The 144,179-nt window shown below is 35.1% G+C and overlaps 5 protein-coding genes across 11 annotated transcripts in view; all 5 read right to left on the bottom strand.

Moving 5' to 3' along the window:
• LOC132550428 (gamma-butyrobetaine dioxygenase-like) overlaps positions 1-8,740 on the bottom strand; it is a 12,248-nt gene extending 3,508 nt beyond the window's left edge. The window contains exons 1-12 of one of the 3 annotated variants that reach the window (XM_060214497.1): positions 8,434-8,740; positions 6,312-6,417; positions 5,862-5,985; positions 5,676-5,764; positions 4,613-4,740; positions 4,171-4,307; positions 3,703-3,761; positions 3,063-3,138; positions 2,681-2,728; positions 2,075-2,199; positions 919-1,059; positions 535-595 (exon numbers count right to left, since the gene is read on the bottom strand). In XM_060214497.1, the coding sequence (XP_060070480.1) occupies positions 535-595; positions 919-1,059; positions 2,075-2,199; positions 2,681-2,728; positions 3,063-3,138; positions 3,703-3,761; positions 4,171-4,307; positions 4,613-4,740; positions 5,676-5,764; positions 5,862-5,985; positions 6,312-6,343 (1,020 nt within the window). In that variant the 5' untranslated portion in view covers positions 6,344-6,417; positions 8,434-8,740. The remainder of the gene's footprint in view (positions 1-534; positions 596-918; positions 1,060-2,074; positions 2,200-2,680; positions 2,729-3,062; positions 3,139-3,702; positions 3,762-4,170; positions 4,308-4,612; positions 4,741-5,675; positions 5,765-5,861; positions 5,986-6,311; positions 6,418-8,433) is intronic. The other 2 variants (XM_060214495.1, XM_060214496.1) reach the window with 2 other exon arrangements.
• Positions 8,741-16,069: 7,329 nt separating this feature from the next.
• On the bottom strand, positions 16,070-18,040 carry LOC132550449 (temptin-like). Its single transcript, XM_060214517.1, has 3 exons — positions 17,864-18,040; positions 17,465-17,615; positions 16,070-16,137 (listed from the first exon to the last, which is right to left on the bottom strand). The coding sequence occupies exons 1-3, from the start codon at positions 18,038-18,040 to the stop codon at positions 16,070-16,072; spliced, it is 396 nt and encodes a 131-aa protein (XP_060070500.1).
• Positions 18,041-18,394: 354 nt separating this feature from the next.
• LOC132550464 (temptin-like) lies at positions 18,395-21,235 on the bottom strand. The gene is made up of 3 exons (XM_060214532.1): positions 21,053-21,235; positions 19,952-20,102; positions 18,395-18,456 (listed from the first exon to the last, which is right to left on the bottom strand). The coding sequence occupies exons 1-3, from the start codon at positions 21,233-21,235 to the stop codon at positions 18,395-18,397; spliced, it is 396 nt and encodes a 131-aa protein (XP_060070515.1).
• Positions 21,236-29,025: 7,790 nt separating this feature from the next.
• LOC132550432 (dynein axonemal heavy chain 5-like) lies at positions 29,026-102,787 on the bottom strand. The gene is made up of 77 exons (XM_060214500.1): positions 102,685-102,787; positions 100,334-100,383; positions 99,920-100,012; positions 91,002-91,034; positions 90,235-90,297; positions 89,683-89,758; positions 89,301-89,347; positions 85,262-85,435; positions 84,746-84,977; positions 84,189-84,354; positions 83,568-83,661; positions 83,191-83,289; positions 82,615-82,796; positions 82,119-82,238; positions 81,793-81,994; positions 81,452-81,547; positions 79,343-79,606; positions 78,966-79,031; positions 78,505-78,734; positions 77,960-78,111; positions 77,523-77,730; positions 77,061-77,281; positions 76,580-76,836; positions 71,914-72,120; positions 70,505-70,585; positions 69,913-70,317; positions 69,233-69,351; positions 68,613-68,912; positions 67,947-68,187; positions 67,536-67,662; positions 66,974-67,200; positions 66,419-66,685; positions 65,728-65,856; positions 65,231-65,368; positions 64,867-65,091; positions 62,598-62,770; positions 62,191-62,369; positions 61,541-61,728; positions 61,098-61,292; positions 60,330-60,572; positions 59,393-59,692; positions 58,749-58,992; positions 58,320-58,432; positions 57,779-57,943; positions 57,312-57,428; positions 56,989-57,129; positions 56,623-56,733; positions 56,375-56,497; positions 55,795-56,037; positions 55,352-55,504; positions 54,818-54,958; positions 54,520-54,613; positions 49,786-49,922; positions 49,258-49,412; positions 47,173-47,326; positions 46,410-46,763; positions 46,057-46,213; positions 45,448-45,653; positions 45,010-45,112; positions 44,706-44,893; positions 44,088-44,255; positions 42,917-43,054; positions 42,186-42,443; positions 39,977-40,159; positions 39,485-39,728; positions 38,588-38,893; positions 38,328-38,467; positions 37,762-37,929; positions 37,171-37,446; positions 36,681-36,845; positions 36,064-36,258; positions 32,764-32,914; positions 31,785-31,896; positions 31,356-31,512; positions 30,552-30,893; positions 30,033-30,159; positions 29,026-29,616 (listed from the first exon to the last, which is right to left on the bottom strand). The coding sequence occupies exons 1-77, from the start codon at positions 102,785-102,787 to the stop codon at positions 29,330-29,332; spliced, it is 13,488 nt and encodes a 4,495-aa protein (XP_060070483.1). The 3' UTR covers positions 29,026-29,329.
• A 38,379-nt stretch (positions 102,788-141,166) lies between these two features.
• LOC132550424 (uncharacterized) overlaps positions 141,167-144,179 on the bottom strand; it is a 7,438-nt gene continuing 4,425 nt past the window's right edge. For 4 of the 5 annotated variants that reach the window (XM_060214488.1, XM_060214489.1, XM_060214485.1 and 1 more), the window contains exon 6: positions 141,167-144,179. This exon is cut by the window's right edge and continues 305 nt beyond it. The gene's annotated coding sequence lies outside the window, so the exon portion shown is untranslated. The other variant, XM_060214487.1, reaches the window with a different exon arrangement.

Raw genomic sequence — 144,179 nt, 5'->3', positions numbered from 1 at the left:
ATGAAGATGAATTGTTTCAGGAAGTTGAGTACACAAAAATATTTTTAAAGTTGCTTTTACCAATTCTCAAAATCAACACGTCAATTATGTTTTCACCATTAATAATGGCATCACAAATCTAGATCTCTCTGTATGCCTTGTGTACGTAAACTATGTTTTCACCATTAATAATGGCATCACAAATCTAGATCTCTCTGTATGCCTTGTGTACGTAAACTATGTTTTCACCATTAATAATGGCATCACAAATAGTGTCGGCACCGACGGCGATGGCAAAGAACAATCATAATCTGTCTTCCTTTCTTTCGCGGCATGGAGACAACAACAAACTTTATTATATTCTATCCGTCCATATATGATGATTGTTAAGGAATGAAATGAATGTCTGCTACATAGTGATATTTTATTAACTCAATAAAAATAGCAAAAGAATAATATTTACATTTTCTGAGAAATTAATATGTATTTGCATGATGGTGTGAATTCAGATTGATGCTTGGTAATACATGTATAAAAAGGATGACCTGTCCTTACCTCCTTCTCTCTGTTTAAATTTATTATTGGTCTTTGTATTCCCAAGTGAACTGGGTGATCTCTGAGAAACAGAAATATAAATGAAAATTGGTTATATCTATTCATCACAAAACAAAATATCAAAACATTATACATACGTGGTGTACTTCACGCACACACACACACATTTAAAATGTCTTGTCTTAATCACATATAAGTGGTAATCTATCACTGAATTTGACTTGGTATTTCATGTCACAAAAAATAAAACATATCTATCTAAAACTGGTTTTTGACACCTCATGTAACTATAACTATGAGCATCGCAGTATTAGCAAATGCAACATAAATCACTTACTTATTTTAACAAAACACAACAACTATTTGATAACATAACCATCTTACCTTGATGAATGATCCCTGGAAAAAGTACACGGTACAGAACACAGCGTCTTGAATTCAGCTGGATTTGTTTGTCTTAATTCCTCACAAACCGCAAACATGTCAACAAAGGTGGTTTCTCCACCAGTGAGAGATTCATCAAATCTGAATAAAACATATTATGAATAGAATATTCTCTCGGATTTTGTAAATTTGAAAACGCAGAAATGTACTACTATTCTGAGGTTATGGCAAACTTTGGTTACTCCAGTCTATCAGCAGTGTTTACCTCTTCTAGTCGCTGAAGACTTTAAAATAGCATGTCCAAACAATTAAATAAATCTCATCATACGAAATTATCTAGCAATACAAGATTGAACTCAATTGAAATTCAATCTATTTTCGAGTGGAAAATGGAATTGACTTCCTAGAGCATAAGGTTGTATAATTATGTTTATTATGTTTAATATATAGGTTAATATTATGATTATTAGGGTTCTTATTAGGAAACGGAAACGTAAAATTAACAGTTACGAACTAGAACAGTTGCCAAGAGGGCTAACTGATACCCTTAATCCCCAATCAATGCTGACCAACTTCCTTTCACCTATCAGATATCAATTTGTTTGTGATGTGTTGAACAGACAGTACAGGGAAACTCCCTACTAAACAAAAATTAATGAAAATACGTTATACATGTGTATATCAGTAACCGTGTCAAAATAATAAGCGTATGGAAAAACATTTGACAAATTTGACCATTAATATAACTAGGTAGATATTTAGTAATTCCTCTCAGCAATGGACAAAATGGTGTATGATGATGCTGCCGGTGTTTGATTGTTTGTTGATTTGCATTTTGTAGCATTGAAATAGTCCCTTTTATACTTCATTCAAAAGCACATGATAAATCAGGTGTATGTTTTATAGCAAACCCTAATAAAGAATTTCAGTAAACGGTCACACTTTCAGTGGGAAAAGTCGAAATAAGGAAAAATCGGGGCACAACTTCGATAATCAGTTAAAAAATCGCAGAGAAATAAAAGAATACAAATCCTAGCCATAGACGGAGGGGCAAACTAATTCCTGCATAACCCATTCTAACCCCAACCCCTAACAATGAAGGGATAGCATAGAAATGAACAGTATAATTACATAATATTGAAATAGAAGTAAATACTTAAGACAATGGAGAAACTGTATTCCGGGGGTTGACTCGTAAAACGTCAAATCCATGTGAAACTGCAACGCTTTCTGCGTGTAGGCTAAATTGGTCGCTTTTTCCATATACGTCACGTCATAAAGCTGGAAACAATATTTTGTGAAACGATATAATTTAACATTATGTCACAACTTTTAGTAAATATCTGTATTTGAATGATAAGAATATTATGAACGACACCGCTGGACAAAAAAATTAAGTTTAAAAAAATATAATATCACAAATAACCAGGAATAACCAAATATTTCGGAAAGGACTATGTGATGTGTCTCATTTCTAAGAAATATAACGTTTATATCATATATCCTCATGAAGTTTTCAGCACTGACATGATATATAATACATTGATAATAGATTGATGATATAACTAAAACAAAAAGGGTATTTAATACGATAAATTACACATGATGCTAAATACGGTATATTGCAATGGTAAAATTTCCGTTATATCTATAATTTATTTTTCACATTATCAACCCCTGAGGAAATCGACATAATTCTTATTCAAGTGCTGTGATCTTGCATCTCGAAAAATTCCTACCCGATTTGCTATAGTTTCCATACCTTTCCATATGTGTTATCCCACAGTGACGTCATATGCTTTGGCACGAACTAATTATGAAAAAGTAAAGTTCCATTACAACACAGTAATCTTTGAAATGTTACGTGTAACTTAAAGAAAAAATGCTCAGCTCATGATTACCTCCAATCAATAAGACAATATAATTTACGATCGTTTTAACGCACCACAGCTATTTTTTCATTTATTTATTTATTTATTAAGAAATTCGAACTGTACGATGAAACTTACGTATTTAAATTTGCCTTGTCTGTGTCCATCGTTTCTTAATTGTTTTCCGAAAGATCAGTTTAATTTGATTTCGTAAAAAGCCCCACAGTGTATTGGTCAAGCATATGAACATTTATATCAACTTGTTCGTTTTACCTCTGTTAACAGTTCTTTTGTAGTAGGAGCTGCTTTGACCATTGCCAAACCATGGTCGTTTATATCCTTCAATAATCTGAAATAAACCAAGGTTATGAATGAGAAACAGGTATATATCAAATATGAACTTTACTAAGGAATGTGTCATTTCAACTTTTTAAAACTTAATTCTCTTTCTCGATGATAGTGCACCTTCATATCCAGTTTTTGATTTCTAATGTGGAAAATAAGTAACTTGTGTAAACGTCTTAAAAATATCTCATTATATTATAAAAGTAAATGCTTCAAAATATTTAAGCCACGAACAAACATAAAATACATGAAAAACTACATCCTTAACACCTTCAGCTTCCAAATAACAGATAACCAATATTCGACCTTGATCATTTACAATAGTGTTGATCGATATTTTGATCAACGTTAATATAGATGCTGTCATTTGTGTATCAAATTTACATTAGCTTATAAAACCACATTCGACATGAAGCACGGAATAGCTATCATACCGTCGACCATGAAATAGTTCACAGTTGATAATCTTTCACCTATAAAGACAAATCTTTACAAACTAGCTATCCAATAGTTTATCTTCTATGCTGGTGTCATATCGATCGCAGAGTGAAGTATCTACAAAATGTACCTGTATATGTGTTTTTCATCTGTTTCACAGTCAGTCCACGTGACACTCGCCAAGGTAGGCTGGATACAAACAAAGCTGCTTTAGGACAAGTGTTATATATATATATATATATATATATATATATATATATATATATACAGCTTCTCGATATGTGCAATAACTACTCCATCTTGTGGGTGAGCATTGGATCATAAGTATTAACTTCTAAAGATCGTTAGAAGTTTGCTGTCTTCTTTAAAAGAATATTGCTCTTAAAGCAGGAAATATCACTTGTTATTATTTTTAATAGATATTTCTAAGTGTTGCAAAATGAAAGGAAAACGAATAAAATTCTATCATAGGTAAATGGTTGTGAATTCAAATTCAGAAAATGACAATGTCAGTTTAAGTATTGACGCCAATACGATCAGAGGTAGTCTTGAGGAATCAAGCAGCTTATTGTATTATAGAAAATATCCAAATCAATACCTTTGTGTATAACGACGTCTTAAGGGAAGCTTTCTTCTGCGTTAAACTGTCTCCAGAGTAACAATGCTTCCTCAAGAAAGCTGTACTAAACTCTCCAATGTGATTTCCATTCCATTCTACCCAAACTTTCCCATCTTCTGAAAAGATTAATTAAGATTTTATAACAGGGTCAAACAAATGTTGGTACCGAGTGACAAAGAATCACGGACGATATCAATCCTCCCGCATTAGGTGTCAAAATTGAAAACCTGACATATCGAGCAACAAACAAACGTTTTGGGGAATATTTGTATCGAAGAAAAACTGAATTAATTCATAGTTTCCGTTCTAACTATAGTTGTCGAGTTTCGACAATGCATCAGAATATGCTTACGCCTCTGAAACATGTGGTTTAGTCATCCTTTTACTTTGTAATTGGCATTTTTCTCCTTTTTTATTTTACCTGTTATTCTGACGTTCGTCGCTTTGATATCAAGTGGCAGCTTGTCTATTTCTATCAACACCTGGTTGATTTCTGCATCAAAACATTCTTCACACTGACAATGGTGTCTCAACCACACGGCATGAAATCTAGACATAGATGATAACCAAGTCATTTCGGAACATTTTTACAGTCTAACCTCGTTATCTCGAAGTCGTATAACTCGAAAGTCACGTTTTATTCGAAGCGTTTCTTTGGCCCCTGTCTGTCACAAAACAATCGATCTCACTAATATTGAATCCTCGGTTATCTCGAAGTTTTTCCGTGGTCCCGCCTAGTTCGAGATAAAGAGGTTCGATTGTATCAATAGGTACTTGTATAAGACAACCACTTAAAGATTGAGTTATGTCGTCCCGATGATCACACTCACAGCTTTATTAGACAAATGACCAGTGTTAAGTTTACTGTGAACGAGAAAATAAAACAATCACAGACCTTTTCGGCTTTGGTATAATCGTATGTACACTTAGATATTAGGTAGTGTGATGAGATGACGATAATATTATAGCGAAAACGTGTTGAATTAGTGATTTTCCAGTTGTTTTGTTAATATAGATGATAGTAGAAAGTACATTGTTACTACTGATTTTAACATAAGAACGCCTATTCATGATGATACAGATAAGAAAATGTTGGTGTTTGTTTGCTTACACAGGAGCAGATGTAAAGTTTTTAGAAACATAATATAATGCAAATATCACCTGGAAAAGTAATCGATCATGTTACGGTACGTGCCCTTAAAATCATTCACCAAAAGTTGGTAACTAATTTCCTCTGTTTTAATTTTTGAAGGAACACATTTCAAGTGGCGCCTTAGTAAGATTTCGTCGTTTGATGTTGTGGGTATATGGTACACATGAAATATATACTGTATACAACTTCCAGCAGGTTATGATAGTATTTTGCAATTTATCTAAACTTACATATAATGCCATGTTACCTCAAATTGCCAGAAGTATTGAATTTGTTTTTTTGTGAAATATTATCACTACAAAGTTTTATTTAGTTTCTGTTACTTCCATACCTCGACGTTTTGCAGTCGTTCCATACTATTTCCACTTTTCGTCCGTCGTCCACTATGTTGACGGTATTCGCTGATGGAGAAACAGGTGTCTGCGTGAAGATATAAAATTGATCAACAAGATAATACAGATAAACAACACAGTAGGACATAGTAATTTTATCATAAGAGTTTAAACACAATACGTACTCCTGATGAAAATGGCTGATGACGATCAAGATGTCGGTCGAAGAGACATGTTTGCGGTGTGATCAGGGGAACAGCCGGCCCTGGGGAATATACCAGAACCAAAACATGTTGAAAATGACCCAACCTGGGTAAAGAAAATAAAATGTGTTTATATCTTACAAGATAATTTATCATATATGACACGTACGACGTTTTACTGTACCCGCCATTATAATAAGCCTTTTGGTAAGTAACTTAGGGTAAGACAGTTTAAAGGGACGCACTGAAACCGTGCACATGTTTTTACTGCCGTTGTTCGACAACAACTTACTAATAGATGCTTTATTTCATCTAGGAACTGTGCTACTTCCACTAACAAGTAGGTTGTTAAGAGAATGTTCAGTCTAGGTACTCTGTAACAGGAAGAGTATTTCTAAAGTCATGGTGTGGACGAACATAATAAATCCTTACCTGTCTGGAATGTAAATCCAACCGATGAACATCTAGAAACCAATTTCAGGAGACGGCGACGACCTTGTACACACTTTAACATGTTGTCTCTAGTTCACGAATGTGACTGTAGATAAAAAATAAATCACGTGTTTCCTTTTATCTTGGTTAGGGTACATTGTAAGTACATAAATGATAAACATTATCGGGTAATCTGTGCTCTTTGTTAACTTGAATATTTTCTCTTCACTTAATGGTAGTCCCCATTGTTTTTCCTTCATTGTTATAACATAAACATTAACATACACATTGACCAACTAAGATTAGAAAATGGGTAGTTCATCTTTTGCTTTTGTTGATAAACACTTTAAAATATTCCAAAACTACATAAATGCAAATGCAATAACGAGTCAGCGCTGTATGGTGATTTCAGAAGTACGGTGTCGCCTATATAATATAACTTCGAGATTTCGATAGTAATGCCTCCTCAAAATCTACGGTAATGAATAGCAACTTAGCAGTTTGGTCACACATAAATTTTGCATACTAAATCTTTTTAGTCAGTTCGGTAACATTATACTAACGGATTTGTTAGTTCCTACAATGAAATTTCAGATTAAAATTTAGATGATTTTTATTCTTATCGGTAAGGAGAGATAACTTACTATATCCATTAATTCTTCACGCATATAAAACGATTATGAAGAAGAAAAACTATTCTGGTCTCGGAGTAAAGTACACAAAGATTTTTTCATTTTTTTTTAATTTAATCGTTTCTTTATGGGGTTTCCCCATACTGACTCCATACTGAAATACCAACTATAAATATAAACGCTCGACCTCCAGTATTGACAGTATACACGTGCACCAGTTATGTGTAGTAACGCAACGTAACCACAACAGCGAGTTAATGCATATTCGCTAGACATAACACACTAGGTCGACGCATTAAAACGAAGACAACAATGTCAGTACCAGCAGGATATAAATATATACATGAACATAGAGTTAAAAACGAGCACGAAGGCTTGCCAAAAACTGTCACCAAGCTTTAATAGTTCATGTTCGAGTTTAAATATCAATTTATAATTACCGTACCGTTGTGCACGTATATCATTAAATTCCTTAATGGAGCCAGGTAAGGCTCGGGCTCTGTAATGTTGGTCTCATCTATCCTGGTCAGCCTATGTATTAATGTATATTCACTAGCTGATGCATACATATATACTTACAAGCATGTATACCTACTGGTCTTTGTCACCAGCCTATGTATCTAAATGATTTGTAGATAAGTGTATTTAAAATGTAAAATCACCATATTGTCGATAATTTTCCAACTTCATTCATTAATTATTAATCATTGAAAATTATTAATGCAATAAAAAATTGTATCGGTAAACTTATCTGAGAATTTCGCAGCGTACTACTATCCCCTACCTAAACATCGCTTATACTACATGCGTTCCCAAATCTGTCACGCTAGATATAAAGTTCAACGTACTCGATAGGCTTGACTGATATCGCAATATCAATTTTTCCATTGATTTTTTTTATTTGTTAAGAAGGCATGAACGAATCAACCAATAAATAAACATATTCGTTTATTGATACAAAACGAGTTTTCTCCACAACAATATAATCAATAAATGCATGCTTCACTGGCTTTCTTTTAGTTCTTCACTTAAAACTTATGGACAACATGAGTCTGTGTCTACCTCCATTTAAGAGGACATTTGGACATTATGGTAAGAATTTTCACTCATTTAATGATAACTGATGGTAGTATGTCCTTCTCATTTATTCATTATTTAGAGCTGTATTATATATATTGTAATCTAGTGATTAGTTAATGTATGCGTCTGTATACTTGTTAATGTATGGAGAGAGATTTCAAAGGCTATGTATGCTGCTCAATTCCTTTTGTCATTTAAGATCTTAACAATAAAATATTCTGAAATGAAAACGAATTAAATGAGAAAGCAATGCACGTTTCTCCTTAACACATGATCTGTATATATAGAGAGAGAAGAAATAGGTCATGTAATCATGTATAATATTCTGTACTGTAGCCTGTTCGTATATAAGTACGGTGTGGTATGTATAGTCAATCCCATAATGTGACCATCTGTCAAAATATACTTACGTGACCAAATTTCACATAAAGTTTAATCCTTTGACTGAATAGTAAGTTATCATGCCGAGTCCAACATGTTATCGTACATTAGCGAGGAATGTTGTTGTCTTCCAACTGTTTTGTATGTCTATTTTGTCAGATTTCTGAGTCTGTAGTAATTGCCTCCATACCTACAACAAGTTATCAGGGCGAGGATGATTTACGACCTTAAAATTCTATCCTGGTTGATATTGATATAATTATACACATCCAAAATGTAAACATGGCGTATGAATATCATACAGCTGTACTGTAGCACACCCTCTGTGTACGATATCCGTAGCAGTGGATCGGTTGCATACTAAACAAGAGTACCGCCCACGCTACAAAGCTCGCCTGCCATCAATATTAATAAGTCCCAACTGCAGTATCAATGCAAAAAAACAACACTAGTACAGCTATAAAGGAGTGTATTGATGCCAGCAAACTTCCACAACCTTGACATTATATATCATCATACATGACTTTTTTTAACTCAATATTAGATTAGGCAAGTCTGTAAACACTTGGACCGGAACCATAACACATAAAACGTCTAAAACACTTTCAAGCATTATTATCACACACCGAAAACGACGTCTTTTCACCAAATAGTTCTATCTTTTCTTACCCTTTGAAGTTATATCTACTCACTACAGAACACCTGAAACCAAATACTTATACTCTAGTATATTTCTAAAGGATTTCACAGTCAAAATATTTTCGAGAGGCAGTTTTTTTGTTTGTTTTCTTCTGGGGGATGGGTGGGGGGAGGGGGATGTTCAAAACCTTATTTTCTGACACAAGGGGAAACCATTAATTTTTACATAAATCTTGAAACCAAATGTTACGTTGGAAACCAACGCTAACGCCGACACTATACAATACTAACGAGCATCAAGCACATCAAACTTCACATCGCATTTCACAATTACATCATTATGACAGTAAAACTTAAATTGTTTTCACCAACTACGTCTTTCTGTATTGTGAGTTTGTCAGTCAGTTGCCGACATTTTCCACTGTTACATCGAGAACAAGCCCTTGAATTTTGAATCAACTGCGACATGTAATCACCATAGGTGGTTGACAAACAGGTCAAAAGGATTATAGAAAATCTCATGGATAAACAATACTTTTCAATTTATATTTTGTTATATAGATATTTACCCTGTATGTGCTGAAAGGTAAATTAAACTTTTTCATAATGCTGTTTCATTATTCTAGGACTCATCAACGATGTCAGGTGCCTTATCAGCGGAAAATCTAGAATGCCAGTCACGCGACTTCCAACTTTCTAAAACAGCATGGTATGGTAGTCTTCAATATGACAGAGTGCAAACCCAATGACATATTCTTCTATCGTGAATATGGTGGTATCACAAGGAAAACAAATGAAAACAGAATGCTGTCGGAACTCTTTTTCTGTCTTTTGATCCATTGGTGTATTCAACATGGTGTAAAGGATAAATTAGAAGGAACACGGAGAGGTTTGCTTTGTTTGTATCCAGTATTGAGGTTGCCTTATCATAGGCATGTAATGACAAAACAATTTGAACTCGTTAAGTAGTCCATAGCAGGAATTTCATTTTAGACTGTGTTCCAAATGCCAATGTCTAGAGAATGGAGAAGGATTTTGCTTCTAAATCCAAATGTTTGAAGAAGTTTTTCGTTTTGACGAATACGGTGAACAAGTGATGGTCAGGTTTTGAGGTTTGGCCCCTTGATAATAAACTTGGTACTTCAGAAAAATCATTCAATCAAAGTCGGATAACGCTACTGTGGATCCCTAAACACACCTCGGAATCGTTTGTAAGGAGAAATACCCTATACCTGATACAGACTGATATTAAACTGTCGTTTTATGATTTTAAAACAACTATCTCTACTGCAATCAAACATGCTTGACAGCTGATATTGATTCAGGATATCAGTAACAAACTATTTAAAAATACAAGTCAATATATGATCATGTCTCGCTAAACGGCCAAACCACAGAGAAAAAGCTGTCTTTTCTCGGCTACGGACAAGGCATAATACCTTATCCATTTAATTCTTTTAAGGGGTGAAACCCACCAATTTCCTATTCACGTGATTCCGTGCTTTCTGTCCAATACGTTTTGTAAATGATTATAAATTTCCAGATCTTGGATCTGAAAAGCCTTTTTCATATATGAAATATTTACACAAAGACCCTGATAAAATATAAGGAGATTAACACCATATGCTTTGTTCATCGACGACAGCTATCGTATAAACGTAGGATTCTAACAGTGAAACCGTTAAGAACATATTTAGTTGCTAACTACCACTAATGTGTTAAATGACAGAGAAACTGATTTTGTAAAACATCAATTACAAGTATCTTATACGCTTCAGTTACTATCATATTTTAGCAGTTTCCAATTCTGAAAAGTCGGATAGCAACTTTTCCTTTAAAAGTGTAATTCTTTTAAAATTCAAACAAGTAAGCAAGATCTCTTATACGGAGAACATCATAATCGATTTTTAACGTGAATCTCTGACTTTATCAGAAAATTAAGCCTCGATCGAATTATTTCAGTGGCACGACAGGTGGCATCAAGGATACCGTATAGCATGAATTGTTGAATTAAAATGTGCAGATGTCTAAATAACTTTTATGATGTATTGTCAAGTTGTTTTCGAGTACATCTATTTCTTGCTATTTTCGATGATTGGAAAACTCAAAACAAAAGAAAATGGATGTATAAACAACAACGAACAAACACATTGAAAACCTAACTAAATGCAGTGTTTCTCTAACATTTTAAAATATATTCGTTTGACTTCAAATCTGATGTTAAAACCGCGAAAATCATAGCCATCGTGAATAAAATAGATTAATTAATACGGTATATACAAAGCCGATAAAACATTTATCACATATCCTTTTGATTTCTTTGTTATATGAAAACATTAAAATGAAGGAAACCTATTATATTTACAAAGAATGTTTGTCTACCTTTCTTTTCGATCAATATATTTTTAAGAGGACAACAAAATACAATCTACAATATTTATTACTTAAAATGCAAAATTATGCCTCAAACAATATGGGGGGGGATTTTAACTTACACAAAATAATTGTATTGATTGAAAAGGTACTTCTGATCGTTGACTGGTTTACAGACTTTTGGAATGAGAAAAATGCTTATATTTCAGTAGAATACATCACACTTAACAAAGGGTTAAGGATATTCGTGCAATAAGGTCACTAACCAACGTTTTTCATATTTCTTCCTGAAATAAATATTCATCTTTAGGTACTTGCTAGCACTAACAACATTAAAAAACATCTTCTTATCGCCTATATAGATTACTGTTCATGTCGTTTACAGAAAACAGCTGTAAATTATACATGGTTGCAAGAGAAGTTTGTATTATATTCTTAATGACACGCAAATATCGCAACGATGTCTCCTTTCTAAATAAACTAGCGGAAACTACGGATACGAAATGCCTTATGTGATTACGTAACAAAAATATGTATTCCAAAGCAGACATCAAATCTTTATTGCACAACATTGGCACTGTAATTGTCATGATTTGGTCATGATATCGTGGAGACTATTAGCCAGCCAATGTGTTTTATTGGGTTTTCTTTAATTTCTTTTAATTCTAAAGGTTTTTTTTTCGTTAAGGCTTCCCCCATAAAATATGTCTAATAGGACTCGTTGATTTTCAAGGATATGAATAAAATAATATTGATACATATTACATTTTGCCCTAGTTTTTTTATCCAGTTTTCATCACAGGGGCACATGTTCAGTATAAAATGGAAGGATAATTATTATCATTACTACAATTAACTAGCATTTGGGTGCACATTCAGACGACATACATTCGACAATACACCTCAAACCGTATGCTGGATATCAGAATACAAATATAACACATTAAGAACATTTTTCACCTGTTAGATTATATCATTACCTTGGACCACCCACACTGTGCTGGAAGAATATGGCATTGTTGTATCTTATTTTCAACAGACCAGGTATTCCTATGGCTAAATACAAAACCAAGTACCGTCATGGAATACCTTGGCACAGTACTTGATTCAGACAAGATTGAACCTTGCCTACCTGACGACAAACTTAGCAGAATCATCACTTTTAGCACAATTCCAACAGCATCATTCATGTACTTAAAGAAAAAACCCTACAACAACTAGGATATCTTGATTTTTGCTAATTGTGTAATCATACAGAATCAAAATATGTTTCAACGTAAATTTATTTTCGTAATCATATAGAAAATGGTACTTATTCATGTCACTAAAATGTTCAAAGAGAGTTTGGCCTGTGAGTAGTTACTACGCGACTGAAAATAGGGCGGCAACCAACAGTGTCCGCTGTTGATGACACGAATCCCCTTGTAATGTCTAACGTTAGCTCCACATTCAAACGTTCGGTTGAGGAGTGGATTTTATCTCTGAAAAGGTCATCTGCGTTGGATCTTTTGCTGACTTTCATGGAAATTAACGTTTGCCATTGAATTCAAAGTCGTGTCACAAGTAAACAACCCCTGCAGGTGTGTCGTGTTTTTGTAACCGGCTTTATGATTTATCAATTTCATCAGATTATGTGTGTTCTCTCTTTTTATTGGCGTAAATCTGCAAAAAAGGTTACTTTCACTAGTAAAAATAACACTTTTTCAATGCGATATGTATATATATATTACTGGGAAAAAGTAATAAATGTGTTTTATTGTGTTTTCTTTAAGTTCTATTAAGTTCATTTTTTCCGTATTGAGTTACTCCTTAAATATGTTTAGTATGATTACATTTCATTCTTAAGCATGTACATGAAATAATGCTGATACATATTGCATTTTGTCCTAGTTTATTGGATTTGATTTTTGATAATAGTTATGTTCATATGTTAGTATTTCTGGTTGGTTCAATAATTGGAACTGTTAAATTGTGATACTAATTCTATATAACCATTGTTTTAGTTGTTGAAACCTTGTTCGTTGTGATGCAATCACAAATTGCACGTTCGTGACTCTTTATCAATACATCGTCAATGTCGCTTATCAGTTGTTTATCAGATACATGTTTTAAAGATTCTAGCAAATACAGTAGCTTTGGTCACAAGATAGAACATTCCAGTACAGAAATAGCTTGATCGTCATTCTCGCTGAGAGCATGCTATTACAACACTGCGAGGTATGGTCATTTGAATTCCAAGGTAATAAACTAGGACTTCGAGCTACTATCTCAACACCATATTAGTAATATAGAATAAATCTCGCAAACTGTGTAAGGCGTAGGATAGGTCAATCAATAAAAAGATATTGATAGAACATAAGCAGCTATATTAATGACACTCTTCTGTCCGTAGACGGAGACAAGGATGGACATCTTGATTTCTCTATAACGGGAAAAACGAAAGAAGGAAAATTCTGACATCTTGAGAGACTTGAATTCGCTAAAATTTGGGCAAAATTAGAAACAAGAAATGCCTAACTGAAGACTGCTGGAGAATAATATCAAGTGATCCGGAAGTGTAAGCGTCTTCTGCTTCATTGACGAAACTTTCAAGTAAATGTTAATCAATCCATGTAATGCATTTCCTTATGTGTAACTGAAGTATTGAACAACAGTTTTAGATGTAATCGTTCATCGATTGCTTTAACAGTCCTGTTTCAGTATGATAGTATACAAATGACAACTTAATGACTTTGTATTATGCTCGCTAGGATACATTTGGATTGATAGTCAACATCAGTAGAAATCGTTTTGACTAACAAATTTCTAATAACAGTTGCTTGGAATCCGGACTAACGAGGAATATTTGTCTTAAAATTGATTGCTGACAATACAAGATAATTATGCTGTTTACTTGGGTGACCAGTAGTCTTGCCTTCGAGTGTACGCGGGATCCTAGATTCCCTTCAATTGTAAACGCCGTCAGATTGAGAGGCGAACTAAAACTCACAACACAGGTTATTTCAGAGATGCAGTTTTGCGGTCGTCATAATGATCTCATTAGGAATTCTATTTCCTTGTGCGATATAAAGTTGAATGTGTTTGATGCACTTTAGTACACGTGTTGGATCCTTTGTTGTTAATGATATTCTCACTTGGGAACGTGACATTAACTAGTTGGATTGGGCAAGATTTAGGTGGCGAGTATCGTTGATGAAGCTTAGCCTTATTTTCGATGTATTTATCCAGTTGTCTCCGTTTAATTTTTTCTTTTACTTATGTTTTCATTGAATTTTGTGTTTGATTCATGATTCCGTTAACATGTCGGTATTTTCTGTGCAGTTGCCCGAAGTTGCACTAAAACCTTAACATTAGAAATTTCGACTCTTCGAGGTAAAATGCGTTTGTATACTAGTCACATTATTATCGACCAGTATTAAAATTAAAAGAAAAAAGCATTGCAATATCTGACTGAGTTTCCAATCGGATTGTTTTCAATGTTTCAGAAATCCGGCACCTCCTCTTCCCTTCATTTAAATACAACATTAATTCGTCGCCTATTCTGGCAAAATCCTAGATACTAAAAGCACCAAAAGCGAGAGTATGATACGCCTGCCATACCCACATAAATGAAGCGATATTGAGGACAAGTTGTTGAAAATGCATTAAACTTTTGATTCAGTGTTTGAATGACTTTAAAATACTTTGAAAATCGGTCTGGAAATGCAACAAGCAGAGGGTGTTTGACTTATGTTTTTTACATTCCGTAATTCATGTCAAATCCCTTCCTTTTCTTGTATCACCTTATCAAATTTGCAAGGGATTAAACAGATAATTAAAAAAAACCTATGCCTTTTCTACACAATGCCCATAATTTCCTACAAAAGCATCATAAGTCTGCTAAAACTATTCGCAAAATTCAATAACACAAACTTGAAAATTCTTTTGTATGAAATATTTGTTACATATTTCATTAAAAAGTTTGTTTTTTTTTAAAGTAAGAGAGCGCTAACAAGGTCAAGTTTACGAACGGATGGACGGACGGACAGCGCATGGTATACCAAAATACGTCCCCTCGCTTACGGACGTGAAAAAGTAATTTCAGAGTCGCTGATATCCTTATCATCATTGCTAATAAAAGGTTTCACTTCGCTGAACAGTCCTATAATTCTAATTTCCTTACATGAATGTGAATGTAAGAAAGATTCACAAAAGAAGAAAGGAGAAGAAGGAAAAAATCAACAGAAGAAAGAACAATAACACAGAGAGAATAGGGCTCAAATGTTGGGGAAGCATTAACGTCCTTAACGTGTTACACCTAGACATCTGATCCTGACTGCAACTTTTAGAGGTCGGATTTAAAATTGTGAAATTCTTTCGATGAGGTGACGAGTGAGGTCACAAGTTGACCACAAGGTGATTGAAAGGTACCATATGGCCTAAGGCTAGTTTACATGTTCAGATGTACCAATAATTGACATGAGATACTGTAAAGTTTTTAGGCTCGCGAGATCCTATTATTCGCTACTTTTTGGTGGAATAAAATCGCGAAAAACACATGCTTTGAATCTAAATTTTCTTTAAAAGTTAAATACAGTAAGATGGTACCACTTAAATAGGATTCTGGTAAAAATGATAATATGAACAAGAACAAAACTTGCGGGGAAAGTTTTATTAACACGTGATATTATTTTTAGTATTTAATGAGAGACACTTTGAATTGTCCATTGGTTCGCAGATCCCTGAAACGAGAAAAAGTTTTAGAGTATATACACATAAAATGCAATACATGTTCATTAAGCACGATACAGCACTATTTTATGCATCTTGATGTTTTTCCTAGGAAACAAATACTTGTATATAAGTATCAACATTAATAATATCAAAATATTCTTGACAATATATTTCAAAGGGTTACTATGACATCAGCCTTTCTCTTCATAATAAAACCACAAAAACTACGGCTACGAAATACATAAAGAACGAAGTTTGTTGTTTTATTCGTGAAATCTCGATATATAACAAAAATGTGCACACCGAAAACATCAAATCCCATTTTATCATAAAGCAAAAGAGGTTCTGTAAGGAACATGTTGTTGAATGAGATCTGGGAGGTCATTACCCAATTGTTTTAGAGATTAGCCATTAAAATATGTTTATCAAGATTTTATATTTGATTTTCAACAATATATATAAGTTAATGTTTAAGTGATGCTATACTTACTCTAAACTCACAGTAATTAGAACTGTTAAAGTGTGAAACTGTATCTATTTCCATATTACTATAATACACTACCGTGACTCTTTATCAACACTTAATCGATTTCACTTATCTGTCACTCCTCAGAGATATGTTACAAGAGTTCTAGCAAGTCTGTTTATTTTGGTCACAAGGTAGAACCTTCCAGTACAGAATTAGCACGTTTGAAATGCTCGCTGAGAGTATACTACTACAACACTACGTGTCATGATAATATGATTGCCGAGATAATAAACCAGAACTGCAGGACACCATTATATTACTGATTCACATAGATCACGAGTAAAATAGATTAAACGTCGCAAAATGTAAAGAGAGGAATAAATCTTCATCTCGAAACTACTTTAGGCATTGACTTATATCACATTATATATATCATATATTATAACTATGTCTTCAAAACAAAATGGAGTAGAAGTAAACAGTTCCGCTAAGGACACACTTTTGTCCATAAACAGGGACACGGATGGACATCTTGAAAACTATAACCCTCGAGAAGACTTTCTTCAGTGTAATATATCAATCATTAGTTATTAATTAGATGTATTTATACCTAACAGCTATATTTATAGTTTTCCTAGCGGTACTACTTCGAGTTGTATACAAATAACGACTGAATGACATTGTATCATACTCGATAGGATAAAAAAATCAGATTTGTTCGACTGGCAATAATCTACTACATTAACAGGAAACTTGTGAACTAAAAACTTTGAAAGTTTCATTACATTTAAGAATTTCCAGTTTATTAGGATCCGAACTGGTGAGGAACATTTCATGGACAAGAAATAAATCATTGTTATGCCCACCTGGATGACCTGTAGCATTGTGCTCGGGTTTGTGGCCGGTTGTCCATACACAGTTCGGATCCCCTAATTCCGCTCCATTGGAAACACCGTCGGAGTCCGAATCAGCTATACATAAGTCATGTGTCCAGGCATGCGCAGAAGAGGCGAAATCCTTAGAAAAGCAAAGAAATTTTAAATCAAATAATAAATATTTTATATATTACAAAGTTTCGCGGTACACTTGTACACACCATATCATTTAAGTTAAAAACTAAAAATTAACTTTCCAAATGTCTTCGTATTGACTCTAAGCAAAACGCTAGTTTCGTGTAAATCTTAATATAGTAACAGTGAAACTGGTGCATTTCATTATCGCATGGCGTTATCATACGTGTTCATGATTTTCAATCCAAAACTTACCAATCCAAACAAATTCCTAACCCCACCACCATTCCGGTTGATGTGGCCTACACCAGCCCAAATTCGATTGCCGGGACAAGGGCTGGGGACACTTCCGCCATTCGGTATGGCTTGCTGGTATGTAGGGTATGTAAGAGACACGCCGAGTAACGCACAGATCAAAAACAACCGAATCATGATGTGGTCAGTTTACTAAAGATTTAAATAAATGATCTATCGCTATACAGGGATCGGAAATAAATGTAAAGATAAGAACGTAACTCCCTGATACTGTTAAAATAATGTGTGGTCCTAACAGAACGACCTGTTTTTATACCTATCGTCACTGTGGTGCCTATTGGCGAGTCGATAGCAACATGGGGAACACAGGTAGTTCAACTATTCAAAGAATATGAGACGTCACGTACTCTGTACGGATTACGACTGATATAGACAGTTCTAATACCATCCTTGATAGATTACATAGTAATGGTAATTTTTTTGGAAAAATAAAAAAACAAAACTAAAAACAAGAAATGTATTGGAGTTTTATTAACAAACAATGTGAAGATTAACAGACTGACATTTTGGGTCATTTATCGGTTCGCAGATTCCTGAAAAAAAATACAAAGATAAGTTTACAGATAAAAAAAACATCAACAGAAGAAACACGCGAAACAGGACATAAATCAATATCAAAAGGCGGAATTCTGTCGACAACTTGGAGTGATTTGTTATATAATTAAAATGTTGTTTTCTGTACATATGTATTTGTATGAGTTTAGCACTCATCTCCCTTGAATGTTTTTTATTATTATAATTTTTTTTTTTTTTTTTTGTAAATTGTGTTTTCATTTTAATCTATGTATTGCTGTGGCCATCATATGAAGAGAAGTATATAGGCTTTGTCTGTTAGTCAATCCTAATGGACTTTTAAGATATTGACAATAAAATTTGTTGAAATGAACAGCATAGGAACAACTTCTTCTAATTATGCTTTATCTGTCAAGATCATCAATGATTTTACTTCAAAAAGGCAATCAGATGCAATTGTTATTAAAGTGACACAGAAAAACGCCGTCTCTTTCTATCGCTAAGTTGTCTATGTTGTCTGACGCAGAGACACTTTTAAGAATTTCTGATTTCGTAATATACTTCCGCTTTATTTATAATCATATCTACAAGTGCACATGCTAATCATACTTACATTATAACATACGTGTTTTAAAAAAAAAACCAGTTAATTCAAGGGAGATAATTGGGGAGTTGAGTCACTGTTTACTTTGGAAACACTTGACCTTAAAATCCTTATTAAGTTAAACCTGTAGTGTTTTCTCAACATTTTAAACAATGACGTGGGAGTTATCGTTGTATGTAAGGTTGTAGTGACTTCTTATCGGCATAGTAAATAAACACTAGGCGAATAGGAAGTCTAAGGTTTCACCTCGCCACTATAATTTCTAGCTTGAAAGCAATAACAGAACTCACGTTCCACAATGAAAATTTGTTCTCACTGGCTAATCTTTGTCGAGAATTCTGGATTTACCATACAAAATTCAACCTCAATTATAGGAAGCAAGAACAGGACTCACATGTTCCATAATGATAGTAGCCTCATTGTAAAACAATTTGCGTGTATTCTGTCTAATCATATAGATATCGGAACCGAACGTGACATAGAAATAGCATTTTACGACAAAGATGTCAATGATTTCAACAAGGACATATATCTATAAACTTGTTTCTGGTTTTAATTATTCCTCAAAACAATTTAGTTTTAAATTCATGTATCAGTTTTATGATTGGCAATAAAAGTATCGTCTCGATTAGGCTGTATAAGACATGGCCAAAACCGGTGACTTCTGGAATCCAAAATTTTTGATTCAATTAGCATACTATAAATAATTGTATCCTTTGGACTTTCTCAGTTCTATTTTATTAATACAACAGCATTTCTTGACTAATCAAAATTAATAAATGTTTCTACTAAAATTTCTCGCTATTTAGGTTTCGGTATAAGCAAACTGAATTATCCGGATTGATGATGTCCGTTCTAGAGGGGAAGAGATGGGTTACCTAGCCAAGAAAACAAATATTTAGATTGTTTACCTGGATGACCCGTGGCAGCACTATCGGGTGTTTGGCCAGGTGACCACTTACAGTGCGGGTCCCCTAGTTCCTCTCCATTGCGCTTGCCATCTAAATCTGAGTCGGTCATGCATAAGTCATGTGTCCAGACATGCGCAGAAGAGGCAAAGTCCTTTATAAAAGTGAATTAAAGAAATGTTACATGAATTTGTAACGACAACTTAAAATTCCACCATAATGCCCAACTTGTATTCCTGCTCAATACAATTAGTTTTAATATTCACATGTAAAATTAAACGTGAACTACATCAGACTGAAGTGCCATCGAGTCCTTTTTCATATGTCATCATTATACTCCCTGTGATTTGACTCACTTTCCTCTCAATCGAAATTTCTATTAAGGTGTGTCATACCCATCACTGATTTGTAATGGTGCATTTCTCAGAAATGAGAGGATTGCGAGTTTCAAAAGTAAAATATGAAAATTTGTTCTGACTGGCCAATCTTTGTCGAGCATTCTGGATTTACCATACAGAATTCAACTTCAATTATGGACTTATAACATACCCGAAATATCGCTGCGATTATTTTGATGCCCATCGTCAGGCAAAATTCAGCTGAACGTCGATGTCAGGTAAACACAGATTGAACAAAACTGTTGAAGTTTTAATAGTCTGATTTTCAGTCAATGTTGAAGGATAGATATAATACATGGTCAGTGTCTTAAAACTTAAGCTGTATTTTGGCTCGGGACAGAAAGACAAAAGTGACTCGTCTGAGGCTCTCCATTTCTATCTTTCTTCACCCTCGACAAACTAAATATGATATTTCAAGACACTGCCAATGTATTGTCAATATCAATATAAATCGCCAGACTCTGTATTTAACGCCTGTAAATATTTAAAGGCATTCCACTTTAGTAATTATCAGCTTTTTTTTTACCTTGTTGATCGTGTACTTCTGCACACCTTAGCTTTAACTAAAGACTTCATACAGAACAAAATATACATTCACCAACAAAAACTTAACAATGTTATCATTACCATTCCATCAAAAAATCCCAATTCATTACACTGCCCCTTTACACCATTTCACAGCTTAATCACTGGAGCATAATCTCACCATTCCAAACAGATTCCTAGCGCCGCCTCCATGAGAATCGGTGTGTCCTGCAGCACTCCACGTGGCTTTGCCGTGTGGACAGGGGTTAGGCACGTTACGACCATTAGGGATGTATTGTTTGTATCCAGAATATGCGAACGACACGCTTAGTATGGCGCAGAATAAAACCAGTCGCATCATCATGTGGACTTGCTAGAATCTACAGCTCAAAAGAAATTAACCTATCGCTCTGTCGTAACTTTAAGTAGTAAGAATCGTGAAGGTCATGGTATTCAAATGTCACGTTACACAGGATCAACACGATTCGATAGATATACCTGACAGAAGTGGTCACGTTATTTCAGATAAAACATCGTCCAAGCGAACGTTATCCGTAACCCACACACACGATCAAGGCCAACTTTACTGTATATTTATCTCTTTTTGCAAGATATATTCCCATCATTATCAAAATTAATCCCCGTGCCTTTTCATGTGTTGTATATGCATATTAATTATTGTTTTAGACATACATTGGCCGACCGCTTTGCTTGAAATACCAAGAAAATATCTGAAAAGTGACAACACCAGATTGCAACAAATAGTGCTGTGTGGCTGAAATGGAGGATATTTTGAAACAGTCAACAGTTGAAATCCAGATTCATATTGATACATATAGGATCGAGCTTTCACTTCGTACGAAACGTCATGAAACAAATCATTTTTAAAACTTTGAAGCAAGTTTCAGAAAATCTCCCAAGAAATGAAAACAAATGTAACATACTTTTTATCACTAAACTCATAAAAGTTACTTTTTGCCGGGTTTAAAGGGAAAATGTGGAGTAGAACATTTTTGCGCCATTTTTAATTCATGACGCATGTCCATATTATGAAACCACACTCGATATTCTGACAGGCCTAGCCAACGACAAGCACCTCGGGTATTTTACATTACTGATATATACTAAACAAATAAAGAAAGGTAACACTACTTTATTCTGTGATTAATTAATTAACCCCTTCATAAATTCTTACCAATCATGTACGAATAAAGTAATTGATCAATTCTGATAAAACTGCAGTCATGGTTCATTATAAAACTTTGCGTTCAGTTGATTTTATGCGACTGTAAAGGACATTGGCTCCAGAAAATTAAATATCATCCACTGTCGTCTCCGAAACCGTGCAAGTCCACTCAATTATGATCTTTTTAGGGCTAATCTTGTAAATTCACCAGAGTGTCAATGTGGGCACCCGTGTGAAGATTCTTATCATCTTTTTTTTAATTGTCCTTTATGTGCTGATCAACGTTATACCAAGAATTAATATGGTATGACGGTATTGTTAATGTAAATATTCTTTGCAATGGTGACTCTAATATCTCTGTGGATGATAACCTTAGAATGGCCAAATCGGTCCAAACATTCCTAGGAAGGTCAGGAAGATTCACTTAAATTCTCTCTCCTCTCTCTCTCTCTCCCCCCCCCCCCCTTTTTTTTTTTTTTTTTTCTCTCCCATTCTACATCCCTCTTTCTATTTCTCTTTCCCTATGCCATACCCTGTTCTTATTTCTCTGTCTCTTTCTTTATAATAGTTTCATGTCACCACGTGATCATATTTATGTAAATGTTTATGTGTATGTTGTAGGAGAAGTCATTCATAAGTTGGTAAAACTTACTGACTAATCCTATTGTCAATGTCATTGTCAATAAAATATGTTTAAACTAAAAAAACTAAACTAATTGGGGTCAATTTCAAAGGTAACACCATTTGTAACGTTTGCGAAGTAAACAGCATTGCAGCGTCGTCGCATGGTACTTGTAATTCGGCGGATAATTCGAGGAGAGATGTTGTTCCATTCAGCGATCAAGGCTTGGGCCAGCTCCTGCAAGTTTGACGGCTGATTTTGACGTTCTCTCACGCGTCGCCCAAGAACGTCCCAGACATGCTCAATCGGTGACAAATCGGGTGATTTAGACGGCCAATCTAACACCTGTACGCTATTCTGCTGCAAGAAAGTTCTGCTGACGCAACTGGTGTGCGCTGGTGCGTTATCCTGTTGAAAAATGGCGCTAACGCCATGACGTCTTAAGAATGGCAGAACCACTGGTCTTAAAATTTCGTCCCGATATCGAATGCCGTTTAAATTGTCATTTAACACAACAAGCCTGATACGAGACCCCCCACAAATACCACCCCAAACCATTCCACTTCCGCCGCCAAAGTGGTCCCGTTCTGCGACGCAGCAGTTCGCAAAACGCTCCCCTCGTCGCCACCACACTCTGCGCCTTCCGTCACCGTGTTGCAGACAAAACCTGGACTCATCTGAAAACAGAACATTGTTCCATTGTCGTAAGGCCCAACGACGGTGAACACGGGTCCAGTTACGCCGATTATTACGGTGACGTCACAACAAATTGGGTCCAGTGTAGGGACGCCGCGCTTTCAATTGATAGGCCCTCAACCTGTTGCGGACTGTTTGGAGAGACACACGACGCCCAAACAATGTCCTTGTAGTCTCCACTGCGGTTACGAATCGATTGCGCAAGTGTACCAATCGTTTTCGACGGTCATCCCTGGCGGTCGTTTTACGGGGTCGGCCGTTTCGGGGATGTTGACCCAGTTTGGTTTAAACGACTTACCAACTGGCAAATTGTCTTAACACTGCAATCAAAATGCCGTGCAACTCGACGGCGAGACTCCCCAGCCTGGATCATGCCTACAGCCCTTTCTCTCTGTACTTGTGACAGCCGGGGCATAATGATAAAATTGATAGATAGCAAGATTCGGTGATTTCTAAGTCCTAAGGATCTAAGGAACAGTTGTCAGTTTAAATGTTTATGAAATTCAAGCCAAGATACAAGTTAGTCGCAGAAAACCTCGTGCAGCTCTTTCGCTAATACAGACTTTCACGCTTGAATGATTTTGGTAACCCCCTTGGATTTTGTAATGTAAAACATTACCATTTTCAAATATTGCACAAACGTCATTTTGTTTTCACTCATTTACAGGTATTCGCCAGGGAAATATGTTAACCTTTCTTTTTTTCGTTGAATATATATACAAAAATATGTCATGGGCGAAGTCAGTGGATAAAAGGCCTTTTATGTGACAAAAGGAAACAATTAATATTTTCGAGATTGCAGGATGCATATCAAGGTTGGGTTGACATCCTATGATGTTAAGATGATACATAATTCACTCTGCCCTAAAGGAGGGCTAACAAAGTGTTTACTGCACTGCAACAGTCGATCAAAAACAACAAGAAGAAATGAGGGCAAAATTGCACAAATGGAAGAGTTTACACGACATGGAATCCTTTGAAAGACTGAAATGAAAATGAGACCTGGTGTTCTGGAAGGATAAAAGTTGTCTGCATCATTAACGACTCCAACATGCAATTCACTAACGCCCTCACAAATTAACCCATAACATTATCCCACAATATCCACCTTATATAGATGTCCGTGACATTATCGCACAATATCCACCTTATATAGATGTCCGTGACATTATCGCACAATATCCACCTTATATAGATGTCCGTGACATTATCGCACAATATCCACCGTATATAGATGTCCGTGACATTATCGCACATTATCCACCTTATATAGATGTCCGTGACATTATCCCACAATATCCACCTTATATAGATGTCCGTGACATTATCCCACAATATCCACCTTATATAGATGTCCGTGACATTATCTCGCAATATCCACCTTATATAGATGTCCGTGACATTATCCCACAATATCCACCTTATATAGATATGTCCGTGACATTATCGCACAATATCCACCTTATATAGATGTCCGTGACATTATCGCACAATATCCGCCTTATATAGATGTCCGTGACATTATCGCACAATATCCACCTTATATAGATGTCCGTGACATTATCCCACAATATCCACCTTATATAGATATGTCCGTGACATTATCGCACAATATCCACCTTATATAGATGTCCGTGACATTATCCCACAATATCCACCTTATATAGATATGTCCGTGACATTATCGCACAATATCCACCTTATATAGATGTCCGTGACATTATCCCACAATATCCACCTTATATAGATGTCCGTGACATTATCGCACAATATCCACCTTATATAGATATGTCCGTGACATTATCGCACAATATCCACCTTATATAGATGTCCGTGACATTATCGCACAATATCCACCTTATATAGATGTCCGTGACATTATCCTAGAATACCTTGACCATCACAAAATAAAGTTATCAACTTTGGTTCATCTCAGTCTGACGACAGAAACTGAAGATCCAGTCGCCTCTTACTATCACCTATTCATTTCCTGCATACGTACCAACAGTGGGTATATATTCTCAAAGCTCCGATCTAATGTTAAAAACAGCCGGTTAATATCAACGACGTCTCGTTCTACTTAGAATGGATTGTCTGATACAGCTATTTTGGTAGCTTCTTTCTACTTAGCTTCGAAAAATACAACGCGTGAAGCCTAGCCGAGTCAAGTTATACAACAGCAAATTATAGGATTTTCATGGGGTTTAACGTCGAGCAGAAAGACAGATCTAAAAAGGCCACAAAGAGTGGAGAACAAAGCACAGAAAAAAAGACAGGGAACGAAATAAAACATCAAGATTTCATGTGTTACATTGGAACCCGCAGTGTTCCCTGTCTGGAAGATGGACGAAAACCTAAATACAACGGATGTAGCGGGAGGGGAAGGGAGAAGACGGGGGCTCTTAGTTGTCTCTTACAAACACACCGTGAATTTCAGTACGTCCTATTCTTGTGCTCTCAGGACTATGTAATCAAGCACATGGCATCGATGGAACCATTCCCAATCTGCAAAAGCATTGCCATGGGTGTCAGTCTTCTGTACCTAAATGATACCAGGTATGATAATGAATACGGCTTTGTGGTACAAAGATACTACTGAACAACATCCCTTTAATTTACATTGTTACCTGGAATTGTGCCAATGAGACATCATTTAGCAAGGGAATGATAATCAGCCATACCGGAAGTATCATTGGAGAACTATGACAGAGCATACAAAAATCCAAAACCAGTAACTATCAACCGGAACCTACGTTAGGAGTTTAGAATCGTCTCCAATAGATACAGGAAATAGCGACTTGTCGACAGAATCTTCAGTCTAACTCAAATTTGAAGCAACGAGGACAATATATAAACGATAGAAAGATTTAAACGGAGATATCTGAACACGTTTATGGAGAACAAGGCCAGGTTTTATGGAACGATAGCCTTTTGCTTAATAGATGACATCCGCCACGTAAACCTTATATAATCCAAGTCACGTTTCTTATTGAGAACAAGTTAAACAACAACGGAATCACCAGGCATCCTAACAAGTAACAAACACGCCCAACCTCATATAAAGTAAATTGAATATTTCTCGATGTGATCATGGTGAGGACCGAAAATTTACTTAAAATCTTCATCAACTTGTATCTCTCGAAACCCTGTGTCGAGTTTAAAAAACAAATACTAACATGTCATCATAGTTATAATCCAAACTCAAATTCAATAACACTCGGGGCAAAATATGAACAAAAGAAAGATTTACACGTAGACTCCGGCAAAGGTAAAAGAAGATTCTGAAGATTAAGCGTCTTCTGCGACAGCAAAAAAAAATCTACCTGCAAAATATTTGACGATAAAAATGAAATGAAATTGCAGGTCCGCCGTAAAAATTTGAAGATTCTGTAAAGTTTCTTGGATTCCAAAGATTATATTACATACGTTCTTACTTGAACTACAAATGCTATACCGACACATTCAATCAAATACAATAAAACTAAGGCAAAGTATTAATAATGGAAGATTTACACAGAAACTACCGAATATGTACATAGAGAATAAGACCAGGTGTTCCGGAATCTAAAGAGTAATGATATTTTCATTGGGAAATAATTTATTTCCTTGTCGGATACAAAAAGATTTTGGTACTCGTAAATAAATTTTGAGGTTCTGTTGTTGTTAAACCTTGTTCTTCATTTTGGAACATGACATTTCTAACTTAGATTTACTTTGCAGAAGTCGTTGACGAAGCGGAAGACGTTTACCGTTCTGTCTTTATCACCATGTGGCGTGTGCTTTTTCTCCGAGTACGTGTACCTCTCTTTTTTTGTTCATTTCCATATTTCATCGAATATGAGTTTGAATTAACATTGTTGTCACGTTGGTATTTTCTTTGTTGTTTTCATCGATTATGGTGGTAAGATCGGACAGACTTTGACACACCCAAGTGAACTATATCAGACTCTGGCCAACTGCTGGCTGAGTGTTTTTTTTTTTTTTTTTTTTTCTCATACGAGACTGAATTCATTGATGGAATGATCAAACCATGTCACTAATGCAAAATATCTTGGTATCACCATTCATTATCATCTTAAATGGGAATCCACTTTCAATTAATCCCCGGAACACTCCAATTAAGGTTTCTTCTATTGACTTACACAAGGATTAACATGTGTCCGTCACCATCACATTCAGACTGGATATCTAAAAACAACACCAGTAAATGAAATTCGCAGGACACCGACAAGTCTTACAGTGGGAGGAATATGGTCACGGAGGTGTAACTGATTACCTCTCACACAGAATGAGGAAATCAAACCCATCTTCCCAGTCAAGATTGTTAAGGTACCATCAGAACTGCCCCTTAAAATCACAAAGGATCTTGCTAGGAGAGTTAGATTTGTTATTATCAGGTAGAGATCACCTAAACATTTATCTGAACAAGGACAGGTAACTCTTTCAATATGGAACATTTACACGTGATAATTTGGGCTAGTTGATTTGTAAGAGTTCTAAGCTTTCACTTCTGTTGGACTACTTGTGTTGTAATTATACTGATTTATGACCTATTCAGAATAAAAACTCGAGCCTAATATTCCAACATGCAATGGTTTTATTTCAAACAATTTTAGTGACAGACAAACCATTCAATATTAATATACAAATAACAACAAATGATTGTATTATTACATGTGCAATGATATAACAACTCAAAAAATTTAACACGGATAAAAAACTCTTGTAGATGAATGACAAAAATATATATTAATAAAAATAAAACTTTTCAAGAACACTCAAATATATGTAAATATATAAATATTAAATACTGTAGACAAAATGTTTAGAGCAGAGACAATGCTGTACATCAAAAAATTCCATGAAGTTAAATTTGAACTACTGTCATTAAGAATTTCGAATTTATTGTTTTAATGAAAACACCAAAACAACAACAACAAAAAATCCTTTTAGCTTTACACTCCTGTCTTGAGGATTGTTGAAGCAAAATTCCAACTGAAATTTGATGGAGAAATTAAAAGAATGTGACTGCTTACCGATGTACAGTATTGTGACCGACCTACCCTTCACACAACCCTGTAAACAATGGACGGACTTGCAGGCTACAACACTACCAATAGTCTAGAGCACTTCGCTGCACTCAACTTTGACCTCTGACATCACGCGAATTACATGAGAGGTCAAACTATGTTGGTTACAGAAGGAAAATTACCTTTGAAGAGCCGCCTAGATGTGTTGGGAGAATTGTGGCCAAAAATAGACATGGGTTGCATGTTCTATTTCAAAAATCTGATTATAAAGGTACATAAAGTATTTTCTTCCAGAATGTTTCATGTGGTACTACAAATCAGCTAAATGGTGAAAAAATCATAACTTGTCTTTTTTCTTTTTCAAGTAAATCAATTTCAAGTACAATAAATGTCAATCAATTCATGCAAAATTGTTGCAAGATTGATTAAAAAAATTATTCTTCAATTTATTTATTTAAATAAAAAATGATTGTATATAACTGTTGAAAATGTGACACTCAACATATTGCATATACCATAAACAGCTGATTGGTGAAAAACAACATAATTATCTCATTCACAGTTGAAGATAGAATAATGATGTTAACACACTATACAACAAACAAATATATATAGCTTGTTGTTGTCCATGTAAATTTCATATAGTGTTAAAGTTTGAAATTGTTCTGCACAAGTAGACAATAATAATGTATGATTTTTGACAAATTCAATTTTTTCTATAGATCTTTTTTTCTATGATTTCTGATGAGGAGTTCTCAGGTAAAAATTATCCAATCTTGTTGCACTGAAAGTCCTTCCACATTCCTTAAAAGATATTTTTTCATGATTATGTTTTTTAAAAATGATGTCCAGTTCAGATTTCAAAGTCATCAATGGGTCACCAAGATATCTTAAGAACAATGTCCAATAGTATTAACCTCCAATTTACTTGGTGTCGCAGAGCAAAGCGACAGCTCGGAGTGTCCAGTGATCAGGGTTTTTGTTCGTCTTCAGAGCTAGCGGGAAAATGTAGGTCAGATCTGTACGACGCGGCTTTTTGTACACGGGACAATCATACAGATTCTGAGCTTTGCCTTGCTTCTCCTGGTTCGTAGCGAACACATGAGCGACAGGCAATGGCGTGTATAGAACCTTCTGAGTAGGTTCTATCAAGCGAGCAGATCTACGGTCCCAGCCAGCTCCGTCGAGAATTAAACCGTAAACGTAGACACCTGAAACGTGAGAAGTAAAAATGAGTACAGGTCTTTAAGGTCATTTAAAAAATATCATATAACTATTTACTTCAAATGAGATAGATAAAAAATCTCATCATCCATCAAAAGTGATATTTATAGAAGCATTTTATAGCCCTTCATCTATATCTTGTAACAGCTTAAGAAAAAATTTGTGACCAAAAAACAACTCCACAATTTTATAAACTTCAGAAGTTGTGGCATTTGCTTTGAACTTACTAAAGATTTTCTTCTAAATATTTATGAAGAGATTGTCAAATATAATACCAGGAGCTTTAATAACTCTCAGTAAAATTAAAGTCTCATTGTGTTGTTTCTATCAAAAAAGGGCAGAACAGAACATAACAAAGAATGTTCAATTCTGGTATAAGTATAAGCGATGTCTAATTGATTACCTTCACTGGGAGGTGACGTAAGATCTTCCTTCATCATCTTGGTAACATCATTATCAAGGATGACAGTATCTAAAGCCCAGCCTTTATGGGCTCGAGTGATCTCTTGTCTCATTGCAGTTAGGAAACCCTACAATCACAAATATATTAATTTACCATGGAGGGTTCACATAGTATTACACAATATTGAAAAAAATCAATAATCTTCATTGCCAAAGCTTTGCTCATGAGAGCCAGTACTATTTATCTACAAAAACCAATGCCCTTGAATTAGTTTTGAGAAACCATGAAATTTGAGAAATTTGTTAGAATATTTGATTTTCCAATGTCTTTATGTTTATCGTAAGTATTTTTTATAGGCAATTGTTTTATGCTGAACAGAAATCATCATTCAACTGGCTATCCACAGTAAAGGACACCTACAAACATGACACCTAAACACTGATGCTGGTCCGTAACAAGATAGCTAGCAATAGGAGAAGCCATGCCAACCAAAAACCTGTAACCAACCAAACAGCATACCTGAGGGTTGAAAAATCCAGTCATCCAGAACGACATTGGACGACCTTCAAACACCCAGGTATGGAATTGGGAATTTCGCTCCAGCAGGTCTGTAAACCAGAACCCAAGTGTGGCTGACTCCCAGGAAATCTTCTTCCAATTTGTGGGGACACGTGCATTGAACATGTTGTCAAGTGCATCACGCAGATTCTCACTCATGATAATGGTACCATCAATGGCAAGCTTCAGGTCAACCAGTGTGGTTCTGACCAACGTGATGACCTTCTGCATGCGGTCAATTTCCTGACGAAGGAAGATGTTGATGGGCTGCAGATTTCCCATCCTTCTCAAGCGATCTTTGACCTGTAATGAAATATGTAAGCTGATAAGAGGTCTGAAATTACAAATTAAAGATATTTACAAACAAAATCAGCCGAGGTTCACAAAGATATACACCAAACTTTCATCTTTTTCTTCTGATCTAAAACTTATCATATGACCTTTGACCTTTCAAATTGACAAAGATCTAACCAAGTTTAGACCTTGCATGGTGTGGTGATGCTGTGGTGTAAATATCAAGCCTAGCTTTCGATGGATTCATGAGACATGTTGTACTCGATGTACTAAATGTACTCGTGCACAGATGCATAGATGCACAAACCCCCTTCCCTCAAACAATTATACCATAGAGGGCATGCCTTCCAGGAAAAAAGAATCAAAATGATGGCATCATTATGATGTTCAACTGTTTAGTAAGATTTGGTAGAAAGATTAAGTGGCTTTTGTCCATAGACCTAGTGATAATCAGTGTCTGCACAAACTTACCTCGTGGGGTATATAGTCATTGGGCAGTTTTTCCAGCATGTCATTTGCCAGTCTGTAAACGACGCTCTCTCTTGTCTCTCCACTACCACCTCCAGTATCCTTTGGCTGGATGTTTACGATGTTCTCCAGCATAGTGTTGGCTGTATTGGTCTGATAACTGTAAAATAGTAAGGAATTGGGTTACAAGAAAGACAGCAAAGTTATCTTTTAAATGAATGAAAGATTTTATTCAAAGAGATGAGATCCCGTAATTTGTGGAGTACATTAAGGTACCTCACAGAAGGCTGTCAGATTTTACTTCACTAACAAAAACGTTATTGACAGCCAATAAAAATTAAGCTCACTAATGAGACTTCCAGGAGTATATGCAGATTTACTGATTAGCAATGGTCTATAGGTCCATAACAGGACAGCTCAGATTTCACTTACGTAATGTCAGCATTGGAATGTAAACCAAAACATTCCGGCGAGTCCTGCAGTGGTAAGCCCTCAATGTAGTTACGATATTCGTCAATGGTCTTACACTTAGGGATTTTGTATCCTGTAATACAATACAAATAACAACACAAATTACAAAATAAATTTAATACTGAAATGAAATGTTCAATCCTACTTGAAAATGGATTTGTAATTTTGAATCACATGTATTTTGATGACAGATTTTCGTAGATGAAACTGCTGTATGACGCAATTTAATTCATTATTTTACTATCCTGCTAATTTTAAATTTGTTTGGACATCATTGATTAAAATGGTCTCTAGTCACAGGTCATAACCAAGGGGGTGGGGGAAATAGTATGGAAAAAACATATACTCAAATCAATATCATCCAATGGTTCCATCACCTAACTCTCATAACATCTTATAACAGTCAGACCATATCAGAACATTTTCTTCAGGTTAGTAATGCATATCAAATTGGCGTTTTTATATCACAACCAGTTAGATAATGATGTATGACATTTCAATGACCTTCACCTTCATCAGACAAATGATCAGTGTAAAGCACCTGATGAAGGTAACATTACATATAATTTTTCTAACTGGTTGTGATGTAAGAACGTCTATTCAATAATCAGTTGATATTTCAGCTTTTGTTACTTTGGAATATGAGCTAACAGGAGCAAGGTTACTCTAAAATTAATTTTCATGTATTTAAAATTTTTCTTAATTCCTTAAATACTCCAAAAATTCATGGGTTCATGGCAGAATGGACTGTTCAGAATGGGAAATAAATTTTCAGTTTCGGGTGATTTCATGGGTAATTTTCAATCTGTTACATCAACTGTACCTATGAAATAGTACTGTTTTGAACAAACACAATTTTTCAGCAGAATAAAAATGTAACATTTTTTTTTACCATATGGAATTTGCTTATTGTGAAACTCAAATTTTCAGCAAAACTTACCCGTATAGAAACTGAAGGACTCGGCAAACATGCCCTCACTAAACCAGACCTTCGCATAGGTGTTGAGGAGGCGTTTGTCGTAGTCATCTGTGACACGTCCACCATACTGAATCTCACCAATCATGTATCTTACTGTGCTCCAAGACACACCCTAAAACCATGATTGTCACATTAAACAGGTTTCCATAGAATATTGAGTGTAAAATAAAGTTGGAGGTAAAACAAATATGAATGAAAGGAATGTAGACTTGTTGAGCGAGTACAAAGTTGGGACATACTGAGATGGAAATAAGTTAGAAGAAAAGGGTTTGATAGAACGCAACAATGCATCCCATAGAGATACATACAGATATGTTCTTGAAAAATGTTTAAAAATTTTACAATTAAAATCTCCGTCATGGAACACCACGTTCTGGTGACATTGTTATTGAGGGCACATTATGTTATTTCACTGGTTTAATACCTGCTTTTTAAAAAATTCTTAATTTTGTCATTCGTAAATTATCTCAATGTTAGAATGATGTATACTTTATATTTACAAAAAAACAAAACAAATAAATTTGTTGATGAGGTGTTGATATTTATAAATCTGATCACAATACAGAGCTAAATTGTCACTCCAATACTTTCCGTATATTGACAGAAAATATTAGAGTTGTAAATTAAGATCTGTATTTAATCAAATTGGATATTTATCAAGATTTAACACACTAAAAAGATCATAAAAAAGGAAAATTGAAAACCTTCCTGTTTCCATAAACAACTTTAAAGTATAATTTTGTAAAGAATTACCAGTAAAACTCAATATCAACTGATATTTGTTATCTTTACATGGTGTTTATCTTTGGGGTAATTTTGATGGAAAATTCATTTTAACACAAGTCAAAGAAAACTATATAACATAATGTATCTTTTTTAAGGACAGAGGCAACTTGCCAGGGATTTCTAACACTTCTCTCTTTACTTGTAACACAAACACATACCTGTGAATATGACAATAGTAATTACTATATTCACAAAATACTACCTTGACAAATTAATTTTTTTTTTATAATTGGAAAATTTTGTTTACAGGTGTGTTACGAGATGTATTCCATACACATGCTTTAACAAAACAGGCTTGAGACGTTGACAAATCACAACTGACACAATATTATCAAGGAATAGATGTTTCAGCAAATGGTATTCTGGCACGATAACACGCAATGCTATTGCTGACAAACTTTGCATTTTAGCAATAGCAAAGTGTTTCACAGCACCATAACACCATTTGCTAAAACATTCATTACGTGCGTTTAACTTTATGCTTTAGCTTTCATTATTACTTCTGGGAATGATGACATCACAACAACAATGGTCATGTGATCAAATGGCATCACAGCCTCACAACACATATTGCTTCCTCGACACATTTTAATGGGAGGATTTGGGGGCAAGTGTAAATATTAGCAGATAAACAACATAATGAAATCTTCACATATATCAATGAACTCACTCAAAATTCACATAATGAGGATTGAAAGACACTAGTCATCCATTTATCATAACAATTTAATTCATTGATGGCATTCTACGAGCATGCACAAATTTCTGTGTTAACAGTGAACAAATATTTTAATTTGGGACAAATTTGGTGAGATGTGGTAACCATGGTAACTCTACCTTGGCAGCTTTACTAAGTCGGGTCTGATGAACGTAACCAAAAACATGACAATTACTGTCAAGATGGCAGCTATAACTGTCATCACACCATATAGCAACACAATCAGTTTGAATAATGTACCAGCTGAACTGACTATTTTCATAAGCATTTGATCAATAATTAAGATTTATAATGCAGTATACGGAACGAAAAAGAAAGCTCCTGTAAATTTAAATCGTGCAATTTTATAAATAAATATCACATTTAAGAGGAATATAAAAATGACAAGTAGAAAATGATATAATGATTGGCCACTTAACGACAGTAATTAATTAAGTGAGAATTACAGGGATGATACATTTTATTTTATCTAAAGTCCCTGTATATCGTGATTGTAGTTATGAGGTGAGAGTGACGATTTCCAACTACAAACACATATACATGCCAGACTTACATTGGATCGGTAAGACTATTGAATCAATTGAAAGGTCATGATGGGTGGAAAAACGAAACAAATAAACATTAATTTTCAATGAGCAAATGAATGAATGAATGTGAATGCATGAATAACAAAATATAATGAATTCATTAAAACTGAATGAATGTAGTTAATAAATTAAAAAAAACAATATCAAAATTGCTGCAAAACATTCTAAATTAACCAAATTGTGATCGAAAATAGAAAAGCTCATATAAAGTTAAATATAACAAAGTCTCTACTTAAAAAAAATAAATATTGCTGATTCCTTCATCAATCTGTATACCTAAATAACCAAATAAAAATCAATGTGAAAGTAAAATCTACCTCATTCTAGATAGGTAGTCCTGGGTTTGATGGAGTCTGACATTAAAAATCTACCTCATTCTAGATAGGTAGTCCTAGGTTTGATAGAGTCTGACATTAAAAATCTACCTCATTCTAGATAGGTAGTCCTAGGTTTGATGGAGTCTGACATTAAAAATCTACCTCATTCTAGATAGGTAGTCCTGGGTTTGATGGAGTCTGACATTAAAAATCTACCTCATTCTAGATAGGTAGTCCTAGGTTTGATAGATGACATTAAAAATCTACCTCATTCTAGATAGGTAGTCCTAGGTTTGATGGAGTCTGACATTAAAAATCTACCTCATTCTAGATAGGTAGTCCTAGGTTTGATGGAGTCTGACATTAAAAATCTACCTCATTCTAGATAGGTAGTCCTAGGTTTGATGGAGTCTGACATTAAAAATCTACCTCATTCTAGATAGGTAGTCCTAGGTTTGATGGAGTCTGACATTAAAAATCTACCTCATTCTAGATAGGTAGTCCTAGGTTTGATGGAGTAAGACATTAAAAATCTGCCTCATTCTAGATAGGTAGTCCTAGGTTTGATGGAGTCTGACATTAAAAATCTACCTCATTCTAGATAGGTAGTCCTGGGTTTGATGGAGTCTGACATTAAAAATCTACCTCATTCTAGATAGGTAGTCCTAGGTTTGATGGAGTCTGACATTAAAAATCTACCTCATTCTAGATAGGTAGTCCTAGGTTTGATGGAGTCTGACATTAAAAATCTGCCTCATTCTAGATAGGTAGTCCTAGGTTTGATGGAGTCTGACATTAAAAATCTACCTCATTCTAGATAGGTAGTCCTAGGTTTGATGGAGTCTGACATTACCTTCTTTGGGTCCATGTCATCGAGATGGTTCTGTATGAACTGCACCGTAGCTGAAAAGTCAGCCTGGTTAAATTCATATGGAATGTTCCATCCAATGGGCCCGAACTTACGCCGTTCCTGTACCGTAGTATGAAGGAAGGCCACACCATACAGCATGGGCTTCCACTGCGGTAGGTTGGTGTATTCTAACTGTTCCTGTGAGTAGAAAAATAAAATAAAGATACACTTTATTCTAATAACATATTTAAAAAAAACAAATACTTCCTTTAAGTTTAGCTGTTAAGTGTATTAGCAATAACATTTATTACTTCCTTAAAAGTTTAGCTGTTAAGTGTATTAGCAATAACATTTATGTGTAATCATAGTTACTTATCATAGTATAATATTTATTTCTATATTTTCTTCTGTAACTTTGCTAACTTCTAAATAATTGGAATTATTTTCTTGTTCATGAAAGCATTCAGTCAAAACCATTATCTTGAATTCTGTGATGACTATCTTCTTGTTATTTAACTTTAAAATAAAACTTTATTTCTTTTTCTATCTCATTTACAAGTCAATCTGTTGAACACTTGTGGAGTGAACAGATTCTTCATATAAGATCTAATTTTGTTTACCTGTGATATGAGTGCATAAGTCCTTTTGAGACCTGCCTTCACTCCTTGTGGGGGCTCATTGGTGAATTTAATAGAAGATTGCAACATGTTGATGGGGAATTTAGGATGAGGTTCAGTTGTGAGCCAGAGCCTGAATCCTTCATTGACAGTCTCCGTAGTTAGAACCTACAACCATCATATAGATATATTACACTGACATTCTTTCTAATCAATCTATTTTTACGATTTGTATAAAGCAGCTTTCAGTCTAAAGTGAATTATTTCTATACTATGGAACAAAATCAGCCTTAAAAACACAGCTTTATTTTGTCTGAGATTCATTGTTAGAATGTGAATCATTTCCAGTCTGTAATATTTAAAAACCGCAAAGGCAAATAGAAGTTGAGGGAAAACTGCAGCAAATTACATTTTTTATCTTTTTCAACAAAAACCTCTTTCCCCTGAGAGTGAATCTGCTTTTCTATGACATTTCATTCCATCATCAACTTACAGTGTCAAGGAGTTCGTCCATGAAATCAAGACCAAGATGGCAGTTCTGGAGGAGGACCCATTGTCCCTCTGCCATGGAGATAGCCATCTGACGTCGCGCATGGACGTCTTGTCCTTGTCCCATGGAGATCGCACTACACTTGACATTCTTTTTCTTTCCCACCAACAGAATGTTGTCTGTGGGATCGGATCCCATCGACAGGAAGCACACCATTGGTGTCCTGGGCTGGGATTCTTCCCACATCTTATCAAGGTTCAAGATCACACCTTCTGCAAACTGTAAAACACACAATCAAAAGTCAACTTGAATCCCATAGTCTGTAACCAGTAATGCATATTATCTGTTTTAATTTATTGGACACTGCATAATGATAAAAGTATGTCAGGATCACAAACTGTAAACTGTTATGCACAAAATCAGTCAAAAGAATACCAACCTCTCCTTTATTTGTGACACATTAAAATCTTTGAAATTTGTTACTTAAGAACTTACAAGTAGTTAAAAAACATTTTTGTAAACTCAGCAAAGAACTCTAATAGAGACAATAAAAGTGGACATGGAAACACATTAGAGACACTCCCACAAACTTACCCTGACACCCATAGCCTCGGCTATGTATTTACGGGCCATCGGAATGGTTCTGTCTGGGCACCAGCTTCGGATGAGGAGCAGCTTACGGAATGTATCCAGTGTGGTACTATAACCGTCAGGGATAGTACATTCCTCAGGCGCGTCCTCATCAAACCAGCTCTTCCATGCCTGACCATAGCAAGTCAAGATTTTTATATATAATCTATCTCTCAGATTTTCAAAATATTTTTGATGTATTTCATCTTATTCTAAAAAGATTTTCTTAAAGTCATTTTCTCTTAAATAACTTAACAAATCAACATTATATCTACTTTACAGTATATAATACAGAAGCTCTCATCAATGTCTTAAAATAAGAAGGAAAAAAATTCCTAATAATAAGTTCTCTATAGATCTAATATTCCTACTTCACATACTGTTTCATATTTTAAATAATTCATTGAAAATCAAGCATATGTTTTTGGCATTTTAAATTATCTTGCAAGGTCTTCAAAATGAGTCCCTGTATATCTATACAAGTTGATCAGTACTAACAACGATAAGACTTGCCATGGAGTCATCCATACCTTGTCATTACGCGACACCTGTCCGCAAATCTGTGAAAATTGCGGAAGCCTAGAGAGTTCCACCAAGTTAAGCCACGTCATATCCATGATCCATTTCCTTGGTTTAGGTTCGACTGCGTTCAGATCCAAAGCAGCACCACCTGGTAGCAAAATAAGACAAGGTAAAAACTGGCCTTTGACCCTTCAACCTTAATCAATGGTCTTCTTAATTTGAGGAGGTGTACAATAAGAGGCAGGGGGGATAAAAAGTTGCTCTTTACCTTTGATGAATACTTGGAACTCTTCAGGTCTAATCCTGCCTGCAGCCAGCTCTACTTTGGCGGTTAACAACATGGTATACAGGAATTTGTCTGACTCGTAGAGACCACGAGCTGTGTATGCAAACACTTCAAATGTCAAATATTCAATGATGTTGTTGATTCGCTTGGAAGTGATTGGAGACTTCTGAGATCTGGCCATTGACAGGTCAAAAATCTCCAGGAACTGTTTCAGAGATGTCTGGTACATGGTGTTGACCATGCTCATCTCCACAATCACGAAGTACAGGATGCTGCCTCGTGAAGCCACTAAAACACACAAAATGGAGATACACAGGATTTGAATACTGTAAGCCGATCTATTTTTAGAAGTGATTTAATTTTTTTTGTGATTTGACTCCATGGTTGCTTATAACATTTCCACAAATTTTACAATCCTTGTTAAATGTGTGATGAAGTCAACATATCTTGAGTAATGCATTATTATGACTATTCAAATACATGGACATTGCAAAAACAAATCGTTTGTGAATATTTGCTGGATTAAACTGATGTTTCAATCCTGAGACAAGAAAAAAAGGGAGCTGTTTAAATTATGATGTAATAAATTGATGGCACAGAATTCAACAGACAAACAAAAAGGCGTTAAGGGTTCTTGGACAGAAAAAATGGAAGTACTGATTAATGAAATGACAAAATGTGGTCGATTGTACAAAGAGAAAAGATAACTACCATTCAAGAAAAATCAAGTACAATTACAGCATTCATACATTTCTTTTCCCTCATGCTATCATAATTTTAACCTCTTTTATCACTTGAAGGGTTGTGTAGATGAAATCTTTGTATCTGATATTGTTATTCTTGAAAACACCTTGTAAGCTTTATGAAATAATGTTATACCCGGGCGGAACTCCTCTCTGGCAGAGTTGATTTTGATCTCTGTCTCCGCTGCAATCTTGAGTTTCTCGCTGACCTCCTCAGCGGTGGTCTTGGTAATGCGGAGCACCTCAATAAGGGACTCATCTTCCACAAGGGAGCCCTGAGTTGATGTTAAACGGTACAACAGGTTGTCCTCAAGTTCCTGCATCTTACGTTTGTTAGCTGTCACTTCCTCCAGCAGGTTGGTACGTTCCGATTCAAGTTCCTTGAAAGGCACCAAAAATTGTGTTACATCCATGTTGAAAAGCAGTTTATGAATGAATAGACACCTGCAGAGCATAAAATACTAAGACCCTGTTTGCTTATGCAAACACTTAAATGTTAGATTTCGGGTAAAAAAAAAACAGGATGAAAATGCTAATATTGATAAGATCTTGAAAATCTTAAAACTCATTATCATCAGAAAGGGAAAACAATTAGGTCTGTCTGTATTTGAAATCCTCCTCTGCATACCTGTTTCTCTGTAAGGATGACAATTCCCAACAGTTGGTCCTCTAGACCCTTCATGGTGACAGTGAAGTCCACAATAGAGGTTCGGGCTGACACTTCTGGGGTATAAGTTGGGTTAGCCAGCTTGGTGGTGATGTACATGGTGAAACCCTTCATCACATCTACTTCTTTGTCTCCCACTTTCACCTACAATCACACATTCACCAATTACAAGTTACAACCAGATAAGTTGCTTTTTTCAGCTGGAGTAACCCAGTATTGAGAAATTTACAAGAGTTTCCTGTTTAAATGAGATTTATGGAACAAGATGAAGAATGTCTTATTTTGGTGTGTTAATTTTCTGTAACTGTTACCAATGTAGGAGTCAAACTTGTAGTAAAGCAATTCACAAAACATCCTGGGACAAGCCTCACAAAATTACCAGGAGTCATATCATCATGTGCAAGTATTCCCATAAGAATCTTGGCATTCACCATTGGGATCACCATCGTGATCAATGAATGCAAGATGGTAACCTGTCAGCAAATTTTGTTTTTGTGATCAGTTCCAAAATCAAAAGGTCACAACTTGGAACCAAACCAAACCTACATATGAAATCTGAGAAAGATTCATCCACTATTTCCCAAGAAATAATAAATCATAATTGTTGAAATTCAAGATGACCACCAGTTGGCCATGTTGTTTTTTGATGAAAACGCAGTATGTACAACTACTAACCAAGAGGACCCATAACATACAAATGAACTTTGAGAATTATCCATCCAATGTTTCTCCAGAAATAGTAATAACAAGAAATGTTTAAGGATAGATGGAAGTATCAAAAGAGAGATTTGAATAATAAAATTGATTTTCAATTGTTTAATCTGACTTACTTTGAATGTTGATCCAGATTTGATGAAATTTTTCTCAAGGACATTGTCCAATGCAGGGTCAAGATCCTCTCCGACGTCCTCAATCAGGAGTGGACGTCCTAAAGACAGACTGTCTTCAAGGTGGGTCCTAAAGTACTTATGATTCAGTGCCGTGATCTAAAACAAAGCATATCACCACTATCAAGACTGGATTCTGGTTTATGTTTCAATGCTTTTATTGTTTTACAAATTTCAATAGATTTTCCAACGATCTTAAAAAAATCTCGAAAAATTCTGCATTGCATGAATTTTCCTGATGTTAATAACATTAAGATTTTCTGTAAATAATACAATAAGCATGCGACCACAGAAGCTCGAAGCAAAAACCTATCATAACTCTGTATCAGCTTTTATCAACATCTCTGAAGAAACGAAGTCTATAGAGGTAATGACGTTAAGTAGGGGGCGTGTCATAACAATGAATCAAAACATCATTTAATCACTCTGATACTTCATTCTCACCTGAAGTTCATTTCCTCCTTCCCTCTTTTTGATCCAGAATTTCCCCTGACCTTGAGGGTCAATCAATAGTGGGAAACGGCTAGCTTTGGTGACAATAAGACCGTTCTGTATGGAGAGTTCATCGTTGGGAAGTCCTTGGAGACTCCATTCACTGATGGTAGCATTGTCCACCAGCATGCTGATGATGTTTAAGTCCTATAGTAGATGCAATGAAACAAAATTGATGGTTTCCATGACAACAGAGCAATATATTCAAATTTAAAGTCTGCTGAAACTACATGCATGTTTGTTAGTATAATTAGATCCTATTACGAAATTTCAGCATTGAACTGTATTCAGTTGGTATTCATTGGCAGTATGAAACCGGACTGGATAAAGGCAAACTCACAATCATTTGTCTTTATCAATGCAGGTGATAGCATTCATAATGTCCAGAAGTACTGACCAAAAGCACTTCAATGTTTGTATTCAATATTCAGCTTTTGATAAGGAGAGGCAATGTTTGTATTTATCAATTTCAATATTCAGCTTTTGACAAGGAGAGGCAATCTCAATTTGTTTACTCTACTGCAGCTGGCAATTCATGAGCTGGTAATACACTACTATCTTGTAAAGCCTTACACTGCTGCAATTCCAATGTATGGTAAAGATATGCACAATGAACTAAATGGTATACATAAATGTTCCTATCAGTGTTATATATGATGGAATGATGAATCCCTTACTAGTTTCTGTAAAAACAGAAAATCTTCACCTAAGTACACTAACTATGTCTACTCAATGTGTATCTCATCTATTGATAGTTTTAAACTCCAATTACTAGTAAAACCGAATTGTACCTCACTGAAAGGAATCTTTCCTGCAATCATTTCCTTCTTCCAGTTGCGGATGATGAGAGTTCGGAACTCTTGATTAAAGGGTCCTGTGTAGGATAAGAAGCCCGTGCAGAGCAGGACGTCACCAACCAATCGATGAATTTGTGACGCAAAACCCTTGCTCGCTTCCGTCCAGCGGATCCTCTCACCTGCAAGGCCTTCAATCAAAGCTGTAGCATTGGTCATTTTTCTCCGGCAAGCTTCTGCATCATCCAAAAGGGTCTGAAGAAATAAAGTCATTATATATGTCTTTCACATATTCAATTTATCTCAAAAAGAAACTTTATCAAATTTTTTAGACATATCCTTATCAAAAACAAGAAAGGGTAGGTAAAACATCACTTAATATGAATGCATTACGCAAAGTTTCAAAGACATTCTTTTCATATTTTATCAAATACAAGCAATATCCTGGATAATTATTTTTATCAAAAGAGACATATACATATTTTGTCCAATTTGGATGAAATGAGAAATTGGAGTGACAAGCATTAGAGAAGAGGGAACCCCGAGTTAGATAAAATTCCTGACTGTAGTATATACAGTGACATAATAATACAAACACACATTCAAACTGAGCAGTTTCCCATTCATTAAAGGCAGAATAATCATTTGAAGATATTGGAATACCTTTTGAAAATTTGCAGCAAACAGAAATTCACTACCAGGTAATGTAACATACAAGATTATGTTACCTGTTTTTCCAGCATGGCAGCATCGTACATGGCTCGTACGGCTGCAAGCTCCTTCTCCTTTTCATCCAAGGTTGCCTGCGCCTCGTTCAGGTCATTCATGGCAACTGTCAGCCTTGCTTCCTGAACTGCTAGATTAGCCTGTGTACACAAGTAAAGATTAAAATACTGGCAGCTGATAGTTCTTTCAAAAGATGTGCTCTTAGGTCAGGTTTTCTCTTACCCTGAACACGTACATCCAATATTTTTATTGGTGTGAGATTCCCTTGTCTCACCCTTTGGTTGAGACAGAAGGATTCCCCTGTCAGGACGATTTACTGACATCACAGTAACAACTGAATCATGTCGACTGTGTGAAGCATTGGGACAACCGAAACAAGTACCTTATAAAGCCAAAGCCAGTAAGAAAAGATGTTTAAGTTGCAAATACCTGGCAAGCCTTCTGTTTGCTAACTAAATCATCTTTCCATTCGTGTTGGGATCTACCTATCTCACCTCCTGAATGATTCTATCAATCTCCCCAAAATAATGCTTTATGTATCAAGACACCTATATCTTATTACACATCTTAACACCTTTGTTAGAAGTAGTTTTTAGATAGGTGGAAAGTCTCAAACAAGTGGAAAACTAATTGATTTAAATATCACTATGACAATAATTGGAATTAATTGCAACAAATTAATATTTGCTTAATCAATAACCCCATTCTCTTCTCTGAGTCCAAGAATATTTGTCTTGTCCATCCTCCCGGACTTGCTTGCTATCAAACACACTGATACTATCCTCATCCTCTTACTGAATCTTAGAATATAAATTTACTGTTTTTCTGTGATTCTGTGATATGTCAGCATTGAAATAATGACACCAAGTTTGAAACAACAAACTAGAATTAATGAATCTGACCTTGAATCAATGATTTCCAGAACAGAACCCTCTGAATTTGAACCTGAACAACAGACTGTGAAGGGCAAAACCTCCTTAATTTGAACCTGAACAACAGACTGTGAAGGGCAAAACCTCCTGAATTTGACCTCGAAAAACTTACCTTGAAAGGTAAAAACTAGTGAGTTTGACCCTGAACTACTGATTCCGAGGGGAAAAACCTTCTGAATTTGACCCTGAACCACTGACCTTGACTAACAAAACCTCCTAAATTTGACATTGAACCACTTACCTTGAGGGGCAAAACCTCCTTGTTGATGCCAAAGAAGAAGGACATAGCTTGTGTCCAGTTTGCAAGTCCAGCAACATCGGAACACACTTTCTTGGCATTTTCCATATTATAATCTTCCATTTCTAAGTATGGCTTCAACAGTTCCACAGTTTCCTCTGTGATGGTGTCCTAAAAGTCAATATTGACAATTTAAAGGTGGTTTCTGCAGACATTATTGTGTGGCTGCTCAGAGAGTTTCACACTGTATTATAGTCTAACATTAATATCACTCATGGTACATATATTGGTATTTAGAAGATTTATTGCCAAAGTTCAGTAAAACAATTTAATAAAAAGAATTATCTACATACTTTTCTGAGAAATAGAGAAAATCATTTGCTGCCAAATAAGACTCATTACATGAGAATACCACAAAGAACAACTTTCTGGTGATATTTGGAAAAATCTTTGGAAATTAAACAAATTGTTAGCAACAGTTCTAAACAACCAAGAATATTGTTAATGATTTTTTGGAAGATTTTATTTTGACAGCATAGTTAGATATTGATAAGAATCCCTCAAATTTAAGGTTTTCAGTGACTTACTCTCGAAATAACTTTTTACGACCATTGAACATACCTTAGGGAAGTTAAGCAGCCCATCTAAAAACTTTCCACCTCCCATAAGTTTTAAAGCCTCTCCCCAAGAGGGTTTGGGGCAAGGTCTCTCTGGGTCGGGCGTCACAGTGTCTATTTTCCTCTGGAAGAGCAGTAGCACAGAGTCCATGATACGCATGATCAAGTGGGGTGGTTTGGCAAGTTTTCTCACTGAAATATGAAAAAGAACCTCCTCAGGAATATAGTACAATAACATATGAATTCCTTTTCTTGAAATATAGAGGATCTCAAGATCAGTTATATCTTTCTTCATAGATGATTCTTACCTGTAGCAATGTGAGCTGGCTTGATGGACTGAAGGGCTGACTCAGCCTCCTCCAGGGCTGGGCGAGCAGCTTCCAATTTCTTCTCAGCTGCTGCCTTGTCAACCTACACAGACCATTTTACTTAGATTAATGAAGTTTAATATTCTTCCATACATTTTACATGAAACTAGCTGGTTGATTAAAATTGAAGCTAAAATTGCAACGAATTCAAAATGAATTATTTAAATCAGCACAGTGTGAGTAAAATGAGTTAATCAAAAGACTTTGCTTTGAAACAGGATCAATATAGTGAATGAAGAATTCACATTAAATTTCTTGTCTTTAAAATTCTTTATGTCAGAAAAAGATTTTAAAAGTAAAGGTAAGGATTTGATTTCATATTTTTATACTAAAATACACAGTTCAATGTACCTGATAAAAAGCAAACCTATCACTTACTGAAATAGTGTCCACAATATGCTGTGCTTTGTCTTTGACTGTCTGTACTTGTGCCTTCACTTTCTCGGCTGCAGTAGCAGACACTGTCACCTCTGCCAGCACTTTGTCTGCCTTTTTCGAGGCAACAGCAAGCTCTTTCTCCTTAACTGCCAACTCCTTGGACAGTTCATGGACAGACTCTGTGGCTTCAACAAGTTTGGCCAGACCTAGACAGAAAATGGAAACATGATGATATTGGTGAAGAAATGGGTTGGTATGACATGTACATAGTGTTAAATATTGTCTTAGTAACTCAGCTGACAGTGCATGCTCAGAAGAGACATGGGCTATCATATCAGCGGCAGGCCGGAGTTCAATTCCTGTCAGGTTATTTGACAGTAATGCATTTTCCATTCTCTCTCACATTAAATTTACAGGGAAAGGTCAGCTCATTTAGGTCTGCAGTCAGCAAAAGTGTCTTTATGTCAGGCAAAGAAAATTCATTTCTTTAAAAAAAACTCTTTTACAGAATAAATCATATTGAAAATACAGGGACCAGCGACTTACCCAGTACCACCTAATTGTCTAGTTTAAACAGATTTACAGTATATACGAGAGTGGATACTGTACCTGTGTTCATCCTATCTGCAAGCAACTGAATGCCTCCTCGCTTCTCAGCATAGATGGTCTTGTAGCCAGCAATGAAAGAGAGGTAGGATTTGGGGGTGACATATGCCTGACGCCTGTACCTTTGGAAATAGTCTATACAAGTCTCTGCAACGTTGTCCTGAAACACATTATAATTCAAAATTAATTCAATGATTCTTAAAATAACATCTAAACATATATTTGGAGACAGAAAGAATCAACAATAAAATAGGCAATAAAGTACATTTAAACCAAGGTGTATGTTAAAAAAGCTGAAAGTCATTCAACATCAGAATTCAACCAAAAAAACACAATTTCACATAAACATTTTGTACCTGGAAAATTCCCATTGTGCTGACCACAGCCTGTTTTACTGCAGCCGTGCAGGAAATATCAAATTCAGCCAGGAAATGATTGGATACCGCAATCAAGGCATCCTTAGGCCACCTTTGGAACCAATTCATGGTACAACCAGAAATCAAACCGGGGAATTTCAGGGACCTGCTGCGGAACTTTTCTCCAACAGGTGAAAAGCAGAGAGCCACATGAAGGTTTTGTCGGCATCTGGACAAGTAATAGTCATAGAGGTTCTCGTTGGTCGGAACCCTGCGAGGAAATTCTTTCTTCATAACAGCAATCAGTTCTTGCAATATTTCATCCATTTCATCTCGAGCAAACAGACCTGATACCTGGAAAGTGGAAAAACTTTACTGTTTAGTCGTAGGGAATAGTAGATTGAAAGACGGGATAAAGATGAGATAACTTTCTAAGGGAATACCCAGATAATATACCCAGTATACAGGTAATCCAATAACTACATGAAATATGTTACAGACATTATTTCCAAAATTTCTAATTTAAAACTGGGAAGTTTTTTATCCAATACCTAAATTAGCTAAATTTCCTTAATTTTTCCTGAAAATTCCAAAATAAAGTGAAACTCATTGTAATCAACTAAAAGCAACTAGAATTTTTAATTGCATGAATATTGTAGTCCACATATCAGTGATGGAGAACACAGATACAACAAATAGTAGGGTGGTTCTGCAAGGAAACCACGATTTACATATAAGAGTATAGTGATAACAGAAAAGTTACCTCTCCTGAAGACAGAATGTTGTTCATGTACTCGAGGAAGCCTTCATCCTTGATTTCATTGTCTGTGAAGATGAAAGTGATACCACTGCCCTGTTGTCCAGCCGTGCGATACAGGAACTTCAAGTCGTCCATGAGATTGCCGACGTTGTAGGATCTATTTGTATACAATATCATGGTAAGTATAAATAACGGTGAAAACTACATTTTCAAATCTCAGTACCAAGTCATAGGTTTTATAAAAATGAAATGTTATACTCACTTCACCAGAATCAAAGACACAAGTAAAACCAAAATATGAACTTGCTGAAGTGGTCATCATGATCTAGTTACAACACAAGAAGGACGACTGTGGACTTTACAACCCTAATCACCAACCAAAAAAGGCATGGGGAAGACATCTCAAGGTTAGAACAAATCTGACCCTTGTAAACTTGAATGTGGGTCAAGGTCATTCAATCTCGCAAACTTTGTAGGGCTTCATACCAGAAATTTTCCAGCTAAATATCATGATTCTAGACCATTTGTTATTGATACAGAATTTGTCTAAATGGAAAATATTTTGTTTTGAAATATATTCATAAATACATGTAGAAATGGTAAACATTTGTTTCATTATGTGTTTATATTTTTACTGCCCTCTAAAATAAAGAAAATTACTTTTAAAAACTTTTAAATAACCAACTTCATGATATTTTAATGAAATCTCCATTTCATTATTTTATCATGCACGTTTGTTAAAACATCAATTTCTTCAGTTTACAGAAATTTGAAGAGTCTGGTGTCAATAGATAAACATGATGATTGAGTGTATTGTAAATCATAAACCCATATAAAGCGTTCAAATAACAGTGAAACAACATTTCAATGTGACACGGCCTCCATAGTGAAATCAGCAATCTTCAGGAAATTACACTATGTTTTAAACACAGAAAGTAACTTTTCATGAAGTACAAATTAAAGTATGTCTTTGTATGGTAAGCAACAATTCTTGTGAAGATACAGTGAATGACTTACAATTGAGCATGTGACACAGGCTACAAACACTGTACTGGGTATGTGTGATTTGTGTTACTGATGATGTAAAATCCAGGCATGCTTTACCAGTGACACTGCTCTGCTTAACAGTGATATAAATTATAGACACATTCATGATCTTTTAAATTATAATCAGGTGATATAAAAGTTTACCTCAAAGTCATATCATGGGGAGATAACTCTACCATCTTCAAATAATCTGTTTATACTGATAGTCACTGCGCAAAATTTCAGTATATGTTACTACAAACTATGTGTGAATATTGACAGTGCAGATTTAATATTTGGCTTTCATTTCCAATTTTGGCGTTACAATCAAAACTTCAATGCAGAACAATCAAAACTTCAATGCAGAACATTTATTTCTAAGTTGCTCTGAGAAAAGTAAATGATACCACAAACACCGTTATAGATATGCTATTTCTGCTGGATTCTGAACTTCTCTAATGAAATCCAAAACAGAAAATTAAATTTTCTGAACACATTTTGAGTAGTAGTTTTCAGTTCACATGAAAATGTGTTTGTAATATCTATTACTCAGACTCAGATTTAAGATTTTGTGATAATACTTTAAGCTTTTTTGAATCTCCAATTGTGATCAACTCAGCCAAAACAACACCTAATCAAGGCCATGTACTTACTTCCTGCAGGCAGCAAACAGTTTAATTCAAGTTTATACACAATATTTATCTTAGTACATCTTACTGAACCCTAAATTAATGATTGAAAAAAATAAAACCTAAATTATTATTCATGATATCAACTTGTATTTCAAAAATTTGTAATTTACAATTTGCAACCAGACCATTTAGTTTTTCATTGTTGAATAATGTGTTTAAATTATAATCAAGTAATGCTTACCTCATTACAAGACATTAAATATCAAAGACATGTTGATTTTTTTTCTGCTGTGCTGTGAAACCCTTTATCTATAGTGATAGTATGATGATTATCAACTTACCCCCTACCAACACCCCAATTTTGTTGAGGGTGCTATGAGGGTAATTGACCACACCCTGCCATACACCTCATTTATGTTATTACACTAACCTTGTAAGGGTAATTTGGAATGTTTTGTAGCCAGCAATGTAGGAGGCCAGTTTGGTCAAGCTCTGCTTACCAGACCCACCTACACCCACCAATAGGGAGTGTCCCCTTGGAGTACGGATCACACGCGATATCTTCACCAGATTTGTCATGGCATCCTATAAAACACAGATAAATACCATGTAGATTATAGGATATAACTCAAAGGTCAAAAATCACAATTAATCATGACAGACCATAGGTCAAAGATCATAGATTTATAAGTCATCATGATAGATCACATAGATCAATGGTCATAAATAATAGGTCATAGATCACAGGTCATCATAGAAGATTATTGGTCAAAGGTCATAGATCACAAGTACTCATGAAATATCATAGGTCATAGATCACAGGTCATCATAGAAGACTATTGGTCAAAGGTCATAGATCACAAGTACTCATGAAATATCATAGGTCATAGATCACAGGTCATCAGGTCAAAGGTCAAGAGGATTTTGAGCAACACCTGATAAGTACCTTGAAGAAGACCATATCCATTTTGGTTCCTCTGATGGTCTCATTGTACTGTTCCATGTAGCCGAGCAGACGTTCCTGTAGTATCTGTAGACTGGGGATAGGCTCATAGATCTTCGGTGCCTCCATATCTGCATCCTCTGGCTCATCACCTACAACAACACCCAGAGAAAGTTCAAGGCCATGCTATCAAGTTTGAGGTCAAAAGTCAAGATTATGGAAAAGACAGAAAAGAAATTATATCTAACTACATTAAACCAGTGATTAATAAAACCAATGAGGACCTCATGATGTTCAGAATTTTTACATTATGGAAATATATATTGCTATAGATAACTGATGATGTACAGAGAATCAGAAAAGGATATGGTTACATCTTATGTACAAGCATAAACATCAGGATATGAACTTATGCAAAGAACCATAAACATAAGACAAACTACCATGTACGAGACACATGTGTGGCTCCTTTCCATGTGTCTAGTGAGTGACACATGTGTTACATGCCTTGATTTCAACATGCAGACAAAAAATCTTACTTTCTCATCCTTGCTAAAAAATCTTGTGTACTTTTAATGTAGGCATATGTACAGCACATGGACATATGAGACACACAGAGTCACACATGGTGGTAGTTGTACCACACATGGTACAACTGAGGCACACATGTATACCCATACTTGGTATTTTGCCATAAATGTTGTAGGAAGTCACATTTTGGAGGATAATGCATTATTCTTAATGCTAACTGAAATTCCCCATATTAAGAAAAAATCTTTAAATGATTAAAGGTAATCCAACATTTGATCTAATAAGTGCACCTACCATGATATGTTACTCTATCTCTTTTATGGGAAAGAAGATTGTCAGTTTTAACTTAAAGTCTAAAAAAGTTTGCTAACATCACTGTCCTACAAGTATAATTAGCTCATTGCCTTTCTTTCACATAGCCACCAACTAAGTAATGTGGTCCAAATTCACAATTTTTGCCTTTTCCAAATCTGAATGGTCTGTTATAAATTTGATGTCAACACATTTCATTCAGAAACTTTTCCCAGTAAACAATTTGGTTCAGCAAGACTTTTTGTGTTTTAATAGGCAGTCACTGCACTTGTTAGATCAATTAGTGACATAATCACACGTTAATTAGTCATTTACCTTTTGATTCAGGAAGAATAATTGTAATAAAATACATAGTTACTCTTCTTTCATATTGAACAATCATATCAATGAATCATGTCTACTCATTGTCGTTTATTTGTTACATTTCTAGACAATACTTCATCAAGGTAAAATTATTGTTAATAAGCAAATCAATTAACTTCATCTAACAGGAGCAGATGAATAACTGAAAAATTATCAAATGATTACATTTTGACAAAACTATGTTGGATATTTTTTGCAACTAATCATGATGACTGATAAAGATAAAGTATGCAAATAAATGTTCATGACTGATTTCCAATTTTTTGTTTAAGTTGTATATTTAATTACTTCAATTAATAATTTGAATATAACTTATAATTTTTATCTCTAGTGGTTTGTTACTACCAAGTGCACACCATCAAACACACAACCAAATGTGCATACAGCAAAGGTCAAGGTCAAACACTCAGGTCACAACCTGTACTTTCAGTTAATGCCAAAAATCAAAAGCTATTCCAATTCATTTGAAACTCAATTTTTACATATATCTTTCTATATAGTTTGTATATAAAAACAAGCAAATTGATATATTCTGATGTATATGTACACTTTAAACAGCTTTTTACTTTTTTTATATCATTTTTTTCATTTATCTAATTTTTCTATCAGTTTAAGTCAAGGGATAATAATTTCTTGCTATAATCTATTGAAAGGCATTAATAAATTACATTACCATGTATACTGTATACATGTGTAATAATAAAACATAAAATGAATAAACAACACCACCGAACAAAGCATTGTTTGTTTGACGCTTTCATTTCAAATTAATTTTGTAACTTCATATGGATGCTTTTCATTTCTAAAATACAGGTCATGAAATGCTTTACAACGTTTCTGATTGGCCTTGAAAATCACAGAATCATGCACATACACGTTCTTTGCTTGATTCATTCACACAACTTACGAAGAAAAAAAATCAAAATCCATTACACATGTAAACACAATAAATGTGTTATAGAAACAAACTAAATATTTATATCTAATTCTGGATTTTTTTGCTATGAATAAAAGAAATCTTAACACAAAACAGGAACATAGGACACCATCTGCATCAAAGCTCCTGCTGTGTTATATCCTATTAATAGACAGTGTACATTTGTTTGCGTGTGGCTCCTCCAACAGATCTGGGAAGCAAGACGGCCACACATATTGTTGTGAGGCGTTTATCAATAATGTAACATCTCCCATAAAATGTAATCAAAGCATTCTATCAAACCTAACAACTTGTTTACAACAATGTGAAGTTTTTTTTTTCAAATTTGTGATCATCCAACAGCGATCATGTGTCAATCACATGGTTTCCATTTATAGAAACCAATACAAGTGTGGGTCACATGATATTTACTTTGACAAGAATCAGGCAAGTGGCACAAGTTACAGGACATTTTCTGTGAGTTCTCTTCTGTTACAACATAAGGTGATGTTTGCATTTTAAAATGAATGACATGTTTACAATGGGTAGTTCTCATATGTCATAGGAAAGATACAAAATTATTAGGCATAGAGGTCAAAGCATAAAGAACAATAGGCATAGAGGTCAAAGTTCAAAGAACAATAGGCTATCCTTCACAAAATGTACATTATGATCACTGAACAATGGCACAGTATGAAAGGCTGAGAAGAAAGACAAGAAAAATTCAGTAATTCCAAAGAGAAATAAATTACTTTGGTGTTTTATAAAGCACATGATCAACTTTCATTGTTTGATATTTTTTCTCTTTTTCTTTTTCCTTGAAAGTTATAAATATTCTTTTCAACAACATTCATTTTTTAAAGAAAAAGCAAATCTCTCCTTTGCTAACATGTTTTCTAATTGTAAAAAAAAACCATTTAATCAATTTTTGTCAACTTGATACCAACTTGTATGAAGCCAAACATCCCATTCTCAGTTGAAATTAAGTACTTTTTACAACCAGACATTTTTGAAATTCATCTGATCATATTAGAAGCTGAATTTACAAATTTTCTCTTTGAAAAATTCATCTTTTTAATTTCGTTTCTGGTTAATTAAACTTAAAACCATTTCAAAAGTGAAAGATTCCTATTTGAAAATCAATTTGCTGAGATATGTCAAACAAAGACTTTTTGAAAACATTTTTTATTTTCAGGAGAGCAGGCCAGGATAGTGTGTAGAGGCTGGGAAGATTTAAAGAGACGTCTTTCCCTATGGCATATGAGTACATCATGAGCAGACTTTACCACGTTCTTTTGACTTCGATGACTTTGCTGATTTGGCACCAGCTTTAGCCGATCAATCACAAAATTGTCGTAGTAATCAGAAGAATAATAGAGGAAGCAAAATTGAGATATAGCAAGTGATAAGCGTCTCAGCAATGAAATAAGTGATAGAAAGATTAAATGTTTACATAATAATGGTCCATTAAGGATGAAATATAAGGGTATATGTTTATGGCATCTATAATTACAATGAAGGTCACAACCACATCTAATTTCAATAACCTTTTAATTTACTTCTTATCAAGACTTACTAATCATAGAATGTAAAAAAGCAAATATTCTTCAATCTGATATCATTTTTTTCACACACCCTTTTTGCAAGCTTACTTAAAATCAAATGTTATACATAAGATACACATAGTTATCAAAAGTCTTAGATTTCATATTTCAATATATGTTTTGATTTTAACAAAAAACAATAAATAAATAAAAAAAACTTATTATAATTTAAATTTGATAATTTTTGGAAATCAAAGACAAAAATATTTTAGAAATAACTTCAGAATGCTGAACAACGTACACAGGATTTTAACTTGATTACAGTACAGAACTAATAACCAAATACAGATAGACTAAGGTAAAATACAAGTGTGTCCCGAGACAAACGACTTACCTCCTGTAGTGTGCATGATAGTTTGAAATTCATAGGAAATATATCAAAATGTTATATGTGTGCCATTGTGACACAGGTCATATATATCAATGCAGTGATGGCACCCAGGACCTCTGGTTTACTATTCAACCAATGGAGCTAAAGGCAAGTTCTCTTTAGTAAAGCTAGCTAATCACAGAAAGGTTATGGTGTTCGAAAGCACTTCATTATTGGTTGTATTTCTGATATTTGTGATTTTCTTTATAAATCGCTTCTGCACGAAAAATCTTAAGTTGATTTACTTTAGAAATATTCCAGCCCTAAAAATCACAATTGTTCCTTCACCCTATGTACATAAAAAAAAAAAATGAAAATTCTTTCAAAGAATTTCTCAAAATTAAATTTGAAAATTCAACTGGACATTCCATTATAAAGATGAACTGGACCCTATTTCCCCAAATGCCCAACATTTTATTTCGGTATATAAGTGAAATGTATTAATCTTTGAATAGTTTAGAAGTTAGAAATGCATAATACATTGATTAGTACTGATCAGTATACGTTGTTAATCAGATTCTCATAAACACAGAGGTTAATATTATGCACATCAACTGACTTTTTCACACATAATCTGGAATTCTCACGATAAGAATTGATAAGTTATATGGTAATTAAGCACTACCAAGATCTTTGACTGTTTTAATTTTTACCTGTAATCTCTGGAGCCTCTCGTAGGAAGTCCACGAAGTATGGTTCTTCATCCATCTCATTGAAGGCTGCAGAGCCACACTCCTCTTCAGCCACCTAAAACAAGGGGATGGCAATCAAACACAAACCTCATGATTTCCTAATTTTGATCTAAATCAAAAATGTGCAATGCTAACATAAGATAACAAGTATATATTCAAGTTTTTTTTAAATAATTAAAGATAATCCATTTTTTTTCTTCTTTTAATAAATCATTCAGCTTTCACTGAAACTATTATTCTCCTTATTCAATATCTTTACCTGTTTGATGGTTTTCTCAAACCAATCTTTGTCAGTCATTTCTGTAAATCTGTCGGCAATGACACGGTAGCATTCGTGTTTCCACAGTGACATCATCACTTTCACACTGGTCACAACTTCATCTGTGGTATTCAACATACCCTGTCAAAGGAGAAAAATTTTCTTATTTTTTGTGATATTTGATTATGCAGCCATACATACACGTAATGCACTAAAATGGCAGCAGATATACCGTTCTTACAAATCTAGAAATGTGTCTGAATTCATCAAATATGTTTTAAAATTGTATCTATTAGCTAGAAGAATTAAGTTCAGCTTTTTTCCACACTCATACAAAATTCTGTTTTTGATTTTCAAGACAACCTCTTCATTTAACAAGATTTTCTTTTTTTTTAAATTTTCTTTTTTTCCTCCAAAAGCGATACATTTTTCAAACATTTTCTTCTCCATGACATAGTTTCAAACTTGATCAAGTGTCTTTTGGAAACACTAAACTTCTATATGCTGAAAAAATGGTACGCAATGATAACATACCTGCCATATACGGCTGAGATCACGCAGATTAAAGACATAGTGGAATTTGGCTGGAGTGGGCAACATCTTGACTTTCACCCTTTGCCAGAGCTTCCTGGTGGCTGGCACCAGAGTATGGACCAGTTCTGACACATCATTTATGAAGCCTCGTTTCTGCAATAACAGAACAACATACCATTTTTTAGGAACAACTTTTCAACTTAGTCTTACTATCTCATTAACAGTTTATCTGAAAAGAACCCAAGTCCATAATTTTCTTTTAATATTTGGAAATATTTTCTGTGAAATTGGGAAGAGATTCGTGTTTCAGAGAAAACAGACATGCTTTATACCTAGAGGAAGCAGAGTTAAAAAATGTATCCGAGTTTAGAATACAAAGATAGCCTAGCAGACAGCTGGTTTTTACAGCTGGTTTTTAGTGAGAACTAGTAAACCAAACTTACGCTGATGAAGTATCCACTACCAATAGTGGCAAAAACTTTGTCAATAGAAGCATTGGAAGGTAAGCAACAATTGAACACAGAAAATTGTCGCTTGAGACGTGATGGAATGTCATTTCTTCCACCTCCAGGGTGGATCATGGCGGCAATCATCTGTATATCTACAATGTTGATAAACTCTCCAGGCTTCTCTAGGTTGTAGAATCCCTTCACCTCCATCATCTGACGTGTGATCTCGTTGGTAATCTAAAAATTGAACTTGAACAGATACACTTCTACAAACAGCTAACAATAGAGCTTGTTAACAGATCAAAGTCAACTTGATCTCCCAATCAGACGTCATCTTGCATTCAAAATGAAATACAATTTAAACAGAAAATGCTGCTTTTTGGTAAATGACAATTTGAAGTTAAAGACAAAATATATTATCTTTCAAGAGCAATCATCTTAAACACGATGTTTCAGATATAGGCTGTTGGGACAACAAAAGAATTCTAAAACATGCCTATTTGATATGATATATGCACTTGTAATTCATTCTACAGATTCTTGATAAGAGACTAAACATGGTTATCTCCCCTACCTGATCTCCCCAGTTGTTGATTGTTGGCATGTTGATGTCATCAACAAACACAGTCATCTTCCTTCCAGCTGGTGGACCATATGTTGTACCCATACGCTTATCCACATACCCTTCAATAGTTCTCTGAAATATACAACAAACATATTAAGCAGGAAAAACTTGGACAAAGGTTTTCTTAATAGCTGAAAAGTGGAGCATTTTTTTCAGTGAAAATGCAAGGACCAATCAGAATTGCTCCTGTTTGTTACCTGGAACATGATTGGCTGGGTGGCACTGGAGAAATTCAGACTCTTGAAAAGGTGCAATTCTGGGTCAAACTTGTTGCAGTATCCCTGGACCATGACAGTTTTGGCAGTTCCCTAAGGACACAAACAGCAGAGTGAAAACATAAATAAAAAGAAATATTATCATGTAATTTCTAACACTGCATTTTCTCTATTCAAACAGCTTCTTTACATAGTTCTACATTTTGTGGTATAGAATATCCTAACAAGTGTCAAGGTATGTAAACATTTCATTTTTATGCATACATAATTGAAATTATGTAAACCTGTTTTCCCCATATATCCAAATTTCTATTTCGATTCTTCAGTAATATTTTTTAACAGAATTACCTGTTCACCAATGAGCAGGACACACTTTTCTTGCTTGGAGATGGTGCTGATGAGGAAATCTGTCCTGCAGTTATCCACATTAGGTACCAGGATAGAGGTGTACTCTGGAATGTTGTCATCCGGATAAACATACTCTGGTACCTGCAAAGGAAACCTTCCATCTTAATCTTACAGACCATGAAAGTTTGCCAAAGGTACTGTTTCCTTGAACAGCGAAAACCTTCCATCTAGGTCAACAACAGTGATTAATGTGAGCTGGATAACTTGTAAAGATTATTGCCAGTACATAGATATGTTATGCTTACTACACCGGAGTTACCTACCCTGCCAGACCAGTGTTCCCACTGACCGTTCTCTCCAACCATAAACTCAAAGATGGTGTCATCATCTGATATCGATGGTAATGGCAGTTCACTATTGGTTTGTAAGAATTCTTGAATCTGTAAATAGACACCAAAGTTAGAAATGATAAATATCTGTGATGCCTTTCTTCTCAACATTTTTTTTCTATTTACTAAATTCACATACTGAGCAACAGCAGGGATAAGAAACTTGCATTGGTCAAATCTGAACAAAATATGTAATGTTTTATTCATGTTTATGTAACTTTTTACAGTTAAGTCCAATCGTAAAACTTGGCATCTCTATCCAATTTATTTTTCAGTTGTACAATTAATTCAATATATCACAAACCAAACAGTCAAAAACACCCTCCCCCATCCCCTTCCTGTATCGTACCCCCAAATTGATTATTGCCATCTAATATCATTTATATATGCTTTGTGCTTACCTTTTTCCTGTCGTCTAGTTCGAGCAGAGCCCCAACAGACCACATGATGGAGAAGACAATTAGCCTTTTCAGGTGATCAGGCTTAATGTCCTTTCCTTCCTCTCCTCTTGGGATAAGTCCCTCTAGGAGGTCAATAGCCTGCCTGATGTACATACACTCAAGAATCTAAAAAAAAAACATTGTTTTGCACAATTTTCATATAACCTGCACATTAAAAAGATGGGAGATTTGGCTATATAACTGTATCTAAATAGTCTATCAACACATTTCCTGTATATCTTCCATTCCCATACTCTACAAAAAAGAAGCTGCCAAAAATAGTGTAGACAGATTGCATTTGTCATAAGTATCCTCAGATATTTTTGGTGTCAAACACAAAAAAAAATCTAAATCTTTCAATGGTGTTTATAGAAAAAAGTTTTAACACAATACTAAGAGTCATCAGAAAAAAACAACACAATGAATTATATATGTATATATGCGTATATAGATGCACTTAAAAACTGTCTACATCACAATAGCAGGAAAACTGGGTCCTTACTGGCATCTTGGGCCACAGGGACTGCATGCTGTATGTGTACGCCTGAGGGAAAGTGCTTTCAAAGGCTTCAAATATAGTGTCCTGTTGATTGGCTGGTCTCGTCAACAACCATCCTGTGGAAAGAAAGTTATCAAAATGGAATGATATTTTTTTGTCTTTTTTCCTTAAAATCCTGAAAGCTTACTTATTTTCATGGTAATCTTATGCAAGCACTTTTTGCGATAAAAATATCAAACTAAACTATGATTGCACTAATAATAATGTCTTCATCGAAAATATTCTAATTCATTGTCCTCATTTGTTCAAAATCGATATTACACTTAAATTTGATTGCATGAAAAAGGTACCCACAGTACCAGGTAATGGTTATACGATACCAAGGATTCAATTACAAGCTCTTTAGGCTCTGTGTACCAAAGATAAGCTCACCTCTCAGGATGGGATTCCAGTCCATGATAGAACTGGACATGAACACCATGCCGTTTCTAGACACAGTGGCAGGTGATGCATTGTCGATGTTGTGCACCTCAAAGATGATCTTACAGTTGGGTGCCATGGGGATACGATCACCGTTGGCCAGAGTCAAGGTTTTGTTATCATCCAGGACAGAGTTTAAGTTTTCAATCCAGATGGCGTCGACTGGTCCATCCAGCACAAGCCACACATGGTCACCCTGTCAAAGTCAAACCATCAACCAAAATCAGAAATTATTACTTTATAGGTATGTAAGTAATAACATTAGATGAAATTAGAAATTATTACTTTAAATGTAAGTAATATCATTAGATAAAATTAGAAAAAATTACACCATTACAGAAATTATTACAGGTAAAATTAGAAAAAATTACTATATTTCTGAAATTATTACTTTAAATGTTAACAACAAAAAGGTCCAATGGAAAAATCGTATAAATAGTATAGTAAAATGCATTTTCAATGTTTTATGAATGAATAAATTTGAAAATTTATCAATGTTAGCCCTTTGAATGTCATAGACAGAATATTTATTGCAGCTAGAAGACTGCTGACCATAGCTAGAAGGATACCCTGATGTGAGGAAATATTCTCCATACCTTTTTGGTTTTGTGTGTTCTCCTCCACAAGGTAGAGAAGATACCATCCGTCCAGTCATTGGTTGCTACGTCCAGACGACCAAACATCTGTGGTGCAGTGATGGCTTTCGGGTTCATCCTCATCTCCTTGTGGGGGGCACCGCAGTCAGTCATGGCTTTCATCAGCGTGTGGATACACTTGGTCTTCCCAGCTCCAGTGGGTCCAAGTGTCATCATTCCGTGACGCACACGCTGGGTCTCAAACAGCTGAATCAATTTCAGAATCCAGGGAGCATGGTTGATCAGTCCACCCTCGGACACCTTCACATAGACAAAGTTAATTTAATCATGTGCAACCCAAGCATGTACTGATTCATATCATCATATCTGTAGGAAGTAAGTTATCAAACAAGAAACCAAAGACCTTTTGAAATTTAACTAAAAATATCACACCCACCACCATGTTGGTTATCAGAACAATCATTTAAAGTCTTCTCTAAACAGTTTTTCACATTCTTGAATTCTCTTCTTTGGCCATTTGGTCACAGTAAACGAAAAGCTCACCAAGTAAAAGAAATCAAGACTAAAGATGATTTCTAATTAGCATAAAGCACTTTTAATCACTGTATTTTGGGTAAATTAAGTTTTGGATATTTTCAGATCTCTTAATCCTTCTGTTGCAAAATTTATCAAATTTTTTTTTACAAATCTCTTAATTTTCTTGTACAGGTTCTATTAGGTGTTGTATTTATCCTTCACTAAGCCCAGGGAAACATTATCATTGTCCAGAGGTGGGCTTATTACAGGACAATGAAATGACACTTGTCTGTAATTTTGCAGAACTGTAAGTCATGAGTAGGCTTAATACCAGACTTAGATTTAATGTGCGATAAGTATTGTAAATACAAGCAAACTAAACACTGTGAATGGTAAACAACGGACTAATGGGTCATCCTACCTCCTTCTCAATGGCAGCTTCCATCTCAGGATAACCAGCCTTGTCAAGGGTGATGCCAGGGAAGAGATCATCAATCAAAGACATGAACAAAGGCTCGTCCTCGTCCACCAGTTTGGACAAGTTCATGTCCCTCAAAACTCTCATCACAATTGTTGTCTCGGGATCCTCGGGGTTCGCTCTCTTGAACGCTCCAAGTGTACGCAACACAGACAAAATATTACGCAGACCAAAATCATAATGGACCTGAAAGAAATTTTACTTGTGATGATTTTTCTTTGTCAGTACAACTTAATTATTTTTCATTAATTGTAAAGACTTTCTTAGTTACAAGAAATGTCCCAAAGGTTATAAAAATAAAAATGAAAAATTACAATGTTGAACCAATTATGTTCATGAAAATAGTAAAAAAATTATTTTGAGATAATTTTGTCTTTTTTAGAATTTAAAGAACTGACATTTGGAAACTGAGTATGGAAGGATATTCTTTACACTCAAGATTCCTTTCTCTACTCATAGAAAAATAGCTTAGCATTTATAAACTGACAGTGAAACTTAATCACTACTTGTTCAAGCATTTATCATACTACAGTGTATCGCCATTACAAATGCTCTGAACCTAGTATCACAAGGTAGTCTAGGAACTGACAGAATCACTGTTACTTCTGTCTTCTACTATCCTAAAAGTATCATATACATTTCTGAAAAAAAATCTGACTAGAAGTGTCTTCAAAATCAGTAACAAAAAGGTGTGGATGTAGATGTTGTTACCTGCTTGGTAAGCTGTTCCTCGCAAAGTTTGTAAAGAGTGAAGAATTTCTTGGAGAGCACAATGTTCTGCATGAAACCACAACTGGCCAGCTTGACACGGATAATGATAGCCCGGTCTGGCACCATCATGGCCACGGTACGGAAGTTGATTTTGAGATTCTCTGGCAACTCCTGACGACCAGCATAACCTGGGTTCTATAAAACAAACATAAGAAAATTTGATTTATGACAATACATATTTTTTGTGTATCAATGTCCACATGGTTTGACTGGTTCAGAAAGAAAAGTCAAGGCCATTTTCATGTATCACTGTAACAACAGTTTAACTGGCTGGACCAGTGATAAGAATTGTCCTTCTGATAAGCTTGGACAAATGGTGGCACCTTTACCAAGCTTAGTACTTGTGGGACAAATTGTGACACCCTTACTGTACAACTACTTACCATGGTCAAAAAGATGCCAAACTCTGTGTCCATGTCTACATTGTCCCCGTCAGTGAAAATAAAGTTGGGTTTGCGCTCTTTCTTACACTGCAGTACAATGGCGATCTGCTGGGCGGCCACAGAAAGCACAGGAAGCTCAATACGATTAAACTCGTCAAAGCAGCCCCAGGAGCCTGACTGTGCCAAACCTACAAACACAACATGGAAAATATTCACATGTTTATAGATAAAAATGAAAACTTTCTAATCTGCAACCTCATATGACAAACCAATCAGGTTCAAGAGAGCAAACCATTTTGGATTTTTTATTTCATGGATCACTTTATCGTTGGACTGAAAAGGATGTCAGAATATGTGGGAGACATTTTATTTGACCGAAAGCTTAATGTCAGAATATGTGGGAGACATTTTATTTGACCGACAGTTTAATGTCAAATTTGTGACAATATTTTCCGTTCTGCATCAAGATTATTATTATTTGTAGATTTACATAATGGACAGGCCTCTTCCAAAAGAAATTTCCTTGATCACTTTGATAAGGAAATCTATTATACATTTACGTTTGTGAAACAAAGTCTGATCATCACAGAAATTAACATGTTAAGTTAACATAAGTAGTCTTTATAACACTAAGTAATATACAAACTGACCTTTGTAGATACGACCAAGACCTCTATAGTCCATCTGATCAGAGCAGTTGAAGACTACTACATATTTTCCGAGACAACGTCCCATGTCCTTGGTAGTCTCTGTCTTGCCTGTACCCGCAGGGCCAGCAGGGGCCCCACCGAGCGACATGCCTAGGGCCTGGGACAGTGTGATGTAACATCTATCAAAGGTAAGACATTATGTGAAACTCAGTTCTCAACAGCTAAACAAATTTCTTTTTATCGTATCGATATTCAGAATTTTCAATTCCAAAAATTTGCTTGTTTGCACAAATTATTCTTCAAAATATTTTTTCATTATCTAACACTCAGACATTTCAAATTGTCAAAGAATAGAAATATTTCTTTCGTCAGCAATTTTTCCACATTAAGTGCCTAAATATTTTTACCTGTCAGTAAGTGGGGTGATGACAAGACGCTCAGTACACCCCAGGAATTCGTTCTGGTAGATAAAGTCGACATCAGTGATGGAGATGATACACTGGTCAGTATCCTCTTTGAAGTAGAAGCGAGATTGCTTCAGCCATTCAAAGTCTCCAGGAGACCTGATGTGCATTTTCACCTGGACAAAAAATAAACTAGGTATTAGAAAAATTAAATTTTGAAATGTATTTCATAATAATTAATATACTATGGATAACTTTTTAAAGAATACTTCAGGCATTGTAAACAGTGAAAGATGGCCATGTGCATGAAGCTTGAAACTCATGAAAGGAAGCCACCAGAATTCTGATAATGATTTTCTAAAAATAGTAAAGATGACCTTAAAAATATCAAAATATTGAAAAAGAATCAAGCAAATGAATGTCAAATTGACAAACCAGAGCCCTTAGCTGCTTCAGAGTACAATATAATCAACATCTAGATATCAAAGACAATCAGTTAAACAATGCTTCCTGTAGAAATAAACACTGTCTGGCAGTCTAGGTGCTGAGTGATCTCACAAATACTGTAGTGTATGTGTGCTCAGTATACAAAGATATCTCTGTTAACTAGCATAAAACTGTGCCTCTGATAGTTTTTGCAATAAATGATGTAATATGAAATATATATCGGAAACTGATCTGTATAATATATAGATATGATATAGGAAATTCCAGGTGGAATATACTGATTTGGTCTAGAATCAAAAAGATATAAGTTGTGAAATACACAATACAACACAGCAAGCACAACTTCTGCGGGACATTCAATGACAAGGAGAAAGTCCCTGAAGTTGACTTGGTACCTCTGACACCCATATGCTTTTACATGTACATCTGGCAAGCAACCTGGTACAACATTACTGATAAACTGATAAATTACTGCCAGCCCATAGGCTAGGGTACAGTCAATCATCATCCCATATATAAAATGTCTTGGTTTGTAGCTTCAGAATTACAAAAGTTTAACTTTCTTTCTTCCCCAGAGGGTATCACTCTGCTGTAATTGTAAAGCTCTCACCTTAGGTAGTTTTAAGCAAAGGAGAACTACATAGTAAATGTCTAGAAGCAAGGGGAGATCACTCTATAGTTATCATAAAGCTCCACCATTAGCTACACAATCACTAAGATGAACTGCCAGTATTGATACCTAAAAATAAGGGGAGATTCCTCTACATTAAATATGAATGTCTGATCTCAGCTTAAGAGTTACCCAGGGAACGAATAATTACTCGTTACAAAGCAAGTCTTGACTTAGCCAATGGACACACAACAAAGGGAGATAAATATCAATCTATCAAGATCTATATGTCAAGAGTAGGGGAGATAACTCTCTATCTATCTCAAATAAAACGCCTGCACAACTGAAACTATCAATGTCAGAGCTAGGATGGAATCCAAGGGAAGTAACTGTCACTTGTTAAGGACAGTCTGAAGCTTGACAAGACATTTTACATACTAGGTACATAATTGACAAATCAAATCAAATCACATCCAACATTTCTTGAAGAGATATCAAATTGTTCTTTTTGAGAAATACCAGAATAATTCTTTGCTGATGTAAGCATCTACCTGGATTTACAGCTGTTTTCAACCATAATAGCAATTCTCCATTACCCTCCAATTACATATCATTTGTAAATCGTGTATATATGAGTAAGTATAAGAATATAGAAAATGCTTGATTCCAGGTAGAGACACTTACATTTACATAAAATATCTCTGGTAAGACATCAATATTTATTCCTTTGGAAAGGATTCTCTTCACAAATGTAGCTGCTAAACACACCTTACAATATCATTGGATTCTTGCTCAATTTCATTACATTCTTGTCAGAAGTTATTTTCTAAAGAAATTTTTCATTTCATATCTAGATTATAAAATCAAGCTGGACAAGAAAATAACATTTCAAAATACTTCTGCATTGAAAATGTTGGTATCAGATTTGTTCTTAATGAGACCATCAAATATTGTATTCCAGATAGTTTTCTTATACAGTATTATATCTGATAATCTTGGGTTGGGAAGACTACCTTGAATGTTAAAGATAATTTTTTGAGTCCAAAAATATTGTGAGGTTATTTAGCCATCTCTATTTGTCTCACAAGCAACTTTGGCTCCACAGGAATTTCACATGCATTTCTGATGAATTTAACATTAATTCATCCTTAGTGCTCAAAAAATTCTTGTGAGGATAAATTGCCTGGGGACAGGGCAGTAGAGCTATCGTTTTACCAGGTCGTCAAAGATGTCCTTTTGATGCACATGAATAGTAATGAGAGTTTCATATTTTGTCCTCTCGATTTTAGTCAGATCCTCAGTTGTCATGGCAATGAGCTCGTTCAGGATGTCAAGGAATTTCTGGTTGGTGTTGACCATGATTTTTTTGTCAGTACGAGCATTGTTCAGGGCGTCCTCGGAATCCCTCGTCCAAATCATTTGTAGACCCAGGAGTCCAACCTGAAAATCAAATACACAACTGATAGACTGAACAAAGAGTCAAAACACCAACTTGTTAATACTCATTAAAGTATAAAAATTCCTCACACAAGAAAATAAAAGAATTTCCATTAAGTTAGGTAGTGTTGTAATGTGTTACCTGGGCTGGAAACATGTTCTCAAACTCCACGAGCTTGAAATTTGAGTCTCCGATGGACACAGATGCAGATCGGATAACAGAATGGACAGACCTTCTGGAGCACTTTAACAGGTCGCCCAGCCAGATCTCCACATTACCCTGAAACCAAGATGAAAAATCATTAATCCCTACCACATCTCCATGTTGTTCTAGAATAAATAATGATATGTGGGCAGGATCTGGCCCTCTTCCTTTAGATAAATTTCTTTTTCATGTATTATTTATACCTTATTACTTATTCATTTTGAATGATATAATCCTCGAGTCCTTTGATTCAATATTATCACATTTAGATAATATCCACATTAATATGCACATTTTTTTTTCATTTAAATCATCTTTGAAAGTTGACCAATCATTATTGAAGCTACAGGGACCTTCTTTCAGTTCTATCAACTGAGCATAATACCAGTAAGATAAAGGTTTCTGGTTTGATCTCTAGCACTACTAAGACTTACCTGTGCCATGACTGGTTCCTCCAGGGGCACATTCTCTCCCTCCTGGGAGTTAAGGGAGAGAATCTTGTCATATACTTTGTCATCAAATGTCACAAGTCTTGTGTTGTCAAACACAGACAGTAGGTGATTCTACAAGCAGAGTAGTCACAGAAAATTAAAATGAAATACTGCCAAGGACCATAATACTACAACTTGTGTCTAACAGTGATAAAACTAGCGTGAAACTGTACAGAAAATGTATACATATCATGTATAAACTGTGTCATTAGTGTGCCTATTAAAGGTCGAATTCAGAATTTCAAAGGCTTTGTAATTTAAAAATTTTTGGTTTTCTTCAGTCTTTTTTGTTGTGTTAGTGTTAACATTATAACTTTCTACTTTATACACATTTTCCATTCAGTTTTATCTTATAACTTATAAATACTTTCAATGAGGTTAAGTGCCTTTAATACTGATACTGACAGATGTAAAGAAGTTTTAAACTAAAAACAATGAAATCTGCTGACCCTGAATGGATGCACTTGAATTGTTTCATAACAAAAACAGCAAATTTAAGAAATCCATGCTGATTGATAGATAACCTAACACATGACCAATCTCTGGCTTTCTTACTCAGATTTATCAGGAAATACAAATCAACTGTAGGAGCACCAGACAGATGTAGAATTTCCTTACAAAGTGCTGTCTATACCTGGATGGTGTGTGAGTCACTGGCCTGCCCAAGAATTTCCAGCAAGGCAGGATCAGAGACAAAGAAGAATCTGGGGAAGATGAGACGTTTCTTCTCTAGGTATCCTGTGAGGGATTTCTGACAGATCTCAAGCTGTTCCAGGAGATGGGGAAGGAGCTGCATTAGAGTATCGTCCCCTACACAGCATGTCACCACATTGGGGTTCTCATGTGCTCGCTGCATGATCTTCATCCATGACTTGTCAATGTTACTGAAACGCTTGGCTTCCTGTATCAGGGAGATTTTAATTTAAGTTAGCAAGTTGAAAAAGAGATCAACCAACAAATATGAAATAGTACACAGCTACTTAAAAGTGTTTTGTCACACCAACTGAGATATATCAGTGAGATAACAAACTCCATATCCTGCCAGAGTAATCACTAATATTTTATTTATTTCTCCACATTAATACTTTTTCAAAATTTCATTTCTTTAGAGTTGCCACAACAGGTGTAAGTGTAATTTATGAGTTACCTCCCCCTAAACAATGATCAGCATCGTTTCACATAAAATCACCTGTGGTAGCTGTTTGGCGATGTCACCGCCCACAAACACAGCTTCTAGGTAGATCCACAAGTTCTGCACCACGAGCCAGTTCTCAATAATTTCTGTTGTCCCCGTCAGTTTCTGGACCCATTCCTGGATCCTTGGTTTGAATGGAGCATTGTATCTGTTGCTTAGCAACGACCCAAGCACCATCAAGCTGTCCTCCATCAATGCCACCGTCTCAGACGTTGTGTCACCTGACAGGTAAGAAACAGATATGCTAATGAGCATGTTTATTTAGCAAGGTATTAGATAGATAGTACTGACTTGATACGGCAGTGAGCCAAGAAGGTCAACATACCACTTATTCAAAGTTCTTATTACAGCACAATGAACATCTGTTTATAACATGTCTGGGTGGGCTTATTGCTGGGCATTTATAGTTAAATACTGTAAATCATTATTTCTGTATTTTCTTAAGATATTTATTTCTGGCCAGTGTTAAACCAGTTTAGCTCTGTTCTCCAATAAATCTAACCGTTCATAACCTTTCAGGAAACATATACCTTTATTCTGTTTGACCACACATTACCTTTCAGGAGAAGTTCTCCCCTGTTCTTGAAGCCAGAGAACTGAAAGTTCTGGCCACTCCAGTCATTGACCACACCCTTCAGCTTGGCTTCAATGTCCTTCTCTTTCACCGCCGAGATACACACATCCTACAAAAAGACAAAAACTGTGTTATGATTTACCTTACAAATATATGATCAGTTTAAATATTAATTCTTGCCAGTGGATTCTTAATTATCTGAAAAACTTCAAATTTAACCACATCATGCTTTTAACGGAGTTGCATATCCTCTTGGACAAAGAAATAGCATTGGTGTCTAACTTTTTTTAATGAATAGCAACATACAGGAGTGGGCTTACTGCCAGACATGTGCTTATTATCGGATAAATACAGTATGCCCCACTTGATATTGGATGTGGGCGTCGCCATTACCTCAATGTCTTCTTTGTTCTCCAGCAATGGAGCTTCCATTAGATTACGTAGAAGGAAGTTATCAGCATCGACGTCGAAAGTGTGTCCCGTGATCTGAGCAAGGCGCTCCCAGTGACGTGGCATCATAGCTTTGTTGGCCATCATTTCAAGTAGAGGACATGTCTCATTGAAGTCATCAATTGTCTTCTTCAACTCTTCATAGGCCTGCCATTCCTTCAGAGCCTTGGGCAACTTCCGGCATCTACAGGCAAGAGAGTACATTTAATTAATTCTGTCAAAGAATGTAGTACCCTAAAAACTGGTTGAAATGAAGGAAGGCATCCATTTATTTGGAAACATGCCCTATGTATACTAAAGGTTTCTTTTCTTTAGTACATTGAGACAAAAATACTATTTATAAATGGTGACCTTTATAGACAGGTATTGTTATTCAAAAATGGCCTTTATAGACCAATCATTATTCAAAGGTGACCTTCATAAACAGGTCTTTATTATTCAGGAGTGACCTTCATAGACAAGACTTTATTATTCAGAAGTGACCTTCATAGACAGGTCTTTATTATTCAGAAGTGACCTTTAAAGACAGGTTTTTTGTTATTTGGCAGATCTGACTGCAAATAGTTTTATAAAAGAAACTTTCACAAGACCAAATCAGATATAAATTACTTGTTTTGGAAGTCCAGAAGTTCATTGTTAATTTTCTCAATGTCAATCTCCACCCAAGCAATATCATTGTATCCATTGACATTCTCCAGTACAATATTGTACAGGGAATAGAGTTTCTGCAGCAGGTTGAGCTCTTTACGTATCCGTTGTAGGTCAGGATACTGGGTGATTGGCAGGCCAAACAGTTCCTCCCCTCCATTGTACGTAACATACTTTCTCCACAGTTCGTCAAATCGGGCCTGGTAGATGTTGAGACGATCAGAAGCTTCCCGAGGAGCAATCCCGTCTTCCATAGGTCCACTACATAAACATTAATCAAATTTCAAACTTTAGTTCCCATAGAAATATCCTTCATCTCCCAAGATGGCTATGCACGACATTTGACCTTATGAGAGTCACTTATGGAATGATACTATGACATGGTGAAAATAAAATCACATTTGCTGAGATTTTCATAAAAACATCCAAGTTTCCCACATGCTCGAATAACTTTTTTCTGTTGTATGTGAGTATTGTCAGACAACAATTTCTGAAAGTTAAACTCTCAAATATTAGTCCTTACAATTCATTGGAACTTGTGAAATAGTTTTATATCTGTCCAACAAGTATAGAATACATACGCTGTGTTGTAATCACTGGTAAACTCAGTGGATGACTTGATGAAGGTCTCGACGCCTGCCAGGAGGTCCGACTTGAACTTAGGTTGGATCTCAAGCAAGTGGTTCTGCACTTGCTGGCTCTGTAGCATAGAAATAAAGTGATGTTAGGTAACATGAACTTCATCTCCTTTACGATGTAACATTTGCCAAATCTCCAGGCTCAATATTAATTTGCAACAGAGCTGAACATAATGTCTACTTAAAGGAAGATAAAACTAGATCACAGTGACCCACATAAGAAAATTAATTACCGGGTACTCAATCTGAAGTTTCTGCATAAATTTAACAAAAAAATTCGAAAAAAGAAGCATAGCTGAAATGCAGTTTTAATCAACTTACTCATGACCAAAACACAATTATTCGACTGTAGTTGAAATTTTATTTTCGTAATTCCACGAGCCTTCTATGAAAACATTTATAATCAAACTAAGAATACAAAATGGTTTTTAGGTGCAAGCGTAGCGTATTTTTCAAAATTCCGTTTTCATTATTCAATAAATTGTCCTACATGTGGGTGTGTATTTATGAACATCTGTTGTAATTTCCTGGTTTTCATTTGAATTCCTTCATTTTGTTTTGTTTTCTTCCTTCCAGTATTTACAAAAGAAGGACAAAAACATTAATGTTACTTGTTGTATTACCTGTGCTATCAACTTCTTCCACCCATAGGACAAGGAATCTACTCGCTCCGCATTTCCATCATTGAAGAAGATGTTGTATCGGTTCAGCATGGCATAGGACTCCTCTACTGGCGTAATGGTCATATCAATTCGAATCTCTGCCTCGCGAATTTCAGCTAAGGCAGCCATTTCAGCACGTACGTCGTCCAAATCTTTGACAGGACGTGAAAGTCTCTTCGTAAGAGAGTCAATGAAATCAAGAATTTCGTCCATTTCACCGGCACATTTCTCATTGAGTGCTTTGGCATATGCCATCTTCCAGTTCTTGGCTTCAGTGATGAGAGCCAGTTTGAGAGGATCGGTCACAAACATTACAGAGCCCACACGGTAACTATACTGCATCTCTTCAATGTCAGTTTCCAGTCTCTACAATACACCATAAAACAAAATTCTAAAATTTCATATTCAATGTTTTTAAATCCTATGTCAAATTCTTCAATAAATCATTTCTATATCTTCAATAGGTCAGTAGAATAATAAGTTAGAAACTTGCAATTCTGATCTTGGAGGTAACATGTGACTATTTTTGCTGTTTCATAGCATTTTGCCTCACCTGGTAGAACTTGATCTGTGCTTCGATCTCGGTCAGGATGGGGTTGGCCTCCATGAATTCCTTCACTGAAGCGACAGGTTCCTGTCAAATCAAATAAATCATTATAGCGATATCAGCAATGTACAACACTAATTGTAGAACACCAATGTACAACACTAACTGTACAACACCAATGTACAACACTAATTGTACAACACCAATGTACAACACTAATTGTACAACACCAATGTACAACTAATTGTACAACACTAATTGTACAACACTAATTGTACAACACCAATGTACAACACTAATTGTACAACACCAATGTACGACTAATTGTACAACACTAATTGTACAACACTAATTGTACAACACCAATGTACAACGCTAATTGTACAACACCAATGTACAACACCAATGTACAACACCAATGTACAACACCAATGTACAACACTAACTGTAGAACACCAATGTACAACACTAATTGTACAACACCAATGTACAACACTAATTGTACAACACCAATGTACAACACTAATTGTACAACACCAATGTACAACACTAACTGTAGAACACCAATGTACAACACTAATTGTACAACACCAATGTACAAAACTAATTGTACAACACCAATGTACAACACTAATTGTACAACACCAATGTACAACACTAATTGTACAACACCAATGTACAACACTAATTGTACAACACCAATGTACAACACTAATTGTACAACACCAATGTACAACTAATTGTACAACACCAATGTACAACTAATTGTACAACACCAATGTACAACACTAATTGTACAACACCAATGTACAACACCAATGTACAACACTAATTGTAGATCACCATGTTAGTATAACAGCCAAAAGGAGCAGTAAACAACCAGTTGATTAGTTTTCTTCCATACATATCTCATAAATTAGATTTATTAGATAATTGAACCACTGTGAGTCTTTCCTATCAAGTACTACTAAAAGACCATTAATATAAAGAATTTCATCTTCACTGTTGTCTACAAAAATTATGTAACTTGAAAGATTTTTATCCATGTTCCCAGGTGAGTACATTCTGTAAAGTTACACATTTTATTCATTTTCTGTGGGTTTCTATGGTGTTCTGCTATGTTCTGTTAGCTCAAATGTTTGTTAATTTAAAAATAGGGTCACTTCAAATCTTCCAATCTTGGATTAGCATAGTCTTGACTACAAGAAAGCTTTTATGTTTGTTGGTCTACCAACCTTTAAAAGAAAATTATTACAAATTGCAATTGTAATAATCCCAAATATTTCCAAAATGACCCAGTAGTCATTATGTAGCCCCACAAAGTTAGCTTGCTGCTCAAAATGGTAGTTTGTGCAATAAAAGGTAGCTTGCCCCAAAAAGGCGGTTTACCCTACCAATTCTACAGAGTTCCTTACCTTGTCCCACAAGTGGGCATATTTTGTGAAGTTTTCTAGCACTTCCTGGACCTCAACCTTGAAAGTTGAGACAATAGAGTTGAGCTGGATGACAATTTTCTGTACATCTTTGTGCTCACTGATGATCTTATGGAGGGGCTTGATAAGGGAGGTTGTCATGATCTTTGCTCCCTCCTCAGCCTCCGCAGCAGCAGCTATGTCCATCTCCTGTTTGAAGGGTTAAAATGACAGTGTTAGGAATAATGAAATAAATAATACATTGTGATTTGTTGAATTATAAGTGTTGGAGGAATTAGTCAATGAAATTGTGAAAGTATCAATTGAATGTAGAATTTGATAATATTAAGTTGAAAGTACCATAATTGGTCATAATAACAATCAATTTATCTGTTGCACAAGGTGAATTATGAAGAATATTTAATCAAATTCAGTAGTAGCTGAAGAACTTGTTTAAATAATTTTTCACTGACTGATTAATTTTTTAAAAACTATTTCTTGATATAAGATAAAGTTCTTGATCATATCTGAAGAATGTTAAAGTGTATTATGAGTTGGGCCTTGTAAATCCAGCCACCACTTATCTGGTTGTTTTTTATTCCATGGTTCTTGGAAGAAAGATGGCTGGATTATCAAAACTAATTCTTCATGTGTGACTAAATTATTTAAAACTTTTTACATCGATTTCTGGTCTTTAGCTTGATGAGATTAATCATACATCAAGGGGGATCACTCCACCAGACATAACATGGATTTCATGTGATTTCTAAAAGTTATCATGTCATGTTAAAGTCAGCTGAAGATGATTATTTTGGAAAGCTGAAACAATCTGGACTACATACACAACAACTCTGTGCAGTAAATAAACATCTAGGACACAAAGTCTAAGAAAAATAAGTTAGATGTATTTCAGAACAGTCAACATTTTCATTTTCATTTCAATTTACTAGAAGAGAGATAAGTGAAAGTGCATGGAACACCAATATTATTCTTTAACTACCAAAACCTTATCCGGGAAATACATGGCAAAATGTGAATTTTAAGAAGACTTCAGTCTATTTTTCTTTTCTCTTGTTCAGTTTAAGTCGATACAGATAACATTACACTTAATAGATGACAGAATGATTAAAAAATTAATTAACATCACATTTTATTCTAGACAACAATACTGATCAGTAATAAGGTTCTTGCAACAAACACTAAAATTATCATTGCCAAATAATCGGGGTTTTTTTTTTTTTTAAATGAAATATTTGATACTGTATAACATTTGCGGGGCTAATATTTCGCGGTTGTTCCAGTTTTAGCTTGTTCATGATATAAAATTTTGCACATATCTATGAAATGGTGTCCATGTATTTTCATTCAATGTAGAAATGTTTGCCAGGTATCTAAGTTTGCACGATCTTTATGATTGCCACTATAACAAAATTAAATCCCAGACAAATATCAACAACTATAGAGTCGTCATTGGTTCAAACCCGTGAAAACATCTCTGGGTGACTTAAATGTAACTTTCCCTATCAGAAGGAAACAGTTTCGTGTGCAGAGACTGAGATATATCCCAGTACATGTACAGTGCCTTATTCACCTGTGACTTGCAGGTTATCAGTAGTATTAATAGCCACAATTCCATGTAAATGATAGAGATGTGCTACAGAGGATTTCCTATCCCAGACAAAGATATGCTACAGAAATAGATATTTACGAAGTCTGATTTTCTATATGTGCAAAGACTGTGTGAAGTTACAATTGAACAAAGTAAGGAAGACAAAAGTACAGCATATTTAACTATACTAGGTATAAATACAATTTCTGATACCTTTTACATTAGTAGATACATTCTTGACTTAATATCTTAAAAGTTACTGTAAATGTGCTTTGTGATGATCATACATACCCATGTTCACGTATTTTAATCATGAAAAGTTGTGATAACAGCTTAACAGCTGAATAATTTTCTTTAATTTGCCAAGATTATGGATCATAAAAAAATTGAGACCTCACATGATGACATCAAAAACCAATGAATTACTCAATGTCACAGAATGCTTGTACAATTGTGACAGATAAATGAATTTCAGTAAAGTTTCTGGCTACATATGCATATATCTATAAATGAAATTCAAAATGCAAGTATTCTTTTCTATACTAACTTTGACTATTACCACAGTTTTAACTAGCCATACATCCCACAAATGAACTTGCATAGCCATAACAAGGTGAGATGGCAAGCACTCAAAAGGCTACCTTTCTGTGATTGGAATTAAATTTCAGTAGTTAAGCTATTAAATTGTCTGGCAACATCATGAAGTTCTACTACGATCACAAACATTTATAAACATACAACTAGCTACAAAGTTTAAGGAAGAGTTATTTCTGATTTCCGGCTACAGAAATATCACATTCTACTTGGTTATCTCCCTTATATAATTTTGTTCTCCATGATACTTTTTTTGTTTTAGATTTAAATCAGCAATCAGATTAGTTATTTACTTTGTACAAGAAATCTCAAATCATCAATAAATTAATTAATTTAAATGAAGCAAAAAATGTGTGTAAATAAGTGAAAAGAACGCAACGAAGGGAGACAACTAAGAACCAAAAGTGAGACTAGCATTCACTTTTTGTTATTATTTTTTTCCATGATAAAGCAAACCCAAGAGTATGGAGAGTGCAGAAAGGTTGCCTGACCCTCACACTAGGTCAAGGTCACCAGTTAAATAAGAGTGACAAATTGCAAGGTACCTGGTACCGCTGTTTCCCGCAACGTGATCAGAAAGAGATCAAGGAAAAATTATATTATAATCGCACAAATAATTAAATGATATAGGCAATATTCATCAAATTAATCTCATTCAATTTCTGACCAAAAAAATTACATGTAACAAAATCATTAATTTTTTTAGTTTTTATGACCATTTACTGACCAGTGACAATCAAATTCATCAGTAACACACATTGAACTTAAACTATGCATTACCTGTTTTTAAAATGATAGAGTATATATGTATCATCATAAAAATAAAAATTCAAAACGATTGAAAACCACGTAAATTATATTTCATGAAACAGAAGAAAAAAATCTACTTGTAGTCTAAAACTTAATGGTAATTTCTAGCATATGCAAATAGTATTTCTGAGTACAATGTGCTTCTTGTTAAGCTCTTAATTTTGAATTTCAGTTCAAATTTTAATTATATGTTTTAAATAATAACCTTTACACTACTGATTTCTATTTCATGGAATATCTGCTTATAGGAGGGACAGACTCAGGTTATGAACGATTCTTGACTTCATAATTATCCTTCAGAAAGTATTTTAAGAGAAAAGAACAATCTCAAGAGATCCCTTTTTTTTCATTTAGCATTTTGAAAATGGAAATTTGTTTTTCACATAGTTCAGATTTCTTTTTTATAAAGAAATATAAAAAAATATATATAAGGTAAACCGATATGTTCAAAGTTGGTTTGAAAGACTGAAATCAAGAAAGATTCTTGAGATATATGCTTGGTATCGATTATCACTTATAATTCTGAAAATCAAGTTTATTGTAAATCACATTCAGTGAGTATAATACATCTACCCACTAGTCTATGATGGCAATCCAAACCACTATATGTACTTTATACATTAGAGACTAATAGGAAATACCTTTACTTCTACATGTATTTCATGGTAATATTGTTTTCTTTCAAAATTTATCTACTATAAATATGTATCTAACTACAAACAAAAATTAAGTTATGTTCTGACAATATGATTGAAATTTCAGTTTCATACACCAGATTGGTAATTTTTGTTGATTTTTTTTTTCAGTACAAAATCATTAGTAGAATTTGTTATTTTATTATTTTTAAGTGTAAGTATTTGCATTGAAAAGTTAAACCAATAATTGAAATTAAGAGATAGTAAGAAAAAGATTATAAAAGTTGTAACTAAATAACTTTCCTTTGAATATTTACCAGAATAACCCGTAAGTTTCTAACTGATATAGACTAGTGTTACGTTCTCTAAACAATGCTACATGCAGTTACAATTGAGCAATAACTATATTATAGTATAACCATTTTATCCTGCTAGTGCTAAAAATATACCTTGTGACTGAGTCATGTGATCTCGCATTGTCCTTTAATGTCTTCTATTGGGGAGATAAGTGTCAACAATTTCAAAATGAAAAAGACGATTTAAACAGAAATAAAACTGGATTCAATGACAAATAATTTATAGGACAACTATTAGAAATGACAATGAAAACATTTCAGAATTATGTAAACTGTGGAATAATTTTCATTCAAGCTTTTGTTAGGAAATTCTGGCATCAGAGAGTAGAGCATGTTAGGAAAACTCTCTCTAAAATTCTAAATCAAAAATTGAAATTGATCAAATTCAGTTAAGAAGAATGTTATAAAGTTATTTTCTCCTGAAGATGATTAATTAGTACACACCACTCAGTGATACTGTCAAACAAACAGCCACACCCCTAACAAACCCTTTTACATCTGCCTTAAACCAGCCAACCTATTAAACAGTTAACTGCCAAACACTCTAGGCTCGATACACCAATGTTTAATTTCTTGTTTACAACCTGATGTACAGTAAACAATACCACACTTTATGTATTAACCAATGATAGCCCTACTAGCACAGTTGACCAATGAGTACACACCTTCTGCTGCTGACGCTGGTGGAGGACAAGGTGTTCCCATTGTGGAATGTCCATCGACGTCTTGAGGATGATCTGGACTGCCTTGTTTAGAGACGACTGAATGTCATCTAGACTTGGCTTCATTACCACATTGGGAATGGCCAGCACGATGTCCGCACGGAACAGCGGAGGCTTTGTGTCGTCACGGTTGGCATCAGTCGTGTACTTATTAGAAGTCTGTAGTCGACGCTTTATGGCATCCAATGACAGACGAGTACCTATTGTACAGGGAATAGAGAGCATATGTGAGCAATGATACAGATACAGAAAATATTCCGAATGATGAACAAAATAACGGAATTTAAAACAAAATTTCACTGGGTGTCAACAACTACAGAAACTTTCAGGAATATGAACTGTATGAAAATTTGCCATTGAATATCCTTTCTACAGCCTCTGCAACAATTATTCTGGTTGTTTTAATTATGTAATTGTGACCTACATTTGACTAGTGCCTCAGTGTTCCTCTGCGTGAAATGGTTGAGAAGAGCATAGTAAGAGCATGGCTGACACTCCTGGCAACGTTGTTTCTTGTTTTTGGGGTCCGGCTGTGCACAGCTGTACCCTTCCTCTGGGTGTAGGCTTTCCCTGATGGATTCAGGCAAGGTCATGCGCAGGGTGTCGGTCAGTTCATACACAGCTTTTTCAACCAGTTGGCTCTGACTGCAACAGTGGTTTACATAACATGTATGCAGTTTATTGCTTACACTATTTCAGTCACTTACAGCATTTATTATGACATTTTCTGAAAGCTATTGTATAAACATCAGCAAGCAATACAAATTCTTACTATTTTGTTCTGATATTTTGAAAAGTCTCAATGAATTGAACTTATTGTATTAATTACTTCTCAAAACCAGATTTACATTCAACCTCCGAGTAATTGAATCAGAGAGTAACTCACACTGCCAGTTGTTTTGACGCCATATCCACGACATCCGAAGTTATTTCCAGGAATTTCTCCATGGTGATAGCCTCATCTTCGGGAAGATCGCAGAGGGCAGACACTGACATGTCCTGAAGGACGGCTTCAATCCTGCATTCCAGGATATCACGTACGACCTTGGACAACTTTTCAAGTTCTGCCATCATCTTGTAGTTTTCTGTGATATCTGATATGCAAATGTATGACATAAGAGGAAATTTATTTCTGATTCTGGTTTTTCGTCCTTGATTTTCTAGATTTCAATAAAAAATACACAAGAAAATTTATATGGATCATTTCAACTTACTTACTTTCAATTTCTATCTAAGTTTTATTACTGAACCAATTTTTTTTTAAAATTAATCCATTTCCAATTTAGCATGGTAAAAAGGTGATAAACCTGAATTCCAACTTACAATCATCCACATTGAGGGAAGACCAGGTAAGGGCAATAACTCCAGGTAAAAGAGAATCTTCCACCTTGTCTCTAATTGGCTGCATTAGTGGCAGGAGCACAGATGGGATTTCTGCTATGATACGGTGATATTCGTTCAACATCTCACGAAGACTGGATAACATGAAACAAGGTGAAACGTAAGTTTTGGAACAATGAGAGTAATAATTAAAGGCTTTTTTTCTGATTTTAAATAAGACATAAAGAATATAAACCTTCAGCACCCTCGTTCAAGTTACACTAGGAAACAAATTCTGGTATATAAAACATTTAAATACAGGAAATGGGGAACATTAAAAAGAATTTCAAAGGAAAAGAAAAGACACATTTAAAAACTGTTACATTTATCAGAGATGAAAACTGGCTTATAAACAAATGGCAGAAATTTTTTCGAGTCTTTCTGTGGAAGAAGGCTCCAAACTTTCCTCTCTTAAATTAATTCCCAAATGTTTTTCAGAATTGCCTTCTGACAAAAGCCAATGGGAGATATTTCCTAACAATACTTACGACACAGCATTGGCCTTGATCTGCTCCTCAGTGACAATCATTGCCTTAGCAGCTTCCGGGACTTCCAGGTTCAGAGCTTGTAAACACTTGGATTCCTGGATGAGCTCCAGGACTTGGGGGTCAAAGTTCACATGCAGATCATTAGTATCAGGATGGCGAATCAGCAGGGCGGCATTTAATCCACCCTTTGCTGCTTCAACAGCCCTCATCCATCCACGATGGTACAGCATCTGTGGAAAAGCATTTTATCATCCTAATTTTTTCTTTTTTTTTTCTAATTTTGTAATCAAGAGATGAATTCAGATTTCTCTTAATGTCTCTTTTTTGAAAACTTCTGTATCAAAAAGAAAATTCTTATTTAAATAATGAACAGATACAGAGCAAAATATTTTATTATTTTGTATTATTCTGAATTTAAGAAAACTTTCAAATGAGTTCCACGAAATGTTGCTGAACCTTACCTCATACTCGAGGAGTACACCAGCCATCTTGTTGTAATTCCTGACAATTTTCTTTGCCTCTGGGTGCTAAAATAAAAAAAAACATATACTACCTAGGAAACTGTTGGTAAGAAATTTTCCCATTTTGGTTTATAATTTAAAGTTTAAAATGAAAATCAAAAAACAAAAATTCCCATTTTGGATTACAATTATTGAACTTCATAGAATTTTCATTTCTGTTTTCTAATTTTCATAGTTTGTTAGAGGCAGATTATTTTCCATAAATAAAACATTCTCAGCAAAACATTTTCACAGATTTACATTTTATCCTTTTCTGTATACTAAAATGAAAACAGACAAAAATTGAGATTGCAAAGAATAAGAAATTCTGCCAATACCTTTAGGATGTCTGGTTTAGTCTTGAAAACTTTCATTGGGTGTTCAATCTTCCTGTAAAGCTGTCTTGCCCAGGCAATGCGGCCTGCGACTGGAGGAAGGTTTCTGGGTATGAGGGGCTCCGCTTTGTATTTTTGATACAGTTTACGGATGGATTCCAGATCTTTCCCATAGTTCATCAGTACCTTCATATACTTCTCATTCATGTCGAGCTGAGCACCGCCAATGTTCTCAAACTTGAACAGCAACTCAACAGACTTCTCGGTCTGTAGGAAGAAAACATTTCAAGGTTTATCAAATCATCCTATTTCTATGGAGTAAATTACAATGTTGAAGTAAATCCAGAAGGGGACAACTTCAAATGATAGGCAGGCTTCTTACAAAATATTGATAAAGAATAGGTCCACATTGATACTGAGTGGGTATATCAGAAGGATTATGGGACGTATAGTAATTACAGTACAATAAACTAGAAAAACAGAAATATTTCTCATTATGGATTGATCTTACAACATAACCGGCTAAAGCAAAATGATAGTACCTTCTCACAGAGGTGTTTCTGATACAAAACCTTCCATATAGTAATTCTTACTTTACACATGAGATCTACATGATGTGTATTGATAAATACATCCTCTGTGTATGTATCATCAATTTAGATTTTTTCATTAATATTTTTTTTCAAAATCCCACAAATTTGGTTATCAATACAACCATCTTTCCTATATCTTGACATATGCAAAACTACAAGATGACAATTACACAGAATCTGACATATAAAGCTGCACAGTCAATCAACATTAGGCGGTTACATATTGAACAGACAGATATGTGATTGACAACAAATCAATACAGATGGGTACACAGAACATATACAGTATGATTAATTTCACAGGATTTTGTGAAGACAGTATGCATGTGAACATTGACAATTACAAATACAGAACAACGATTGTTCTCAGAGAAACAAAAAATATATATACATGTGGTAGGAATCAGCTGAAAAATATTTAATGACCAGCTTTATGAAAAATATGAAATGATATAATTTTCAGTAACTAGGTATAGTAGTACCTATATTCCAGACAGTGTTTTGGGACAACCCTTGTCCTTGTAATCAATAGTATTTACAAGTTTTTGTCTCTCTTTTTTTTGTGTATTTTTGTTTCATCTCAGTCTCATGTTTTTTATTACCATATGGTCTTATGCTCTCAAAATCACAATTTTTAAATGTTTATTGAGGTATGGAGATACATGCAAATTTGGTTAAAATCTGCTGTTAAAACTCCTGTGTTGTCTGAGATATAGCTTTATGACACTCAGCACATGGTTTTATGACACCGATTGTAACCTATGTGAACACAACATGGATACTACTAAGTCACAATTTCACATGGACACGACAGCCTGCGAGAGCATGCAGGACCTACATATTCTTGGTCAGACTTCTACAAGGAAACAAAACAAACAAAAACAGGTAACAAAGATTTTAAATATTAATGATAAACTTATCAAACAAACATAGGACATTTTTGGTGAGAACATGAATCATCAAAACAGAAGAACAGGAACAGAGATGGAGACACACTTCAGGAAAAAGAAAACAAACTTAAAACAGAATCTAATATATTGTGTGACATTTTTTGTAAAAAAAGCTTGTTTGTACAAGCATCAAGAACATATTATCACATACAAAATGTTGTAATACTATGATCCCATAATATTTATATTTGATAGATAATCTGAACGAAGAAGACATATTCCAACATCTTGTCTGATTTCACCTATATGAGTACATACTTCATGATCTTTTATAATCTGACCTCTGTATCCCATTATTCTGTACTAACCAATTTTTCACTATGCTGACATCAGGAACACTTCAAATATAATGATATCTATGTTTTCTGGTATTATGTATAATTTAACAAGACACTGACGCCACTTAGATTAGAAAACTTTATTTCAGATTGTATTTTCTGATATAGAACATAAAACAATTCTCCGCAAGATGAAATTCCTGATTCTATTGCAAATGTGAAGTGTTGACATCCCTATAGATAAATCATGTTTCGAGATAACTGCTTTGAGTATTGATATTCACAACTTACCGTGAGAGACCTGGAGAACCAAGTGTCCATAAAATTCTGCATCGTCAGCCGCAGCCCCTCAATCTGGTTGCGGAACTCAACGTAGTCCATATCAAACTGTAATCAACAGTGTCAGACCAAAATCACATATTGACTTCCTATGACATCAGTGAAAATTTCCTTCATTCTCCAACAAAAACATATCGAAAATTGTGTTGATTTCACGAAATATTCTATGCATATTTTCAAAAGTAGCACAAATTTATACACGCCATTAATGTCAGCTCATCACCTGAAATCATTTTCTTATCATAAAGATCATATTTACATGAAGCCAGTGTCAAGCATCATTCCTTACTAACCTCCCCTTTTCTGTGGTCAAGTACATCATAATTCTTCTTCTTGGTTTGATCGACAATTGTCTTGTACTTGATCGCAATGCTATCAATCCCTTCAATTTTCACATCGTTTAGTCCAGCAAACATCTCCATGGTGTTCACCATATCAGCTATTCTCTCTAAACGACGACAAAAGGTGTCAAACTTCCCGAAGATGTAGTTCTCACTGAAAAAAATGACAACATGTACATTGATTAGTCAAGAATATGTCAAACCAAACAATGCTAAGATTTTCAAATCTGAAATTCCTTTCAGGTTCATTAATAATGTAAGTAAACATGAAAATTTACCTGAACTCAAACTTGCGTTCATTTGGGTTGTCACGGAGCTTCTGTTTGGTCTTCTGAAACTGTTTCTGGTACTCGTCATTGAGTTGAGTACATTCATTCAGCCTCTGCAGCAGGACGGGCCTGTAATTACAAATACAATAATCGTATAATAGAAAACATAACGTAAATATCAAATTCAATAGCTTGTACATGTTACATTGCAAAATACTAATTTTATATATCTTGGAAAAACTGTAGAAAGCAATTAGTTAGGTATTCATAATTTAATTATACATTCTTCACATACAAAAAAAAATATGAAGAGCGCTCCTTATACTGACCTACACATTTCATAATTACATGTAAGGTTTTCTAAGTTTATCTTCAACAGTGACCATGACCTTAGAAACAGTAATCTCATTTAATGCATTAAAATAATGACCAACTTCTTACTTTCCATTAATAACCAGTCAAAATTTTCACACCAAATGAAATCCTCAGACATTGGATAACTTACCTAGGAATATCCCATATCCTGGACACGTCATGCATGATGTAGGCTTTACAAGTGGTGATCATCTGGTTTGTGACCTTGACAAACAGAGAGGTCATGCGCTCCGATGTGTTGTAGTACTGAGAGATGCTGTAGATCATGCGGATGGCATTCATCAGACTCGGGATGTGTTCTACCATGGTAGCCTGTAAGTAGTTAAACAATGGTCAGTGATGGTCAAAGAGTGGTCATGTAATGGTCGGAGTTGGTCACAAATCTGTTATACAATGGTCAGAGACTGGTCAATGGTCAGAGTTGGTCAGACTGGTCAATGGTCAGAGTTGGTCAGACTGGTCAAATAATGGTCAGAGTTGGTCAGACTGGACAAACAATGGTCAGAGTTGGTCAGACTGGACAAACAATGGTCAGAGTTGGTCAGACTGGACAAACAATGGTCAGAGTTGGTCAGACTGGACAAACAATGGTCAGAGTTGGTCAGGTTGCAGTCATGTAAAAAAAAAAGATTTGAATACTAAAGAAATTTAACTTTTATTTTGAGTACCAACCTTTTTCAAGAAGTTATCAATATATTGTACTTACCGGAGTACACTTGACAAGTGGACCGAAGAATTTGTCCAGTGTATACAAGTATTTGACATTGTCCTTGGCTTCGTTAGCAGCATCAGTGATGCGACAGTCCTAGACAGTAAAACATACACCATTAAGGCAACAAAGTAGTGTGTGTTGCGTAATAGGTTAACATGCAGTAAACAGCTTACAACATTTGGTCAAAACTTTAAAGAAATTGGATTAAAATTTACAAAAAATAAGTACAAATTTCACAGCAAAAGTAAAATTTCCAAGGAATTGCACGAAAAATTCCAGAGAGATAAACATCCCCTCCACAATTAAATAAAGCTTCAGATACCAGCTGATAAATTCTGTGATATGAGTTCAAACAAAATAAATACACTCACCAATTCCTTCCAGTGGCGGAGAGATTTAGACTTGGCGACTTGCAGAACCCCGATGGTGGCCTTCACACGCTGGCTCTTCATCTGTTCGAGCAGGCTGTAACAGAATCACACATTAACATTCTGTAACATGCTGTAGTCAGATACAGAATATACTAGATATAAGCTGCAGCCATGATGGGAGGCACCAGACTGGACTTTACGACAGGTTGTAAACAGTCAGCTTTTACCAGCAATAACCCCCAGTCTGGTATTCAAACCATCCGTATCTTATGCTGTTCTATAGAATTATCAACTGATGCCATCATTGTCCTATAACGAGACCACCTCCTGACCCTGAGTCAAAAGTGATCTTTTGGCTCTCTGGGATAATTATCAGATAGACACAGGAGTTAAGATATTTTTAAGTTTGTTATCAAACTTCACTTCTTCCAATGACAAAAAGAAACTATGAATCAAAGTCATTTAAATTCTTGATCTAGAAAAATACAATGGAATAAATGCAGTATTCAATGATTTCCAGATTGTCAGATCTTTAGTGTTATTTCATCTACAACAAAACAAAAGTAAACCAGTTCAAACAACTTCGAATCTATACATCAAAGTTGAGTGTGATATACGCACTTGTTAAATTTGGCCATCCTGCTCTTCCAGTATGCAAGTTCGGCGGTGGGTCCAATATCGTCGGCCTCGCGCCTCATCTGTTCACTCTCCGCTAGCACCTGCTCAATCTGTTTGGACCAAGTCAACAGCAGGCTTTCAAATTTTTCCAGATACTCCGTGTTGGAAGCTGCAACATGGAAAAAGATTACCATTACAGATAAGCTGGATAAAGAAACTACTTATTAGCATTCCAAGTAAGTTTGATGAAACAAGTCACAAAACATCCACTTGAATGGATTAAGATTAACATGGTTAGTGCAAGCAAAAGATGCCCATCCTACTGAAACACCAAGTGTGTTTTCTCCTGTACTATGCAAATCTTTCTTTTGTTCATATTTTACTCACATTTCATTAATTATAATTCCTAATAATGGTTCTTAATTTTTTTTGTTAGGAAAAATTTCTGTAAAATACATTGAATGGAAGTATTTCAAATCTTTCTACAGAATGCAGTAAATATTTGAAAATTTGAACTGTTGTCAACAGTTGACAAATATTACACATTCAATAACATTTACCAATGCCCTGGTAGTCATTTGGGGACTCGATGGTGTCTATGACAGGCCCAACTCCATTTTCAGCCAGAGTCACCTGCCCCTCCATGTTGCGTACTGCAGACATGAGATTCTGGACAAACTTCTCAAGCTGTTCCAGGAACTCTTCGGCAGTAGCACTGTTAGCAGGAGCGGGAGGTGGTGGCCCTTCTTCGTTGGTCACAGGGGCAGGCTTCACCATACTAGTGCCCCATTGCTGTAAAGAGTTTTAGAGACAATGCTTTACTTTTATATCAGTATAATTCTACAGCAAAACCAGTATTTCATCTGAAAGAGGTGTTTTTGTTATCATTTTTCCAAAAAAATTGTAAATTGTTTGGGAAATTAGCAAGACTACTTTCAAATTTAAATAAAAATCTTCTTTTTTTATCTTTCTTTCGTAACTTCCTTGCTGAAATTTGAAACCATAATTCAGAGAACTTGAGAAAAAAATGTATAAAAATCTCTTCTCCTGGAAAAGTTTGGCAAGAATTACCATACCTCAAGAGATTTGAGGGCAGGCAGGATAATCTTGGAGAGATATCCTTGGAACCCACTGAGCACTTTTCCATTGCTACAGTCCATCATTCCAAAGTTGATCTCATTGGCAATGTTCTGGATGGTGATAGCTTTGGCTGTAGTACGCAAGAAATATAGGCACAGTCCATGACAGCCCTGGTCAGAAAAAAAACAAATAAAATTTTAGTTATAACAACCAAATTTCTTAAGCAACTGCTACATGTATTACCACACAAAACTAATAAAAGGGGATTTTGATGTTTCAACCATGTGGGCTAAGTAAAGGTGTGAGCAATATTGTGGTTCCTATTACTTCAGCTGCCAATGTAACCTGTTTTTCCTTTAAATACTATAGGAAGTTGACAATATAGATAAACCCTATATATTTCCTATGTAATTTTACCAGTGGGCAATAACAATAGTTTTGTCAAATTGACAGCCTTCTATTAAGGAATCTTTCTCATCCCCAACATGACTTCACTGGCATTATCAGGGATCACTCCTAACAATAGCCTTCTTTGGGCACTTCTTTCTCACTCGTCACCTTCCATACAAATTTCTACCTTGATGACTTGGCTGGAAATCACTTCAGTGATACATTTCCAATGATGAGGATTGGCAGGGGACCAGATCAACAAAAATAGTTTCTTATTTGTCCACAAGGTCTCCTAACCATCTACAAGAGGATGTGGTGCTTGTTGAAAGTTGAGAGCCAGATCAGAGACATACATAATGTCTATAGGTTTCATAACCACCCACAAGACGATGTGGTGCTTGTTGAAAGTTGAGAGCCAGATCAGAGACATACATAATGTCTATAGGTTTCATAACCACCCACAAGACGATGTGGTGCTTGTTGAAAGTTGAGAGCCAGATCAGAGACATACATAATGTCTATAGGTTTCATAACCACCCACAAGACGATGTGGTGCTTGTTGAAAGTTGAGAGCCAGATCAGAGACATATATAATGTCTCATAACCACCCACAAGACGATGTGGTGCTTGTTGAAAGTTGAGAGCCAGATCAGAGACATATATAATGTCTCTGGTTTAATTGACCACATTACAACAAAGGAATTTATGAAGCAGAAACTGACATTAATTTTCTACATATTGTGAGTCCTGTCTCGGAAAACAGCAATCCATCTCTATCACCCTGAATAAGATTTCTCCTTCAGAAAAAGCAACACGTTGAAGGATCGATATTTCTGACTGTGGTTTTATATAAAAGTCTTGATAAAAATATGCATATAATTCACCACTTTTTTAAACATAGAAATGTATAAAGATGAATCTAAATTCAGTATTGCAAATATCCCTTCCTATCTGGAATTGTCTTTCTGAAAAATGCTTGAACTATAGGTTGGATAAATTCAGAAAAACTATTACTTGCTGGCAATATTACATAAATATAGTTAAAGATAATTTGATGGATTTAACATGCAAAATTAGGAGAAATATCCCTCATAAAGGAACCCTACAACAATGGGCCACTTTAACCAATTTTTAATGAATGTCCAAAATAAGTTGGGTCAACCAATGCAAGAAAAGTAGAGACGTAAAAATTAGTTTGAAGGGGTCCAAGACCACTTGGCACCCTCTTACATTATTCCTGCTTCAGCTGATAGAACTATATGCTCTACCATTCAGATTTCTTTGTTAGTCAATAAAATAGCTGTATGGCTAGAAAACAAAGCTATCAGAAATCTGTACATCAATTTTTATAGGTGTTCAAATGATTTTCATTCAGGATTGTATAAATCACACTCTTGACTATACATTTTACATCATATGTCATGTCTGACATTAAAATTCAATTACTTGCTTATTTTCACAATTAGTGTGTCAAGCCTTGGTAATTAATTTATCATCGAACACAAGCCTAACACAGCTGTCAACAATAGCGGGACGATCAATGACCACCCCCCACACAGGATATGTTTTAATACACTCTACCCACTCCACTGATAAGGCAGTGTGATACTTGCTTTCTTTCTATATACCTGAGCATTCTGTCTGGGACCTTAACAATCGATGGTATTAATGTCGACTCTTTTTCTCTTTGGCTGTGTATACAGTCAGTACAACAGGTAGGCCGACTATCAATCAATACCTGTTTGTACAGGTAAGCATTGGGAATTGTTCTATAGACACAGGTAAATTATCTGTCTACCTGACAATTCAACTCATTAACCTTCCCTTAGAAACTGAGCTATAATTAAAGACTTGTCTGGTAATAAGTTTTGCATTATTAAAGACTGTGAAGCCATTGGATATAACAGAGTGATATATGAACTATAAATCAAGTACAGTCTCTATGACCAGTATCAAAGCCACCTGTCTCACACTGTAGCACAATTTATGATTTCTCATATTGTTGATGTCAGAGCATAGTGGTATGAATCTGTGAAATATTCAGATTATTTTTAAGGTTAGTAGGGGCAGGGGGAGCAAGTTTTGACACAAGGTAGATTTGGCCTTTACCGATTACAAACCCGTTTTCATTGTAAATCTTGTGTGTTAGAGGACATTTTTTCTTTTACAAAAGAATCTGACAGTAAGAAATTGGAATCCTGTTGCTCTTAATCTGACAGTCTCCAGAAACAGTTTCCACAAATGATGAGGCCAATGACAGATACTTTTATAGTGTCATCACACTGGAATATCATACCTTGACAGGGTAAAAAGATACCAAACTCAGTCAAATTACCATGACAACAAGCTAAGTCGTGATTGTGTGTCCTACTGAATGTTAAACGATAAGCACGGAGCATAATGTACCATTATGAGTTTGGTATGTCACAGCTGAGAAGTAGATCAAAAAGCCTTCCTTAATAGGGCACTGTAAGTCAGCTCATGGCAGAAAATGTCAGTATCCAAAATGAAAATGAGATAAACCCCTGTATAAAAGATACCGGACAGTCAGACTGATTGATGGTGAAACCCTAAGGTCCTCTCTGGTAGTGTCAACCATTGGCTTAAAAGTATGGAAATATCATTGATTGAAATTTCACCTTAATGATGTCCTGCCAGTATTTTCCTGGGTACCTATTTTCAGAGCTAATGGAGCCTATCATCTATTATAGTAACAGTATGTGCTAAGTGTATACATTTCTTATATCATCATACATTTAACTGTCCTATGTTAAAAGTCACCCACATGTCTACAGAGGTAATACTAGCTACCAACATATTCTTTGTAACTAATACATCTCTAGCACTTAAGATCAAATCAGTGTTAACAGGTTCCTGTCTCAAAGGCAGATCAACATTGAAAGAAAATTAGATTTGTAGCAAAACAGAAATCAAAGATCTTTTAGATAGGAAATTTACCTGTAAAATGTTAAAAAGATTTAAGTGAGGTATAAGTTACAGGTAAGAAGGAAGCCTAATAGTTAGGAGGGGCAGATCATAACAACTTAATTGTCAGTATTAAAACTTCCCATTCATCACAGAAATGCTCGGCTATAAATTTACTTGACAGTCTTAATATCATGTCAAAGAAGAGAGAAATATTTAGGTATAGTAATTTCACATATAAATGTGTTAATACCATAGACAGGTCAAGAACAAGAACAGGGGCAAAGAACTCCTCAGGGATTTAACTGCTTTGATTTATAAGTTACATGACCCGATCTATCTTGTTTTATCAATTTGAGTTATTACTCTTGACAATGACATATTATGCACATCAATATTTTTCATCAGAAATTGCATTCATAAGGCTGTAAATGAAACAAATCAGTGTCATTTGAATGCTTCACCTGTCTTACATAACTACTGGTCTACATGACTGACTGACATTCATGTCACTGAAAAATTTCTTGTTTACAATTGAAACATCACATGACATGCTATATATTGCTTCACATCACCAAAGATTATGTAATAAGAAAGCCCCCAACATTGTCAAGGTTGATGTCACATGATGTGCTATAAATAGCTCCAAATCGCCTAGTGTGACATCATTGGAATGCTGTCCACATGTACATGGTTGACATCACATGATGTTAAACTCACCTCCACATCGCCAGGTGTGATGAAGAGTTTCTTCGTCGTGTTACTTCCTGTTGGGTCCCTGTAGTCCTTTTGCTGTAAACACAAAAAAGGCTCATGTAAATTTTAGTCACTTTTAAGTATAAAAACATTTTATAGATCCAGATAAAAAACTCTATCTTGATGGTCTTCAAACGATTGACATCAGTGGTTGGATCATTTGATTATACAAACTACAAACTAAAGTAGACATTATAACCAGGGGTGTTCATATCTATTTCTTTTCCTTCTACAAATATCTAGAGTAATCTGTGTTATATAGGAGTCCTACATTTTACCATCAAACATAACTGATTTCATTATTATTTACTTTTCTGAACAAACTTCCGCCTCTAACCCTTTGTACTTACCTGCACCGTCTGATAGAAGAAAATGAGTTTTCTTGCTCCATCAGCCTTAAAGATTTCTTCAATCAAGTCAAACTGTGAAGACAAATTTAAATCCCTTTTCAGCATGTGTAAATTCAAATCTCGTTTTTTATATATTCATTTTTTTTGATAATTACCCTACATCAGGTGTGAGATTTTCTTGTAGCAAAATGAACAAATTACAGCATGATCTGCGTGTAATATTTCTGCTCTATTGACACCAAATCTGACCAGTCATGACAAATAGAGATTGAGTTTCACCACTTCCTTAATAACAACAATGATTATACTGTGTAAGGTAATGTTAGCTATCATGGTGGCTGTTGATACAATCTAACCTTCATGTTCAGGTAAAATACAAAACCAATTACGGTTATATAGAGTGTTTAAAAACAGGAAACAATTACAAAATGTTTCAATCTTAGGTTTTTCTTGAAAGAAAATAATGTCTTTTTTTTTCTTCCAGAAATAAGATTGACAGAAGTCCTTATTGAATAAATTTTGTCTGTCAGAAAAACAAAAAAACTTACTCTTTCATCTCCAAATACAAAGTCCTCAACATTGCTCACTTCCAGTCCCAAGGCATCTGCAATCTGTTCAGACATAATCAATGATTAATTCCAATAAAACATCACACAAGTGCTGAAAATTTATATACTTCTGTTATTTAAATTCTGGGTTTAACTATTTAACTACAATTCTCTTGCCTCAGATTTTTGAAGTGACTAACTGAATCACCTCATCTGATAAGATGGTCCTTAAAAATAAAGTTAATTATCGTAAATATTAACTATAACTATTAGCTATTAAAACATAAATATTAAAAAATGTTTTAATATGTTGATTACTTTTGAAATCTCCATTGCAGTCTCCTCTTTGAACCCACTGGACTGAGGATGTTACCATAAGTAGCTGACAAATCTTTTACCCTATATTATACTTTTAATGAACTGGTCTCCTTGACTACCAAGTAAATCAAAGTTTCTTACCCTTCAGTAGAAATAGTTGCTTTACTTACATAACCACAGATTTAGTTATAGGTGTTTTGTCATTAATTAGGACATCTCTGACAACAGCTAATTAACATTTATGCAGCAGATAAACAAAATCAGTAGAAATATTGCCTTTTTAAGTAAAGTTGTGCCAAGACATATCTTTTTGAAACATGTCATTAATTTGTATATTTGCTTTGAACAAACACTGCCAGAATCTCATGATCTGGGTTGAAAACTCTATTGTTGGGACTTGATATTCATTTATTCCTGTTTAAAAGTCAGATTCAAATTTTAAAACTCACCTGTTTGAATATGTAGTTGTGTCGAGCATCACACTGTGAAGAGAAAAATTAAATTTATGTCAGTATTTATGTCAGTATTTCTCTTAAGAATCTTCATTTAAGTGCTTGATCAAAGTTAGAAATGGAATGAATCACAATTCTGATATTAGAGAAAAAAAACATAGTATACTTATTGTAAATGTATATATTATAGAACAGTCTTATTCCGGCAGTAAGCCAGGTATTTGTTAAGTTTAAATCAATTTCATTTTATCAATAGTGATCGTACCAAGCAAGCACAGGTATTCAGTATTCCTTCCCAAACAAGACATCGGAATACACTGTTTGTGTGCCATTAAACTTTATCAAATGAGTCATATAATAGCTTTCATATACCATCATTTGTGCCTACAAAATTGACAAATAGATTTCCTCATAATGCTGGCTAGACATTAGATATAAGGCTATTGATGAGGAGCTCAAATTGCAGATTATTGGTTCACAGTACTTTTGCTCCTTTGCGATATTATAATTTAGGTATTGCTTAATGACCAGCTCCTGTCAGGGCCGGGATGGTCAAAGTGGGATGGGGGTAGGTGGGGTTGAGATGATGGGTGTCGTGAGCCATTCATTATCAATGACTGAATTCACAACTATCATATACAGTGAAATCAATCTATCCTTTTTCTGATCCAAATTCTCTCCAACCTAACCAAATTTCACATCGACCCCAGCAAAATCTTATTTTCACCTGATTAGAAAAATAGGGCAACTGAGACTCAAAGGTGTGCACTTAAAAAGAATTAATTGCAAGCTGAAATAGTTCAAATAACACACGGAAAAAATTCACCTATTTTCATTGAGAAGTAAATGTAAATTTGTGAAAACTATCGGGACCTTGTCTTGCTAAGATTTTTGTACATAGCAACCATGTTCACTCGTCATTGTGTGTAGCAGCCCCATTCACTCGTTATTGTATACCACCTTAATTAGTATCACTGTAACTCTACACTTTACGTGTCTTCATATTACCTTAGCTGTGTGTATTGAATTGATATGGAAAATTTACAATAAGTGCCATATCATGTTTACCAGCTAAAGAGGTATGCATGTGTCAATTATAGCCTTAAGTTGAATACCATCAGCTATACAATATATCAGGTGTTCTCAATATACATTATATAGATATATACCTTTGCTTAACTATCAAAACCATACTTCATGCCATTTTTATCCAATATCTCTTTCCTGAAGTTAGAGATTCACAAAACAGACAAAATCATAAGTCAGGGCTCGAAAAAAGATCTGATAAGAAATTTGAAAATACTTCAATAAATTCTATGATCTAGCTTCTTTCAAAATTTTGTAGACATGACCCAAGCTATTTTAAATTGAATATGCTGGGATACTCTGATACGTCCTATGTCACATTGTACTGTTGGTTCAACCAGTTAACATTACCAAACCAATTTACTTATCTCCAAAAGCTTGCCATTGTTAATTTATGAGTGTCGAATCAATACTACAATGTTGGTATCTCATTCCACATGTAAAACCACAACACCCTCCTTTAAACATTTAAACAAAAGTACCTGGGATCTTCCTATACCAAAAACCTATGAAGTTTATTGTCACCAAGCTGAAAGGCAGTGCCATGAATTTTCCAGTAGCAGTAATGTGTGTTCATGTAGAACCATTTCAAAATTAGCTATGGTTTTCATTTATGGTTTAACTATATATGGTACAGACACCAACTAGGATACAGTGTTTCGAAAAAGTCCCAGCTTCACAAAACATGTAGATATTAAATTTTCAAATCAATATATAAATTATATCAATATCAATATTTTACATCTCTGGTACTGAATTACTTCTCTAGGTCCTTACATGTGTACGTGCAATTTTAGCTTAAATTCAAAATTTTCCAAATGCTATAATCTATTTAATTATTTAGCTGATCAAAACTTGAGCTTAGGCAATGGAGAAAATAGTGAGATATAATACAATATTCACCACACAGCCACCACAGCCAACTTTTATGACATATTCAGAACAAAAGTGATCTCCCTAGAGGACATGCTCTTTCATATTCTTGTTGTTAATTTTGCATTCCAAAACCACCAGTGTATCATACAAGAGTATGCACCGTAAGCAAATATTTACGGTACTAATCTACAGCTCATAACAATGGACTACACATATTTATATAAAATCCTCATCATTTTTGCGTTTATTCCCTTAAATCTGTAGCTTTACATCATAACTCCTTTCGTGGTGATTAAATTCAAGATTACCAGATTAAATTGTTATTTTTTTCCAAATATTGCAGTATGATAAACATGAATAGAGAATTAAGAAAAACAAATTATCTGTCTCATCAATTAAAGTTAAAACAAATTCCTACTTTTTTAATTTCAGAAATGACTTGTGAGAAAGGATACTGTTCAGACAGACTGGGTTTAGCTTTATGCAAATCTTACTTCCTAAATACAAATAGTTATTAAAATCTCATACTTCTGGTACATGGTTAATCAAACATCTTACTTTTTTCATATTAATTTCCTCCTGATCATTTTCCAATCCTGTTACAAGTTTACGAATAAACATGTTGAATTATTTTGTATTCCAAGCAAACAACCAGCAAGATAAACTGGACACAACTACGCATTGTATATTTTGGACAAAGGTTTGTATAGGATAATAACAGATCACCAAATAAATAATTCACACAGCCCCATAATAACAAATGTGGAAAATAATTAGCCATGGGATGTACACAGAACTTGATACCACAGATTTTTTATCAGGAATGTAGAAAAAACATAAAAACTGTCTGATTACTTGGTGCATCTGATACGACATGGCTATCTCATGCTGCTGCCTACAGATTTAATTATTAACACTTGATTCTGTACACCTGTGGGACAGATCCATCTGATGGAAGTGGTCGGGTGGCGCAGTGGTAACGCACTCGCCTTTCACCTAGCCGACCAGGGTTCGATTCCCGGAATGGACGTGAAAAGGTAAGGGGTCACCTGCCTGACCACGTGGGTTTTCCCTGGGCACTCCGGTTTCCTCCCACAATAAGACCCCTCTTACATCCGGGCCAACAAGAGTGATTAGTATAAGTATTAGTATAAGTTAACATAACTTGTTTCGCAATTGTTGTAAAATAAATAAAGTTTATATTTATATTATCCATCTGATCATATTTCTTAGATATCCTCAGAAATGAAATCAACAGAATGTTTTTTTCTTTCAGACTGCCGCTAGAATTGTATACCAATACAGAAATTTAAGGAAGACATGGTCCATTGTGAGAACAATGTATGTCTCACAATGTACTTCATGTCACTGGTAATTTTTAAGGGGGATTTATTTTTTCTGATTTTATGGGTACTCCTAATCCACCAATTTATATGTCCATGAGCTTTCGAAATCAGTAGAAATAACTTAATAGTATCTATCCATGATATAGTGATGTTTTTTGAAAAACCACAAAATTTAGCCCTGTGAAAACACGTGATTCTTAAGTATAAGGTTTAGCGTGAAATTAGATTAGAAGGAAACTATGACTGTTGGAGCCAAATCCGGTACCCAGTGATCAACATTGTCTACCAATCAAATATCATACAATTAACTGATGCTAAGAATTTCAGTCTAAGTCTACCAGCATAGTACACTACAGTCTGAAAATTCAGAAATGAACAACAGCTCTCAACTATCTTAATCATAATCACATCATAAAACTATCCTGATATCTGCCACCAGCCGAAAACAAAAAATTGAGTTTTATAGAATGTTAAATCAGAACATTAATGTAACAATGGACCTTGGTGAGTTCCTTCTGTTTGTAACCACGATCACGTATAAATGATGAATAAAAAAGACAACATGAAATCTTTTTCTTAGTTTACTTTTTCTTTTAAATCACTTCTAAAAACTCCAAAAAATCTTCATTGCTGTTCCGTCCAAAACTGTCTCTTTATACATTATCAAAATAAAACCTCACAATGACAGGAAAATATTCTACCAATATTTCTGTCACACATAATGAAACTAATTAGCATGCTATTAGTTAACTTATAAACTGACTGATATCAAATCACATTAGTTCTATAGGTTGCCAGTTAGTCTCTGTATGATCTCTTTAAAGCCCAATACATTTTAATCCCATGCCTTACTTTTTCACAAGCATGAATAAGTCTTTTGCATTGATCAAATAGTTGTACTTAACAAAATGCATTTAACTTAACACAGAACATAAAATCTCCTGTGTACATTTGTCAAGATATTTATATGGTAAACTTCAATACACGGTTTGACGAGTACAATGGAGGGTACAATACTTTGACTAATCTATGCAAGGTTTTTGGTTTATCTGAGATTGAACAAAGGTTTTAATCAGTAGTGTAACAATACATTGTGTTAATACACTACATAGTTACCAGTAAACCGTTAATATAAAGACAAACAACTCCAGGCATGTGTCTAATGTTCTTACCATAACACTGACTTCTTAACCCCTCCCAAATGGATATATTTAATTTTGTGAACATTGTACGAAGAAATCTCATTATTATGGAGTAGCCCTGACTACACTCTGCCAAACATGGTTGGTGTATATATACCTATACGAGAACCTTTGTACTTATATCAGAGACCAAAGTTGTACAATAGATATATAACTATCTCATTCGATTCTCAACCCCCAACCTGTGTATTTAGGTATTGTCGACTATTTAAGTAAATTAATATCCTGTATTGAATTTGTGTTCTCCACCATGAATTGAACAAGTACAGCTTTGTCATCCTGACATTGATTTAGGTTCAAACACAGACAAAATGGGAATTCCTCCAATATATCTAGCGTCAGTACACGTAATTTCTGGCAAGCTCAGCGTGTATATGCTCCTACTGATGTCCAGCATTATATTCAGTATCATGAATTAAACAGAAAATAAAATGTTCAACTCCAAATATAACTTAATATTTCAAGTTTAGTTCTTTCAACATCTCCACTCCATGTTTGACTAAAACAAGCTCCTAACATAACCCCATGAGAAACATTTGCTAGCGGATAGTACAGCCTTTATTTTTGATTATGGAACAAACTTAAATTGGAAATTATATTAAATGCTCTGAAGAACACCTTTCTCTATTAATTTCTGATTAACAATAATCAACTCTGTATTAAGTCAATTGTAAAAACTGAATTAGAGTTGCCATAAATCTTTTTTTTTTTTTTGGCAAACCAAATATATTGCTGTAACTTGTTTTTCAATATTGCTTTCCTCTTTGCATTCTTTTGTATTTTCGGTAGACTTATATACAAAGGATCTTAAAATGTATTTTTTGTTTTTAATACTTTTAATTCATGTTAAAATTGTCCCACATTATCAGAGTAATTCAACATTAAAAAACACTAGGAACTAAATGTATATCAGCATGTGAAGAGAAGAAAGTTATTTAGTTATTTAACACCTGTAGAAAACTTTCCACACTGACAGAAAACATTAAAATATCCATGATTTACAAGCTTACAAATGCTTATATCTAGAAAAAGTATTGAACAAAAAGACTCAGAACCAATCCACAATAATCTTTACCAGCAGTTCATTTTAAACCCTAGCCATACAAATGACCTAATAGAGATATTCTGAAGCAAATATGACTGTGAACAACACTACAGAAACCAGGTGAGTATAATCTTAAATCGTTATAAAACGTCCTTAATTCTTTATACAGGTAATGATTGATCATAGTCAATAGCCATTATCCTTGAAACGTTAACATTCAAAACAGAATAATTAGTCAAGCCCGGATTCCACTTAGTGAGCTTTAGTTGTTTGAGTTGTAAACTAAATGATCCTTCTGGCATTACATAATTTGGTCTAGTACTATTCTGTGTTCATACATACATATATATACAGTTCAATGGATGATACTTGGGTAACTCTCAAATCATACATTATGTATGACGTCCATAACAACATCATCGTCAAGCGTGCTTGAATGATCGGAATGAAATTTATTCCATTTCCTTTGAAATGATCACTAAAATATGTATTTCTTTTATCTGAGAAATCAACCTGAACAACAACACCTGGATATTCTAATTAAGCTGCTGTTTGATATTCATGAAAATGTAACTGATAGAAATCTTACTCTAATTTGCAATTAAGCAAATCATAGTTTGGATTGCAAATTGAATACAAACACTGGGAAGTGGATGGTGTTTTGTAACTGGGAGTGGTCAATAAAATGCTCTATTTAACAGCGAGTTTCTAACATTTGCATTTCACCTGAATGTTCAGAATAGAAGCCATTTGTATGGTAACTTTGATCAAATGTAATCATGAGAAAAAGAAATATCCGGTAAAAATAGCAGAGTTTATGACCAACTAATAGACCTGTGTGATATCTTTTTTTGTTTTTTTATTGTAGGGTTGAAAGAAATAGACAATGACTTCTCAGAAGTAAATCTATAACATTCATGTCTTAGAAGAGAGTCTATCAAAGGGATTGATAACAAAAATCAAATTGATCACGTAAGTTATTATTATTATTACATTCTTAACGGCCCATCAACACATAAAAGGTCAGTAATTTTGTGGCTTGGTAAAAAAGGTATACAACACCTATTCATGTTCAAAGTGTGTCTCAGATCTTTACATTTTTCTAAAGGACTGCAGTTTATTCCTAAAACCAGAATTTCTTAAAAGAAACTAAAATTCTGACTTTTGTCAAGAGAGGATTTAGATTTTTTTTATACAGCTGTAATTACAATAAGCATATATTCTGTAAATTTAAAGAACAGAATAGCAATATTAACATTCCTAAATGAAGTATACATGGTATTATATGTCAGAACACTGCACTTCATGATCTGTCCTAACTCAAGATTTTCTCAAAAAAATTTCTCCTCCCTGATTCCACCTCACAACCTAACTATAACCCCTCCATGAAGGAGAATTGAAAAGAAAAAAACTTTACAGGTTGTGTTATAAGAACTTTATTCTTTTGACATAACCTGAACCTGACGGGAAGTTCTAAGTTGAAGTTTCAAGTTACATGTTAATATCTTTGACAACTTCAAAATGTCAATCAAACCGCTATCTTTGATGTAAGTATACCTTGTCTTAGGTTTGTAGCCTACATGCCGAGTCTATAATTTACCTGGGGTACGTATGATCAATAAAAGTGGATAATTTCATCATGATGTAACAGCAGTGTAAAGTTTTATTTAATCATCAACGAAATCTCTCAACTTTAGAAACTGAACAACTCCGAAATATCGAGTGAGTGGTTAGAAGTTTTACAACTGGTAGATGAACTCCTTATCAGAAGGGCTGCGCTAGGGTGGCTTGTAATCGTGTTGAAACAAACACCCTCAGATAAGTCTTGTTTGGCAGTTTATACAGTATTGACAAAACGCTGTCAGATGTAACCTATATTCGGTACTTAATCATTTTCATAACTGATTTTCTAACACAAATTCTTTGGCAATTATGATGACAAAATCTGTTTAACCACTTTGTCATTTGTAACTAAAGTATATTCATAAAGAGCTTGAAATTTGATTTTAAAAGTACTTGACCACAAAGAAATATTCCCCTTATTTTAATACTGAGTTCCCAATTCTTGTAAAATATTTTGTATTTTCAGAAATGATCATTACACCATAACTGTATAATAATTAATACAGTACTAATAAAGTAATCAAGTAGTCAACACGGAACAAATCATAATTATCTCCCATTTTCATATAAAGACCTTTTTAAATTTGTTCATCGAGATTTCCACTCACAAGTGTGTCCACTGACAAAGGACATCCCCTTAAATCCTCTTATGAGGGGAAGCCAAATAAAGATATATGTACCTGTGGGCTTATGTAAATCTTCAGGTGACAAACTCAAAAGTGAGAGGTATAACAAAATCTTATATACACAAAGTCTTTTATTCCAGTCTATTTAAACATGATTTAAGCCCATTCACCCTTCAATAACCATTTATAGACTCTTTTAGAAACATGAAAACCTATGCAGTATGATATTAGATTTTTTGCATATTTGTTCAGTAGTATTTGCCTTATTTCCAGAACAATGATCAAAGTGTGATCTTCACAATACTGAAATACATATATATCACTCGCAAGATATACTGTACAATTATTGTAGACGCGAAAGCAAAAATGGTCACATTAAAGTCTTTTGAGTTGGAATCGTGGGTCAATTGTACAACCGCATAATGTTGAAAGTAGAATATAATAGTATACATATCTTCCCTAAACAATGGCATAAAGTTGTAGCAATAGACCATACTCCGAAGAGTCAATCATTACAAGTATCCCTGTCATAATATGTACCAGTCCCCAATCTGAAACTTTGAAGTTCAAAACTGCCTTAATTACCATATATGGACAACAGAACACCGCACCGGTAAACTAGTTTGAATTATCAGTCTTTGATCAAATCTCTTCGATTTTAATGAAAGGAGAAGTATTCTTGAACTTTCCCTCTGCTTTGTTTTTTATTCTTTTTAAACTTTATAAAATGTGGATCACTACCAAAAAATTAAAAATGAATACAAAAATAAACAAACTAAGAGTATTTTGTAAACAAAATTAGGACATCAAAGAACTTTCTGGTATTTAAAAAAGTTGTTTTTCTTCTAACATCAAATATTCAATGCAACACATTTTATGGAAATGAATTAGCCTTCCGTTGTACAAGTTCATTTGAATAATTTATGACTTCATTTTTCTACAAAAAGATAATTCATTAAAATCACATTCAATTAAAATACTACTTTTCAGACTTTGAATTTTAAGACAGATGCAAACTGAAAGCAGAAAACCTTTTGTATAATTTCAGGCATTTAAAATAACTTACTGGAAACCTTTTCAAAATTTGAAATATTAGTTTAAAACTATGTACCTGCATACGTCGCTCTTCGCGGTTCTGCTTGGCTTGTTTCTGCATCTCCTTCATAGCTTCCCCTGTCAGGATGACATTTTTCTTTGCTGGACCCTGAAAACATGGATATCGATTAACTACTCAAATTTAAAACAAGTATCTTTCAATTTTTCATGGTTGATATGAATTTTGTTACTTTTCAAAAACATTTCTTTGCATTTTTTTCATATTTGATTAATTTCCTCAACTCAAATTCTACCTTCACAGCCAGCTTTTGGTTTTTCACTTATTCTCATAAATGTTAATTTATTCATAAGTATTAAATCTATCGTAAAAATTAACAATCTATACCACATGTGCAATCCTACTGTAAAAAAAAACAAAATCCTAAACATATATAACTTTTCCTGAATAACAAAACTATTACTTATGTACCTTTGCAGGGGCAGCCGGGGTTTTCGGGGCCGGTTTCTTCTTTTCATCTCCTAAAATAAAAGAATTAGTCATTACAATATTTTTCCTGTAGCAAAGGCCAACATCTCTAATCTCTTGTTTAAAGTTTAGGCTTACTTGGGAAGGGGAAATGGTATTTAAAGACAATTAAACAGCACAATAATGTTTTTTTATTAAATAACAATACTAATTTGTAGGTTTGCTGACAGGGCTAAGTTCAGCATCTAAAAAAATCCTTTTATCACTGATTTCACCATAACAATAGATTATCTAATATGTTTCAGGTATTTTGTCAATACTGATAGCCTCTCTGGTTTGGGTGTTTAACATGACAATTATCAAATGACTGGGATGTCACTACACAAGTAAGTGTATTCAAACTCAGAATGTTCTGTCTAGAAAAAGTCCTTGAAATGTCTACCATATCAAAATGGCCATATGACTTCAGGTCAAGTTCCAATTTACTTTTCAAATTAGGGCTATTGACAATACCAAGTGTGACATTGTTTAGTGATTGTATGTAAAAGTGTTACAATCCACCTTACCACTACAGGTAAAGAGGTCAGTACCTTACACCTACATGGACGGCCACTGGTCATAACTCCATATATAATGGCAGCAACGTTTGCCACAAATCTGCCCATATACAAACAAATCCTCACCATATTTGTTTACTTTTCTATTTTGAACGAGTGATTTACAGGAGTTTGTGTACATTGATTATCTAAGCAGATCCAACAGGAGTGTTAAAATGACAAATTGATACATGTATGTAGATACCATCCAATGGTGCTCAATAGGTTCCTATATATATTTGCCAAGTTACCTATTACATACACTCAAGCAGTTACACAAATATTCACACTGACTTTTAATATACATACCTCTACAAGCTTTACAAAAAAAAGCATTTCTGTACATTTAAAAAGCAACTAAATTTCAGTTTAAGAATGCCTGTACAATCACTTGATAATCTCTTGATTCCCCCCTCCCCAACTTTGTTTGGTTCATTAATAGCTTAGGGGTAAACATCCTATTAAATAATCAAATACATTTTTTATAACCATTCAATATAAGAAAAAGGTCTTCTGGTTTGATTTCTTTTGAAATAAAACAATTTATATGAAAGAAAGAAAGAAAGAAAGAAATTCAGTCACAACTCACAATCTATTCAGGATAGCATTATTTATTAATGTATTTTGGACATACATGTATGTGAGTAATGTTTCCTTTACCAATGAAGGATTGACATGAAATTGACATTTTGAATTGATACGCAAAGAAAACTGTTCATAAAAACATTAATCTTCAGGTATAAATCATGTGACATACACATTGCACTAAAAATTTTCTGTTTATTGACAGGTCAAAACCTTATTTCTTATACATTGTACTCCAAAACCTGCTTTCTATTGACAAAGTCATACACCTTAATGGAACTACATATGTATCAGAAAAAGATTAATGGAAGGTTTGATATATATATATTGTACAGGCCAAACTCAGGGAAAACATAACAACTTTCTACAAAACGTTCAATGGAATCTGATTAAGGCCACTAATTCACCTGGATTATTAATTTGTTTGTAATTTCGACCTGAAAATTGTGGCTTTTGATGAAGAAATTTTTTCTGTAATTTAATCATCAGGTGGTGAGAAGCTAAATTTTTGTAAATTTGAACCATGAATCTCTCCTATAAATGCAATTATGGTCCTATGAACTACTCAAAGATCTGTAGTTATGATGATATAAACTTTTTTCGAATAATAAATATGACTCTATGAACATTTTCATTTATACAGGAGACCTGCATTTATAGATTTTCTTTCATTTATATGCGACAATTGACCTTGAAATCATACAAAGTATTAGATATACAACGCATGGTATAAATGTTCATGCATGGGATAACGATAAAATACACATTAAATCTTAATCATAAAAAGAAAAAAATGTGCGACATTTTTAATCTGGTGTGAATTATATTACTTACACAACCAATTAGAAGCTGGATTTATTACTTCAAATAAATGCAAAATTGAAATATGTATTTCAAGACTTATAAAAGATTATATTGTACTTTTTTCCATTCTTTACACAACATTATATTTCATGTGGTGTACTTGGACATAAACCGATATTCATACACATACTGTAGCATTTCTTTTTCTTCTTCTTTTTTTTCCCATGAAAAAAAAGATATTTTTCGCGAGTAATTTCAAAAGCTGAAATAAAGGAAAGGATTTCCCCAATATTTCACTTGTGATAATTGTCTCAATTCTAAAACTTATCAAACAGACAAAAATTTGTCTGGAGGGGTTACTATACTTACCCTTAACAGAAACCAGAGGTGGGGATACATCCTGGTCTGGCTTAGGGCTTGGGGCCTTATTCGCCTCCTTTTCACCCGGGGGAGCGTCCGTCGTGTCTGCCATGTTTAAAACAGCAGACCACTTTCTAAAAACGATGAAAACTGTCTCTAACCTCCAACTTAATTCCTACAGTGCATAACTCAACAGACCCGTGAAGCTGTCACTTCAGGTCTGACGATATTCCGGAAGGGCGCACGAATACCTAAAATCTGAAAGCAGACAACGTATTTTTTCTGTATAAAGTTCAGTGTTCATATTGATGTGACATCTCATATGGGGAACAGAAATCGATTAACAAATTCATGTCTTGAAGCAATAACCTTAAAGTGGATGCACAAAATAACTAAAGTACTTACACAATTAGAGTATCGACAAAGTACTCTACGCGAAAGGATATGAGGCTAAATGAGTCGCGTGTCGTCGCTATAGCGACGTGTACACAGACAGGTGCTCGCTCGCGAAGCCGCTATCCGATTAACGCCGATTAGTACTAGGTTCCCCAAAGTAACCTCGGCTGTTAGTGCACCTCTAGACTTACTGTTATATCAGGGATACAAAAGGCGTTAACTCATATTTATTTTTAGTGATACTGAATAGACTTGAAGCTATGTGTATCGTGGAGCGAACCTAGAGTTAGCTTGCGACTTGTGGAACCGTGTGCGCTATAATGCTTATTAATTAATTATTAACAAGGCTTCTTTTGCGTGCGATAGCATTGAAAAGGGAACAGTCGGTCGATAAGATGAATTATAACCATGCCTTTTCGATAATGATTGAATTCCATTTAATAATTGAAATAATTGGCATTCTAATTGTGAAAGTAAAACAAAAAAAATATTTTACAGACTCATTTGATTAATAACAGGTCCTAGGAGTAAATATGGACCTACCACGAACCTAGTGTGTATATTTACACAGTAAACATAACATATTAAATTTCAATCAGTAATTAAATCAATGAGGAAAAAGGTGTAAAAATAACTATACATATCTATAGCAACTTATTTATGTGTATTTTACATACTAACTAATACTAGTTTGTTTATTTTGTACAACAAATTACAAGTATTTATAACATTCATGTTACAATGTTAGTGTGATAAATAACACTTTCACATCATTGTCTTGCTCTGATATGTCAGGTCCATGTCATGAATATTATAAAACATGTAATGATGCGATTGTGGTATCCTAAATAAGTTGTCTTGATGACATCGCACAATTGCCTCTGGAAGTTTTCGCTAATTTTTTAAAAACACAGGTTACATGATGAATAGAATCTTACACTTGTGTGGATGTGATATAGAATTCATCAAACTTGTTAAGTAATTTGATACCACTTGCTAAAGATCAAATTATTGAGCTTGTTAAATAAATTACATATTACATCAACACTCATGTAAGATCCTCTAAAAGTGCAATAACACTAAAGTGGCATATAAATTATTGTTGTTACATAGCTTTGATAGAGGGAAAACCCTGACAGTTAATATTATACAATATAATAGAACCTTCAACATAGATAACTGCAAAATGTATTTTGAATTCTTTTAGGAATTCATTTGCCACAACTCGCTAGGACTCCTAACATTGCAAATTATTGAACTAATTTCAAAATATAATTTCATTTTACAATCACTCCATTAGAAGAACTAATGAATTTTCAAAGACACTTACAATGTGTAATACAACCATCTTTTATACAGCTGAAGTCTGAATTTAACAACTATCTTGGGAACAAATCGCCTCAATACAATTTTCTTTTAAGTTTTTCAAGATGGTGATTACAACAGCCATCTTGAATGTGTCAGTGAGACTGAATTTCAGTTAGGACTATAAAGATCTACCGGTATGTACAGAACAAGTTTTACGGACTTACGGTAGACCTGTCTCAGTGTACAGACTTATGGTAGACCTGTCTCAGTGTACGGACTTATGGTAGACCTGTCTCAGTGTACGGACTTACGGTAGACCTGTCTCAGTGTACGGACTTACGGTAGACCTGTCTCAGTGTACGGACTTATGGTAGACCTGTCTCAGTGTACGGACTTATGGTAGACCTGTCTCAGTGTACGGACTTATGGTAGACCTGTCTCAGTGTACGGACTTACGGTAGACCTGTCTCAGTGTACGGACTTACGGTAGACCTGTCTCAGTGTACGGACTTACGGTAGACCTGTCTCAGTGTACGGACTTACGGTAGACCTGTCTCAGTGTACGGACTTACGGTAGACCTGTCTCAGTGTACGGACTTACGGTAGACCTGTCTCAGTGTACGGACTTATGGTAGACCTGTCTCAGTGTACGGACTTATGGTAGACCTGTCACAGTGTACGGACTTATGGTAGACCTGTCTCAGTGTATGGATTTATGGTAGACCTGTCTCAGTGTTAACAACATCAAATCAGGTGGGGCAGCAATAACTATTCAAAGAAAGATGACAAGGTTTCCCAAATTTCTGTCAAGGTGACCATTATTACTGTTGCAGCAGTCAAAATTTCTTTTCAGGACCAACTATAAACTACACACAATTCACTTGTGATGGTAATGCTGTCAAAATAGATTTGTTATTTACACCCTACAAGACTTACACTTGAAATCAGCATCCTACAATTCCCCTGTGTTAAATTCTATTTCAAATGAAACGGTAAACTTGACATACAATGGATCATATCCAACTCCAAAGGCAAAGCACATACCAACACCTGAAAAGCTCTTAGACAAAGCTGGTTATAACAGCTCAACATGAATGAGACTTTCTGACAGATCTACCTGTCAGAGAAAAAAATTACTGCAAATAAACTGAGATGGTTTTATATTGAATACAGCTCAATTTGACCTCTACGTAGAAATCCACCAACATCTGGTAAAGGAGCTTCTTAAGTTGATTATTTCTGTAATCAAATGCAATATCTACATCATTTTCTTTTATTTACATATTGATGACCCCTTGTATATTTCAATACATCCACAACACTTAAGAGGTCACCTGTCAAGTCAATCATTTCTTAAAATTCTAGTTTTGAATGAAAGCAACAACATTGACCAATGACACACCCTTCTCAACTCTTATTTCTTTCTTTAGGTAATTCATATGCAGATGTACAGAGTTTTGTCAAAGTTCAGTCATTCGTTCTGAAACAAACATCAGAACAAGTAAAATTTGAAATTTTACTTAAGTAATAGTGACCTTGACCTTATGTGATATGTCTTTTGTCTGTCGTCAGCATCATACTTACAATTCCGTTTGATTTCTTTCACTTTATCCACCTTCATTATAACTTCAGTCTTCTCTTGTGTCAGCATGATTTTCAAGTCAAAACACAGACTTTTAGAAATGTGGAACGTGTTGATATGAATATTAAAACAAAGAGTGCTAAAACAACCATTGTGTTTTTTCTTCCTCAGTCAGGGTGCCAAAGTACATAACAAATGATATATAGCGCTGGTGTTCATGATAAAACACTTGATAGTCTGGTTTTCAAGAAAGATGATTTTTAGCAAATCTCGACTCTGTAAATATGCAGGTCATTTATTTGAGGGAAATCCATAGCACCCCATTCCAGGTACCTGCTGTGAATTATGAGGAAAGCGAGACCTCTGAAACTTGAGATGATTTTTATTTGACCTGTGTTCTTGAAAATTAATCAAGGTCATATATACAACACTTTAGAGCACTCCGCACATTATTATTCATATCCATTGGTCAAATATGAGTAGTTTTGGTCTTATACAGAAGTTCAAGATTATTCTAAATGTTGTTAAACATATTTGACCTCTGTGAACTTGTCATTTTTAACAGTCAGTTTTATAATGTTCATCATTAACCCCAGGAAATTTTATGCCACACCCTTGGTACTTGTTGACATATCTGACTCTGGTATTTAAGGAACTAAAAAGATTTTTTTTTTATTTTTTAAAAAAATATTTGATCCCTATGACCATGAAAGTCCAAGGTACTAATTGCACCAATATCAGTCTCGGATTACTACCCAGCCTCCAACAATGAGTCTAAAGTAATGAATGAAGCCCCTTGGCTTACTGCACGATAAATATTGCACATGTAATTTAGTTCAAGATGTTCTATTTCCATATTCTGCAATATATTATATAATTAATTATATTAACTTTATATCAATATAAGAATTCAAAGACATGACACATCAAAGTAGAAATACAATATAAGAAACTAGATCAAAAATGTATTTTTTTCAAATTCCTCTTCATTATCACCCTTGAAATCATCACAATATTTCTTCTGCTCTTTTACCAATTTGACATATTACAAAACAAGTAAAGCTTTGTTTTTCAACTAAATCTTTATTTTACTTGGATCTGACAAGTTCTGGTTCTCTTAATTATACATTTTTATTAATTTTTGACATTTGTTTGATCAATTTCCATGAATGTAATTCTTGTGATTTAAATATTCATTAAAATAAGCAAATAACTGTGGGGAAAATATTACATAGTACAAGGGAGGTAACCTTTATCTAAAATAAAATTTGTCTCTTTGTATCATGTGTAACATATTTGTCGAAATATACACATCGAACTAAGGTCAGTATAATAGTATAAGTAATAAGAAAGTTTACAGGAAGAATACTTGACATTTTATTAATAATTACATAAACTAACAAAGTAACTTCAATTTTCTAAATAAAAAATTACCATATATATATCAAGAATTATTTTTCTTATCTACCTAGTATTGTTCCTCAATATCATATTTTTCACTGAAACAAACATGTTTCAAAATTACCCAATTTTACTAATGAAGTTTTGCAATTAGGCTCCACTCTAAAAGATAAACAAATGTAACTTACACTCAATATTTCGAAATTAGAAAGATTAAATAAAATTATGGATATATATATAAACTTCTGGTATGAAGTTCTACACTTTCCATGAATACCGCACAAACAATAAAATATAACTAAGACATTATCTGCCAAATAAGAAAGAGTTTAGTGTAACTGAAGATAGATATGCAACTGTAAGTATACATATGTATATACACTGTAAAGCTCAACAGTAGACATCAGTCACATATGTACAGTCTGTAATATAATTAAGTTTTCACCTTAGTTTTTACAAATTCTGGAACCTTTGTTCACAATAAACCTTTATTTACTATTTTGTCACTTTTTTTATTGTCATTAACTATATCACATGCACAGTGACTACAGAGAGGGAGGAAGACGAAAGTGTTACATATCTTCTCATACTGCTAAAAATAAAAAGCTACATTAAGCTATTTCGAAGAGAATATAAGTGCTATAAGTATTGACTTTGGTATATATTTAGATCTCAGGATGTACAACTCAAATTACAAACCAAGAAATAACATTTTTTATGACTAGGTGTAGGTAATCACCATTCAATGAAGTCTCATCAAAGTTTGAATTTTACATGAATGGGGTTTTCAATATGGCTATAGTATGTGGTGGCCATCTTACAAATAACATTTCTGATCTTTAAGGACATAATGAAGATTCTCTGAAATTTCTAAAGCAGTATTTGCTGGCCCTTAACTCAAATGTATCACTAGTTCAGATTTCAGTCACTTTAATTGAAAACAAAATGGAAATTGTAAAAAAATTGAAGAACACCTATAATTAATCTGCGAGAACTTGTAGTTCAAACACACTTCCAGACAGCCAAAAAACACTCTGAAGATTTCACTAGTTAACACTAGGCAGAAAAATGCATACAAACTTGTCATAGTTATATATCTACTGAAGCCAATCAAAGTCAACAATAATATCATTATAAAAAATATCATGACAATGGAATCACAAAAATGCATGAAAATTATTTCAAGATTTTCAATAAGGAAAACTGTACAAGATTTGGATAAAATATTTCAAGGTCTGAAACAAATCCATCTGATTCTTAGTAACCTTCACTTTTAAATTCTAACATACAAATCCATCTGACTTTAACTGAAGTACTCTCGTACAAATTTGTACAGAAAAAAATATTAAAATCAATTTAGAAACAAGGTTGCTAGAATAATGACACTGAAATGAGGATCAATGATACATGATATTAGACTCCATGCCGGTGTGACAGGGTATATGATGTTTAAATTTTTTTAATACATTTTGCTTATAATTTATCATCTTATTACTATATTTTGCCAAATGTAAATATTTTAATTACCTTCCAATTTAAAACTGAAAAAAGGCCATTAAGGTGTGGCATTTAAGGATTTGTTAGGAAAAACAAATAACTTTTTGCCCAATCACATTTTCTGATAGTCTGGAATGCTAACTTGGAAAGCTCACCTGAAATAGATGTTTATTATCATCATTTGCTTCTAACAAAACATCACTACCAAGGAAAAAAATGTATTGAAATGATAAAATAGCAATGATGTAGTTGTTTATAAATAAAGAAATCATCAATACTAATCATTTTAATCATAAATTATCAATTAAGTTATTTTAATAAAAAAAAACATCCATTTCAATTAAGTCATTTCAATCATAAATTATCTATACCTTAGTTTAGTCATTTTAATAATCAATTATCAATTTCAATTTAGTCATTTTTATCATAAATAATCAATTTCAATATCATTTTATCATAAATCACTGTGCAGCATTGAATGTCATACATTTATAATAAACAGACCTTTTTGATAAAATAATGCTCATTAGGTATTCATATCAATAACCATCCCTAAAGTAAAGCATTATACATGACTTTCTTATCTATTTCCTATAAGAATAGATTTCTCTTATCTATTTTCTATAAGAGTAGATTTCTCTTATCTATTTTCTATAAGAATAGATTTCTCTTGATCTATTTCCTTTAAGAATAGATTTCTCTTATCTATTTTCTATAAGAATGGATTTCTCTTATCTATTTCCTATAAGAATAGATTTCTCTTATCTGTTTTCTATAAGAATAGATTTCTCTTGATCTATTTCCTATAAGAATAGATTTCTCTTATCTATTTTCTATAATAGATTTCTCTTGATCTATTTCCTTTAAGAATAGATTTCTCTTATCTATTTTCTATAAGAATGGATTTCTCTTATCTATTTCCTATAAGAATAGATTTCTCTTATCTGTTTTCTATAAGAATAGATTTCTCTTGATCTATTTCCTATAAGAATAGATTTCTCTTATCTATTTTCTATAAGAATAGATTTCTCTTATCTATTTTCTATAAGAATAGATTTCTCTTGATCTATTTCCTATAAGAATAGATTTCTCTTATCTATTTTCTATAAGAATAGATTTTCCTCCTGATCTATTTTCTATAAGAATAGATTTCTCTTATCTATTTTGTTTAAGAATAGATTTTCCTCTTGATCTATTTTCTATAAGAATAGATTTCTCTTTATCTATTTTCTATAAGAATAGATTTTCCTCTTGATCTATTTTCTATAAGAATAGATTTCTCTTGATCTATTTTCTATAAGAATAGATTTCTCTTATCTATTTTCTATAAGAATAGATTTCTATTATCTATTTTCTATAAGAATAGATTTCTATTATCTATTTTCTATAAGAATAGCTTTCTCTTTATCTATTTTCTATAAGAATAGATTTTCCTCTTGATCTATTTTCTATAACAAGAGGCCCAGAGGGCCTGTAGCACTCACCTGGATCTTTATGACAAACAGTACTATATCTGTGTATATGTTCCACGTTTAACACAATTGACCCATGTGAACTTGAAGATTGGTCAAGGTCATTACTTTTAGCAAACTTCATAGGACACCATAAGAGGAAAAAAGTAGCCTAATATAATGATTCTAGGCCTTCCGGTATTTGGGGAGAAGTCGTTTAAAGGTTTCAACACATTTGACCTCTGTGACCTTGAATATGGGTCAAGGTCTTTTCTTTTCACAAACTTTCTTGGGCTTTATCAAAGGAACCTTCCAGCCAAATATGATGATTCTAGGCCTTCCAGTATTTTGGAAGAAGTCGTTTGAAGGTTTTGCCTTATTTGACCTCTGTGACCTTGAATATGGGTCAAGGTCATTTCTTTTTACAAACTTTGTTGGGCTTCAAAGGAACCTTCCAGCCAAATATAATTATTCAAAGCATATCGGTATTTCAGAAGCTGTTCAAATGAAAAGTTGACGGACGCAGGACGGACAGTCAACGGACGCCGCGCTATGACATAAGCTCACTTGGCCGTTTGAGCCAGGTGAGCTAAAAATGGATTTCTCATGATCTTCTTCTATTTTGTACAAGTGTAGAGTTCTCCTTCCACAATTTTGAAAAAGAATGATATTTCGCTATCTATTTTGTATAAAATTGGATTTCTCTATCAATCACCTGTAATAAAGGATTTCTATTCATCTATTTTGTAGAAGAATGGATTTCTCTTGAACAGTTTCTTCCTCTATAAAAATAACACTTCAATTATCAAAAGCTATGCTCAGTGAAACTTATCTGTTCTGAAGCCATGTTTTACAAACATCATTCATAATGCAACACAAAGTTGTAATCCCACTTTTTATGAAAATATTATCACATAAATACACTTGATAGCCAACAGTGGTGTATTTATAATAGGTCTGAATCCCATCAGCCTGTCTATCTATCAACATACCCAAAAGGTTTCACCATGACAGGAAACACCTACAAACAGATCTAGAATGGTTCACTTGACCAAAATGTTGATCCTTATTGCCTATCTTATTAATCTTATCAATATACCAAAAAGGTTTCACCATGACAGGAAACACCTACAAACAGATCTAGAATGGTTCACTTGACCAAAATGTTGATCCTTACTGCCTATCTTATTAATCTTATCAGTATACCCAAAAGGTTTCACCATGACAGGAAACATCTACAAACAGATCTATATGTAGATTTGTTCTCTATTTATTTTCTAGAAAGAAACAAATATGGAATATGACTCTATAAGAACTTGTTCTTGACCATATATACGCTGTTATATAAGAACTGGAACAAGCAAAAAAATGGAATTTCATGTTAAAGTGTACTTCACTCCTCCACTTGAAATATACCAAATTTACATACACATCTTCCCTAATAAAAAACCCTAGATATATTATATACCTGTACACCTGTACATGAAAAAAAAATTGTAATTTCTTAAAACTATTTCAGTAATTTGTCAATGTAGGCATATATGATGTTATAAATCAAGTTTCATTAAATTTCTTTTTTAATTGAAATATAGGCACACCTAACAATAAACCATAAGTATACCATACCATCTGCAACATAAAAGCAAAAGTTCCAAATGATATCATTTTCCATATTGGAACACTATCCAGATACATTCCTGATTAATCTATATCCAACTGATGTGTGCCCATAAATTACATGTTTGAAAACACCAATCACGCACTACATCATCATGATGTCATCATTTCGGGTGGGAATAGAACATATCATAGACTTCGTCCTCTCTGATAATAGCAGTGGCTATGTCTGCAGGGAGACACACAGTTATTGTAGACGTCTTGTTGTTGTTGGAGCGACACGGCCCTTTAATGAGATGGGTAACAACATGAGGACCAAACTGTGGATCAGTCTGAGCTGACTCAATATTAACCAGCTGCTCGATGAAAGATTTCAACTGATGTGCACGTTGTTCAAAGCGATTGCGAATCATATGAACATGCTCCTGGTGATTATTTTTCAGCTGGTTCATCTCTTTATTAAAGATATAGGCCAACTGGTCACGCTGATGCTGATGTTCGCAGCGCAGCTGAAGCATCTGGCACTGAAGCATGTGGGGGTTGATATGACGACGTGCATGACAAAACTCCAACTGCTGTTGTACACTTAATGAATGCTTTCGCTGTACAAACATGCGATCAAGTGTGTCACGCTTCTGCTCGAAATTCATAATCGTCTGATCAATCTCTTCTCTCACTCTCCTATTGATGGCCTGCAGCTGTTGTTTCAAGTTGTTGATGTTGTTAACTTGGGAATGAATGTGTGATCTGAATCTCTTTGCATCTTTATTGTACTGGTGTTTATCAGTGATGCCCATCAACAAGGTTGAGATCTTCTGACCTTCAAGTCTACTCTGAACCTTGGGATTGTTCTTCCTTAGCCTGTTACTGTAGGAGAGGTTTGTGTCCGGTGTTTGGATACCAAGACTCCCCCATTTTTTCATCACCTCTTTCATCAGGCTGTTTTCATCTTGTATGAATCGACGTTCTGCTTCATAGTCGTGGTACAAAGATGGCGTCACAATATTCTGATTTTTATCCACTTCTCCGACCACATTATTATTCTCCAAAACATCCTGGGAAATTATAGATGATGACACAGTTTGCTCAATTTTTATTTTAGTTGAACTATTTACGGAGGACCCATCAGCAGTTTCAGCATCAGTAACATTTGTCAAGTTTCCTGAAGGTGATGTTTTGCTTGAAGTTTCTGTGACTGAACAATTTGAAGGTGCGCGAGATGACACTGTGTCAACTTGCATTTTAAAAGGATGAACATGTACGTGTGGCAGTACTTTACAATCTTGTTGTGTATGTGAATTATGCGAGACAATCTGATGATCAGAAACTGTTGTTAGTGATTTCACATCATGATTACTGTCATTTTTATCATCTTGTTTACTGGAAATACAACCATCCTGCCAAGCAACTACCTTGTTGACAACACTTTCAACTGTTTGATTCATTAAACTATCCTCAGTAACCCTCATTTTCACCTTATGTTCTGTTAAATTATCACCACCATCAATAGGATCAGAAATACAGGGATCTTTCACTACGGGGATTTCTTGAGCTTGAATTGGCTCTGGAGTCTTTGGAGATATTCCCTTAATTTTATCACCTTGAAAGACGCAGTCAGATTTTCCACTATTTCCTGTATCTGTATCCCCAATTGTAGAATGTCTGAATGGCTGACTTGCCTGGTCTTCTCTCACAGGAGATGTTATCACAGGTTTCTTTCCATTCACAAGACTATTTTTCAAATCACGCATCACTTCAAAACTTTCGTTTTGTAAGAAATCATCCAATTCATCACTATCTTTAGTTAGGTCTAATGTGAACTCATCCTCCTGACTCGGTCCAGCTGACTCAGAAACAAACTCCTGTTTTACCTTTGGTTGTTTTTTACTTTCATTATTGTCATTGCAAACTTCTACACGTCTAGTATCAATGTTATTCACACTGGTGAAAGCTGAATCTAAGCTTGCTTTAGAAACTGAAATTGTTTGGAGTTGTGACTTATTCTCAAAACCCGAGACTGATGTATGAATTGAGCTACCTTCTGAAGCAGAGATTGAAATAAAACATGGGCTCCTTGTTTTGTTTGCACCAATTGAACTGGTATTCAAAATACTTTCAATAGGGAATACAGGAGGAGAAACAGATGTCTGAAGTAAGTTTGGTTTTGATGTAATTGATAAATTGGAGGTGGAGTTCTCTGTGCAACTTGTTTGAGTCAACTTAATTGTGGGAGCAGAAAGTGTAGTATCTGAGTCGGTAGAAACAGAATTAGTAGCAGGTCTGAATGTGGGACAGGCAGGTATTGAAACAATACTTGATGAAGAAAATGAGTTAATCTTACTAACAGAAGTTGGAAAGTTTATGCTTTTGTAGGTAGGGATTTTCTGAACAGAGTCTGTCTTGTGAACAGTGCCTGTATGTGTTGTACTTGTCGACAGAGCAGTTGAAACAGATCCTGGGAGAACTGTAATATTATCTTCCTGGAGAATAGCTCCCTCTAACAAACTATCATAATCATTGTCTTCTTCATCACTCCCAAGGAAATTATCAAGTCCAAGGACGTCATTTGCATCCTCAAAGCTATCACTGTCCTCATTACTCAAAACAGAAGATTGTGTGGTGGCATTCACTCCAGTGAACCTGCCTGGTTCTGACTGAGAGGGTCCTACCTCTATCATATTGCTCTCCTTTACGTTTACTCCTGCCAATGCAGAGGTCTCTATTAAGATATCATCCAGATTGATACGACTGATCTGGTGTTCAGCTTTAATCTTATTTTCTGGGGGTTCCACATTAATGGTTTCCCATTTCTCTGTTAACTCCTTTTCACAAAGGATACTAAGATCCTGGAGAAGATCATCATATGTTTTATCTGCATCCTCATCCTTACGCAGTGTCTGTTCCTCATCAGACAATGAATCCTGCTCACAGATCGTCTCAAGAGTGGAGCTGATCACTTCAACATCATGCCTTCGCTTGCCTTCTCTTGATTGTCCAGACCTTGTTAAGCTCCATCGGTCCATGAGTGGAGTACTGGTCTTTCTCTGTTGTATCAACATGCCCTTGAACATATCAAGACCAGATTTACCTTTGGGTGTGAACTTGTCGGTAAATGTATCCTTATTTTTCACAGTTTCAGCCATCTTTACTGGAGAGGCATATTTAATTGGTGACAAGGATATAGAGTTGTCTTTACTGAAAATGAGCCTAGCTCCACCATATAAAGAGATTTTTCCATTTGCATTTTGGTCTTCAGCTGTAACATCCTCTTCCTCACACAAACTGAGGATGGAAGAAAACAATTCATCATCCTGGTCCATTTTGGCACCTACAAAAGCAGAAATGTAAAGATGGGAAAACCATGTTTCATTTTTTAAATATGAACATTATCTCTAAAATTCAAAATAGAAAATCTGAACATCTGTTCTGAATACATACTATGATACTATATTGACTTGAGCAAAACAACATATAATAAGGATCATAAAGATCAACAGTGACAAAGAGATGGGTTGAAAACGGGGTCATTCACAATTCACTTTAGTAAAGTTTCGCTCAATTTACAACAGACTTCAGTGGAATGCTAATCATGACATGTCCTAAGTATTTAGCATAGAAGACCAAATTCAGCTCAGGATTCAGATAACTGAGTACCAAAATCATCAAAAAGTGTGTGGTACGAAAAATGGAACAATTTAAATTTGCCAATGAAATATATACTCATATTATTTTATGGTGAAAAGTTTAAATCACAGTTTGTTATTCTTCTGGAAGCGTGAGATGTTTCAGCAACCAAAATTATCCAGGTTCAAGATCACGAAGGTCAGTAGTTCAAGTGATACGACTGGACAAAAAGGTAGCAGTACACAGTTTCTCGGTGTGGCCATGGGTGATTTTTTTTGCTCATTAGATTACCCCATTATAAAGGTTTTAATTAAAAATGAAAAAAAAAATCATTGCTAAAATTGGTCCTGTCATGTTAAAGTGGACAATGTGGGGTTTCATTTTTTTCAGGATAATATTTTAGCTTTGTGTTGGAGATTACTATTTGGGCAGTCTCAAATCTGTGTCTACGCACCAAAAACTAGCTTTACAGGAAGTGAAATTTTCATAGTGTTTACATGTGGTCATGTTATGAAGAATTTCCGAGTTGGAATTTGCTGAAATGTAAGTACTTTGTTACCATGACAGTGTTGTTGATTGTAAGATAGGTGTTTAGAATTAAATTTCTCCTAGAAAGTTGTAGTGTTGGGTTGGAATTAGCAGTATTTTTAGCATTTTTTCAGTAGGTAACCATGACAATCAAATGTCAGAAATCAGAGGAAATTTTTTTTTTACACAAATTTCATCTCTCTACTGTTAATGTAATTGTTATGCAGTTTATAAATATATATACATGTAATGATGTATTTTTCATAACCAATCTGCTATACCTGTACATATCTCAAACATGACAAATAATTTCAGGAAAAATGCAAATTAACTGTTTACTGCTACCAATGGCCGTTCCGAAATACATAACGGTCCATAACCGATATCCACATGTTAGCTGATTTTCTTGTAAACAAATGTCCGTACATGCCATTTCGTCCGCTTATTTCTTAAAAGCACGTTGAACTAAGAGGATAAAAACTCTCTGGTTCGAGAGAGGACTAGTCCGAAAGGTTCTGACTATCTGCGATTTGATTTTGATCGCGTCCAAGAGTACGACAGGACCTCCAGCGCATCTAACAAAACTTCAAAATAAGAGTACAAATTTTCTTGATATCCAAAAAGAAATTGAAAAACATCCTATGTTATTTCCATTGTAATAAAGACTCGGACAACAAAGCTTATCAAACTGCTTGAACATACTTTCCTGTGCCAAGCCGCTTGATCGTCCGGCCTACTCGATCATATTTATCAGTGGGTGTCTCGTCCGACACCGAGTTACAAATGACGGAAAGTAATTTGTATTTTCAGAAAGAACTTTAACACCAACCGTTATCCTTGTTAGTTGAAACGTTAAAGTTGTGCCACACTTCTCCGCTTTCTGGTAAGTTTTAGTTGTTCAAATGAGTTCAGCTTGCCGCCATCTTGAGAATTTTCCGGGAAATGTCCTGCGCATGTCTTATCCAACCAACCAATGGGAGCAGGCTTTGATGTTGCTGATGGGGTGTTTGGACCAGCTTATGTTTATGGGGCATTTCTGATCGTGTACTTTATAATAATTGAAATGAAATTTCTAATTTATCAAAAAGATATATTTTGCTTACAACATGTCTTAGTTACTGCTAAATCCATGATTTCATTTTATGAGGTATTTATTTACTAAATAGGCCATCCATATGTAACAGAATGTGGAAACCAAATAAGATATATTATTACCTAAGAAGTTAGCAAGACATACAAATCAGATATCTAGTTTTTATCACACGAAGAAATTTTTTTAAAAAATATGTCTTATCTAGTAAATAAAATGTTATTTATCTTATTGGAGTAGGAATTTTATTTACTAAATTATACGTCTCATTTATTAAATTAGATTTCTCATTTTATTTAAGTGAATATTCCATATCGCCCCATGAATACATTCTCGTTTGACATTTAATACACGGGTTACACAGTTGGATTTAAACTTAACAAGATACAGTGTTTCAGATTGGGCCCGGCCATCGGCCAATGGCCGAAAAAAATGAAAATGGCCGAAAAAAATGAATTTGGGACATATAGGCCCGTAGTATTTCAGGTTTGCAGACTAAATGGCCGATGAATTTTCCATTGAATAAGACATCTGACGATAAATTTCAGCAATTATTCGGTTCGTCAAAATACTCTCATTCAAGGCCTAACGAACACAGTTCGACTGGATACCGACTATCTATTCTCTGTATGCATGTCGTGGAAGCGCTTCTTAATCTTTCACTCGGAACACCTCGCCTAACCCTTCCAACGTAGTTTCTAAAGAAAACGACGAATGGTATTCCGAACGTTTCTATCGCTCAGACGCTTGAAATAAAAACAACATGGCGCCGAAGAAACGAAAGTACACTGAAGAGGGCCAAAAAACGTTATTTTCTTGCGGTGTTTCTAGACCAACACCGGAACAGGACGAAACAGTTATAATTACCAAACAAGAAGAAAATAAAACCACGACAGCCAGAAAATTTCAGCAAAAATGGTTACAACAATTTAAATGGCTGATGTACTCTACTACTGTGACTGTCTTGTGCATAAAAATAAATGTTTATCGTTTGACTGTGGCCTAAATGTTTTTTTTTTTTTTTCGGACAAAATGGCCTTAGAAAATTTCAGTCTTTTGGACATCTGTCCTAAAGAAAGCTGGGCCAATCTGAATCACTGAAGATAATGTATCTTATTTACTAAAGAAGATATCCAGTTTAGTAAGTCACATATAACATTTAGTAAATTAGATATCTAATTTCATCAAATCAGATATATGATTTTACCAAATTAGATATATTGTTTACAAAGTTATATATCCTATTTGATAAATTAGATATACAAACGGTATTATATGATAACATGCCTACTTGACTTGCCATCAGCCTACGAATAGCAAGTCTTGGGGACCAAGTAAACATCTCAACCATTTTAATTAACAAGCGCTTGATATGGCCTGTATCGCTTACCTGGTTTGGTAAACTGAAATTCATGGCTTAATCTAAACTAAGATGGTTTCAAAGATTCGTATTTATCTCCACTATTGAGCCGTGAGTCCACCATGATAGATTCTAAGTACTCCTACGGAAGAAGAACTGTGAATTATTTGGTCTATTTCCTCCTTTTGGGCCTCGTCCCTCCCGCCCCAGCAGACGAAGATCCACCGTTACAAAATGTGCTTCCCATTCATCCATGGATGCTTCAGACTAAACCGGAAAAAAAATCAAGCGTTCCTACAGAAGAAGTATTGACTCTGTTTCCCTTTCTAGATTATGTCCTTCACGCCCTTGGAGGCACAGACCGACTCATCGGCGGCATGTTTATACAAAACAGTATCCCCTTCAGTTGGAACAGAATTCATTCATTCCTCCCTAAAGCAACGATTTTAAAGGATTTGATCTGTTTCCTCTATTAGGTCCTGCCCTTTTAGCCTTAGGGGGCCGCGACCAATCGTTTATACAAAATTGATTTGATGTCACTTCCTCAAAGAATGCTTCAGAATAAATTTTTATGTAAATAAATCACTTTAGGTATATACATTTTCAACCCAAGTTTAGGTATGTGGACAGTGTATTACCTGTTTCGCTTGCGTGGAGAGGGAGAAGATGCGTGATCTACAAATACAACATGCATTTTGCTATATCACGATGCTTGTTATATCGTGAGAGCAGTGTTTCTATAACTATTCAATACAGTGCAGTCCACGTTACTGATTTTCTGGCGAGTATTGACTAGACCCACGTGTGGTTGTTTGTCAACATTATCCCCCCACCCCGCCCCATAAAATACACATAACTGCAATTTCTTGTGTATACATTTATTCAAGATATAATTGAATACAACATGATATCAGATACATCTATTTTACAGTCTATTTCCTACCCCTACCCCCGACTATTAATATAGTATGCATTAGACATTGTCTTGGTCAAAATTGATAAAAAATATTCTGTTGCGATTTCTTTGAGGTTAGGTCATTTTCGGTCTTAATTTGCCTGGACTAGTGGGACTTCAACAACATTTGTTTAGATTTAGATACACGATAGCTGAGCATCGCCCAGTCCATTTGATTGTACATGTGGGGGGTAGTGATATTGACTCGGATGTAAACAGCGACGAAGTTGTACTCCGCTTGCTCTCATTCCTATCCATGTACTGCCATAACTATGCTATAAAACATGTCACGATTCTTCAACTCCTCCCTCGAGATATCACTCTGACAATTACACCTGAGGTGTATGATGAGAAAGTGATATTGACGAATCAAAGCTTTAAACAACAGATCACCGATCTACCAAGATTTCGTTACTGTAACCTGTGAGGAATAAAGAATAATGACAACATACAGAATCCAGACGGTGTTCATTTCTCCGAACGTGGACAAGGGAAGTATTTCCAGAATTTGAGCGCAGCTATCCTGAATTTTCTTACTGACCATGCATAGCGAATTACCATAGATAAGGGTCAGTTGATAATTAATACACGAGTCATTCATAAGGCCAAGAAGCTTCATGTACATGTACACTATCATACTCAACCCATATCTCACATTATTTACACAACTAGATTCAAAAAAAAGAAAGAAACAAAAAAGTACTTATATATTATATTTGATCATATATATAGCCACTCATAGAACGTACACACCCTCAGTCAGTGTGCAGTTTCCATATAACTGAGTTGCCCAGTACCCCTCTGGGGTTTCAATGACATCATTCGTATTATTTAACAAGCTAGTACTGTTTCAATACTTTGATCTTGACACAATGCCGTTAAGATCCATATATACTATATTAGCACCAGTTTGGCCGATTTGAATCTTTAACACACTGAGTACCATTGATTTAAAAGGGTGTTCAGGCTTTATGCCATTGGTGAGGCACAGAATGTACTTGTACAATGCCAATACAACCCCATGTGTAACTTATGTTGCTATACTTACAAGGTATGGTGTTTACATGCTGTGTTGTTTCATAATCACCTCAAACCCATGCTGTTATTAGTACAGGCTTTGTCAATAGTGTTGATATGTATATGTTGTATGTTCTGGCGGTGATCCTCGGTGAATTCATTGTTTTTAATATTTTGTTGTATTAAAACAATGAGGCACACACTGAACCATGCATGTATATCAGGTATGCCTATAGGCTGGTCCCAGCTTAGACCGTCAATTATAGCAGTTATGTCACCATTTGCATTGGTTACGAGCTTATACCATATGCTCATTGTCATCCTTTATTATATTTTTTATTTAATCTCACACAGGGACAGTATGTCTCGACCGAATACACGTCCTGCGGCAAAACGCCGACCAACCAAAAAGGGGGCGAGCAGTGGTGGCCAGACCCCTGTGAAACTGCCACGGGGGCTGGTAAATGTACCTATCCATGAATCAGGCCGAACTTCTGACCCCACTTCTCGGGCCAGAGTATGCCAGAGTTTTTTGGGGGGATCTCCACACATGGACAAGGAAGGGACGTTCATCCCACCACTCCTCGTGAACATCTAGAGGACACAGTTCGTCTTTTGCTAAACATTGCTTTATCACCATCTTCTTCAGCTTCCTACAGACATATTTTTCGGCTTTATTCAGGTTCTGTTCAACAGCATTTCGGAAAAGAACAAACGGTGCTACCACCCAATTTACAACACCTGTCAATGTTTACATCACATTGCTATCGCACTGGGTTGGCCTCTGCAACGGTCACTACATATGCTTCCGCATTAGGTTACATTTTCAAGCTCGGCAATTTTGAGGATATTACGCAGCATTTCGTAATAAAGAAACTATTACAAGGGTATCACAAACTAAAACATTCAGTGGATACCCGACTGCCAATTACACCAGATATCCTATACAAATTGGCGTATTCACGCGATGTGGTTGCCTCCTCCCACTTTCACAGTCTTGTTCAAGTCTATGTTTCTATTAGCCTTCCATGCTTTCTTACAGGTGGGAGAGATTACATCCATTGGGACTCCAACTCAACATACTTTGCAACGAGGACATGTCAAGGTAGTTTGTAGCCAGTCAGTTCAATCATTGGACATTGTCTTTCCTCATTGTGAACACCACCAAGGTCAGTCGGGTACACATGTGGTACCTGCTAATTGCATGAAAGGGAAGACAAACCTCTGTTCATGAATGGATCTGCCATCTCTGAAAATGTTTTCACTTCTCAACTCAATCTCTCTCTCAAGTGGGCAGGTCTAAATTTACAGGATTATAAATCACATAGTTTTAGAATTGGAGCAGCCACCACAGCTGCTATAAAGGGTATTCCTGAAAGTGACATCCAAACAATAGGTAGATGGAAATCTGGTGCTTTTAAAAAGTATATCGGAATCCCTATGGTGTCTCTTCAAGGGGTGTGTGCACAGTCTCACTCTGTAGTATGGCATTTGCATGGTTTTGGAGTAAGCGCTTCTAATTATGCATATGTGTTAACAAGTTATAAGACCTTTATTATGTTTGACTGTATTTGTTCTTTTTCGTATCATACACGCTGCAGCCTCTCTTTGGTGTGTTGCGTAGGGCCTTGGGGTTAATGGCTTCTGGTCCGGTTGCACAGATCTAAGAATGATTGGCTTCGGATCATTATATACATATCTGCTAACTTTTGCTATGTTTTGTAATGATTGTTTTTTTTTTTTTGTTTTTTTTTTGTTTTTACATATTTACTAAGTTTATATTCATACATTATTTGAGTTTTGGCATGCATGACCATGGCGTTAGCGGCTTCTGGTCATTCAGTCGTTTATAATGTTTTTTTTTTACTTTGCCATGTTTGTTGTGTGAACTTTCAGTAGCTTGCAAGTGCCTTTTCACCTAGTCACTATGATTGTACCTGTCTGTATAATTAATTTTTGCCATGAACAACATCATGTAGGTTATAATCAAAATTCCTATTCACTGACTTGGTCAAGCAACCAACATTATTTAGTATATATTTTTGAATGTAGTAAAATAGGATGTGGATGGGGAATATAGCTAGCAATTTATTCCAACATTACTTGAATTACTTGGATATATGATGGCGTAATTTGATCCCCATCTTTGTAGTCATAGGTACATTTTCAGGATATCTCTGATTGGATAACATTAAGTACAGTTGATTATTGTACAGTTGATGAACAATTTGTTATTTCTAATAAATGGCATATTTAAATTTCAATCGGAGTCTGGTTTTGTGTATTTAGAATAAGTATAACCCAGGTTACAAACACAGCACATCCTTTGTTCGGTGCAGCGCTAAATATGTCTTACGTACAACCCTTACAATCTGCGAGGGGTAGACTCGCTTGGTAGACTTTAGTCACCAAGGTTTACCATAATCTTTTATCTCACTTTTTAATGCACTTGATGAATAATATATGAGTTATTGACATAGTATTACAGTCATAAATGGCAATAAATTTGGCTGTTAACAACAAGGTTACACCGACCTTCATACAGACTGCTTAAATAGGCCCCAGATAATGACTTATATAACCAAGGAACGAATTAATACGTGAACATGTGTAGTAGGTCAGCAACGACAGAATGCTTCGGGCCACTGGTCAATACATAGCTGTTCACAGTAAATGTCAGTAATAAATTAATTCTGGCAGATACATTATAATGAATCACCTGACTTATGTCTAGCACAATTTTGAATAATCTAATTAACTTACATATCAACTTATACTAGTTAACCAAGGAGAAACAAAATCAAATATTTGAAAGATCTATCCACCACCGATGAAAAAATCTTGAGAAATATCTATCAATTATCTGTTAAGAAGGTTAAACTGTTGAGTAAAACAAGATGGTCCAAAATCTGTTGCCATATTGTTATCTTGGTCGGTCTCATTGATAATAAAGGACTAGAGACTAAGGGGAGGCCTGTGTGAAAACTGGGGAAGGTCCACACATCACCTCTATAGAAGAAGCAACCAAAATAATCAGTTCCACAATTAAGCAGGCTATAGTACTTCTCTAGAAATAGCGATAACAATATTTGTTTAAGGTGACAGACATACGGATGATGGACGGACAAAGCACGATTTTAACAGCCAAACCATGGTTGGTCTCCTCGGAGATCTGTTTTACAAAGAGATGAATTCTGAACTTCAGAACACAAATATGTTGCCTCTCTCGTCGATCATTGGGACAAGAGGCTTGGACTCATTATCTGTTCCTAGACTGATAACCTCCTGTTGACCCTCTCTAATCACGCGGAGAGAGTTGGCCTCGGGATGAACTACATGCAAAATACCTTTTTCAACATCCTCACAAAACATACCTTGACATGGTAAACCATTCAGTTTAGTTTTTACTAAGCTCATTTCCGGTTTGTCCAGATGGTGAATGATAAGGTTCTCTCGAATATTGGCAGAAATGGCAAGTCTTCGATTACTTAGTGACGTCACGTATACGGGGACGCCAGGCCCGACAATGTTCAACTTGAAAGTATTACGACCTTTTGGAGAGAACCCATACACACAGCGATCAACTTGGTCACAGACGAACACGTAACCGTCTACAGATAAGTCGATCCCGCGTGGTGCTTTAAGTCCGCCTGCAAATGTGTCCAGGTACACTCCACTACAGCTATACACCCTAACACTACCCTCGCCAGGACCCGAACCTTCAAAAAGAAAAGTTGATGTTTTATAGTAAAATATCACAAAACTCCCTTAGTTTCAACTTCAGCCCTTTCAATGTTGTCGTCACTTCCATTAACCAAGCTGATATCATTACAAAACGTATCCCTCTTTGTTTTCAGATACAATTATTCTTCCATCCTTGGGATGTAAGACACGTACCCAATAAAAACCACTATAAATCCATGTTGTTTTCAGATACAATTATTCTTCCATCCTTGGGATGTAAGACACATACCCAATAAAAACCACTATAAATCCATGTTGTTTTCAGATACAATTATTCTTCCATCCTTGGGATGTAAGACACGTACCCAATAAAAACCACTATAAATCCATGTTGTTTTCAGATACAATTATTCTTCCATCCTTGGGATGTAAGACACGTACCCAATAAAAACCACTATAAATCCATGTTGTTTTCAGATACAATTATTCTTCCATCCTTGGGATGTAAGACACATACCCAATAAAAACCACTATAAATCCATGTTGTTTTCAGATACAATTATTCTTCCATCCTTGGGATGTAAGACACATACCCAATAAAAACCACTATAAATCCATGTTGTTTTCAGATACAATTATTCTTCCATCCTTGGGATGTAAGACACATACCCAATAAAAACCACTATAAATCCATGTTGTTTTCAGATACAATTATTCTTCCATCCTTGGGATGTAAGACACGTACCCAATAAAAACCACTATAAATCCATGTTGTTTTCGGAATAAAATCATATAGAATTGCAGTGAAGGCCGCTTTAATGAAATGTAACAAGGGATGCTTTTCCTGGTGTGTCAGTTTTACATCCCGCCGAGATTGTGGGCGGTAGACTCTGCATGTGGAATTGGGTCCTTCAGATTTGCCAAAACCTGCATGCCACCGAATAATGGCACAGTTAATAAATTTCAGAGTATACACCTGTACTTTTGAAGTCATTCAATATTTGAAAATCATGGAAAATTTTATTGAATTATGATGCGCACATTCTCATCTAGATTTTTGATTTTTTTTTCAACTAATTTGGGTTTTCCTGAGTTGCTTCATGGGTTTAAAAATTAGGCTCATAATATCGCTGACAAGTCTGAGAAGGACCAAACAAATGTATGGTACCATTTATTTCATTCTTTCGCTCTACTGCGTCTAGTTTTATATTTGTATTGAAAGGCACTATTCACTTTTGTTTCTTTTGTACAATCGTTTTACTTTTCTAAAGAAAACTGACAATTATATTATCCCACTATAATGTACTATTGTCAAAAAATCGCACTGTTTCATGTATTGTGTACAAATTTCCATAATTTACCGAAAGGATTTACAAAAGAAACCGTAAGGGCACTTTTGGTTCAAATTTATTATGAAAAATATGCCTGATAATTAATTAAAGGAATCCTCAATCTTATTTCAGATCCCAAATCTCATGTTTGTCTGCAGATTGAATGATTGAACAGAAAATCTTGTTAAAAGTTTAACTAAAATACACTTGTTGATCTTTTTAAATGCTACATTCAGTGATGCTAGGATCCTGTTGTACTGCTGTGATATTAAGTGTCTGAAGTGTAGGGATGCTGTTTTCAGTGATGTTAGGGGTAGAAGTGTAGGGATGCTTTATTCAGTGATGTTAAGGGTAGAAATGTAGGGATGCTGTATTCAGTGATGATAAGGGTAGAAGTGTAGGGATGCTGTATTCAGTGATGATAAGGGTAGAAGTGTAGGGATGCTGTATTCAGTGATGATAAGGGTAGAAGTGTAGGGATGCTGTATTCAGTGATGTTAAGGGTAGAAGTGTAGGGATGCTGTATTCAGTTATGATAAGGGTAGAAGTGCAGGGATGTTGTATTCAGTGATGTTAAGGGTATACGTGTAGGGATGCTGTATTCAGTGATGTTAAGGGTATACGTGTAGGGATGCTGTATTCAGTGATGATAAGGGTAGAAGTGTAGGGATGCTGTATTCAGTTATTATAAGGGTAGAAGTGTAGGGATGCTGTATTCAGTGATGTTCAGGGTAGAAGTGCAGGGATGTTGTATTCAGTGATGTTAAGAGTCTGAAGTGTAGGGATGCTGTATTCAGTGATTATAAGGGTAGAAGTGTAGGGATTCTGTATTCAGTGATGTTAAGGGTAGAAGTGTAGGGATGCTGTATTCAGTGATGTTAAGGGTAGAAGTGTACGGATGCTGTATTCAGTGATGTTAAGGGTAGAAGTGTAGGGATGTTGTATTCAGTGATGTTAAGGGTAGAAGTGCAGGGATGTTGTATTCAGTGATGTAAGGGGTAGAAGTGTAGGGATTCTGTATTCAGTGATGTTAAGAGTCTGAAGTGTAGGGATGCTGTATTCAGTGATGTAAGGGGTAGAAGTGTAGGGATGTTGTATTCAGTGATGTTAAGGGTAGAAGTGTAGGGATGTTGTATTCAGTGATGTTAAGGGTAGAAGTGCAGGGATGTTGTATTCAGTGATGTTAAGGGTAGAAGTGTACGGATGCTGTATTCAGTGATTATAAGGGTAGAAGTGCAGGGATGCTGTATTCAGTGATGTTAAGGGTAGATATCTAGTGATGTAAGGGGTAGAAGTGTAGGGATGCTGTATTCAGTGATGTTAAGAGTCTGAAGTGTAGGGATGCTGTATTCAGTGATGTAAGGGGTAGAAGTGTAGGGATGTTGTATTCAGTGATGTTAAGAGTCTGAAGTGTAGGGATGCTGTATTCAGTGATGTTAAGAGTCTGAAGTGTAGGGATGCTGTATTCAGTGATGATAAGGGTAGAAGTGCAGGGATGTTGTATTCAGTGATGTTAAGGGTAGAAGTGCAGGGATGTTGTATTCAGTGATGTTAAGGATAGAAGTGTAGGGATGCTGTATTCAGTGATGTTAAGGGTAGAAGTGCAGGGATGTTGTATTCAGTGATGTTAAGAGTCTGAAGTGTAGGGATGCTGTATTCAGTGATGTAAGGGGTAGAAGTGTAGGGATGTTGTATTCAGTGATGTTAAGAGTCTGAAGTGTAGGGATGCTGTATTCAGTGATGTTAAGAGTCTGAAGTGTAGGGATGCTGTATTCAGTGATGTTAAGGGTAGAAGTGCAGGAATGTTGTATTCAGTGATGTTAAGAGTCTGAAGTGTAGGGATGCTGTATTCAGTGATGTTAAGGGTAGAAGTGTAGGGATGCTGTATTCAGTGATGTTAAGGGTAGAAGTGCAGGGATGTTGTATTCAGTGATGTTAAGAGTCTGAAGTGTAGGGATGCTGTATTCAGTGATGTTAATGGTAGAAGTGCAGGGATGTTGTATTCAGTGATGTTAAGTCTGAAGTGTAGGGATGCTGTATTCAGTGATGTTAAGGGTAGAAGTGCAGGGATGTTGTATTCAGTGATGTTAAGAGTCTGAAGTGTAGGGATGCTGTATTCAGCGATGTTAAGGGTAGAAGTGCAGGGATGTTGTATTCAGTGATGTTATGAGTCTGAAGTGTAGGGATGCTGTATTCAGTGATGTTAAGGGTAGAAGTGCAGGGATGTTGTATTCAGTGATGTTAAGAGTCTGAAGTGTAGGGATGCTGTATTCAGTGATGTTAAGGGTAGAAGTAGAAGTGTTCAGTGATGTTAAGATGTGATGTTAAGGGTAGAAGTGTAGGGATGCTGTATTCAGTGATGTAAGGGGTAGAAGTGTTATTTGTGATGTTAAGGGATGCTGTATTCAGTGATGTTAAGGGTAGAAGTGCAGGGATGTTGTATTCAGTGATGTTAAGGGTAGAAGTGTAGGGATGCTGTATTCAGTGATGTTAAGGGTAGAAGTGCAGGGATGTTGTTTTCAGTGATGTTAAGAGTATGAAGTATAGGGATTCTGTATTCAGTGATGTGAAGGGTAGAAGTGCAGGGATGCTGTATTCAGTGATGTTAAGGGTAGAAGTGTACGGATGTTGTATTCAGTGATGTTAAGGGTAGAAGTGTACGGATGCTGTATTCAGTGATGTTAAGGGTAGAAGTGTAGGGATGTTGTATTCAGTGATGTTAAGGGTAGAAGTGTAGGGATGCTGTATTCAGTGATGTAAGTGGTAGAAGTGTAGGGATGCTGTATTCAGTGATGTTAAGGGTACAAGTGTAGGGATGCTGTATTCAGTGATGTTAAGCGTACACCTGTAGGGCGGCTGTATTCAGTGATGTTAAGGGTAGAAGTGTAGGGATGTTGTATTCAGTGATGTTAAGGGTAAGTGTAGGGATGTTGTATTCAGTGATGTTAAGGGTAGAAGTGTAGGGATGCTGTATTCAGTGATTATAAGGGTAGAAGTGCAGGGATGCTGTATTCAGTGATGTATTCAGTGATGTTAAGGGTAGAAGTGTAGGGATGCTGTATTCAGTGATGTTAAGGGTAGAAGTGAAGTGTAGTGATGTTATGCTGTATTCAGTGATGTTAAGGGTAGGTAGAAGTGATAGGGATGTTGTATTCAGTGATGTTAAGAGTCTGAAGTGTAGGGATGCTGTATTCAGTGATGTTAAGAGTCTGAAGTGTAGGGATGCTGTATTCAGTGATGTTAAGGGTAGAAGTGCAGGGATGTTGTATTCAGTGATGTTAAGAGTCTGAAGTGTAGGGATGCTGTATTCAGTGATGTTAAGGGTAGAAGTGTGATGTTAAGGGTAGAAGTGCAGGGATGTTGTATTCAGTGATGTTATTCAGTGATGTTAAGGGTAGAAGTGCAGGGATGTTGTATTCAGTGATGTTAAGTGTAGGTGCTGTATTCAGTGATGTTAAGGGTAGAAGTGCAGGGATGTTGTATTCAGTGATGTTAAGGGTAGAAGTGTACGGATGCTGTATTCAGTGATGTTAAGGGTAGAAGTGTACGGATGCTGTATTCAGTGATGTTAAGGGTAGAAGTGTAGGGATGCTGTATTCAGTGATGTTAATGTTAAGGGTGAAGTGATGTTAGGGATGTTGTATTGAGTGATGTTAAGTGATGTAGAAGTGTAGGGATGCTGTATTCAGTGATGTTAAGGGTAGAAGTGTAGGGATGCATTCAGTGATGTTATGTGTGTATTCAGTGATGTTAAGTCTGAAGTGTAGGGATGCTGTATTCAGTGATGTTAAGGGTAGAAGTGCAGGGATGTTGTAAGTGATGTTAAGGGATGTAGGGATGCTGTATTCAGTGATGTTAAGGGTAGAAGTGCAGGGATGTTGTATTCAGTGATGTTATTCAAGTGCAGGGATGCTGTATTCAGTGATGTTAAGGGTAGAAGTGTACGGATGTTGTATTCAGTGATGTTAAGGGTAGAAGTGTACGGATGCTGTATTCAGTGATGTTAAGGGTAGAAGTGTACGGATGCTGTATTCAGTGATGTTAAGGGTAGAAGTGTAGGGATGTTGTATTCAGTGATGTTAAGGGTAGAAGTGCAGGGATGTGTATTTGATGTTAGTGATGTTAGTGATGTTAGTCTGAAGTGTAGGGATGCTGTATTCAGTGATGTTAAGGGTAGAAGTGAAGGGATGTTGTATTCAGTGATGTTAAGGGTAGAAGTGTAGGGATGTTGTATTCAGTGATGTTAAGGGTAGAAGTGCAGGGATGTTGTATTCAGTGATGTTAAGGGTAGAAGTGTACGGATGCTGTATTCAGTGATTATAAGGGTAGAAGTGCAGGGATGCTGTATTCAGTGATGTTAAGGGTAGAAATCTAGTGATGTAAGGGGTAGAAGTGTAGGGATGCTGTATTCAGTGATGTTAAGAGTCTGAAGTGTAGGGATGCTGTATTCAGTGATGTAAGGGGTAGAAGTGTAGGGATGTTGTATTCAGTGATGTTAAGAGTCTGAAGTGTAGGGATGCTGTATTCAGTGATGTTAAGAGTCTGAAGTGTAGGGATGCTGTATTCAGTGATGATAAGGGTAGAAGTGCAGGGATGTTGTATTCAGTGATGTTAAGGGTAGAAGTGCAGGGATGTTGTATTCAGTGATGTTAAGGATAGAAGTGTAGGGATGCTGTATTCAGTGATGTTAAGGGTAGAAGTGCAGGGATGTTGTATTCAGTGATGTTAAGAGTCTGAAGTGTAGGGATGCTGTATTCAGTGATGTAAGGGGTAGAAGTGTAGGGATGTTGTATTCAGTGATGTTAAGAGTCTGAAGTGTAGGGATGCTGTATTCAGTGATGTTAAGAGTCTGAAGTGTAGGGATGCTGTATTCAGTGATGTTAAGGGTAGAAGTGCAGGAATGTTGTATTCAGTGATGTTAAGAGTCTGAAGTGTAGGGATGCTGTATTCAGTGATGTTAAGGGTAGAAGTGTAGGGATGCTGTATTCAGTGATGTTAAGGGTAGAAGTGCAGGGATGTTGTATTCAGTGATGTTAAGAGTCTGAAGTGTAGGGATGCTGTATTCAGTGATGTTAAGGGTAGAAGTGCAGGGATGTTGTATTCAGTGATGTTAAGTCTGAAGTGTAGGGATGCTGTATTCAGTGATGTTAAGGGTAGAAGTGCAGGGATGTTGTATTCAGTGATGTTAAGAGTCTGAAGTGTAGGGATGCTGTATTCAGCGATGTTAAGGGTAGAAGTGCAGGGATGTTGTATTCAGTGATGTTATGAGTCTGAAGTGTAGGGATGCTGTATTCAGTGATGTTAAGGGTAGAAGTGCAGGGATGTTGTATTCAGTGATGTTAAGAGTCTAAAGTGTAGGGATGCTGTATTCAGTGATGTAAGGGGTAGAAGTGTAGGGATGCTGTATTCAGTGATGTTAAGGGTAGAAGTGCAGGGATGTTGTATTCAGTGATGTTAAGAGTCTGAAGTGTAGGGATGCTGTATTCAGTGATGTTAAGGGTAGAAGTGTAGGGATGCTGTATTCAGTGATGTTAAGGGTAGAAGTGTAGGGATGCTGTATTCAGTGATGTAAGGGGTAGAAGTGTAGGGATGCTGTATTCAGTGATGTTAAGGGTAGAAGTGCAGGGATGTTGTATTCAGTGATGTTAAGGGTAGAAGTGTAGGGATGCTGTATTCAGTGATGTTAAGAGTATGAAGTGTAGGGATGCTGTATTCAGTGATGTTAAGAGTATGAAGTGTAGGGATGCTGTATTCAGTGATGTTAAGGGTAGAAGTGCAGGGATGTTGTATTCAGTGATGATAAGGGTAGAAGTGCAGGGATGTTGTATTCAGTGATGTTAAGGGTAGAAGTGCAGGGATGCTGTATTCAGTGATGTTAAGAGTATGAAGTGTAGGGATGCTGTATTCAGTGATGTTAAGAGTAAAGGGTGCTGTATTCAGTGATGTTAAGGGTAGAAGTGCAGGGATGTGTAGGTGATGTTGTATTCTGTAGTGATGTGAAGGGTAGAAGTGCAGGGATGCTGTATTCAGTGATGTTAAGGGTAGAAGTGTGTTAAGGGTATTGCTGTATTCAGTGATGTTAAGAGTCTGAAGTGTAGGGATGCTGTATTCAGTGATGTAAGGGGTAGAAGTGTAGGGATGTTGTATTCAGTGATGTGAAGGGTAGAAGTGCAGGGATGTTGTATTCAGTGATGTTAATGGTAGAAGTGTAGGGATTCTGTATTCAGTGATGTTAAGGGTCTGAAGAAAGGGGATGCTGTATTCAGTGATGTTAAGGGTAGAAGTGTACGGATGTTGTATTCAGTGATGTTAAGGGTAGAAGTGTACGGATGCTGTATTCAGTGATGTTAAGAGTCTGAAGTGTAGGGATGCTGTATTCAGTGATGTAAGGGGTAGAAGTGTAGGGATGTTGTATTCAGTGATGTGAAGGGTAGAAGTGCAGGGATGTTGTATTCAGTGATGTTAAGGGTAGAAGTGCAGGGATGTTGTATTCAGTGATGTTAAGGGTAGAAGTGCAGGGATGTTGTATTCAGTGATGTGAAGGGTAAAGTGCAGGGATGTTGTATTCAGTGATGTTAATGGTAGAAGTGTAGGGATTCTGTATTCAGTGATGTTAAGGGTCTGAAGAAAGGGGATGCTGTATTCAGTGATGTTAAGAGTATGAATGGTAGGGATGCTGTATTCAGTGACTATAAGGGTCTGAAGTGTAGGGATGCTGTATTCAATAATGTTAAGGGTCTGAAGTATAGAGATGCTGTATTGCGTGATGTAAGGGGTAGAAGTGTAGGGATGCTGTATTCAGTGATGTTAAGGGTAGAAGTGTAGGGATGCTGTATTCAGTGATGTTAAGGGTAGAAGTGTAGGGATGCTGTATTCAGTGATGTTAAGGGTAGAAGTGTAGGGATTCTGTATTCAATGGTATCAAGGTCATGTGTAGTGATGCTGCATTTAGTGATTCTAGGTGCCTGAAGTGTACTGGTTACCATACCACATAATCAAAGAAGATTGAAGATAAATGATGTCAATAGATATTTAGACAACGCAAAGACACTAATTATGATTGGCCAAGAATCACATCATAATTACTTGGCCCAATCCGTAATGACCATGCCCTGCTAACAACTGATAATCCTATTAAAATCGCTATCGGACAGTCAACGGACGAATCACCAGGAAATCAACTGTTACTGATTGTTGTGAATTGGAATCTCAAAGCTGTTAAACACGCATGTATATATAATAGGGATCAAACCAAACTCACCTCCGTCTGTGATGTATAGTCTGTACGGAAAACGTCCACTGCTTCCGACATCAAACGGACTGAGAAGTTCCCTTATTTTGCCGAGTTCCACACCATTTTTACGAATGATAATAACCTCCTTTTCAGTAGTCACAAACGCAAGAAGCATGTCGTTTTCTCTGAAAACAGTTGTAGAACCGATTATCGTAAACGGAAGAAATACCCGCTTCAGTACCTTTCCAGATAAAGCCGTGTTTTTGGTTTCTATATTCCTGTATTTCTTGAAGTTTAGTTGGAACGTTGGCGGCAGCAACTTTTCGTCATCAATTTGATCCAGAAAAAGCGAACTTCCTAAAAAAGTATAATATTTGTCAATATCATTTGGCGTTTCGTGCTCTGAATGAAGGCATTCATACATGTCGTCATCGGTTTCGTCGTCAACACTGGGAAAACCTGTCGAGTCAGGAGTATCAAGCGCTAACCGACCAGTATTTGACGAGGATATTTGACGAGCAAACGAATAATGCCCGACGGAGGCATTCGCTAACTTCTTCCGAGTGTCAACTTGCTTTTCGTTCGGAATCGCTTCCTCGACTTGATCAGTAGAAATCCCGGTCGACGCAGTATCCTTTTGCGTCGTGAAATAATTCTTGTCAAGGCTATGGTCGTTGAGTTGTACTCCGCGTGTTACTGTACCGTCCGATACAGGAGATATTTCGTTTGAACGAGCAGGTTCGTCCTTAGAACATTCTTCAGGAATATATTGTTTCTGTTCATGATCTGTCTTTGTATCAGCTGACCTAGCAGACAAGTCGTCAAAAGTTCCCATTCCAATACTAAAATCGACATCATAGTTGAGATGTTTGTCCTGGATATCTGAGGGAGTAACGATCATATAACTCGAGTCAGCAGACGAGTTGTATTCCACCTGGCGTGGAGCTTGCTTGTCATCCTGCTCGGAACTCGAATGATAATGGCTCGAACCTGCTGATGTGTCATCATGTTTCTCAGTTTTAATATCATCATTCTCGCCAGAATTGTTGACTGAGTCCACGGGCAGTGGTCTAATATCGTAGACCCACCGTTGGAAATCTTCTCCGATTTCGTAAATGTTTTCGTCGGTGTCAGTACCATTTTGACCTTTAGAGTCAACAACTATTCCTATCTGCAGCTTTTTCATTTTCGATAAAAGAGCTGATGTTTTCCTAAACTCTGGTAAGAAGACAGGGAGTGAACTAAGCGATTTCAGATTCAAGGCTCCGGTACAATGCTTCTTCAACCCTTCTACGTTCTTGAAGAATTTGTTGGGATCTTCTGACCGTTTAACGGTTTCTATTCGTTCGTGAATTAGTTTGAAGTGCGTAAGTCTATTCAATAATGCTTCTTTCTGCTGTTCTAATGGTCTAGTGCATGCAGAACACTTTTGGAAAATGCTTCGGGCGAGTTCTTCCTTCTGTCTCGTTATCTCTTGCATTAAGTGCTCAGCAGTGGCTGCGATTTCGTTGGTTGCTAATACAGACATTGTTCGGCTTCTTCTAATTTTTGTTGTCAGACAATCTAATACATTTTTGGTTTTTCCTGCTGTTTCGGAAAGTCTGCATCCCAAGTCTCGCAACACTTCCAACTGACTGCTGTGGAAATGACAAGAGAATGAAAAACCTTATCAATTACGGGCGATGAGGTCGGTATGGTGTTATATCTGGTAGAAAAATTAACGTCGTGCGAAATGACCGAACTGAAATGTCTTTTTTCAAAATTACCTATGTAGCGGTAATTTGATAATTGGCTTGTATATAGTTATTGAAGTAGTCACATCTTAAAATTTAATATTCTAACAAATACACAATAATCATCGAATGTGTATATTTTCTTAAAAGAGTAAACAATAAACATAAAGCCTTTCATCAAATAAAATACCAGAATTAGAACAAAGTATCCTCTCGGATATGAATATGATATTCTGAGGTCCAAATAGTACGACTGTCCTCAATTTAGAAATATTGAGTCTTTATTGTTCGGCACTTCTTACTTTAAAAATATGAAATACATATTCTATATATAGGCCTGCATCTGACGATATCTAATCCAATCAGAGCAGAGGAATTATTATGTAATATTAGTATATAACGGTGTGCTTAATCATCCACACAGGAGGGGAAACACAATGAATTCTGAACAGTTGCTACGCTGACATCGATGACATCTCATAGAAAATGAAACTAAAACAAGTTTTCCAGAAAAATAATCAGATATCAATATTAAATGAAGCAATTTTTATTACTAATAAACAATGTACGATAAACATTTATGTGTGTGTTACCTGTTGTAGTCCGCGAGTTCCTCTCGACGATGAGATGAGTGAATGAATTTGAAACACTCATCACATACACACTCTTCACAGTCCAAACAGACAATTCTGAGAGGCTGTTCAGCATGTAGCTCACATTTATCATACAGATTTAAGTCTGTATAGTAAGGGTCGTAATTTTCTTCCTCAATCATTTTCTGGGAACAGATTCGGGAAAATGTGTATTAGAACATGTCTTCCACCGTAGTCATATCGTATACTGTAATTTCTAATATTGATTTAGAATTTAATTGATATACTAAACTTAGTTTAACTGAGTTTCTTTTGAACGCAGGCATAACTGCCTCTATATTCTGATCATTAACCCTGCGTTAAAAAGGTCACTAAAATGCCATGGTGTTATTTGATCACCCCCTCACCGACACTGGTTCTTAGCGTTAGGCAATACGTTTTTTTCCATTTCGCCTACAAGAACAGTATCAGTTGGAGGTCGTGATCACATAGGTAAAAAAAACCCAACCTTTACTTACATTTATATACACAAATTCTTGCGTGGTCAACAATAGAGTAGAGAGGAAAGACTATCAAGAGGTTCGCTTTAGGGAAACATTAACGACCGAAGAAAGAATGGAAAAAGAGAAACAGGCTATGTATGGGATCTGCCACCGATTCAAAGAAAACCTTAAGTCCGAATCAGAATTCCACCGCGAGTGTGAGCTGCACATTGACCAGCTGCCTGGTTCTGACTAACGGTCTGTCGCGGACAAACTTCCAAACCGACATAGATAAAGAAAGAATTTCCCGGTTCGTTTACCAAATGGAAAAACATTGAAGAGTCGCTGAATGTTACTAGCAATAATTTCGTTTAAAATATTTGTTCTCTGAATGGCAAAAGTAAATTTAAATCCGTATTTTCATGTATAGTGTCCTCGTGGCTTGTAAACTACTTGGTACTGATAGTATACCAGGTACCTACTTGGTACTGATAGTATAACAGGTACCTACTTGGTACTGATAGTATAACAGGTACCTACATGGTACTGATAGTATACCAGGTACCTACATGGTACTGATAGTATAACAGGTACCTACTTGGTACTGATAGTATACCAGGTACCTACATGGTACTGATAGTATACCAGGTACCTACATGGTACTGATAGTATACCAGGTACCTACTTGGTACTGATAATATACCAGGTACCTACTTGGTACTGATAGTATACCAGGTACCTACATGGTACTGATAGTATAACAGGTACCTACTTGGTACTGATAGTATAACAGGTACCTACTTGGTACTGATAGTATACCAGGTACCTACATGGTACTGATAGTATACCAGGTACCTACTTGGTACTGTTAGTATACCAGGTACCTACTTGTTACTGATAGTATATCAGAAACATTTTTCGTACTGATAGTAGAACACTCACCTACTTGGTACTGATAGTATACCAGGTACCTACTTGGAACTGATAGTATACCAGGTACCTACTTGGTACTGATAGTATACCAGGTACCTACTTGGTACTGATAGTATACCAGGTACCTACTTGGTACTGATAGTATACCAGGTACTTACTTGGTACTGATAGTATACCAGGTACCTACTTGGTACTGATAGTATAACAGGTACCTACTTGGTACTGATAGTATACCAGGTACCTACTTGGTACTGATAGTATATCAGAAACATTTTTCGTACTGATAGTAGAACACTCACCTACTTGGTACTGATAGTATACCAGGTACCTACTTGGTACTGATAGTATACCAGGTACCTACTTGGTACTGATAATATAACAGGTACCTACTTGGTACTGATAGTATACCAGGTACCTACTTGGTACTGATAGTATACCAGGTACCTACTTGGTACTGATAGTATACCAGGTACCTACTTGGTACTGATAGTATACCAGGTACCTACTTGGTACTGATAGTATAACAGGTACCTACTTGGTACTGATAGTATACCAGGTACCTACTTGGTACTAATAGTATACCAGGTACCTACTTGATACTGATAGTATACCAGGTACCTACTTGGTACTGATAGTATACCAGGTACCTACTTGGTACCGATAATATAACAGGTACCTACTTGGTACTGATAATATACCAGGTACCTACTTGGTACTGATAGTATACCAGATACCTACTTGGTACTGATAGTATACCAGGTACCTAATTGGTACTGATAATATAACAGGTACCTACTTGGTACTGATAATATACCAGGTACCTACTTGGTACTGATAGTATACCAGGTACCTACTTGGTACTGATAGTATACCAGGTAACTACTTGGTACTTATACTATGGCAGGTTACTACTTGGGACGGCAGGAGAAAAGTCTCGAATACCAAGGACATCGTTGAAAATCGTGGGAGGAAGAAACATTCAGAAATAATGAAAGATGATACTTTTCTGTGAAATGGACGATAATCTAGAACATATTGATTACAGAAGGAGACATGTGCTTGAATCTTGTTAACTCCTGTTGGTGGGTAAGAAATGAGTGTTTAACGAGCTGGCCACACTTTATTTAACCGAATGACAACACTATGTTATGTGATAGAAATGACCACATGTCTGACCATGGCGACACAAACAATTTTATAACATCAATACAAGTTACAAAACAAGAAACACACAAGCTCCAACGAAAGGTACGACCGTAATAAATCCATTTGAAAGGTTTCAACCGTTCCGAAAAGGTAAAGGTGTAGTCAACAAACATACTGAGTGTCGCTGAAGCAAGTTATAACATTGTAATGATTTATAAAGATGGTGCTGCTTGGTGTTCATTTTAGAAAAAGAAAGGTGCTCAATAGGTGTGTTACTGATTTCAATATGAAACAGCAATACATTATTATGACAATATGACAACACATTTCCATCAACATTTTGTAATAATATGTTATGGTTATTTGTAAGTGTGGAAGATTTGATAAAAATCGCAACAACTTAAACTTGTCCAAAATACTTTGATGCTTTACTAGTGTGTGAAAATTTATGAGAATCCCACAAGATACTAAACCGATATAGCGCCGAATATGATTTTCTAAAAATAGCAACAGTGACATCGACCTTGACCTAGCAATCCTAAAACTCGAACTTGTCCAAGATATTTTGATTCTTTATAAGTGTGTGAAGTTCATTGAGAATCCCACAAGGAGTGCTGAAATTACTTTTCTAAAAATAGTATCAGTGACCTTGACCTTGACTTAACAATCCTGAACTTCATTTACATCGCTGATGCATGATTTAACAATCCTTCGAAATAATCATAGAAGCAGATATGGTCAAATTTTTTTATAATAACTTACACTAGACTACAAGCGATTTACGGAGAAGATTTTTCATGGTTCACTGGATACTCCTAAGTAATTCAACAATCATCTCAACTAGCTTCGGTGTACATATTCGCGAAAACAAACACCCGGATAAGTTGGCTCAGAAAGGCGTGGTATCGTATTACCAGTCTCTAATGCAGGCCTTTAAGCTGTGGTGTGGTGTCATTTATAACGATATGACAAAATTATGATTTATTACTATTAAATGGGTTAATGGGAATAAAATAAACAAATAAAATAGCCAAGTCGGTACTTATGTATATATATGGCCGTCTTTATAACATATGATTTAAAGAATTTCAGTGACCAAAAGGGTCCTGATTGTAGTCAGGTTTCGTTCGAGCAGGATGTTCTTTGTATCAACAACTTGATGTGTTGTACAGGGTCTAAGCTTGCCAACTGTTTCTCTGCTTATTTCTTGGTCTACTTACATCCAATCCATTTACTCATAAGAAAGCGATTTAAAGACTCTTTAACACAGCAGTAGTGAATCCAGGACGCATACCGATCACTGTCAACATCAAATCCTTAAAAAAACGTTTACCAAGCAAAAAAGGATTATCGAAAATAATGTGAAAGAGGTACATCTTGGTGGTTCTACGTCATAACGTTTGCTTTTCCAACAACTAGCGTATGAAGTGAGGTACAACAGCTGAAGCTACAGCGCCTTGTCAGCTTGTTGAGTACATGTATATCATATATTTCTTTAAAGCATAAATGTAAGTAAATAGGAAATAGCAATAATTCCATATCTTTACCTACCTAAATTGTTGTTGTTGATATTTCCCACACACCTGCGTACAAGTGAAATTTTCACAGCATGCTTCAATTATCATAGTCCGTTTATTTATAGACGGGTGTAAATACCCACCTACCAGGAAGTACATATCGGTAATGAATTAGCGAAAATCAGGACATTGTAAACGAGACAAGAGGCCCAGAGGGCCTGCATCGCTCACCTGGATCCAAAATAAGTCATTTGTATATAAGCCTTTAATGACCAAATATGATGGGTTTTTGGTTAATCAGAAGAAGTTGATTAACTATTTTACCAAATCTAACCCAAATGACCTTAAATATCATTATGGGTCAAGCTATTTTTTCACACACTTTGTGGGCACCATTAAGGGAACCTTTTGGACAAATCTTATGATACTAAGCCTTTAACCAAATCAGAAGTTGTTCAAAGGTTTAACACATTTGTCTGCTGTGACCTTGAATATGGGACAAGGTCATTTCTGTCCTCAAATAATACTGTGCATCATTGAGAACCTATTTTGGAATAATATCACTACCCCAGATGGTTTGGATAGTCAGAAAATGTAATTAAAAGGTTTTAACACATTTGACCTCTGTGACCTTGAATATGGGTCAAGGTCATTTATTTTTGCAAACTTTGTTTGGCTTTATCAAAAGGAACCTTTCCGCCAAATATAATGATTATAGAACTTCCGGTATTTTGGAAGAAGTCGTTTAAAGGTTTTAACACATTTGACCACTCTGACCTTGAATATGGGTCAAGGTCATTTTTTTGGCAAACTTTGTTGGGCTTTATCAAAGGAACCTTCAAGCCAAATATAATCATTCTAGGCCTTCCAGTATTTTGGAAGAAGTCGTTTAAAAGGTTTTAACACATTTGACCTGTGACCTTGAATATGGGTCAAGGTCATTTCTTTTTGCAACTTTGCTGGGCTTCATCAAAGGAACCTTCAAGCCAAATATAATCATTTTAGGCCTTCTGGTATTTTGGAAGAAGTTGTTTAAAGGTTTTAACACATTTGACCTCTGTGACCTTGAATATGGGTCAAGGTAATTTCTTTTTGCAAATTTTGTTCGGCTTCATCAAAGGAACCTTCAAACCAAATATAATGATTCTAGGCCTTCCGGTATTCTGGAAGAAGCCGTTTAAAGGTTTTAACACATTTGACCTCAGTGACCTTGAATATAGGTCAAGGTCATTTATTTTTGCAAACTTCATTAGGCTTCATCAGAGGAACCTTCCAGCCAAATATGATAGCTCTACGCCTTTCGGTATTTCAGAAGAAGTTGTTTATATGAAAAGTTGATGGATGCAGGACGCAGGACGGACAGACGACAGACGCCACGCTATGACATAAGCTCAATTGGCCCGTTGGGCTTGGTGAGCTTATAACACTGGTTAAGATTTTCACTGGTCAAAATGTTAAGGAGAGTATATCATAGGTTCTAAAATCGTGGTCCGTTTTAAAATAGTTGTGTTCATCTAAGTCGATAACTTTTCTAGGACGAGTCTTGGCTTTGTTTTTGTTTGTTTGCTCTGTGTGCTTTTTTTTTTATTTTGTTGGGGTTTTCTTGTTTGACATTTAAAATACAGGTTACACAGTTGGATTTAAACTTAATAAGATACATGTATCTTATTTACTAAAGAAGATATCAAGTTTATTAAACAAGATATCAAATTTAGTAAATAAGATATTTCATCAAATAAGAAACAACCAAAAACAATACCAATTTGCTAAAGGCCCGTCATTTACTTAACGTTTTTTTCTACTGTTCTGAAAACATATAACCCAGACAATTACATCTGGGACAGGAAGAAATATGAACATTTGATTGTAACCCAAAAACTGGATTTCCACAATTTTGTAACATTTACTGAAATTCCAGTCTTTTCAAACTTGTTTTACTACATAGCTAAGAAATATCCATACAGTCTGCCAGTTATATCAATCAACAATAAAGCTTGTTTATTTATTTATTTAATTATTTTTTATTATCAATGAACAGATGCGTCATGTAATAAAATAAATTCAATAACATAATGATCTTGTAAGGTTAATACTAGGTATGATTAATGAGAAACCATACATGTACAAATTATTTAGTTATTAGGAGAAGGTCTGTTCAAACACTCTCACCTATTACCTATATCACGGTTTGATGTCTTCACTCAGGAATTTAAAAAGTTTCAAATGGAACAAATTATTTTGTTTTACAAGACAACTTTCACTGGCAAAACCCAACAAATAGCTAATGTCAGTTAGAAATACTACTTTACAAAAGGCATGTCATATGTTTAACATTTCCTCTTTATTATCAAAAAATGTATTTTTGTCTTTAAATATATATTAACCAAACCATTATATATGGACAGGAAGAAATTAGAACATTTGAGTGTAACCCAAACATCAGATTTCCACAATGCTGCTAATTTTCTGTAATTCCAAACTTTCCACAGTTGTTTTATTGCAAAAAGTATTTTTAAACAAAGAAAAATAGACAATAAACACGCAATCTGACAGTAATATCAACCAGCTACAGAATTTTGTTTATTTACTTGTTTATACATTTATTTAATTATTTTTTAAACATGGACATGAATAAAATAAGAACTTCTGATTGTAACCCAAGCATTGGATTTCCTCAATGCTGTCACATTTTTAATAATTCCAAACTTTCCAGTTGTCTTTTTACATTAAGTTTTTTAAACAAAAAGCTAGACAATAAACATGCAATCTGACAGTAATAACAACCAGCTAAAGAATTTGGTTTATTTACTTGTTTATTTATTTATTTAATTATTTTTTAAACACGGACATTAAAAAAATAAGAACTTCTGATTGTAAACCAAACATTGGATTTCCTCAATGCTGCTACATTTTCTTCAATTCTGTGACATTAATCTGCTAAAGAATTTAAATTATTTTTTTAATCAATGAATGTCAAAAAATAAACTTTTTTAATCAAGGAAGTCATCAAAAAATCCAATCAAATAATGGTTGTATTAGCTTAATACTAGGTATGCTTAATGAGTTACTTCAATATTAGGAGAAGTTCTGTTCAAACACTCTCACCTATTACCTTTATCAGTTTGATGTCTTCACTCGGGAATTCAAAGTTTCAAGTAACAAATTATTTGTTTTACAAGAAAACTTTCACTGGCAAAACTTAACAAATAGCCAATGTCAGTTAGATATACAAATTTACAAATGGCATGTCATATATTTAACGTTTTCTCTTTATCATTAAAAAATGTATTTTTGTCTTTAAAAATGTATCAACCAAACAATCATGCATGGACAGGAAGTAATATAAACATTGAGTTTAAACCAAACATTGGATTTCCTCAATGCTGTCACATTTTCAATAATTCCAAACTTTCCACAGTTGTCTTTTTACATTAACTTTTTTAAACAAAAAGCTAGACAATAAACATGCAATCTGACAGTAATACCAACCAGCTAAAGAATTTGGTTTATTTACTTGTTTATTTATTTATTTAATTATTTTTTAAACATGGACATGAATAAAATAAGAACTTCTGATTGTAACCCAAACATTGGATTTCCTCAATGCTGTTACATTTTCTTCAATTCTAGACTTTCCAAGTTGTTTTACAAGCAACTTTTGTAAACAAAGCAAGACAACAGCCATGCCATCTGGCAGTGACATAAATCAACTGAAGAATTTTATATATTTTTTTTTTATCAATGAATGTCATGAAATAAATTCAGTCAAATAATGGTTGTTTTAAGTTAATACTAGGAATGATTAATGAGAAAGAGAAGGAATGTTTAAACACTTTCACCTATTTCCTATATCAATATTTGATGTCTTCACTGAAGAAATTAGAAAGTTTGACCAGATTGTCTATACTTCAAAGGAACAAGATGTTTGGTGTCCCATTGATGTCCTTTCAAATTTATGTATCTGGGATTTATTATATGACATAACCACATTGTGTTAAGTCATCAAACTGGTCATATGACCAGGTGATGGTCAGGTAAAATGACTAAATATGGTCACATTGTAGCTAAGGAATTGGACATGAGACAAAAATGTGTCAATGATATCTAGTAGAGAAAATGAATTAAGGCAAAAGTGGTTGTGAGGCAAGGTGATAACGACTTTGGGGAGAACAGTCCAGCTGTAAAGACCCATTCCTGTCTACAGTGCTTCTCCTCATTTCACACTATTCTGACTTGGGAACAAAAACTTACAGGACTTGTAATATTATGAAACTTAAGATTTTTAACTTTAACTGCAAATAACTGCAGAGCCATAGCAAGAAACATTGTACATCACAGCTGTAATGTCATATCGGAACATGTATAAAAGTGACCAACACAATGCTGATGTCTTGTCTTTCACACAAGAAAATCACAGTAACCAAGATTCAAATCAATCTTTTTCCTTTCACACTCCCAAAATGATCTTTTCAACACATTTCAATTGTCTAAAACTTAATGCTTTAAAAAAAAAATTTTCCATGAAAAACATTCTTCAAACAGACTTTCCACCTTCTTTCATAAGAACTTTTTCTATGCATCCCTAAAAATATATCTTTCTTTACACATGAGTTCAGGCACTAGAGCCAACGCCGTGCGTTCTTGTTGGGTGGATAGTAGATGCCTCCACTCCTCAGCTGGATATCCCCAGGTATGCCGGGTGATTGATCAGAAGAGAGAATCAGATAATAAATATCAATCACAACAGTCTGCAGAGTGATTATTCCTTGACTTTATTATTAATCGTCTACCGGTTTTGCCCTCCTGGGCTTCTTCAGGATGAAAATCACAATTTTTGAGCTGCATTTTGAGTACATCTGATTTTCTTTACACATGATTTTTACACACTCTTTTTCGGAATTTCTAAATATTGGGAATATTTCCCAAATTCATTTTCCTCAGCAGAAGTGAATCATAGTTATAAAAATATAAACATTATATAAAGCACATATTGCTATATCTGAATTCCTATGATTTTACTAGTGA

Source organism: Ylistrum balloti, unplaced genomic scaffold (assembly GCF_031769215.1).
Source record: "Ylistrum balloti isolate Yb309-2 unplaced genomic scaffold, AGI_CSIRO_Ybal_v1 Utg370124, whole genome shotgun sequence".
NCBI lineage: Eukaryota > Metazoa > Mollusca > Bivalvia > Pectinida > Pectinidae > Ylistrum > Ylistrum balloti.
This window is presented reverse-complemented; position numbering and strand designations above follow the sequence as displayed.

Bases quoted from the DNA above. Each gene is read 5' to 3' on its own strand.
- LOC132550449 (XM_060214517.1), bottom strand. From the start codon at position 18,040: ATGATTCGGTTGTTTTTGATCTGTGCGTTACTCGGCGTGTCTCTTACA. The intron at 17,616-17,863 runs GTAAGTTTTGGA...TGCTTTTCTAAG, and splicing joins TTAGGAATTTGTTTGGATTG to GATTTCGCCTCTTCTGCGCA. The intron at 16,138-17,464 runs GTGGGCATAACA...TTCTCGTTTCAG, and splicing joins CAATGCTACAGGTCATCCAG to GGATCTGCGAACCAATGGAC.
- LOC132550464 (XM_060214532.1), bottom strand. From the start codon at position 21,235: ATGATGATGCGACTGGTTTTATTCTGCGCCATACTAAGCGTGTCGTTC. The intron at 20,103-21,052 runs GTGAGATTATGC...ACTTTTATAAAG, and splicing joins CTAGGAATCTGTTTGGAATG to GACTTTGCCTCTTCTGCGCA. The intron at 18,457-19,951 runs GTAAACAATCTA...ATTTTTTTTCAG, and splicing joins TGCTGCCACGGGTCATCCAG to GAATCTGCGAACCGATAAAT.
- LOC132550432 (XM_060214500.1), bottom strand. From the start codon at position 102,787: ATGGCAGACACGACGGACGCTCCCCCGGGTGAAAAGGAGGCGAATAAG. The intron at 67,201-67,535 runs GTAATGTGTGGT...CTTACCTGTCAG, and splicing joins GGGAGAACTTCTCCTGAAAG to GTGACACAACGTCTGAGACG. The intron at 57,429-57,778 runs GTAAGCACAAAG...GTCTATTTACAG, and splicing joins AACTAGACGACAGGAAAAAG to ATTCAAGAATTCTTACAAAC.